Below are 116,322 nucleotides of genomic sequence, written 5' to 3' on the forward strand. Positions count from 1 at the left end.
TGGAGGCAGGTAAAAGAACCACTTATACATGCTTAGACATAGATGTAAATGTTCCACTATTTGTCAATTACTACTTTAACCTCTAAATTACAGAGAATGGTAGTTAAGCATATTTCAAGCTTCAAATACAACTTTCTTAAGTTTGATTACAAATGAAAATTTTAATATATAAAACTGATCAACCCAATAATGAAGAGTAAAAATCAAAGTTAAAAAGACAACAACAAAAAAACACTTCTCAGTCTTTCAGTAATTTATTTGAATTTTGAACTTGGGAAATGTATGTTATATATTTATATACATAGGGAATAACAAAAGGTAAGTATTTTATTGTAGAGACTACTGTGACTGACAAAATCGAATGATTGCCATTTAATCATATTACATTACCTTAAAACTACTTAACTGGAGAAGACAAAAATCATTATGTCAACAAATGCACTTTGTTTTCTGTGTCACTAAATCTCTTTACGAGCAAAACTTCTCCGTAAACAGGTTATCCGAGAGATAGTGAAATAATTTTATGACATAAACAAACTTACAGGCTTACTCAGATTAAAAGAAAAGTTGATTTTCATTTCATGTAGAAAGCCAAAAACAGAGCAGATGTGCATGCAAAGATAAAGGAAAACTCTGGCTGCTTCTCAGTGAAGGTGATAGTCTGTCTTTCATACTAATTTATGTACGATATAACAAGTAACCACTAAATGTAGTAGCAGGGGGAAATTTGGCTGGAATTGTTCCTTTTACAAGTCGCAACCACACTTCCTGCCCATAATTTAATTCTAATAAGGCATCCCCAGTTAAAACCCTATCACAGCGTATTTCACTATTAATATTTTCAGATTCAAATGCCAGCTTGTCTCTTCCATCAACCACTAAAAATCCAGAGATATGGGCACTAAATGACTCAATGGTATACTTAAACACATACACCCCAAGATATGGAATTCTGAATTTTCCAGTTCTTGGAGTATACGAAGCTCCATAATTGACATCCAAATTATTAAATAAGATAGGACCAGGTGTAGTCATTCCATATGTGTGAGATGCAAAAAATGCCACCATCGGTGCATATCTGTAAGATCCTTTGGAAAAATCTGTTAGAGGAAAAAAAGTGGAGTCAGTTTTCATGTTTTTTTTTAAATATTGTCTTTCCCCATTTCTTTATCATTTTATCTCAGTTATAAAAAGGGCTACCAGAAGGAAAAAGGTCATTCATCAGATTTAACAAGGGCATAGGCAGATATGCCTGCCTCTTGGCTGGCTTATCTCAAATCATTTGCCCTCTGTGAGCCTCAGTTTCTCCATTCAGATCCGGATAGAATGATAATAACGCTTAATACATCCCTCATAGAAATGCCTCAAAGATCAATTTGCGTGTTGCTTTGATCTCTGCAGAGATAAAGAAATTCAAAGCACTCTATGGTTATTATGTTATGCCAGCATGTTTTAAAGCCCCTAGTAGGAATTGAAGCTGACATGATGTAGAAACAATTTTTCCAGCACCTTGTCAAACAGTTTCTAGAGGCTAAAACGGAAGCCAGACGAAGTCATACGCACTATAGATAAGTAGACAAAAGCACTTTTCTATGTAATTAATGCCAAATGTACTTACAAAGGCTGAGATTTAAAAATAGACTAAAACATTTACTCTTTGGCATGCAGCATATTATTGAAGAAAGCCTGAGTTAAAATATGTTTTTGCCATCATTAAAGAAAATATATTTTAAATGTTGCACATATTTTCTTGTATAAAAATCAGAAATGGTACACTCTTAATTTGTAACAAGCAATACTTACGAAGGTAAATGGACAAAAAAGGCATTTGGTTCTACTTAGTACGTCTGAGCATATTCTAAGTCTCACCCAGTCACAATGGCACTGTTAGCTTAACCTTCATAGAAGACATGCTGCTAATTACTTATTAAAGCTTCATTTAAATGACCATATCTGATATGAATCAAAGGTATATTTCTTTATCAACTTGTTTGAGAAGAAAGTTTATATCAATCAGGTATGTACATCTATGTTTTCTTTTAAGATGTACAAGAAAAAAAAAAAGACTGCCTCTATTCTATCAAAATTGAAAATTTCAACAAGGGTACATCAATATGGATTTACCTGACAGACATTTCCGCTTGTAAATCATGTATGTCATTCGGTAAATTTCAGAAGTAAAAGGAATTAATCCTCACAAGAGTCCAGATTAATCATTTGCGAATATTTTCAAACAATGTTTTTATGACATTGAGCGAATCCAAGGCTGCGTGCGCTTTCCTACCTGGAGCCAGAGCATTTTCGTCCACCAGCTTGACAGTGCAGTTATCACCCGTGAACGGATGTCGGCAGGCACAGATAGAGCTAGTCCTTCCGTTTATACATGTGCCTCCGTTCTGGCATGGGGACCTACTGCAGTCTGAATACCCCTCTGTTCCTGAAAAAGAAAGAACCGAGATAAGAGAGGCTGAAAGTGACCTATTTTCTTGTTGATCTTAAATTATAGTTTGCAGCTGAATGGGAAAAACATTGAAGCAGAAATAAGAAAAATGGGTTCCCAGGCCCAGGTTGGCCGCCAGTATAGTGCCAGGACTTCATGAAACCTCTTAACTCTCTGAGCTCCTTTTACTGCTTCTTCGAAGTGAGGATCATTCTGTGATATTCAAAGTGGGGACAATCCATTGTGTGAAAATGTTAAGATTTTGCTTAACTGTAGAACAGAATAGGCTATCTGGACACAGATTTATATATATTGGAACTGATAAAGGTAGTACTTCAAATCATTGGAGAAGAAAAAACGTGGGTACATACATGGTGCTAATATAAATTAAATATTTGTATAACGTACTTTCCACATACAAAAACACTAAATGTAAAAAAAATAAAAATAAAAAATAAAAAAACAAAAACATGAACCCAAACAATCCATACAATGATATTACAATCAAGTGAAAAGAATATCTTTGTAGAGCTGTAACATTTTGGAGAACTCAAAGCAAAACAAAACAAAGATCCAGAAGCCATAAGAGAAAATCCTGACCTTTGACCACCCAATAACAAAACACATTTGCAGTGAAAGTCATCATCATCAGGTTCAAAGATGAGTGACAGATTAAGAGAAATTTTTTTTTGACAAACACAAAGAACGAACGAACGATATCCATAAGATATGAAAAGCTCTGATCAATCCAAAGGATTGTGAGAAAAAAAGTGAAAAATGGACAAGTGATATGAACTGGCCAAATACTGAACAAAACCCACAAAAGTTCATTAACATTTTTAAAGCCTATTCAACTTCACTAATTAAGGAATAGTAAATTTTCACCACCATTTTTATATCAGGTTGCAACATTTAAGAAGACAGGAAATATTCAGTTATGGAAAAAATGGGCATTCTCATACAATGTTGGTTAGACCTTAAATTGTTAGAACATTTGAGTGAACAATTTAACCATATTTATCAGAATTAAAAAGGCTCATGTGCTCAAAGCTAGAAATTTCTCCTGGAAGAATATAAAATCCAGAGACATTTGCCTATGTATACAAAGAGAATTGTTAACAAAATGTTCTCTATGACATAATTTGCATTAGTGAAAAACTATAAGACACCTAAATGGCCGTTTCATTGTAAAATAAATTATAGGTATCTTTTCCCTAAGGAATATTAGACAGCAGTTAAAGAATGAGATAGATTTCTGACCCATTTGATTTACCGAAGGCAGAAAGTTCCAGTTCACTCATTAGATATAGAATAATTTCAATTATTTAGAAAACCTCAAATTATAAATATGGTTATAAAGGTAATTCATAATTATGTAAACACAGAGAAAAGGTTAGGGAATACATTACCGGCCACAGTTACCGCTATGGCGCCACCTTGTGACAAAAGTGTAAACAGCTTACAATTTACTCATTTCTAAACCTGATAGTCGATTTTTAAATTTAGGGTTATTTGCTTTGTTTAACCTTTTTCTCAAGAAGTGAGATCTGTAAATATCTTATATACATTATAATTCATATTTAAGTAATTCAAATTCACATATAATGTGACCAAACTACATGCCTGTATTATTAGAATTTTTTTGCAAAGAAAATATATATTACACAATTAGAAATTGGTTTAAATTATTTTGATATATTTTCTTCAATATTCAATAAACTGATTTGCTCATTATGGAAAATACTACATGTATGTATTATCTTTTTAAAAATGTCTCTAACTGGCCTACATTTTTTTTAACATCATTTCTCAACCAAGTGAATAGGTTATTAAACCCTTCCATTTACTGTTACCTATCATTCTAAAACCTAGCTCATTGCTTCCTAGCTTTAAAAACTTCAATGATTCTCCATTACCTATAGAAATGTGAATTCTTTATGTCAAAGCACTGGCTTCATCTGTTTTCATGTTCTCCGAATCTAGCCCAGTGATCGACTCACAGGGTAGTGTTCAATTACAGTGTTTCATTAGGAATGAATCAACTGTGCAGTGGCGCTGAGGGGACACTGAATTATTTATGCAATCTGATCAGCTCTATAAGTCTTATTTTCCCAGATCGGAAAACGCTATTCTCACCTGTAGACTCTGCCCCCATGCGAGAATCAGGGATCAAACCTATTCGAGGCAGGAGAACTTCAGAAATTCTAGAAATGTACTTTTTTGTATTCCTCTTGGCTCTACTGTGATTCTATAAAACCAGGGCCTTTGCTTTCTATTTAATGTGTAGGATATGCTTTTCATTCTTCTCCTCCCTCCCATTCCATTATCTCTAGGAATAGGGTATTTCCTTGTTCTCTGAGTTGTTTCAGAGGATGACATTTTATTCTTTATTCTGATTCCTTTGCAGGCTCATTCATCTGGAGGAGGGGTTCACTTGAGTTTGATTGCTCCTATTGCTGTAGTAGCTGGAACTTGCTGAGAATACACATGGTTTGCCTTCTGAGGCATCTCATGTTCCTACTGAATACCTGTCCAGGGAGCCTCACACACTGGTCTGCACTTGCTTCTGCCACTTGTGTTTTAAGTCCTTTTCTCTGCCTTCTTTGATGTTTTAGACAACTCTGGTCTCCAAATCCCTGTTTAAACAATCCACACCATGATACATAAAATTATGCCCATGTCTTCCAGAACTGGATATATTGGGAATTGACTCTAATTAGAGCAGGCTACAGTAACAGTTGCCCGTTATGACCTCATACTGAAATGAAATGACCTTATAATTTTGTTAATATTACATAAGTATTAAGTGTTCATTTTCAATTTTTGCAACTGCATTACATTGTGTCATAACAGGTCTTCTATGTTCTGATGTCACCGAAATTATCTAAAATCTCATGTTTATTTAATTCATTTTAGTATGGATTTGTAATTATTACCAATAATTACATTTATCTTATTAGACTTGATTTACCATCTGTCCATAGAAACTGTTCTTTAATTCTGTATACAATGTTTTAAATTAACACTCCCAGCTTCATCATTTTCAAACTTATGTTTTATCTAAATTCATCTAAGTCACTGATGAAAATACTTAATGGATCAGTGTCAAGCACAGAGTTTTATAACAGACAACTAAAGACCGATTGACATTGATTTATAAATTGAAACTATTTATGGTTATACAATCAGTTAAAATCTACTTTTGTACATCATCCGACTCACATTTCTACCTTATTACTAAAATACTTAAAAAGTGGTTAGGCATCTTTATAAGTTCTTGCATACGCTGTGCTCAAAAGGCAATTTTTTCTTGAATTAACAGCAAAAATCAGACCCCCTAAAAGCATCATTTTCTTTTTGAAATCTTCTCTCATCCCTGTCAATAGGATTAATTACATTAATTCTCTTATTGTCAGATGCTCAGAAGTTCTCGTGTTGAATTTATCAAACTTCAGTGTAATTGCTCACGTATTCTCCTGACTCTCGATTAGATTGTGAGCTTTTGTGAAGTCAGGGCTTGGATCCTGTATTAAACTTTGTGTCACTACTGACCAGCACGGTGCCTGACATACCAAGTGCTAAAATGTCTTTTTAAAGTGAAATAAAGAAGCACAGGGTGTTGTATGGAATTCTTGAATCATTTATATCATACATCTGAAACTAATAACACTGTATGTTAACCACCTGGAGTGAAATTAAAAACTAAAAATAATAAAATAAAGTTGAATAAACAGATTAATGAAAGATTGAATAGATGACCACATTCTTAACCCAACACTCTATCCTTTCTTCACATTTTCAAAGACCAGGTGGAGTTTGATGCTATGATGTCAATGGCATGTTTTTCTAGAGACACGGAATAATCTCAAGCAAACTTTCCACAGCTTCTCTCCTACCTTGGGCTTCAGTAACCTCTTAAACTCTTTATAGCCCATTTATTTTCTTTGGTGGAGGTCAGTATGATTAGTTGAACAGTTCTGCCAACTCAACATTCTACTATCTTGGGTAAGTAGCATAACTAATCTTTCAATATTCATTTCCCTGCTCTGAACATGACTAAAATTTCTTTGCCATTGACTTGGAATGTTTCATAAGCTTCAATTTGTTCTGGTCTTTGCTTTCAGGCTCCTAATATGTACTCAAGTTACACTTTCTCATTAATCCTACTTCTACATTTCATAAATGTTCACGTAAAACTTGAATTGACTGGAGAACTCCTTACATTTTCAAAGCACTCTGCCTTTGCTAATATTTGTCGTTCTCTATTATAATTACTTGTGAAATCTATGAGGTCCATGAGAAGAGGGAGTGTGTTGAATTTACCACTCTGTCCCCTCAATCTTTCTCAGAGGTCATTCAACACTTACTCGATAGATAATGAAAAAAATGAAGTGGCAGGGGCACCTGGGTGGCTCAGTTGGTTAAGTATCCGACTCTTGGTTTCAGCTCACGTTGTGATATCATGGGTTTGTGGGTTTGAGCCCTGCATCAAGCTCTGCGCTGGCAGCACAGAGCCTGCTTGGGATTCTCTCTCTCTCCCTCTCTATGCCCCTCCCCCACTTGTGCTCTCTCTGTCTCTCTCAAAATAAATAAAATTAAGAATAAATCTAAAATAAATAAATAAAATGAAGTGGCCTGTTATATGGATGTCTTCTTCATTTTTATTTTTATTTATAGTACATATAATGTTATATATAATACATTTTATCTAATATATTTTACTGTCATTTTATTTAGTATTTACCTAATTCATTTTGCATTTTTATTCCTTAGTTCTGCTTTAGCATCAAGATTTCTTTTTCTTTCTTTCTTTCTTTCTTTCTTTCTTTCTTTCTTTCTTTCTTTTTTCTTTCTTTCTTTCTTTCTTTTTCTTTCCCTCCTTAAACAATAACATTGCAGAGGGAAGATAACCCTGATCTCTGCTTGGGGCAGAATGGAGTTTCCAAAGAGGAGTGAGGAAACTTGACATTGCCTCTGGGCCAGTTTTGTCATATACAGAGAAGAGTATGATGTACAAATCTACCGCACAACTTAGGTCAAGGTAACATTCCCATACAACATTAGGACTTTATTTTTCCTTCCAATTCCAATGCTCTCTAAAATGATTCCACCCTCATACTTATGGATACATTAACTTTCAGCATTAGTCTGTGTCCGCATTTATCAAAATTGTTCCTTTCAAATAAGGTTTATCCTTCCATTGCTCTAAAAGTGCTTCATATGCTCCTTGCCAACAACTTAGAGAAGTGTATTTATTTGCTTATATTAAGTTTCCAAACTCATTGTTCTAATTACTCATTCTATCCATTGGTGGATAGATGGATGGAAATACTGTTTCTGACCATCTTTACTACTTTTCCTTCAAGTCATCAGTTTTTATTTTTGTTCTTCTTTTTAACTCACATCTGTTGTTCTTGATACTTTTTCTGGGATCTTTTTTCTCAGCCTTTCAAATATAGCTTTAAAACTCATTTAATCCTATCTGCTATCCTTCGCAAATGTATTCGCTCTGTCCCAGAAGATTTACTCTAACCTTGTCATTAAATTATCATTCACTTATCTTTTTTTTTTTTAATTAACACTTATTTACTTTTTGAGAGACAAGGACAGAGCATGAGCAGGTGAGGGACAGAGAGAGAGGGAGTCACAGATTCTGAAGCAGGCTCCAGGCTCTGAGATGTCAGCACAGAGCCCGACACAGGGCTCGAACTCACAAACCACAGGATCATGACCTGAGCCAAAGTCAGACACTTAACCGACTGAGCCACCCAGGAGCCCCTACCATTCATTTATCTTAAGACATGACCTAGGAAATTAAATGTTTCTATTTGATATCATCAACTGTTTTCACCTTTTTCTTAAAAGTCATAGCATTTAATCAAAAACAGTATTTAAAAAATGACAAATACATTAAAATGTGTTCAACACTATTAGTCATTAGGAAGATGCAAAATAAAATCACAATTAGATACAACTACACACCTACTGAATGGTAAAATAAACAATATTGATGATACCAAGGGTTGGCAAGGTTGTGGAGAAATTCTTGTACATTACTAGTGGAAATGGCAAGTGGTTCGCCATTACTTATAAAACTATGCTTATTTTACAAGCAAGCTATGCTTTTGCTATGTATTTATTCAAAAGAAATGAAAACTTGTGTGCACACAGGAACCTATGCATGAATGTTTATAGTTGCTTTATTCATAATCACCTCACACTGGAAATAACCAAAATATCTTTCAACTGGGAAATGGATGAACAAACTGTGGTTCGTCCATGCAGTGGAATGCTACTGGGAAATAAAAAGGCATGCATTCAACAACACAGATGAATCTCAAACCTAGTGTACTAAGTGGAAGAAGGCAGACTCAAAAGCCTACGTACATGCGTTTCATTTATGAAATATTCTGGAAAAGATAAAACTGTGAGGAAAGACAACAGACCACTTGTTGCCAGTGACTGGGAGTAGAGGAGGGGGTGATGGGTGATGGACAGGTTCTCTGTCTTGATTGTTGTGGTGATCATATGACTGCATTTGTCAAAACTCACAGACTGTGCATCCTTCCACATCCCTATGTTTCTTTTTGTTTGTTTGTTTTCATTTTCTTTTTTCTTAAAGATTGAGTTCTGTGATACATATACTTTCCTGATTATTATCACTCCTTCTCTTTTTTCCTTTCATTGATCTCTCTCTCTCTTTCTCGCTTTCATCAAACATAGGATATCTCCATGTTTTTATCTTTTCTTTTTCTTTAGCTTTCTAACTTACTTCTGTGTCCTTGAACATCGCCTCTGTGCAAGTAATTTCCAACTTTTACCTGCAAACCAGTTTTTGATTTGAGGCTTACATTACTAATTAACTTATGAACTTTTGATAGAAATAGATTTGTTTTAAGTTTATTTATTTATTTTGAGAGAGAGAGAGAGAGGCAGGGAGCAGCAGAGTGAAAGGGAGAGAGAGAATCCTAAGTAGGCTCCACACTGTCAGCACAGAGCCCGATGTCAGGCTCCAACTCACAAACCATGAGACATGAGACCATGACCTGAGCTGAAATCAAGAGTCGGCCACTTAACTGATTGAGCCACCCAGGCGCCGCTGCAGAAATAATTGATTTTTAAACTAATGTATCACAGACTAAACTTCCCTTCCTGTATATATCTGTGCTTCCTCCTTAATGTTCCTATTTCCATTAGTGGAAATCTTTATGGGATTGATGCTTTATTCAAACTTTGCTGTTATTCTTCATTCTAAGTCTTTGTATTTTCAATTAGATAATTTCTACTAAATATATATTTACATTTAACTGATACTCCCAGCTTCCATTTTATTCCTGTCTTCATCTATTCATGCCAGAGCTGTTATAATGATTTTCTAACTGGTCTGTCTAAAGACCTCAAACTTAATAATGCACATACATGATTAGCCATATTCCTGCTTAAAAATCTTCAGGGTGCCTGGGTGGCTCAGTCTGTTAAGCATCCGACTTCAGCTCAGGTCATGAGCTCAGGTCATGATCTCATGGTTCCTGAGTTCAAGCCCTGTGTCAGGCTCTGTGCTGAGGGTTCAAAGCCTGGAGCCTGCTTTGGATTCTGTGTCTCCCTCTCTCTCTGCTCCTCCCCAGCTTGTGCTGTATCTTTTTATGTCTCTCAAAAATAAATAAATGTTAAAAAAAAATCTTTGTTACCAAGAGAATGAATCTGAACATAGTATACTCAACACAGGATGTAAATGATTGATTAATGAATGTTCAGCCCAAATCTCCCTCTTACATGAGATTTGCCCAAACACCCAGTTCTTAATAAGAAATGAAACCCTTATAATAATGAAAACATATAGTATTCATTTAGTGCTTAGTACATACTTTGGTATATTTCTTTCACATTCAAAATAGTTTTATAACTAGTGTTCATCAGCATATGAAAAATTTTAAAAATAAAAATACATAAAACATAACAACAACCAAATGTCACATTGCTCTCTAGGCACATCCTCTATGATCAACTTTTGTTAAAACAAAACTACAAAGTCTCTGAGCCAGAGTCTTGCTTTCTTTATCTTTATATTCCCAGTTTCTTGCCGACTTCACTATTTTCCTATCAGTTGAAGCCTATCCTATCATCTTATTTAATAATGTTGTAATCTGCTCCCAGCATATCCTGGTGTATCCTGCAGTACACTGATTCCCTTACCTTTCTCTGCTTTTCCTTTTCTGCATAGCATTTATTACCTTTTAACATATAATGCAATTTATATTTTTATTAATTGTTTTTTTCCTCTATCACTGCTAGAGTGTAAACTTCAGGAAGATAGCTTTAAAAAAAAAAGTTATGATGTATCCAAAATACCTAGAACAGTACCTGATTCCATTTAGCACTCAGTTATATTTGTCGAATTGAGCAGTTAGGAACTGTTACTATTTTCAAATAACTAATAATTCTAAGATAGTTATTTGACCCTAAGAGAAAAACTGCTTAAATTAGTTTGAGCACAACACTTTGGGGTAATATAACACTGAATTATAAAAATTATATGATACTTTTACTGCACCTTTAATCTAGGAAGCTATTTTTAAAGATCTAGAGGTAGATATGCAATTTGAGATTTTTAAGAAAATTTCTTAGATTACAATAAAGTCACTGATTTTAGGTGATATTTGGAAAGTAGAGTTGATGCCATATCATTAGTACCCAGATAACTATTTGGGTTACTTGAGGACTTTTCATAGCTTCCAATAATACGGCAGTCTTGCAGAATACAATCAGATGCTAACATCCACCTGAGGTATGCTTGTCCTACTACTTCTTGCTCTTTTCTCACTATTCTCTCCTCACTTCTCTTTCTCCACCACCCTTGGAGGATGTTATTCCCCTGACTCTGCTCTATTTCCCATCTCTCTGTAGAATGCATGCCTTCCCCTGGCTTATCTCACCCCACCCAGAGTTTCAAAACACTGTCTTTATGCTGATGCCTCTCAAATCTAAATATCCATACATATTTTAAAATTTAACACTTGCTTATGATTATAAAGTCTAGAAAAGAATTCTTAAAGGAGCATTGATTAACCATAAAAATGGCTTCCTTTTTTGGTAAAAGGTAGATGTATATTTTGGTTCCTCTATCATTCTGGCACAATGCCATGCAATAGCTTTCTTTCACTGATTTCTTTAATTCTCCACACACTGTGTAATGATATTATGGGTAATTTTTTGGAGTTGAAGAGTCTTGAGTTTAAATCGATCAATAATGTCGGGGTGCCTGAGTGGCTCAGTCGGTTGAGCGTCCAACTTCGGCTCAGGTCATGATCTCACGGCCAGTGAGTTCGAGCCCCGCCTTGGGCTCTGTGCTGACAGCTCAGAGCCTGGAGCCTGTTTCAGATTCTGCATCTCCCTCTCTCTCTGACCCTCCCCTGTTCATACTCTGTCTCTCTCTCTCTGTCTCAAAAATAAATAGACGTTAAAAAAATTAAAAAAAAATAAATCGATCAATAATGATATCAGTAAAGGTGACATGTCATATTTTCCCCCCAAAGAATGGTATTCAACATAAACATATTTGAATAGTTCAAAGTAATCTTATAATAAAATACTTATTACTTCTTTTCAGGGTCACTTTTAAGCTATGTATAGTGAAATTGACAATTAAATGTTTCTCAAACTTCATGTGCAGTTAAAATTTGGTACAGCTATTATGTTTATGCTTCAATTTTTTGTCAAGATGTAACTATAATGTCTGCTCAGACAGTAGTTCACAATATGTGATTTAATAATCCCCACACTTTCCTTCTCGTGTTTGATAACTCATGTATGAAATCATACTATCATGTGCAATTTTCAATTTATAGTGTTTTTGATGCCAGTACAAAGACATCTATTCATTGTATTTAGTTATGGACCAGTTAAATTTTTTTTAATGTTTACTTATTTTTTACAGAGAGAGAGAGACAGAGCATGAGCAGGGGAGGGGCAGAGAGAGAGGGAGACCCAGAATCCGAAGCAGGCTCCAGGCTCTGAGCTGTCAGCACAGAGCCCGACTTGGGGCTCGAACTCAGGAACCGCGAGATCATGACCTGAGCCGAAGTCAGACGCTCAACTGACTGAGCCACCCAGGAGCCCCTAGTTATGGACCAGTTAATAATCAAATCTGTTTTCAACTCTTGGGTGCCAAAGAATAGTCTATTGTAGAAATAGCTCCTGTGATTCAGGAGAAAGAACCTAAGCAAGTTCGGTGTCTGTGTAAATGGGGACTTGGTATTCTGTCCCCTTTCCTTTTTTGTGTCAGACCATGTGTTACAAATTTTGGTTCAGATGTGAGTATCAAACACATGGGTTTCTGCCTGCTCACCTCAGATACCATGGACACTTTACTACAAGACAAGGTACAGGAAGGGCCTGTCAGTTTTGTCAGCATCCTCTCCTCAATCGTCATCCTTCCATCTGAAGGAGAATCACATGGAAACCTGGGGAGTCTTTTCTTCTCCCAGGAACCATGAACGAAAATAGTACATTTAATATTCTCTCCAACACTGGTATGTTTTATTGACACAAACTGGGGAGACTATCCCCAGCAGACAGGCTTGCTAATCAATTCTGACATAATGAATATCTTTACGATCATGAACAGAAAAGAATTAATGGAGCAGGCCTGAGACTGCTAGCTTTAGAGAGGCCTGCTTGCAAGGTTTTGTCCTTAGCCCACATCTGGGCACTTGGCTTCTTGCCATTTCCTAATTGGTAAGCGTCATTCACCATGCCCCGACTTTTTGTACAAATAATGTGGGTATCCTGAACATCTGTTTTCTTTCTGAGAGTCTGGAGTTGTGGTAGATGCTAGGCAGAGGGTGCCTACATGGCCAGTCCTGTTATAGATGGAATGTTTGTGTTGGCTAAGAATTCATACATAGAAATCCTGACCCCCACCCCCCAGTCTGATAGTATTGGTAGGTGGGGACTCTGGCGGGGGGGTGAGTAGGTCATGAGGGTGAAGTCCTCATGAATGGGATTAATGCCTTTTTTTTAAACAGACCCCAGAGAGCTCTGTCACTCCTTCCCTTTCTGCCATGGGAGAATATAAGACATGTACAGTCTGCCACCTGCAAGAGGGTTCTCTCCAGAACCCAACCATGATGCACCGATGTGAGACTTCCAGCTTCCAGAACTGTGAGGAATAAATTTCTATTGTTTATAAGCCACCTAATCTATGGTACTTTGTTACAGCAGCCTGAATTGACTAAGACAAGCCCCAATAAAACCCTTGAGTGCTGACCATCTGAAGGACTTCTCTGGTAAGAAATATTGCACATACATTACTGCATTTGTGTGTGTGTGGGGGGGAAGGGGGACTAGAGAAAGAACACACACAAGCGTGCTCCTTTATAGGAGAGAGTGAGCATAAGAAAGCTGGTACAAGATTTCTCCAGACTCTGCCGTATCATTTGCCCACTCTGATTCTATCAGGTATCTTCTCACTATAATAAACCTTAGCTCTGTGCATAACTATATGCCGAGTTCCATGAGTGCTTCGGGCAGATCACCAAACTTGTGTGTGGTTTTGGAGAACTTATATATCATGAATTCTAAATTCAAGCACTTGTCCTTCAAAATTTAATTAGCTTACAGTTAACTATTTTGTACAGAAGTCAACATATTAGTTATTTTTTTTTTTTTTTGAGAGAGAGAGTACAATCCAGGGAGAGGGGCAGAGGGAGAGAGATGGAGAATTTTAGGCAGGCTCCACACTTAGAGTGGAGTCTGACACAGGGCTCAATCCCAGGATCCTGGGATCATGATGTAAGCTGAAATCAAGAGTCAGATACTCAACCAACTGAGTCACCTAGGTGCCCCAACTTATTCGTTATCTTGAGGTATATTTGAAAATGTTAATTTTTTTATAATATGGAAAAACACATGACGAGTAGAAATTACCTTGGGAAAAAACCATTATTAAACTTTTTGCAGGTACTTTTCAGCAATTGTTAACACAGATACATTTTTTTACACTTAAGCCTTTACATTTTGTATCCTATTCTTTTTGAGTTATCATTATATGATAGGCATTAACTCAGTTATAAACATATGTTGAAGTTATTTTAATATTTATTTATTTATTTTGAGAGAGAGAGAGCAAGCAGGGAAGGGATAGAGAGAGAAGGAAAGAAAGAATCCCAAGCAGGCTCCATGCTGTCACTGTAGAGCCCAATGTGGGCTCCAACTTCCTAACTATGAGAGTGAGAACATGATCTGTGTCATAATCAAGAGTCGGAAGCTCAACCGACTGGGCCACCCAGGCACCCCATATGTTGAATTTAAAATACAATGACTTATAAAGATAGGGAATGATGGAATACCACGAGTCTGTAAATTATGTTGATATATGTAAATGATTATATGTCAAGTGTTAATTGAAAATATTAGAGAAAAACCATAAACATCAGGTATGGCTAAAAAAATTATATCATATGGATGTAACTAATTTAATGATATTGTATACAAGTTAGTTCCATGATCCTCACAGCAAACTTTTGAGGTAGATATATTATTCTATATTTTATAATAAGAAAGCAAGTTTTAGAAAATAAATGACATGTCGCAAATAAATATATTGCCAGACTGGACCTGAATCTTGGTTTCCTGATTCCAAAATCAGTGCTCCATAGTCATCATAACTGTCTCAATGCACAGTCACAAAAATTAGATATGGTTTTAAAGTGGTATAAAACAGTTAAATATCCAGGCTCCTATTTTTCTCTTTTAAATCACTTATATCCTCACCAATAATTTTACGAAGTGTATTTAGTACAGCAGCAAGTCTTATGTAGAATGTAATCTTTCTTAAGAGGAGTGGTTAAAGGGGCAATTATGAATAAAAGAAGTTTATGATGAGAGTTAAGTATATTTGGTAAGCACTGGGAAATGGTCACAAAAAAAAGTCAGTGGTTTTACGAGGAGGGCGTGCGCGTCCTCAGTGATGTTGCTGCTGACGTGTTGCAGCAGAATTCAGCTCCTCTTAGAAGGCAAGCAGCCAAACCCTCTCTGCGGGGACAAGTCTGCCAATTGCTGTACAAACAAATCTTCAAAGATGAAATAAAACCCTCTTGGTGTCTATGGGAATATTGTTTAGACACAATCAAATATTTAGTGATTCAACTGGAACAGCTTATCAGCACTGGCCTAGGAGGAATCATGATTAATGTAGCTGAATATGGGGATGGCTCACAAGGAACTGATAGGGATGAGGACTCTGAATTTTTCCCTTCTATTGCATCAGTCAGAAAAAGATCTTGTGAATCATTGATGGTGACTTTCAGTGACAACTGCCCACTGGCCATATCACAGAAAATCCAAACTGGAAAGTAGCAGCTTTAATTCCTGGTAAGTGCAGGAATGAATGGCAATATTTGGATCTTCAAGAAAGGAAACTCTCTGTGAGTATCAATCCTGGCCATCTGGAATATTCAGGTATGGCCAGACACTGAGATAGATTTGATGCATTGAACAGAAGCAGAAGGAAGAGAAAGGCGGGTGAACGTTACTACACAATCTCTGGGCATAGTGGTTGAGGACTGAGCCCTGAGTCCAAGAGACCAGGGGCCAGGCTCCATCACTAACTAGTTGCACGAACCTAAGCAGAATAGGTCGGTTCATCTCTCTGAGAGTTAGTTTACTTATCGTCAACAATAACAACAATGACAGCTATTTCATAAGTATTGTTAAATGGGCTAATATATAGTATAATTTTTATAGCACCTGTGATATACTGAGTGTTAATAAGTAGTATTCAATATTATATTATTATAATATTACTATTATTAGGCTTCAAAGGAAGTTATCAGTATGAAAATTAAGATTACATTTTTAAATGACATTTATACGGTTTTTTCATTCTACTAACTGAACTTACTATTCTGCAAATACTGACTATAATCTGAATAATATTATTGTGACATTCATAAGATGATAAATTATCTTCTGATGTTGGTTAGGTAGGGGAACACTCTGGCTACATGGTATTTATAATAGAATAACAAAGGTCAAAGGACACACAGCCATATTTAGCCAGTGTGCCAGTCTGTCCCACCCCTAGTATGAAACAGGTTATGAAAAGGAGTAGTTAATTGCAATTGGTTTATTCTTATAGGAGAACTTAGCCTGAGTCCACTGGTTTTATCACCATGCGTAGACTTCACCTGCTCAGCCGTTCAGTGAATGCCATTGGTTTTATGGCCCATAGAAGCCAGCTTAATGAGCTTGCATATCTACGCATCCACTAAAAGGATCCTACGTGTTATGCTGCTGGTCCTACATAAAGTGAATATCTATCTACTCAGTTCACGAATTAGGCCAATATATTTTTATTGCCCTGACATTGTTATTGGCTATCTTTACTGAAATAAAATAAATAACTTTTAATTAATTATTAATTTTGGTAGATAAGCCTATAAATTGTTTTATTTCCAGTAAATAAAAGAACAGGAAGCAACTTTATCAAGGCATCATTGGAAAAAAGAGGATCAGAATTAAGTTAATTATTAGCCCATTAAGCCCAATACTGAGTCAGCTGCTATATAAATATCTAAATATAATTTTCCTAAGCTCCTAACATGCATTCTTTATACTATAAAAGTTTGTAAGTTCTTAAGTTCTATTAAACATTTTACCTCAACTAATTTTGAAGCTATTCAAATTTTATACTTACTATATGGATCCAGGTATTTTTTGGTTTAAGAAAAAAAAAATGACATGGTTTGCCTGCTGTGTGATCACATGTACTATCGAGCTTAACTGAAACCCATTTGCAATGTTCACAGGAAGACCGAAGATGGAAATAAAATGCAAAAAAGAACAACTGATTATTTTTTTTTAAATAATTATTATAGGGGCGCCTGGGTGGCCCAGTCGGTTGGGCGTCTGACTTCGGCTCAGTTCATGATGTCATGGTCCGTGGGTTCGAGCCCCGCATCGGGTTTTGTGCTAACAGCTCAGAGCCTGGAGCCTGCTTCAGATTCTGTGTCTCCCTCTCTCTCTGACCCTCCCCTGTTCATTCTCTGTCTCTGTCTCAAAAATAAATAAACATTAAAAATTTTTAAAATAATTATTATAAGAACATCTTGTAATGAAGTACTACTACTTTTGCCTTGGAAACATGTAAGTCTGAATTGTTTATTCTATGATTGCACATGACCAGGTTAGTCTGCTTGGGTCAGACTAATTGGAAGGAAGTCATAAGTAAAATACAATAATTTAGGTAGTCAAGAAACAATTCGACTTTGTATTATTCTGTGATATTTAATATTATCAAAACATCCAGAGATTAAATATGAAGTCATATGATATTAGAATAATGATCACTCATAATTAGAAAGCTATAAAATAAAAAAAATTCATCCAACTGGGCGTATAATTTAACAGCAGACTCATGTGAGAGGCACACTGGCATTTCTTTTAGTGAGAATCAGTAGCTATTCTTTTCACTGTGGAAAGATTATTTAATATTATTTATGTGCCAAACATATTCATAAAACACTTCTCTCAGAGAGACTATTAAGTAGTTTATATGCACTGCATTGAATTCCGCCTTCCTCCCAACTTTATGCTTTTCTTTGGGTGTTTACAACTTTTATTAATGATATTGCTACCCTCTCATTTCCCAAATTCAAAACCTCAGAATATTCTAGGTTTCTCCCTCCCCAAGTGCCACGCATCCAGGCCGTGAATAGCTCACCTTTATCACAATAATGCATTATGCAAATATTTCTACCAGTGAGCTCAACAAAACACCTAATGCAATCCCATCACTTAAAAAGAAGAAACAGAGACCCAGACAGGTGAACTTGGGTAAGGTTACAGAGAAACTTACTGAGACCACTAGGACTCGAGTCATGATTTGTTGCTGCCTTGGATCATCAATTTTTCCACTCTTCTGCTGTCTATTAATTTTATTTTTGCAACATGTCTCACATCTGTGCCCTCTGTTTCAACCACCTCTTTCTTAGATCTGGCTCTTATTGTTCTAATACTGTCCTAACTGGCATCTCTAGTTTCATGCTTTGCAGACATGTTGTATACTACTGCTAACTTCATGCTTCTGAGATACAGTTCTTACCACACCCAACCCATTGCTCCAAATTTTCAAAGACCACTTTTTACAAAATCGTGTCTAAATGCCTTAGTGTTGTGATCTGAATGTGTCTACCCAAAATTTATATGTTGACATTCTCAATCCCAAAGTTGATAATACTAGAAGGTGGAGACTTTGGGAGGTGGAGCTCTCATGAACAGGATTAGCATTCTTTTTTTTTTTTTTTAATTTTTTAATGTTTATCTTGTTTTGAGACAGAGAGAGACAGAGCATGAGCGGGGGAGAGGCAGAGAGAGAGGGAGACACAGAATCAGAAGGAGGCTCCAGGCTCTGAGCTGTCAGCACAGAGCCTGACGCGGGGCTCAAACTCATCAGCTGTGAGATCATGACCTGAGCTGAAATCGGATGCTCAACCAACTGAACCACCCAGACACCCCTAGCATTCTTTTAAAAGAGACTGCAGAGAGATCTCTCATAACTTTCACCATGTAAGAACACAGCAAGAAATCCCCAGTTGTGAGTCAGGAAGAGGGCCCTCATCAGAATATGATCAAGCTGACACCCTGATCTTGGACTTTCCAGCCTCCGAAACTGTGAGAAATACATTTCTTGTTATTTGAAAGCTACCCAGTCTGTGGTATTTTGTTATAGCAGCCTAAATGAACTAAGATGCTTAGCTTAGCATTCATGGCTTTCTGTGATCTACCCAACTGAATTCCTGCTCACTTATGCAGTCATTCAATCAGACAGTCATTGAACAGATATTTACTGAGTTGCTATTGCATACCAGACATTTTGTCAGATGATGCCAAAATGAGTAAGACTTAGTATGGTCACATTCATCCAGGAGCTCATTATCTAATAGGTTTCTTAATTACATATGCAAGTAAAAATGTCCTACAGGGGCAAATTTGATTGTGTTATAGAGGTCTTGTCAGAAAAGAAGTTAAGAGGGGCGCCTGGGTGGCCCAGTCGGTTGAGCGTCCGACTTCAGCTCAGGTCACGATCTCACAGTCCATGAGTTCGAGCCCCGCGTCGAGCCCCGCGTCGGGCTCTGGGCTGTTGGCTCAGAGCCTGGAGCCTGCTTCCATTCCGTGTCTCCCTCTCTCTCTGCCCCTCCCCCGTTCATGCTCTGTCTCTCTCTGTCTCAAAAATAAATAAACGTTAAAAAAAATTGAAAAAGAAAAGAAGTTAAGAGGGGACCTGGGTGGCTCAGTCAGTTAAGCGTCTGACTTCAGCTCAGGTCATGATCTCATGGTTCATGAGTTCAAGCCCCATGTTGGGCTCTGTGCTGACAGCTCAGAACCTGGACCCTGCTTCAAATTCTGTTTCTCCCTCTCTCTCTGCTCCTCCCATGCTAGTGCTCTGTCTCTCTCTCTCTCTCTCTCAAAAATAAATAAACATTAAAAAAAAAAAAAGAAAAGAAAAAAAGAAAAGTTAAGAAACATGTAGACAAATATTTGCATTATAAGCACTTGTTTTGTTTTGATGCTTAATTTACATCGGATGGAATCTCATTCAAATGGTACATCAGTGATCTTTGAATTACTTAACTATTTACCCAAGTTCAAGAAAGAGCCTTTTATATTTTATGGACTTGATAAACCACACAGATCTACTAAGTACCCTTTAAATTGAAAGAGATTAAAACTTATTTTTTCAGCAATAGCTTACCAGGAACTAGAACGTTGTCTGTGTTTCTTTGGGTCCGGCCTATCAGGACAGTGGTAAGATTCCCTGTTGGTTTTTTAAGTGAATTGGGTTTCTTCGGCAATAGTTTTATTTGCTTCTGAGACTTGACAATATTTGCAAGACTACCAGACAATGTTTGATTCACATACCAAGTTAAATTGGATATGGCAATTCGAGTTTTGATTTCAATTACTGATTCCACAAAGTCCGTCAGACCTTTCTGAAGAAGCTGAATATCTGGCAGGGAACCTTCTATCCACTTAGGTATGGTAGCATTCAGTTCTGATATACTTGTAGAAGAATTATGACACATCATTAAAACTTCATGCAGAGTTTTGTTAAGTAAAGAGAAATTAATTGAAAGGTGAATGGATTTTGCTTCCAGTGCCTTAAATCTGGAACTTAGTACCTGCAGTTGAATAGCTTGGTCTCTCTCATTTGTAGCCGTATTGCCTTTTTTTAGTGAAACATAATAAGGTATGAGTGTCTTGGTCACTTTAGACTCAATTCCTTGCAACCTAGTTTCAAAATTTTGGGAAATCTTTGTGGCTGAGAGTATTTTCTCCTCTAAATGACTCATATTTTGCTGGTATTTTATCACTTGCGAAGTGGTTTCATTGAACATTTGATAAATCTTTTGAAAGTTGGACTGACTTAGTTTCTCATCTTTAGTACTATCTGCAAGGACCTTGGCAACTTGCAAAACAAAGCTGTATCTCTGACTGTCATTGACCAACATCTGAATAGAATCATTCAAACGTTGGAATTGAGGAATAAATGTCAAAATAGTTTCCATATTTTGGGTGCATTTGTGATGGACCTCAGGATCATACTTTATGGTACTTAAAGTCTCTTTTAGCATGTAGTTATCTTGAATGAAATCAATGGCATTGTTTATAATAGTCATTGTCTTATTTAGGCCATCTTCCATTTCCAGGGCATATTCATTGATACGTCTGTCTAAGGCATCACTACGGCTCTGCACTTCATTCCTAAGTAAGTTGTGTCTTTTTGAAAGTTCTTTGATAAGAATATTTAGGGTGTTGACAGCAATAATCAGATTTTCCACTTTTTTCCTTGTAGCTACTGTTTCTTTTGGTTGCTCATATGTCATTGTCTCTCTAAATGGTGCTCCCCGCTCAAGCAAGGGTTGAAGGATCTCCATATCGTAAGTCAAATCATTTAGCTGCTCATTCATTTTATCCACCTTATTGTCCATGGGAAAGAGAACCTCAGCCAATGTTTGGTTTAAAACTTGTAAATTCTCTTCTGTGTCCTTAATTTGAAATTTAAAATCATTTCTGCACTTGGATAACATGTCTTCACATTCACTTCTGACAGATTCTTTCTCCATCTCCAAAGCCATGGTGAGATTGTTAATCTTGCTGTCGTGGATGTGCAAATCATCAAACATTTGCAGCATCATCAAACCCTGCTTCTTCATATTCTCATGTAGAGCAGACATGTACTCAGTGACATTATTGCTAAGTGATTCAGCAGCTGGAACACCCTTCTGATCTGATACTTGTTCAGTTGATAAAAGCTGCTCATGTACTTCCCTCATGTTAGAAAGAGTCTTGTTGAGGGATTCATAATACAGAACACTCCTTGAGTGTTCCTGTTCTAAAGCACCTTCTAAGTGAATTTGCTTTGCTTCTAATTCTTTAATAGGCTTTTCACATGTAAAAGTCATTTCTTGTCTTATATTCACAATGTGATTCTTTAGATCTAGTATATCAGTTAAAGTGGGCCTATTTTCTTGCATTAAAACAGACTTTTGCTGGACTGCTATTGAAACCACGGATTCATTAACTTGCCGAATTATTTGTCTGGTGTTTTCAAGGTCCTCTGATAGGCTGGATACAGTCTTGAAGAGCTGTGCCACAGTCTCTTGCATTTCATTTTGAAAAACTTTAAATTGTTCTCTTACTATATTCTTTACCAGATCACTAATGCTTTTGGATTTTAGACCTAGAGAAAGAAATATTAAAAAAAACAATAAATGATACATGATTTTAATTATATAAACTTTAGATATCTCTAAACAGATATAAAGTTTGGGACTAAACCCTAATAACATGTAATAATAAAAGTACTTTGCTACATTTACTTATGAAATTTTAAAAGTTACTATCGTTCATAGGAGATCAATTTCTTAATTGGTAAAACTGAAGGAAGAAATCAACTGTGGTGTAGAACACACCAGAACCATAAACAAAAGATATGAAGAAACTGCCACTGATTTCAATTAATAGGCCCTTGTACCTTACTATTCTAACTCCAGGCTTAGTCTGGTATGAAAATAAATGGCTTTGGGCTTTCTGCCTCAGTAAATAATACCTGGTGTTATCTCATGACTCTGTTATTAGGTTTCTAGTAATTAGGTTTCAGAGCTTGTGTTTTGAGCTCATAAAAACTAATAAATTGACTTCAGAGAAGAAATTTAATGACATTTCCAAATGAGGAACAATATCAAGTAACAGTCACAAGATTCAACGATAGCTTATAACAACAATATAATAATGAGGGGTTTGGGGATCACAAAACAAAATCACATGAAAATAGGAATTCAAGATATACCTCAGTTGTCATAATATGACATTAATTCTTAACAAAAATAAGAGTAAACTCGCTACTACTGAAACACATATTAGTATATCCAGTATTAGAAAGCATGGACTGATCCTATATCAGAATTATGGGCATCTCAAAGTGGTCTTAAAAAAAAAAAAAAAGGAAAAGGAAAAGGGTCCTGAAGTACTCAGAACTCAGAACTATTCAGAATAGGAAATGAGTATTTAAAAATGTAAAAAACCAACCAACCAAACCTGTTACATACAAAAACAGGGAAATGGGAAAAAATAAAACATATGCTTGTGGTTTACTTATGGTACATAGCTACGAAGCACATATAAATGGAAGATATCTCCACTCAAATTCACAATGTAGCAATGACTGTAATGTAAAATATCGGCAACATACTCCAAAGCATTTTGAACAGGAAGTGTACATAACTGTGAAATGTTATGGCTATCATAAAGCCTATTTAAGAAGGATAATTATAGAATAAAAATATATAGTCTCTACATGTCTCTATTTTGTCAGCATGTTTTAAAAAGTATTTGAGATGCATAAGAGACTTATATAAAAAGTATGTGAAAGATCAATTATAGCAAATAGAATGATGTGTTGCTTAAGCATCTTGATATTAATCTGGCAAAAAGATAAAGCTGTAAATGTTGTTTACATTAATGAATATCTCCCTGGAAATCCTATACCCTAAAGGTCAATATTGCTAACTGATCTTTAGGGAATAGTATTTCCAGAGGGGGGGGGGGAGAAAAAAAGTTATTTTACATTTCTAAACACAGCAGAAACTGAAATACATTTAAGAGTCCAAAAAATATAAGTCATTGAAAATCGGTTTGTATGTAATTGAAAAATAAGTATTTTTATTTTCTAAATTTTACTTAGCATTTAACCAGTTGCCTACATATACAAAAAATCTACATTGAGGATATTCTATATGCTACACAGAAAATAAAATTTGGAAAGTTAGATTTCTCACACTAAAAATAGAATATATTAGCTTCATTGAGTGTAAGGTACTACTCAATAGCAAAGTTTTTTTTAATTGTACTTCCCACAATATCACTTAGTCATTTCCTGTTAGTTAAAATTGCCTTAAGTTTTCATGATGGTTTGATGAAATACAATAAAATATTTAAGGTTAGGGATCAGACATTCTTGGAATTTATAACCTTATCATTTGGCTTTAAAATATTTTTCAAGATTGAAAAGGTAAAATAAAACTGAAGTGTAAGTGAATTAATTAATTGTGGGCAGTAAAAACCGCTGTTTAAATTCAGTCAACAAAAACTATGTGATCTGAAAGTCAGGATAAGAAGAGTGAGAGGTAAAAACACTAAACAGGTAAAGTTTAGTTCAGAATGTTGAAGGAGGTAACTAGAAAAAAAAAGTGAATGATGAAAATGTAAATTGGGAGGTGCTTTAGCTATTATGTCTTAAATCTTTAATGGAAAAATACATTGGATTAAGGGCAAAATCAGAGCAGTGTCTGAAAAGAAATCAAACAGACTATTAGCTTAAAAACAGATTATTGTTTCTGGAAAAGGAGCTTTAATACATCAAGAATTTGTTGCTAAAAATCATCTGTGTAAGAATCTGATTTTGTGAAATATGTCAAAGTGATTTATGTCAATATCTGAGTGGGAACATAGTCTTAACTTTATTTGATTCTGTTTCATGTGACTCATATGATTCTACCTCTTAAAAGAGGACATTGCATTTGGTGACTTAACAGATAGATATGTATGATATCAGACACCTTGGTTGCTCTTCTGTGGTTGTGAATATATAGCCCATTCATAACATTCAGGTACCTCTTAAGGAACTGGGGCATTTGATGTTGAACATGTTTCTCACCTTGGATGTGGAGTAAGCAAGAGAAGAGGTTGTGGTTTTGTTAGGCAAGTGCAGTTCCTTGGGGCGGGTTTAGTTTCTGTTGCCTGAATGACCATTCAATAACAACTAGCTCTCTGGTTTTCATAATCAATTGTGCTTAGTACACAACTAATGTCTCCTATTGAGGGGAGAATTTTTTTTCCCTTTTATTATTATTATTTTTTTTAATTTTTATTTATTTTTATTTTTTTCAATATATGAAATTTATTGTCAAATTGGTTTCCATACAACACCCAGTGCTCATCCCAAAAGGTGCCCTCCTCACTACCCATCACCCACACTCCCCTCCCTCCCACCCCCCATCAACCCTCAGTTTGTTCTCATTTTTTTACAGTCTCTTATGCTTTGGCTCTCTCCCACTCTAACCTCTTTTTTTTTTCCTTCCCCTCCCCCATGGGTTTCTGTTAAGTTTCTCAGGATCCACATAAGAGTGAAAACATATGGTATCTGTCTTTCTCTGTATGGCTTATTTCACTTGGCATCACACTCTCCAGTTCCATCCACGTTGCTGCAAAGGGCCATATTTCATTCTTTCTCATTGCCACGTAGTACTCCATTGTGTATATATACCACAATTTCTTTATCCATTCATCAGTTGATGGACATTTAGGTTCTTTCCATAATTTGGCTATTGTTGAGAGTGCTGCTATGAACATTGGGGTACAAGTGCCCCTATGCATCAGTACTCCTGTATCCCTTGGGTAAATTCCTAGCAGTGCTATTGCTGGGTCATAGGGTAGGTCTATTTTTAATTTTTTTGAGGAACCTCCACACTGTTTTCCAGAGTGGCTGCACCAATTTGCATTCCCACCAACAGTGCAAGAGGGTTCCCGTTTGTCCACATCCTGTCCAGCATCTATAGTCTCCTGATTTGTTCATTTTGGCCACTCTGACTGGCGTGAGGTGATATTTGAGTGTGGTTTTGATTTGTATTTCCCTGATGAGGAGTGACACTGAGCATCTTTTCATGTGCCTGTTGGCCATCTGGATGTCTTCTTTAGAGAAGTGTCTATTCACGCTTTCTGCCCATTTCTTCACTGGGTTATTTGTTTTTCGGAAGTGGAGTTTGGTGAGCTCTTTATAGATTTTGGATACTAGTCCTTTGTCCAATATGTCATTTGCAAATATCTTTTCCCATTCCGTTGGTTGCCTTTTAGTTTTGTTGGTTGTTTCCTTTGCTGTGCAGAAGCTTTTTATCTTCATAAGGTCCCAGTAGTTCATTTTTGCTTTTAATTCCCTTGCCTTTGGGGATGTGTCAAGTAGGAAATTGCTACGACTGAGGTCAGAGAGGTCTTTTCCTGCTTTCTCCTCTAGGGTTTTGATGGTTTCCTGTCTCACATTCAGGTCCTTTATCCATTTTGAGTTTATTTTTGTGAATGGTGTGAGAGAGTGGTCTAGTTTCAATCTTCTGCATGTTGCTGTCCAGTTCTCCCAGCACCATTTGTTACAGAGACTGTCTTTTTTCCATTGGATGTTCTTTCCTGCTTTGTCAAAGATTAGTTGGCCATACATTTGTGGGTCTAGTTCTGGGGTTTCTATTCTATTCCATTGGTCTATGTGTCTGTTTTTGTGCCAATATCATGCTGCCTTGATGATTACAGCTTTGTAGTAGAGGCTAAAGTCTGGGATTGTGATGCCTCCTGCTTTGGTCTTCTTCTTCAAAATTACTTTGGCTATTCGGGGCCTTTTGTGGTTCCATATGAATTTTAGGATTGCTTGTTCTAGTTTCGAGAAGAATGCTGGTGCGATTTTGATTGGGATTGCATTGACTGTGTAGATAGCTTTGGGTAGTATTGACATTTTGACAATATTGATTCTTCCAATCCATGAGCATGGAATGTTTTTCCATTTCTTTATATCTTCTTCAATTTCCTTCATAAGCTTTCTATAGTTTTCAGCATACAGATCCTTTACATCTTTGGTTAGATTTATTCCTAGGTATTTTATGCTTCTTGGTGCAATTGTGAATGGGATCAGTTTCTTTATTTGTCTTTCTGTTGCTTCGTTATTAGTGTATAAGAATGCAACTGATTTCTGGACATTGATTTTGTATCCTGCAACTTTGCTGAATTCATGTATCAGTTCTAGCAGACTTTTGGTGGAGTCTATCGGATTTTCCATGTATAGTATCATGTCATCTGCAAAAAGTGAAAGCTTGACATCATCTTTGCCAATTTTGATGCCTTTGATTTCCTTTTGTTGTCTGATTGCTGATGCTAGCACTTCCAACACTATATTAAACAACAGCGGTGAGAGTGGGCATCCCTGTCGTGTTCCTGATCTCAGGGAAAAAGCTCTCAGTTTTTCCTCATTGAGGATGATGTTAGCTGTGGGCTTTTCATAAATGGCTTTTATGATCTTTAAGTATGTTCCTTCTATCCCGACTTTCTCAAGGGTTTTTATTAAGAAAGGTTGCTGAATTTTGTCAAATGCCTTTTCTGCATTGATTGACAGGATCATATGGTTCTTTTATTTTCTTTTATTAATGTGATGTATCACGTTGATTGATTTGCGAATGTTGAACCAGCCCTGCATTCCAGGAATGAATCCCACTTGATCATGGTGAATAATTCTTTTTATATGCTGTTGAATTCGATTTGGTAGTATCTTATTGAGAATTTTTGTATCCATATTCATCAGGGATATTGGCCTGTAGTTCTCTTTTTTTACTGGGTCTCTGTCTGGTTTAGGAATCAAAGTAATACTGGCTTCATAGAAGGAGTCTGGAAGTTTTCCTTCCCTTTCTATTTCTTGGAATAGCTTGAGAAGGATAGGTATTATCTCTGCTTTAAATGTCTGGTAGAACTCCCCTGGGAAGCCATCTGGTCCTGGACTCTTATTTGTTGGGAGATTTTTGACAACTGATTCAATTTCTTCGCTGGTTATGGGTCTGTTCAAGCTTTCTATTTCCTCCTGATTGAGTTTTGGAAGCATGTGGGTGTTTAGGAATTTGTCCATTTCTTCCAGGTTGTCCAGTTTGTTGGCATATAATTTTTCATAGTATTCCCTGATAATCGCTTGTATCTCTGGGGGATTGGTTGTAATAATTCCATTTTCATTCATGATTTTATCTGTTCCAGTCCTCTCCCTTTTCTTTTTGAGACGCCTGGCTAGAGGTTTATCAATTTTGTTTATTTTTTCAAAAAACCAACTCTTGGTTTTGTTGATCTGCTCTACAGTTTTTTTAGATTCTATATTGTTTATTTCTGCTCTGATCCTTATTATTTCTCTTCTTCTGCTGGGGTTGGGTGACTTTGCTGTTCTGCTTCTATTTCCTTTAGCTGTGCTGTTAGATTTTGTATTTGGGATTTTTCTTGTTTCTTGAGATAGGCCTGGATTGCAATGTATTTTCCTCTCAGGACTGCCTTCGCTGCATCCCAAAGCGTTTGGATTGTTGTATTTTCATTTTCGTTTGTTTCCATATTTGAGGGGAGAATTTTGCTGTTTATGTTGTTATGAGTGTATGATTTTTTCTGTGTCATTGCCAGAAATTTTGTTAGTAGTTTCACAAAGAGCTGTTGACAGGCCTAATTCTTTAATTCTCTTTGGTTATGATAACCAAATTTTGTTAAACAAATTTCATTATGGTGGTTATAGTCAATTGTATACTGTTTCTATTTGTTTTCTTTCACATGTTATCACTTCAGGGAAAGTATATTCCTCTCTCATGCTTGCTATTGGTTTAAGTTTAGCCACCGAGGACATGCCAGAAATGTAGGGCGGGGTCTTTCTTTCAGGGGCTTGATAGCACTAATTGTTTATATAATTAAAAAAAGTCATGGTTGCTGCTATACTGGTAAATGTTACAGAAACCTCCACCTTATCTCTTTTGCCTGCAAACCACATGTGAAAAATAAAGAAAAACTAACATGTGATATGGGATTGGACAGTGAGGATGTTTTTATGTATAAAATAAAGTGAAAGGGACCAGTAATCTTGAAGTTTGGAAACATACAATAAACCCAGAGAAGTGATCAAATTACTTAAACCCCTTTGCCTAATTAATTCCTCCTGATCCATAGCTTATTTGTTGAGATAGTTTCTTTTTGTAGAAGCCTTCACTGGTGCCCTTAGACTCGATTTGTTGAAACTATCAAATGGTCCCATAGTGCCCTATGCATAAACTACCATAGCAATTATTCACTATCTATAGATTCCTGTGGTAGGCAGAATAATGCTGTTTCACTCAAAATGTCCACACCTGAACTTATGAATATGTTACCTCACCTGGCAAAAGGGCCTTGGGAGATATGATTAAGGTTTAAGACCTTGAGGTGAGAATATTCTGGATTATCCAGGTGTGTTCAGTGCAATCACTGAGCCCTTCAAAGGGGAAAAGGAAGGTAGAAGAGTGGGTTTGACACATGCCATGAGGACTCAACAGTCTTGCTGGCTTTTGAAGACAGAGGAAGAAGGCCGTGAGCCAAGAAATGTAATGGTGTCTAAAAGCTGGAAACAAGCTTCAGTTTATAGCTATCAAGAAAACAGGACCTCGGTCCTACAACTGCAAGAAAATGAATTTTGGCAACTGGAATTAACAGGATTTGGATTATCCTGTAAAGCCTCCAGAAAGGAACACAGCATGCTGTTTTAAGAGCACAAAACTTGGGCAAAACTAATTCACATTTATAAAGAAATTATTATTTCCATCATCTGAGATGTTTTAGGATATATTTTATTGATTATACTCCATAAGCTAGATAATTTCTAGGATAATTATGTACTTTTGATTTATCTTCAATATCTTCATCAATATTATTGAGACAACCATATATCTAGTTCCTTGATAATCATTTCTTAGCCTCATCTTTGTCTTGAACCGGAAACCATGATGGAAGTAAATTAAGTACAGTTCATTTTACAAGTTGAGATGTAACCAGTACATAATGAAAATAAATTAGATAAAATATTCAGTAAAAGATTTGACTATACAGCAACAAAAAATTTAGATGTTTCAAATTATTTCAGAGATTGATACAAATATCTTATTCCAAAATCATAAGCCTTAGAGACTTTACACACCCAATCTTAAGAAAAAATTCCAAAGCGATATGAGAAAAGATAAATGAGTCATTTACCTTTTGTCTTAACTCAATGAATAATGTATTTGACTTTACTTGTACCTTTTAGAAAAGATTGAAATTCTCTGCCTTTATCTTCATTGATTTTCCCTTCTAGGGAGGAGTATGTGTTTCTTACATCACTAACAGCCAAAGAAATATTGTCAATCTTCTTTTGCAGAAGGGTCAGTTTCATTGCCTGCTGGTTCATCTGCTCAGTCATCTTTTGTGTCACTGCTGCATGGAGAAGAAAGGAATATTGGAAGAATTTAAAAAATGAATATGTATATACATAATATCATTCAAATATTGTGATAGGTTTAAGGTATTTCAAATAAATCATGTTCGTATTATATATTTGAAAACATAGACTACTATATATGCACTTAGCAAATGGCAGCCTGAACTTTACACTAAGGGTAAAAATTTATAATATATAAATATAAAATACATATAAATGTATACGTTTATAATATATTATATTTCTAAAATATTCTAACTTTGCTCAGAGTTTTCAGTCTTTTTTGTTTTGTTTTTAAACCTCCAAGAGTTATTGTTACATTCTTAAGAGGGGACAAAACTGAGGTACAGAAAACCAAAGTAACTTGCTAAAGGTTGCAGAGCTAATACCTTATCTTCTGTTTATTTATTAATTTTTATATTAGAGAGAGAGAGAGAGAGTATGAGCCAGGGAGAGGGGCAGAGGGAGAGAGAGAATCTTAAACTCACGCTCATCATGGAGCCTGACTCTGGGCTCAATCCCACGACCCTGGGATCCCGACCTGAGCCGAAATCAAGAATTGGATGATTAACTGACTGAGCCACCCAGGTGCCCCTCATCTTCTGCTTCCAAATCCAGTGTTATAGAATTAAATATGTGTAGCTATATACACATATGTATGTAGTCATATCTATAGTCTAAGGATTTTATACTTTACTGAGCTTTTCTTTCATGAGTGCTAAAGATTCAGATTTACTTTGAATCATTTAACATAACTATGATAGTTTCCATACTTCTACACATGCACTTCACTAATTCAAGGAGGATTTTATAGTATTCTATGAAGATACTGAATTCCAATCCCCTTTAAAAAAGTAGTTTCTATGATATATTCATCTTTATTCCTAAAAAGATCCCCTTAAGTCTCTTTATTCCTAAAGAGATCCCCTTAAGTCACATTTCTCAAGTTGAGTGCCCTAGTTTGTATGACTAGATCTTTGGAAAACACATAGAGGTTTTCAGCAGTAACCAACCTCCTATTTCTAAGAAATAAAGTTAGTCCTAAAAGAAATGGTAAGGGGAGCCTGGGTGGCTCAGTCAGTTGAGCGTCAGACTTTGGCTCAGGTCATGAACTCTTAGTTCGTGAGTTCAAACCCTGTGTCAGGCTCTGTGCTGACAGCTCAGACCCTGGAGCCTGCTGTGGATTCTGTGTCTCCTTCTCTCTCTGTTCGTCCCCTGCTCGCACTCTGTCTCTGTCTCTGTCTCTGTCTCTGTCTCTCTCTCTCAAAAATAAGTAAAGATTAAAAAAAATTAAGAAATAAAAATAAAAGAAATGGTAAAATACTTATTAGAAAGATGAGAAAATATGGGGCTTCCCAACATTGGATCAACATGAGTTTCTCAATTAGGCACAATGATTTTCCCGAGTCAGTGATCAATATCTTTGGTGATCCCTTCTCAATCAAAAGAAGGGAGGCTTCTTACTTCCTTCAAATGCTCACATCATTCCTTCCACATCAAGATACTTCCATGATTGCACTCTTTGGAGGACAAAAGTTTGACCTTACTTTGGAAACTTGTGATTTCCTTACAACCTCATATAACAGCATTTTTAATCGCCTTCTGTGTTTGCACACAGAGCTTTGAAATTATATGTGGTCCCTTCAGGCTGGGAACATACAGCTCATCCATGGTTTCTCCCAACGTGGGGCACCAATAGAAAAGGATTGAGAGGTATGTTAATGTGTCACCATCAGACATTTGACAGCCAAGGGATTTCCTGTTTCAAAGTTGTTATAAATAGTGTTGACAATAATTGGGTTAGGGATGTTAGTAATTACAATCTGTGACCTGGGTCACCACAGTCTTTCTGCTGCTCCTGCTTGGCTGTCTCTTTGCCAACAGCTGTGTGACTCTCAGCCTGGTTGCTGTGTATCAAGTGCTGCTGTTCCTGGGCTGGACAGACACAAAAAGAAGAGAGGGAGTTCAGCTTTGGGACTGCCTCATTTTTTCCAACCCCGAGCAGCGCCGTTCCAACCCCGAGCAGCGCCCCGTGGCTGCCGTTCATTTTCCCGTGTACTGGAGCATGATGGTCTGCGATGATTGCAGAGTGAGCTGCTCGCCCCCATCCGGGGCGGGGGGGCAACGTGCGTCCACTTTGTGCTGGAAGCGCAGGGCTCTAAATCTGTTTGGCAAAAATAAAATTATTCAGGTCTCCTTTTAGGCACAAATGGATGGTACTTTGTGGCAGCTGTGCGAACCGGGGGACGTAACGTGCCTGCATGATTGAGGGACTTGAAAATCAGCTGTGTGAAAAGCTACAGTGGCTGTATAAATGGACTGCCACAAAGCTGCTTGTTTAACAGTGCAGTTTCCAACTGGTGTCTCTTTGGAAGTAAGGGGGAGCTACAGGTTCCTTAATGAAAGAATATCTGTTTAAATAAATGGGCCATTCCCAGATTTTTAGGAAATACAGAGACTCAGCATATAGGGAATACAAGTAAAAGTAACTATTACATGACATGTCTCGAGGGGATCGACCTGTAAAATCAGTGAAATTTCAGAAAAATAGAAATGCTTATAAAATAAATCTACTCTATTAAAGCATTGATTCCTCTTTCCCACGAATCAATATTTTTGATGGAAATATAGTTTTTCACTGAAGAAAATTTAGAGCGAAAATGTACTAGAAATATTGAACACATCAAGTAATGTAGATCTGTAATTTGCAGATCTTTAACCGCAGATTACTTTTACTTTTAATGAGCGAATGTATTCATTGAAGTCTGCATTATCAGACATGAGAAAACAAGGGTTTGGTATCTGTGCTTCTAACTATGTGAAATTATGTACCACTGAAACCGCGCCTCTGGCACATGTTAATTATGCTCCTAAGGCATATGTGGCTTTGACAATAATACTAAAGGATCTCTACTCCATAGTAAGAATAATACATTTGTCATTAATGTGAGTTAGTCTCTGTTGTTTGACTGAATTTTCCATTGTTTTTCTTCAGGGCATCAAGCTAAACTAACAAATTTCCATTCATGTTCAAGGTTTTTGTTTTGATATTGTTTCTTTTTTTCTCTCCACTGTATTATAGACAGTCCTGTATAATTGATGATTTATTTGGAAGAAAACAATCTGCAGCTTGGGGAGATTATACTTATTTCCAGGCTGTAGTAAGTGGCAACAAGTTCTACTTTTCTGTTAGGTCCTAGCAATAAGGTTCTTAAAGCCTAAATTCAACTGAATTCATACAAATATATCTATTGAATAATTGCATAGATTTTTATCAATTTTCCTCCTTAGATGATGTAAGAAAGCATTTTTCTGGCAGCTAGAATCTAAGTCTACCCATGAGAGTAACTAGAAAGTGAAGTGATGGTTCTCAAACCAGGGTCACTAGATCAGCAGTATCAGCACCCCCTGGAACCTTTTTCTTTTTTTTCCACCTGCAAATTTTTGAACGTAACAACTTCTAGGTCCCATCCCAGACCTACTAATTTTTAGAAAGTCTGGAGTGGGGCAATACTTTGTGTTTTAACAAGTGCGGCTGCTGTGTCCAATGCACAGTGAAGTTTGAGAACCACTGAAGAAAGCATCGAGACATATCTTCCTTAGCAACTGCCCACCTCACAGTCTTCCCAATTTCTCTTAGCAATGGAAGATGGTTCAGGATACAGATGTGCAAGTATTTATAGCAAAAGGAGCATGTGGCTTCAACAGGAGGAACAAATGCTCTTTTAATTTTCTTACTGCTTACCTTTTCGATCAAATCACTCACAAGAAAAGAAAACAAGACAAAACAATCATAGGAAAACAAAAAGAGCTGGTACATTTAAAGATATTTCCATAATATGATAGGCAGAGGATAGTTTGTTATGAAGTAATGAAAAACAGAAGCTCCTGTAAATTCTGAAACACTAAAAGTGTCCGTGTGCTTTCCATTCCCTCACCTGAAGGTTCTGATTCAGTAGATCTGTTCTGGGGAATTGAGCATGTGTGTATATATATGTGTTTATATATGTATAAATATATATGTGTTATATGTGTGTGTGTGTGTGTGTATAATTTTAAACTCTATAAGTGATTTATAAGTACTGATTTATAACAAAATTTCTAATTCTAATATCTCATTGTTAAAAGGCAGAAAATTCCAGATATTTTCATATTAAAATTGTAATCCAGAAATTTATCTTCAGAGATTTTTAATCACACCTGCCTATTGATAACAAAAACGTGTTAAATACCTGATTTATTAAAACTCCAATACATGACAACATTGAGTCTCCTTTTATTCCATAGAGAAGTGGACCTTTATAAGGAGGAAGTAATTTTGATAAAAATAACTGAACAATTTATAGTAAATTATTAAAAACACTAGATAAGAGACAAAAGTTTAAATTTTAGAAGTACTTCTTATGAGTGTGATTTTTTTTAAAAAGAAAATCATAGAAATTTTATCAATAATGAAATTATTCCTGCATTATCTAATGATATAGTGCAAATCTGGAATGCCTTTTTATATGTAAACTATCAAAGTAAAAAATGTCAAATTGATATAAAAAATTAATTAATATAAAACAATATTTCTGGAATGAAAATCAACTTGATTTTGTTTTCAATAAAAATTAGTGGATTTTACTTGCTGTATAAATGTTTGATTCAAATAATGCTCTAAACTCGTGTCATTTAAAATTAATATTAAAATTACTTAATTTATTTTTCATAATGACATTCAATTTCTGTTCAATTTCAGTTATAATCAAGAGAAAAATATTAAAGAACCTTATGAAATTAGTCTCATAAGTTTTTGAAATGAAAAGTTTCAAGTAAAGCAAAATTTTTGAAATAAAAAATTCCAAAATACTTTATCAAATAGTGTTATTAAAAAAATCAGTAAAAGAAAATGTTTAAAAGATAAAATTAGAGTTTTAACATTACATAAGTGAAATGGCGGAACATTTGAGAAAAGAAAATATTATAGAACATACCTAAAATGATTCTGATATAGGCATATCATTAAGAATCAGTTTTATGTTTAGCATTTGGGAAATGAGCCTTTTTAAAAAAATGGAAATGACATTCTAATAGAGATGTCAATTATTTTTTTAACTCTATAGGGGAAAAAATATTCACCTTGCTAAACTGGAGATAATTTGAAAACTTAAAGACGTTTTAGATATGAAAAAAGTACATATACTATTTGAAACAAAAATTAATAAGAGATGAATTACATGAGAAACATCAATTTTTCTAATTATACAAAATTACATTTACACAACAAACTCAAAAATATAATAAACGTTTACATTCCTGGATTTATGGTGCCACGAATTTGGCCAAATAATGTTTGCAACACTCTATGAATTAAATAGGACATCCTTACAGGAATTTTCATGATTTAGTTAGTAACAAATATATCGAATATTTTAAAATGCACTTAGTTTTTAGGGGCTGGAAAGATTTGAATGCAATCATTCTTAATTCAGTAAACACTAATAGATAATTCAGCAGGATGGCACTATCATTTATGTTAATAGAAATTATCAACTTGCTGAGACCTGATATCACCCATTGACTCTAAATCTGATGGAGAATTTTTTTTTTTAACATTTATTTATTATTGAGAGACAGAGACAGACAGAGCGTGACCATGGGAGGGGCAGAGAGACAGGGAGACACAGAATCCGAAGCAGGCTCCAGGCTCTGAGCTGTCAGCACAGAGCCTGACACGGGGCTCCAACTCACAAACCATGAGATCGTGACCTGAGCCTGAGTTGGATGCTTTACTGACTGAGCGACCCAGGTGCCCCTGATGGAGAATTCTTTAAAGGAGGTTGAGGAAGGACTCTGTTTTAAATCATCTACCTGATAGACACATCATTTAGCTGGTGTCATCCATGTCAAAAAAACGAACACACCAGTAAGTTGTAGAAATTAATACATTATTTAGAAATTACTAGAATAATGAGATGAATGGTTTGTGTTATGGTTTCCATTATTTGGTATGCTTCATAATATATGTTATATTTATAAATATAGATTTATAAGTATTCTCTTAAATTATTAAATATAATTATTAAATATTTAATTATGTAAATAATCACAATATTTACACTTATGAAATACATTTATACATGAAAATATGTGCATTAACTTAAAAGTAATACATTTTTAACCATTGATTTGCATATTGATTTATATTCTAATTGACGTTATTAAATGAGTTATCTGTTTGAATATGGCCCTGCACCTTCATCCATCCTCAGAATCAAGCGACAGATTGGTTTGGTGCTCATGATCCTGGAGTGGGGTCACTGCAATAAAAATCACAAAGGCATTTGATAAACAGTTCATTTCTAGGGGTTCAAAATCTTTGCTAAAGGTTAATTATAAATAGTAAAGTGTTATTTTAAATTGTTTTATTACATTCTAATGAAGTCAGCTTTATCTCCATGGGTATTATATGTGACATATTTAATGTGGAGATTATAGCATTACTTCACCCAGTATCCTTCCCCATTTGAGAAGGATTGGTAAATTAGAAAATCACACACACACACACACACACACACACACACTTCTACAGGAGGAAGTAGAGGGCATTTTAAGTCTTCTAGGGTCATATCTGACTGGAGTTTCTTCATTAAATCATAGTTCTCTCTGTGCCGCCTGGTCCAGGCAAGATCCTAAATGTGCAAGAAATAAAAACAATTCTGGATAAAAGATAAAGGGAGAAAGAATAGAAAGGTAAATGAAAAGCACTCATGTCTGATTTTCTATTGTCTTTAGGGTCAAAAGTATTTCAGATAAACATCATTCATGCAATCTGGAAAAATGCTATTAATTCCATTGTAAGTAAGGAAATAGAAAGTGACAACTAGAGAAAGTCAGCAGATTAGAAATAAAAACTAAAGATTCAAGAAAAAAACTCTAGAATCAGTGACAAATAGAAGAGAAAGCAAATAAAACTGTCAGAGAGAGAGAGAGAAAAAAAAAGAAAGCTATTGAAAGAGACAGAGAATAATACACAGAAGTATCAAGTGAAAGTCTTTAGTTCTCTTGCATACTGATCTTTGGTAATTCACCCCCATTATATGAAAACATATGTGAAATAAGAAAAATTAAACGTTCTCCATATATTTGAGAAGTTTTAAGAAGGCTGATTTGAAAGAATATGTAATTGGAAAAATACTTTAAATATTAAATGACAAAAACTAATGTGATTGTGTGTGTGCGTATGCATGTGAAACTTTCCATTTGCTTTCAGCTATAATTATTTTTAAATTAATTGCTTAAGAGGAACTAGGTGAGGAAATTGTACTCATAAAAGAAACAACTATTAACCATTGCACAAAGATCCTTGAGATCTGATTGTCATGTGAACCTCTTTTCTCTGGAGTTCATTGGATAGGGTCCCTGCCAAGACTGTTAAAAACTTGAAATGCCTGTTTAACAAATTCAGTGCTGTATGTTATCTTTTCCTAGCTCTGTTTGTTGACTGGAGTTCAATGCCTGCATTCATCCCAGTTGATTTCATAGGATTTAGCCCAGGGAGAACGCTGATAGGGTCTCTCGCAAGTGGACTCAGTTACTTTCCTGTGATTGATGCTCTTTTATTTTTCCATGTAGCAATCTTTCTGTCTTCCCAAATGTATTCCCTACCACAAGGACTGCTATGAATTCTAGGTTTCCCAGGCAATCTTATCTTATCTTGCACTTCAGCACAGACCTTTGCTTTGTTCTATAGGGTGGATTTCTAAGTCTCTTTTTCTTGGTCCTTTCTGAGAGATAGGTGCTAGGACAGAAGGACATTTATTTAAGTCAAACAACTTTTAAAGAGCTTTATCACTTCAGATTAAAAAAAAAAAAGCAATATGGGGGCATCTGGGTGGCTCAGTAAGTTAAGCTTCTGACTTCGGTTCAGATCATGATCTCACATTTTGTGGGTTCGAGCCCCACATTGGGCTCTGTGCTGACAGCTCAGAGCCTGGAGCCTGCTTTGGATTCTGTGTCTCCCTCTCTCTCTGCCCCTCCCCCTCTTGTGCTCTCTCTTGCTGTCTCTCAAAAATAAATAAACATTTAAAAATAAATAAATTAATGAAAATTCAATATATTTAAGAAATCAGATTCCTTTTTTCCCCTTCCCTTCCCTTTCCTTCCCTTTCCATTCTCCTCTGATTCCCCCACTCCTCTTCCTCCTTCTATTAGACAGGTGTTATCTATATTTTGTTTTTCTTCCAGACCTTTGAGGCTTATGGAGGAAGTCATTAATGGCAATTCAGTAATGAGGAAGCTTGCTCTTAGTACCAGAAAGCTTCCTATGTGACAAGACCAGTTTCTGGCTGATCCTGTGACATTAGGTGAATGCTTATTTGGTGATATTCAATACATATATAAACATTTACTGACATTTGGTAGTTAAATCAAAGAAAGCAATTGGTGCAACAAAGACTTAAGGTACATGGTGACTTTTGACTAGATGTATCATAATTGAGCAAGATACTTATAGGAGATAATGTTCTTTCTTAAAGGGGAAAGCATTAATCCCCACTGGGATGAATTAGATATGCAAGTATATAAGGAAATATAGGGACTTTTTTCTGTTTAGGTATTTATATTAATTGAAGTAATATCTTAAAATAGTTTTACTGGAGAAGTTCCATATTTAAAATGCTGGTTATAATAGCTTATAAAATTTATTGAACTATCTCACAACATTTATAAAATGAAATATTTTTATATATTCATAACAAATGGCAGAGGTCAATTTATTTCAATAACTGCATAATTGTATTTTTCAGCATTTGTAATATCTGTGGTACGTATTATAAAACATAATTTTATAAAATACCTTTTTCCTACATAAAGGATCTGACTAGAGCTGACTGGATTTTTTCTTAAACAGATTTACAAAGAAGCTTTTCTTTCCTCCTCTCTAATCTAACATTATTTGAACTTAAATTCCCGTCTTTTGTGTCATTAGAGCAAGCCACAATTTCCTTGTTCTACTTCAGAACATTTTAGAGACATCTACTGGAAAAGCGCATTATTGCAAATTTTATATAAATGGTTTAAAAAGTATATTGTTGCTGACATTCTGAAAAAATGTCTTGGATCCCATCACAAAATTAGGTCCCTTTCTGAAGACAAACTCTTTGATCCTCAAAGAAGTATAACAAATGTAAAATAAATCAAAACTGTTGCCTTGCTCTTTGACTTAATGCATCTACCTTTTTTCCCTAAAAATTTCTATTCATTTACACTTTTAAAAAATTGTTTTCCTCTTGATAGTATGAGTAATATTATTAATAATCTAATCTAGAACTTTTTTTTACCAGATTTTTGATTATCGAAATTGTAGCAAAATGAGCATGCATAGAGGCTTAGTCATATTATAGGCAGCATATTGTAGAATAAGACAACGGGAAGAATTGCCTCATTGATTTTGAATCACGGCATCCCTTTCTTTTTTTTCAAACATTTTTAATGTGGGGCGCCTGGGTGGCTCAGTCGGTTGAGTGTCCAACTTCAGCTCACGTCATGATCTCGCACTCTGTGGGTTCGGGCCCCGCGTTGGGCTCTGTGCTGGCAGCTGGGAGCCTGGAGCCTGCTTCGAATTCTGGGTCTCCCTCTCTCTCTGCCCCTCCCCTTCTCATGCTCTGTCTCTGTCTCTGTCTCTCTCTGTCAAAAATAAATACACATTAAAAAAATTAAAAAAAAATTTTTGATGTGTATTTATTTTTTGAGAGAGAGGGAGGGATTGAACCCACCTATGGCAAGATCATGACCTGAGCTGAAGTCAGATGCTTAACTGACTGAGCCACCCAGGCACCCCACAATACCCCTTTCTAACAGGTTGGAAGTGAAGCTATAAAGGGGTAGGAGGAGAAAGAAAAAGAGAAAAAGGTATAGAAGTGGAGGAGGAGAAATAAAAGAGAGTACAGTTGCTAGCTGTTCCATTTTATTCCTGACTGATAGATCTTCCCTATATATTTAAAAATATCTCCCTACTGCAATCTAAATGAAAAAGAAATTGTTGTTTTTGTATTATGAAGTTTATTTTATTTGTGGGGATGAAACTTTTGGGGAAGTAGGGATTTGTAAAATTTACGTATTTTCTATGGATAGAATAATCTGATGTGAAGGACTAGCACTGAAGTAATTATCACAGTAGCTACATGGGAAGGTTATTCTAAACCCTTGCGGGCTCTGAAGGCATTTAAAGAATGGATGAGCCACACTGATTATTCTTGCCATATTTGGGGCTGCTTGTTAAATGAGATAGCGTGGAGAGTGTTGTCAAAGGAAACCTGACAATTTTTTCTTCCGTATAAGAATAAGAGACTATTGGCACATACATAAAGTGTGATAAGAAGAGGGAGAGTTGGAATGTAGTGGCGGAGAAATCAGAAGGGAAAAATGTGTTTAAAAAAAAAGGAAGCAAAGAAAAGAAGACAGGAAGGAAGGAAGAAACCCAGGATAGATGAGATAATGAAGATTGATTCAAGGGACAAAGGGACACAGTAGTTCTTGATACTATTAGTGCATCAACTGCACTAATAAAAAATTGAACTGCTTTTATATACTGCAATATAAGTGAAGAGAAGGATGGTCAGAGTATCATAGGGAGCAAGAGTAGGGGTTTTTGGAATCACAGTCATATTGAATTGATTGTATGACATGACACAATGGGCATATCCGCCATCGGAAAATTATTCCTATCATAGATTTCAGTAGAAAGATGACCTTTCCACAACAGCTTAATCAGCAGATGCTTGAACTATGAGTAGTTCTAATTATAGTATTGTAACAGAAGGTCATAGTCAGGTCTGTTCTGGGACATTTTTGTTAATGAGGATTCAAGATAACAATTTGTAAGTCTAGTATTAAAAATATCCACAGGTGGCTTCCAGTTAGAACATGAGATGTCATTAAACAATCAAAGCAACAACAGTTCTTATCAGCTGCAGCCCATGACATTCTTTGACATAAAGACTTGGCTTTCTGTCACATATCGACATTCAGTCCCCTATGTGCAATAGGGTGTGTAATGACATTCTAAATTTCTAGAAAGGTATAATGTGAACTAACCCTTGAATCTCTAAGAAATAATAATGGAATTGATATTCTTAAGATACCCTTCTTCATAGAAGAAGAGAAATGTAAAAACTACTGTTAGACTTTAGAAATATAATTCTAAATATTGTTCAGAACTTTTAACCATCTGCCATTTATAGATTAAAAACAAATATGTTTTACCATATTTGTGCACCTCGCAGAAATCAGGGATCATTTGAAAGCAGCATGATATTTGGACTTCTTTAGAATATGCTAAATTGCCCCGTTTTTAAATACGTTTTGTATAGATGATATTTTATTTAAAAGTTTATTTTACTTGATTATAAATGAAGTACATATTCATATTATACCCTGAAAATGTATTAAATTTTTATATCATCTCTGAAATTCAGGCCAGACCCAGAACAAATAGCCTTATAGTCAAATTTGCCTACAGATTCTCACCGGGTGGGCTGGAAAAACCATACATAATATCCCCAGCAAAACTGCAAGTTTCCTAGAGCTTTTTGTATTACAACTTCCTTTTTTCAAAATGTGAATCATAATGGTTTCTCCACACTTACATTAATTTTTAATCACAGTCTCTCATGCTGCTGATTGAATTCCTCACCACTGCTAATGGTCTTTCTCGTAATATTTATTCATTTAAAATACATATGCTGATGCCGTATCTTATTTGTCAAGGCTTTTGGCTGTTTTAAAGCCAAAAGCAAAATAATAGCCACATGGATGTTAGGCCACGGCAGGTTACCATGTGTTTGATTAGCCTTGCCACCAGAAAGTCCTTAAAATTAAAGTTGATAAAATGGCTCTATGAGGATTTAAGGGGAAAAAACCCACAATTATTCATGCCTATTTGTATATTCTTTAAAACTGAATTTCGTTCATAGACATTATTTCAAATAATTGAACTAGAACAAAACTAGATTTAGTTTTATTATCACATAGGGTCACTTCTAATGATTATTTAAAAGTATAAAATTAGGATTTCCAATATTTAAATAAGGCATGTCTCCCCAGCATACAGTTAAGAAAAAGTGAATAATCAGATCTCCACTTACTCATGCCATAAAACTACCATAACAATATAAGAATATATAAGATACCTCATTAAGAGATTTAGGGTGCTAAACTCAGTACTAAGGAAGCTCTAGAGAGGTAACAGTTTTAATGATTTGGTTACATGTTAATTAACTTTGGTTCAAAAGGGAAAATACAACTCTTCACTGGAATCAGTTGCTTATTCTTCAGAAGTTTTATGCTTCTAATTGTTATTATAAAATTACTATTAGAATATACCTTTTAGCTGACATTTTGCTCCACTGAATCCAGGACAGCACTTCCATTCCAATGAGGTAACGATTTTATGTTGCATCCTGTAGACGGGATTTGGGATCTTCTGAGATCTGTAGAGGAGAGGAAGTATTTGTCTCTCATTAAATTATCAGTTGGGATTGTTAAAGTATTGGAGACATTGCCTCAAATATAATAAGCATTCAATAAATGGTATCTGTTATTGTTAATACTATAATCCTCATCATCAATATTATTGTTAAACTTAGATTTGTTTAAATACATTCTAAAAAGTGTTAAGACTTCTGCTGTTGGGGATTTTAAGTTTATACCTATCGTTACATCTTCTACACATAGTAGAACATTTCCCTTGATAATTCTTTTAACTAAAGCAATGTTAAAACTTATTTAATTTTTTTTAACGTTTATTTATTTTTGAGAGAGAGACAAACAGAGTGGGATTCTCTGTCTCCCTTTCTCTCTATGCCTCCCCCACTCGCACTGTCTCTGTCTCTCTCAAAAATAAAATAAACTTAAAAAAATTATTTTAATTCTAATTTTTAAACAGCTTATGAGGATAATTTATTTTATTTCAATTCTTATTATTCCTTATATCATTATAGTTAAAAGGACTTGTTTTTTCTCAGATCAACATCAAACAACTTAAACCGTGTATCAATGATCTAACTGAAATTATAGTAACCACTATGATTTTTAACCTGCACTTTCTCTTTTCTCAAGTTTTAAAAGCTTAATTTTTATTATTTCTCTCATATGGTATTTATCTCAGAGAGAGAGATGGGGTAAAGAGAAGGAGAGAAAGAGAGGGGGAGAGACAGGGAACATGAGAAAATATTTTGGAAAAGAAACTGCGCAAGGGAAATCAAGAAGTTATAACATTTTAACACGGCAATCAATAGAAATGGTGAATGGTCCTGAACTGTAGGCGCTATATATGTAAACGTCAATCATAAATACAATTTTGTCATATTTATTCTTACCACACGATCTTAATATTTAGCTAATACTTATCAAGCAGGTCTATAAAATGGGTATATATTATCTTGTTTAATTTTATTCTATTTGGAAAATATTATTATTCTGATGTACTGATGAGGAGCCTGAGGAAGAGAGAGATGAAAAAACTTGCTCAAAGTCTTGTATCTAAAAGTGATCCAGGTGGGATTTTACTCCATGCTGCATGGGTTAGCCTCCACTGTTATTATCTAGAGTTTGTCCCATGCAGCTTTCTGGAGACAATGGTCAATTTCATGGGTAAACCCTGATCATGTGGAAGAAAATGTATTGTAAACCGACTGGGCTTTAGGAAACTTGCTGTGATGTGAAGGGTAATTCACTATGTGTGAGGTTGTTCCTCAATTTTAAAATGAGCTGTAAGATTCTTTCCTTCTCAAAAAAATAGGCTAATCATTTGTCTGTGTTTATTCCAGTGAATTGTATTCAGTAAATAAAACTCTGTCCAGTGAACTATCTCCAGTCCAATAGCTAAATCCAAACAGAAAGGACAGCTGTTTGGAAAAGGACTCTTGAGAGTTTATTAGGATGAATCCACACAGTTGGTTGCATTATTATAGGAGTAAATGTCCCTGCTTTAGCAAACTGGATCCCTGGTATATGTGGCTCAGCCATAATAAAAGAAAAGTAACAAACATTGCATATATACTGAAATAGTGAATGAATGGAGAGACTCATTCAAAGGTAAAGAAAGATAAGAGATGAGAATAAAGATATGCATTCCTGGTTTGTTTAAAGAGAGAGAGAGAAAAAAAAACTCACCTTGAACTCAGAAGGGCAGTATAATAGGGGTTACTGTGGTAATATTTTCATTACTGAAGAATTAACAATGCATTCTTTGTTTCTCATGTCGGCAAGGAAATTGCCACAAAGGGAGTAAACTGAAAGCAGAACTGGAGCTCAGCTCTCCTAAATCCCTAAGATGTGCTTTGCTCTCTGGACCATGAACCTTAACTATTCCTCTGGGGAGTAAGAAACACCTTGATTTTACAATCCTTACTGTGCACTGTTCCAGATTGCCAATGTGTCAGATTCATTGCCTGAGTTATTTGTATGACAATTTGCATAACATGAGCCATCATGGCCTGAATAATAATTTTAGTTTTTATTTCAGGGTCTTCTGAAACACTCTCAGATAAGCTACTGTGACTGTATGAATTCAGAGCACTTATCAATTACTCAGCCCCACATTTGAGGACAATTTTTTAATGTCCTAAATAGATTTTTTAAAAAATGAAAATTAAATAACATGAATCATTAAAATACACATGTAAAGAAAGGCCCTCCTTAGCCGTTTTATTGTGCATAATCTCAATTAGTGGCTTGCCAAATTACAGACTTCTCTCTGACCTGGTAGGAAAGGGAAATTATCAATAAAATTTTAGAACTGTATATGAATTTCATAAGAATTAAAAGATAGGATTATTGGTCAGGTTATAGAATAAAAATAATAGTAATAGTAAAAATGGAAATAAGCATGAGAATTAACATTTATTGAAGACTCTGTCAGTAGGCTAAGGTTATTACTGCATTGTCTCACATATTCTAAAAACTCCCAATGAGGCATGTATTATTAGTATCTGCATTTTAACTTACCCAAGATCATGCATCTCATTTAATGTAATGACCCTACTCTGACCTTATTATACGTATGTACCTGGGATGATTAGCTTTCTCTACATATTCCAGGACATACATGAATATAGCACAAGCAGTGGCTATTTTCAAACAATATCACATACCTCTGAGGACAGGATCTCCCGGTTGAGCCACAAGGCCCTCTCCCATTTGGAAGATAAGTGACTTGGTTGTCCAGTATCACTGTGGGTGATAATCTGGTATGTACATAAGCACACCAATTCCTAAGGAAGAGAGAATTTTTGTTAGAAAAAAATCATTGTCAAAAAGAATTCTTTTCCTTAAAATTATTTTCACAGACCTCTGTCTACGGCTGCAAGTATTATGGAGTAGATACTTTGTACATATGAAAAGTAAAGAAACACTACAAGATCAAAGTAAATTGAGAATAAATAAGACTTAAAACCAGAATCTGTATGTTCAGTTGTAAGCTAAGTCAAAATAGAAGATTGCCCTTATGTCAAATATCAATATATTTTTTTAATGTTTATTTATTTTTGAGACAGGAGAGACAGAGCATGAGCAGGGGAGAGGCAGAGAGAGACTGAGAGGGAGACACAGAATCAGAAGAAGTTTCCAGGCTCTGAGCTGTTAGTACAGAGCCTGATGCGGGGCTCGAACTCACAAGCTGTGAGATCATGACCTGGGCTGAAGTCGGATGCTCAACCAACTGAGCCATCCAGGCACCCCTGTCAAATACCAATATTAGTACTTAGATTGGAGACTCAAAACTAGGCCCATTACTTCTGGTGAACAATGTGCAGTAAGACAAAAGCAAAAAAATACATGCTGTAATAATCAAAAAGAGGGAAAAAAACCGGTTACTAGGAGCAGATGATATGATTGTGAATAAAGAGAATATGAGTCTAGATGCAAATGATTATAAGAGTTCAGCTATGTAGTTAAAATTCATATAAATTTTTTATAACTAATAAAAAGTATGGCCACATAGTTAAGATCAGTTACAGACAGTTCAATGTACCAAAAAAAATTTTAAAAAGATACTATTTACAACAGCAAAAATAACATTATTTTTATTAAATCCAACAAAAGAAGTGTAAGACTTAATATATATAACTTTTAAGCTTTATTGAAAGGCCTGAAAGAAAATCCAATAAATACTATTAATGGATGGGAAGAGTCAATTTAAATACATCGATTCTCCTCAAGTTAATCTACAGATTTAGTGCACTTTTAAATCAAACCTTAATTTGATACAAGTTTAATAAGCTTATTCTATTGTTTATGTAATAAACTAAAAATATGAATTTTAGAAATTTCTGGCTCTGGCCATAACAGAGCATCAGATGTACTTTCCCTTGGTAAAAAAAAAAAAATCTATAAAGCTGGACAAGCTATATAAAGCAATAATTTTTAGAAGTTGAACAGACAACTCAGTGATATTATTTTTTGAGAAAAGGGGACAACATGATGTGAATTCCATACGGACTCTAATTTTCTGCCTGCAAACAATTTTCAAACTGCATCACAAAGGGGTGGGCCCCAAAGACAGAGAAAGCACTGGGTGAATGAAACAGAGATCTGAGTTTGGGGCTGCTGAGATGGTTAGAATATGTGGATAAAGTGAATAAAATGAGGATGAATGACAGAGATGCCATTTTTTTGTGTTTTGTTTTGTTTTTCTCTTTATTTTTATTTATTTTTTTTAATATGAAATTTATTGTCACATTGGTTTCCATAAAACATCCAGTGCTCATCCCAACAGGTGCCTCCTCAATGACCATCACCCACCCTCCCATCCTTCCCACCCCCCATCAACCCTCAGTTTATTCTCAGTTTTTAAGAGTCTCTTATGGTTTGGCTCTCTCCCTAACTTTTTTTTTTCCTTCCCTTCCCCTCCCCCACGGTCTTCAGTTGAGTTTCTCAGGATCCACATAAGAGTGAAAACATATGGTATCTGTCTTTCTCTGCCTGACTTATTTCACTTAGCATAGCACTCTCCAGTTCCGTCCACGTTGCTACAAATGGCCAGATTTCATTCTTTCTCATTGCCAAGTAGCATTCCATTGTATGTATAAAACACATCTTTTTTATCCATTCGCAGTTGATGGACATTTAGGCTCTTTCCATAAATCATCTATTGTTGAAAATGCTGCTATAAACATTGGGGTACAAGTGCCCCTATGCATCAGCACTCCTGTATCCCTTGAGCAAATTCCTGGCAGTGCTATTGCTGGGTCATAGGGTAGATCTGTTTTTGATTTTCTGACGAACCTCCACACTGTTTTCCAGAGTGGCTGCACCAATCTGCATTCCCACCAACAGTGCAAAATGGTTCCCGTTTCTCCTATCCTCTCCAGCGTCTATAGTCTCACGATTTGTTCATTTTAGCCACTCTGACTGGCGTGAGGTGATATCTCAGTGTGGTTTTGATTTGTATTTCCCTGATGAGGAGTGATGTTGAGCATCTTTTCATGTGCCTGTTGGCCATCTGGATGTCTTCTTTAGAGAAGTGTCTATCCATGTTTTCTGCCCATTTCTTCACTGGATTATTTGTTTTCCGGGTGTGGAATTGGTGAGTTCTTTATAGATTTTGGATACTAGCCCTTTGTCTGATATGTCATTTGCAAATATCTTTTCCCATTCCGTTGGTTGCCACTTAGTTTTGTTGATTGTTTCCTTTGCAGTGCAGAAACTTTTTATCTTCATGAGGTCCCAATAGTTCATTTTTGCTTTTAATTCCCTTGCCGTTGGAGATGTGTCAAGTAAGAAATTGCTGCAGCTGAGGTCAGAGAGGTCTTTTCCTGCTTTCTCCTCTAGGGTTTTGATGATTTCCTGTCTCACATTCAGGTCCTTTATCTATTTTGAGTTTATTTTTGTGAATGGTGTAAGAAAGTGGTCTAGTTTCATTCTTCTGCATGTTGCTGTCCAGTTCTCCCAGCACCATTTGTTAAAGAGACTGTCTTTTTTCCATTGGATATTCTTTCCTGCTTTGTCAAAAATCGGTTGGCCATACTTTTTTGGGTCCAGTTCTGGAGTCTCTATTCTATTCCATTGTTCTATGTATCTGTTTTTGTGCCAATACCATGCTGTCTTAATGATTTGTAGTAGAGGCTAAAGTCTGGGATTGTGATGCCTCCTGCTTTGGTCTTCTTCTTCAAAATTACTTTGGCTATTCGGGGTCTTTTGTGGTTCCATACAAATTTTAGGATTGCTTGTTCTAGCTTCGAGAAGAAAGCTGGTGCAATTTTGGTTGGAATTGCATTGAATGTGTAGATTGCTTTGGGTAGTATTGACATTTTAACAATATTTATTCTTCCAATCCATGAGCATGGAATGTTTTTCCATTTCTTTGTATCTTCTTCAATTTCCTTCATAAGCTTTCTATAGTTTTCAACATACATATCTTTTACATCTTTGGTTAGGTTTATTCCTAGGTATTTTATGCCTCTTGGTGCAATTGTGAATGGGATCAGCTTCTTTACTTGTCTTTCTGTTGCTTCATTATTAGTGTATAAGAATGTGACTCATTTCTGTACATTAATTTTGTATCCTGCGACTTGGCTGAACTCATGTATCAGCTCTAGCAGACTTTTGGTGGATTCTATCGGGTTTTCCATGTATAGTATCATATCATCTGCAAAAAGTGAAAGGTTGGCTTCATCTTTATCAACTTCGATGCCTTTGATTTCCTTTTGTTGTCTGGTTGTTGATGCTAGCACTTCCAACACTATGTTAAACAACAGCAGTGAGAATGGACATCCCTGGTGTATTCCTGATCTCAGGAGGAAAGCTCTCAGTTTTTCCCCATTGAGGATGATGTTAGCTGTGGGCTCTTCAGAAATGGCTTTTATGATGGTTAAGTATGTTCCTTCTATCCCGACTTTCTCAAGGGTTTTTATTAAGAAAGAATGCTGAATTTTGTCAGATGCTTTTGCTGCATCGATTGACAGGATCATATGGTTCTTTTATTTTCTTTTATTAATGTGATGTATCACATTGATTAATTTGCGAATGTTGAACCAACCCTGCATCCCAGGAATGAATCCCACTTGATCAGGGTGAATAATTCTTTTTATATGCTGTTGAATTTGATTTGCTAGTATCTTATTGAGAATTTTTGCATCCATATTCATCAGGGATATTGGCCTGTAGTTCTCTTTTTCTACTGGGTCTCTGGTTTAGGAATCAAAGTAATACTGGCTTCATAGAATGAGTCTGAAAGTTTTCCTTCCCTTTCTATTTCTTGGAATAATTGAGAAGGATAGGCATTAACTCTGCTTTAAATGTCTGGTAGAATTCCTCTGGGAAGCCATCTGGCCCAGGACTCTTATTTGTTGGGAGTTTTTTGATAACTGATTCAATTTCTTTGCTGGTTATGGGTCTGTTCAAATTTCCTATTTCTTCCTGTTTGGGTTTTGGAAGCCTGTGGATGTTTAGAAATTTGTCCATTCCTTCCATGTTGTCCAGTTTGTTGGCATATAATCTTTCATAGTATTCCCTGATATTTGCCTGTATTTCTGAGGAATTGTTTGTAACAATTCCATTTTCATTCATGATTTTATCTATTCCGGTCCTCTCCCTTTTCTTTTGAGAAGCCTGGCTAGAGGTTTATCAATTTTGTTTATTTTTTCAAAAAACCAACTCTTGGTTTCGTTGATCTGCTCTACAGTTTTTTTAGATTCTATATTGTTTATTTCTGCTCTGATCCTTATTATTTCTCTTCTTCTGCTGGGTTTGGGGTGTCTTTGCTGTTCTGCTTCTATTTCCTTTATGTGTGCTGTTAGATTTTGTATTTGGGATTTTTCTTATTTCTTGAGATAGGCCTGGATTGCAATGTATTTTCCTCTCAGGACTGCCTTCGCTGCCTCCCAAAGCATTTGGATTGTTGTATTTTCATTTTCACTTGTTTCCATATATTTTTTAATTTCTTCTCTAATTGCCTGGTTGACCCATTCATTCTTTAGTAGGGTGTTCTTTAACCTCCTTTGAAGGTTTCCAGACTTTTTCCTGTGGCTGATTTCAAGTTTCATAGCATTGTGGTCTGAATGTGCATGGTATGATCTCAATTCTTGTATACTTATGAAGGGCTGTTTTGTGACCCAGTATGTGATCTATCTTGGAGAATGTTCCATGTGCACCCGAGAAGAAAGTATTTCCTGTTGCTTTGGGATGCAGAGTTCTAAATATATCTGTCAAGTCCATCTGATCCAATGTCTCATTCAGGGCCCTTGTTTATTTATTCATCTGTGTCTAGATGATCTATCCATTGTTGTAAGTGGGGTATTAAAGTCCCCTGCAATTACCACATTCTTATCAATAAGGTTACTTATGTTTGTGATTGTTTTATATATTTGGGGGCTCACGTATTTGACACATAGACATTTATAATTGTTAGCTCTTCCTGATGTATAGACCCTATAATTATTATATAATGCCCTTCTTCATCTCTTGTTACAGCCTTTAATTTAAAGTCTAGTTTGTCTGATATAAATATGGCTACTCCAGCTTTCTTTTGACGTCCAGTAGCATGATAGATAGTTCTCCATTCCCTCACTTTCAATCTGAAGATGTCCTCAGGTCTAAAATGAGTCTCTTGTAGACACCAAATAGACGGGTCTTGTTTTTTTATCCATTCTGATACCCTATGTCTTTTGGTTGGAGCATTTAGTCCATTGACATTCAATGTTATTATAGAAAGATATGGGTTTAGAGTCATTGTGATGTCTGTAGGTTTCATGCTCGTAGTGATGTCTCTGGTACTTTGTGGTCCTTTCAACATTTCACTCACAGAATCCTCCTTAGGATCTCTTGTAGGGCTGGTTTAGTGGTGATGAATTCCTTCAGTTTTTGTTTGTTTGGGAAGACCTTATCTCTCCTTCTATTCTGAATGACAGACTTGCTGGATAAAGGATTCTTGGCTGCTTATTTTTTCTGTTCATCACATTGAAGAAATCTGCCATTCCTTTCTGGCCTGCCAAGTTTCAGTAGATAGGTCTGCCACTAGTCCTGTGGGTCTCCCTTTATAAGTTAGAGTGTGTTTATTACTAGCTGCTTTCAGAATTTTCTCTTTATCCTTGTATTTTGCCAGTTTCACTATGATATGTCGTACAGAAGATCGATTTAAGTTACGTCTGAATGGAGTTCTCTGTGCCTCTTGGATTTTAATACCTGTTTCCTTCCCCAGATCAGGGAAGTTCTCAGCTATGATTTTTTTCAAGTACACCTTCAGCCCCTTTCTATGTCTCTTCTTCTGAAATTCCTATGATACAGATATCATTCTCTTTGATTGCATCACTTAGTTCTGTGGATTTAGTTCTCTTAGTACTCCTGGATTTTTTTATCTGTCTTTTTCTTAGCTTCCTCTTTTTCTATAATTGTATCTTCTAATTCACCTATTCTCTCCTCTGTTTCTTCAATCTGTCTATGGCCACCTCCATTTTATTTTGTACCTCATTTATAGCATTTTTTTAGCTCCTCATGACTATTTCTTAGTCCCTTGATCTCTATAGCAATAGATTCTCTGCTGTCCTCTATGCTTTTTCAAGCCCAGCAATTAATTTTATGACTATTATTGTAAATTCTTGTTCTGTTATATTGTAAATCGTTTTTGATCAATTTGTTAGCTGTTGCTACTTCCTGGAGTTTCTTTTGAGGAGAATTCTTCCGTTTCATCATTTTGGGTAGTCTCTGAGGTGGCTCCAAACTGCAGGACACTTCCTCTGTGCTGTGCAGAGTAACTTGTGTTGGTGAGTGGAGCCACAACCAGACCTGATGTCTGCCTCCAGCCCACCGCAGGGGCCACAGTCAGACTGGTGTGTACTTTATCTTCCCCTCTCTCAGGGGCAGGACTCACTATGGAGTGGTGTGGCCCCTGTGTGGGCTGCTTGTACACTGCAGGCTTGTGGTGCTGTTTGATGGGATCTGGCGTGTTAGCCGGGGTGGATCTGCAAGGTGCACAGGGGCAGGAGGGGCAGACTCAGCTCGCTTTGCTGTCGGTGTCCCCTGCAGGAGGGTTCCTGCAGCATCAGGATGGAGGCAGGCCGGTTGGAGGGATGGATCCACAGAAATACAGCATTGGGCGTTTGCACAGTATAAGCAAGTTCGGTGAGGGGAACTGGTTCCCTTTGGAGTTTCGGCGCCTCTCTGCCCTTCCTACCCTCTTCCATGGGCCTCTTGTCTGTGCTTGGCTCCAGAGAGTCCTCTGCTAGTTTTCTGGCAGGTTTCTGGGTTATTTAGGCAGATGTGGGTGGAATCTAAACAATCAGCAGGAGGAGGTGAGCCCAGTGCCCTGCTATGCCGCCATCTTCCCCTCCTCTCCCAGAGATGCCATTTTAAAAGTCAACATAGGGTTTCTCTTAAATCTTGGGTTGAATACCACGCAGTGCTTGCAAAGCATAGTTTTTTCAAGGCCACCAGTGAACAACTATTAGAAAGCTTATGAGCTGAACAGAGATTCCAGATTTTACCCTGTTGTGGAGAATTCTGACCAGCCAAAGAGAATAGTTCTCATTAAACATCTGAGCATTTGTCTGAACCTAACAAAGACTGCATCCAGGAGAGTAAGCATAATCTAGACACACTCTCACAAAGCCTTAAAAAAAAATCCTTGATATAAATAACTCCATGTCAGAACAGAGGTCAATGCTCTTTAATAGAAGACAACAAAATCTGTTCATAACATATCAGCCCAGCATAAAAAAATGAACAACAACAAAAACTAGGCATCTAGGACCAATACGTGAGTAAAAATCCAATGAACAAAGACAATAAAACAGAGATGACATAGATGTTGAATTAGCAACCAATGACTAAAATAGCTATTTAAACCTATTGGAGATTGTAAAAGACAAAATGACCATAGTGAATAAATCATTGCAAATCTCAAAAAACCCATTAAATAGAACAAAAATACACAAGATATGAATAAAAATGAAGTAGATTGGGTTTAACAGACATTGGGACCCTAGACATTAACATCAATGTACTTGGAGGCAGAACACAAGAAACCATCCAAACTGAAGTACAGAGGGAAAAATATTAAAACATAAATGAACAGAAACTCAAGTGGTCTAAAATATATGTGGTTAGATTTCTTATGCAAGTCCACTGACTATCCTAAATACAGAGAATGACTAAATTCAACAGAAGCAGTTAAATAGTTTGTCAAATAAACACTGGCTGCACGATGGTTGAGGATTGTGTGTATGAGGCAGGAAAAAAGTACCATCATCTATACATACTCCGGGCTTTGGAAAAAAAAAATGGTAGATAGATAATAGATAGGTAGTAGATACATACATAGATAATAGATAGAAGATAGATATAGATATCGCTTATGAGGATTAATCACAGCGTTGCCTGCAGAGATCTTTTAAATTTCTAGATAGTAAAACAATCTCATGACTAAAAGAGTTGAGCAGGCGGGGCGCCTGGGTGGCGCAGTCGGTTAAGCGTCCGACTTCAGCCAGGTCACGATCTCGCGGTCCGTGAGTTCGAGCCCCGCGTCGGGCTCTGGGCTGATGGCTCGGAGCCTGGAGCCTGTTTCCGATTCTGTGTCTCCCTCTCTCTCTGCCCCTCCCCCGTTCATGCTCTGTCTCTCTCTGTCCCAAAAATAAATAAACGTTGAAAAAAAAAAATTAAAAAAAAAAAAAAAAAAAAAAAAAAAAAAGAGTTGAGCAGGCAAAAAGCAGACCAGCAGATTGCTCATGGCCCAGAAATCTCTGATCCAGTATAAACTGAAAGAACTATCCACAGCAAAAGAGCCCCTGGTGTGACTCATAATTAGGTTTATACTACTGATGAAATAAGCTTATTAAGGGATGTTAAAAATGTAAATTGAAACTTTAAAACAAAATTATTGGAAAACATAAGTTTAAAACTAGAAAATTAAGCAAGATAAAATAGTGACAGGCAGTATAAAGGCAAAAGTAATGATCCCAAACATTTTGCTTAAATCTAGAAGTCCTTTTTACCTTTCCAGACTGATTATGGTGGATGGAGAGCAGTTACTTTGAAGTGTTTAGCTTTCCATGGGGTCGTAACCCTACAAATAGAAGACTGCATTTGGGATTCTCTTTAAGGGTAATAACACCGTTTCTTTTGTGCGGCAACATGTACTGAAAAAAGCTTGTATTGATTCTTTGGGTTTTCTTTTTCTTTTCTTTTCTTTTTAATTTTTTTTAAAGTTTATTCATTTTTGAGAGACAGAGAGAGACAGAGCACGAGTGGGGAAGGGGCAGAGAGAGAAGGAGACACAGAATCCAAAACAGGCTCCAGGCTCCGAGCTGTCAGCACAGAGCCCAACGCAGGGCTTGAACTCACAAACCGTGAGATCATAACCTGAGCCGAAGTCGGACACTCAACAGACCGAGGCACCCAGGCGCCCCAATTCTTTGGATTTTCCAAGTTAATAGGTAAAGGTTTCTTCTAGGGAAAAGCAGGCAGCTTTGGTTATTTATGAACACCAGCCTAGCTTGCAGACCACACAGACTAGAAGGTAGAGAAAGGATTCTAGTTTGACTTACACAACTTGAAATCTTGTGGGTAAAGAATTAAGAGAAACATTGTAAATAAACAATTTATTGTACTTTTGATTGGAATGTTTTAGAAACCTAGTCTTTCAAGGAGCTAGTAAACAGACAAAATTAAAAAAAAATTTTTTCATTAACTCGTGATTTGCCATTTGAAGCATATCCTGACCAAACCATGACTCAATCACACCCATTCTTATCCTGAACCAAGAGTGGACTGAAGCAAAAAAGGATTTATTTAAATAATGACCACAATGAATATTTTCTTTAATAAATAAAAGACAACAATCTACCAGTTAACATTGTCCATTTATACTAGTCTTTAAAACTCAGGTTAATAAATTGCTTTCCATCCTATTCATAAAAGGTTGAATGTTTAAACTTGTATACTGATAATCTGTGGCTTGAGTTGACACAATAGCATGAAAATAATAGGTCCTGAGGATATTCACGAGACATCAATAAAGCCCCCACCATGAAGTTGCCAATGGTATGTAATTTTTTTCTAAGAAGTTGGAGAAGATTTATGTTTGGGGAGACTTTCTGAACGGAGGGGCCTTTATGATTTTGTTTTCTATCATTTCCTTATTGAGATGAATTTAGGAATTCAAAGAACAAGAGGAAAATGAAACCAAGCAAGACAGACATGGCTACCTCTGAAAATTAAAACATTCTCAAAGAAAGAGGATTGTTTTGTAATTCTCATGTCAGCTTCCCATACCTCACCTAACATCCACCTATGCCCCCCTGACTTGAGAATCATTCTTTACCTGTGACTAAAGATGACTAAAAATTACATATGATAAAAATATATACATGTATGAATGAACTCATAAATGCTTCAGGGAAAGGGCTAAGTTGCCCATGGGATTTAATTTATAGATAAAAATATTAATTAATCTTCACAAGAGAATAATTCATTCATTCTGCCACTGATTTATCTTATGAAGAACACGTTTGTTTTAATTATAGGATGATGATTGTATGGAAATACATCCCAACAAAAACCTACCTGAACTGAGTGTGACCATTACTAACAGCAAAATTATGAATTTATGTACATCATTGAACAACACTAAACCCCTCAAATACATAACAATTAAATCCCCACCAAATTCAGTGATAAGTGAAATAGACATATTCTAAATATATCAAAAGTAGTCATGTGTTTTTAATGGCAAGTATTTGCTACTTTTGTAAATCCAACCTGCTCATTTCTCCACTCAATAACATATGTGGCCAACTCCTTCTCTTTCTATCTCTTTCTGCCATATAAATTAGTAAAAAGGAATTTATTTTAAAGGCAAGAATATATCCTAACAAGCCTAAAATTTTTGGTGTCAATAATTAGGGAGGAAAATATCAAATAAAGCCTTATTTAGTTCAATAGTCTAATTACTAAGTTCCAGAGGATAAATATGTGTTTCTAAGTTTGTAAGAAGAGGACAGATTTCAGATAACACTACTAGTCAGGGGAAATGTTCTCCCTAGAGCACTATCCTAATTTAAGAACATCGTTAAAATATCATGAATAACAATAGCCAAAAGGTGGAAACAATCAAAGGGCCTACAGACAGATGAATGGAAAAACAAAATGTGGTATATATGTATCTATCATCTGTCTATCTACAGTGGAATATTATTCAGACTTAAAAAGGAAGGGGATTCTGTCACATGCTACAATATGAATGGATGAAAAGGGAAGAGAAGGGAAAGAAAGCATTTCTCTCAGCTTCACAGCCATCATAAACACATGCTTTTCCCACCTCTGTAAGTCAGATTTGGAAGGTCATTTCTGATGATGAAGGGTGGCCGCCTGAACAAGATTTTCATTCTCTTTTACTCCACAAATGCAGGCAAAGGAAGAGAATATTGAATTTCCCTTTCTTTTTAAGTTTATGTACTATTTTTAGAGAGAGGGGGGTAGGCAGAGAGAGAGAGGGAGAGGGAGAGTCCCAAGCAAGCTCTTCGTGCTGTCAGTATGGAGCCAGATGCTGGGCTCGACCCCACAAACAGCAAGATCATGAACTGACCAAATTCCAGAGTCAGACGCTTAATTGACTAAGCCACCCAGGTGTCCTGAAAGAGATTGCATTTCTGTGTCCAGAGTTTTGCTTCTGTGTTTTCCCTGAAGGAAGTGGAAGGGGAAGAGCAGGGGCTGGGATACCTACATAATGAAACAAAATAATAAGGAAAAAATTTTCCTGAATAGAGAGGCATGTTATGTAATTGTTGACTTATGCTGAAGCCAGACCGCCTCCTTACACATTTTGACTCTACAACTGTTAGCCATTACCTTGTTCATGAAATGTGGCTTCTTCATATGTACAATAAGTATAATAATATTACCTATCTTACAGGATGGTTGTGAGACCAAATGAATTAACCCTTGCTGCTGCTGCTGATTAAATGAGTCAGAGAGTTAGTAGGATTTTTTTTTATGAAGGGGATAGATATCTGTATATCTATTTACATATTTATATATCTTCCAATTTTGCCTTATATAGAGAGACATGGCTCCTTTTTCACTTCTTTAGTGACCTGATAAATTTATCTTAGTCACAATTATATATATATGTATATGTATATATATATGTATATATCTGTATATATAATTACGTATGTATATCGGGTCAAAATAATTTCCAGAAAGCCATTACAGAACATTATCATCATTTATATCCATTTCATATGATGAAGCTTAGCTCTTAGATTATATATCTATATATGCTGATATCTATTAGTAGATTATATATCTATATATACTGATATACAGATATATATATAGATATATATCTGTTCAAAATGTTTCTACAGTCTTAAAAATTATAACATAAATACTTCCCAAATGTTATTAAGTCTTTATTTTTTTTAATCGAACTATAACAAGAACACCATTATCAGATTATTAATATGAGAGGCTAGATTTTACATGAGAGCACCAGTCATCAATGAGAAAGTTCTCCAAAGGAAATGTACACAATATGAAAGAAGAAATAATAGAAATTGAAGGTAAGTATTTAGATTTAGTAAAAAGATTCTTTATATGTAAAACACACATGAATAAATCATTAAACTTTTATATTTAGTTTTGGCTATTAGTCTAAAGGTAAGTTCATCTAGATACTAATCTCCTTAAGAAAATAACTTATTTTCTTTTAAATATTTTTTTAATGTTTATTTATTTTTGAGACAGAGAGAGACAGAGCATGAACGGGGGAGGGTCAGAGAGAAAGGGAGACACAGAATCTGAAACAGGCTCCAGGCTCTGAGCAGTCAGCACAGAGCCTGACACGGGGCTTGAACTCACGGACCGTGAGATCGTGGCCTGAGCTGAAGTCGGACGCTTAACCGACTGAGCCACCCAGGCGCCCCGAAAATAACTTATTTTCAAACAAACAAAATGTATGTTTGTGATTCATTTTATTTTAGTGTAAGTACCTTTGTATAGTCCATCTTTTTCAAAATTCTACATAATATTTAAACTTGGATAGAAGTATTAGTTTTATTAGTTTTATTAAAATATCATGTAAAACAAATTTTGAAAGGCAATCGTACAAAGCTCAGATCATGGGGAATTTCTGATATTCTGATACCTCAATTTTCTGGTTAATTTAGGTTTTAAAAAGAAACTTTTCTTTATATGCCAATGTTTGCAATTAGAGCCTTTTGTCAGGCATCATCAGTTTGCCTTCCACAGTGGACACATTATGATAAATATAATTGAGTTTTTGATGATAGATTATGGTACAGGGCCTCGGAGTCACAAATTATTGTATATATACAATATTTTCAGTGTAAAATTGTAGGAGAATGAACTGAATATGTCCCCATTCCAGGGACTGTATATGGAGTTTGCTTTTTGATCCAACCTACTTTTTAACTTTGAAAGCTAATGATAGTAAATTTTTAAGAGATACATTGAATTAGAAATGTACAACATATATACATATATAAGTAACAATTCTTAAAAGTACTTAAATATAACCTTTTTTCATAAATTTGTTTTATTTTATCTCATTTTATTTTATTTTTTGTTTCTTTTCCCCACACTGCGACTTCAGGCCATTCAGGGACATTGTCAACTGTTTCTATTCCAGTAGGTGTCAGGCTCTCCCAGTGTGCACACCAGAAGGCCTCAGAAAAGGCAGGCAAACAGAAGCTATGATGCTTTATTCCATACTTAATCCAGTTGCTTTTGTAAACGGACTCTTGTAGCATTTCCTCTTAAATAATGTTTAAAATAATATTTTCGTACTGAAAAAACTAAAATGTGTGAAAATACAAAATTTCTCATTTAATCATCTAGACTATATAAGCAGTTGTTAAATTCCAGCATGTATAATTCGATATGTATTTATATATTCAGTAGTAATTTAGTGAGGAAAATATCAAAGAAATGATAAAAAGGAGATGATTAATTAGAAAAAATTAAGACAAAGAATATATTGAGTATCAGTTTTCACTGGCAGTAATCTAGGAGATGCATTAATTTCCCAAGGAACTTTAAAAAATATTCTTTAACATATGGTGTGTTTCTCTTGAGAATTTTACAGCTTTTGAGAATAATTTCCTTTGGATGCTGTTAGGTTGGATAATAAGTTTGCAAAATTCACACAACAGAAATTGAATGTTTGTGTCTCCCTCAAATTTATATGTTGAAATCCAAATGCCCAATATGATAATATTGGGACTGGGGCTGTTGGGCGATGACAGTGTCCTCTTGATGGGATTATTGCCCTTATTAAAGAGGCCCAAAATCGAAATCTGGAAACCCAGAAAAGGGCTCTCACTTGCTCATGCTGGCAACCTGATCTCAGACGCCCAGTTTTCAGAACTATGAGAAGTAAATTTCTGTTGTTTATAAACCACCCAGTCTGTGTTATTTTGGTATAGCAGTCTCAATGAACTGAGACAACATACAAATTTAATTGATCAGACTTTTCATATCCAGAACCTACTCGTAATTCAAAGAAATAAGCAGAAAGATGCATATTATGATAGAATTAATTTAATGGTTAGTTTTTGTAATTTTAAACATCACTTTTTAAAGTGTGGTGTTTAAAATTTTTATTTACAAGTGGTCTAGAGAAAGATTTGTAGAACTTACCATTTTAGACATTATTTAGAAATCATAATTCATTTAAAGTAAGCTACCTATTTGTACATCGAGCAAATTACATAGCTTATATAAAAAGAATAAAGTTCTAAAAGACACGTCATTAAACTCAGCAAATAAAATGTTCCTCTTGTTCAGTATTCAACTTTTTTTTCCTGTATGCCACCTTTCATTAACATTTTACCATATTTATGACCATTATGTATCCAAAATAAGATAAAATAACAAACAAAAAATGTAGAAAACTCTCTGACTAGCCCTGGTTTCTGCTTTATTCTCTCCTCCCTTTCAATAAAACAAACAAAAACACCCAAAAGCAAACAAACAAAAACAAAAAAACTCTCCTCAGTCAAGTGTCCATATTTCTATATTTTCCAGATTTATATCTCTAGTCTTAATCTCTGCCCTTAACTCAAAATCCATTCAATAATTAGCTATAGCACAGAGTTTTGTTGAGCTCTCTTTCTAGGTGCCTGGCACTGTTGTGGGCAGTAAATACAATAGTAGATAAGAAAGGCAAAGTTTCTATTTTCATGGGATGTATGTTCTTTTATGAAAAGATAGAGAATACATAACTGCCTACAGAAATTAACCAAGTCATTTCAGGTAAATGCCATGAAAAAAAATAAGGGTGAAAAAATAAGGATGGTAAATTTATACCAGATAATCAGAGTTCTCATTGAGGAGGGACGTTAAAGATGAAGTTGCAGGAGGAAAAAAAAATCTTTCTATACTGAAAGGAGAGCATTCTAGCACAAGCAAACAGGAAGTTTCCTTGAGATGCAAATTGACTTGAGAAGTTCAGTACCCACACAGGAGGCCAATGTGACTGGAAGAAATGATGTTGAATGAACCTGTAGTGTGCTGAAAGATGAGATCATAGAGATAGGGGGAGTATCAAGCAAGACCTTGTGGGCCATGGTGAGGATTTAGGAGTTTATTCTAAATGGAATGGAAAGCTACTGAGTAATCTTCAGCATGTGAGCAAAATGCTAAATATCACAGATTTTAAGACAGTATCTCTGAAATCAAGAACATATTTTAAAGTCATGGGGCACCTGGGTGGCTCAGTCAGTTGAGCATCCAGCTCTTGGTTTCAGCTCAGGTCATGATCCCAGGGTCATGGGATTAAGCCACTCATCAGGCTCTACACTGAGCATATGGGGCCTACTTAAGATTCTCTCTCTCCCTCTCTTTCCTTCTGCCCCCTCTCTAAAATAAAAAACAATAAAATAATAAAATAAAATAAAAGCAATGGTATCATTCAGTCACTATTGTAAGACAGTGGTTTTTGCCATTGCCTTGGAAATACCTTAACCAATTTCACTTACATTTTCATTTTCAGTATGCAAAAAAAAAAAAATATATATATATATATATGACATATATATGTTACATATATATATGACATATATATGACATATATATATATGATAAATAAACCTAAACATTCTAAGAAATAATGTCATACTATTCTTTCTTATTACTATGTAAAATAATGTGTCAAAAAGATGAAGTCTTACATCAAATGAAAGGCATTAACCCAAATTAAAAGTTTAAACACCTTAAATATACACAATGACATGTCAAATTTATTTATTTATTTATTTATTTATTTTAACGTTTTATTTATTTTTGAGACAGAGAGAGACAGAGCATGAACGGGGAAGGGGCAGAGAGAGAGGGAGACACAGAATCGGAAGCAGGCTCCAGGCTCTGAGCCATCAGCCTAGAGCCCGACGCAGGGCTCGAACTCACGGACCGCGAGATCGTGACCTGAGCTGAAGTCGGACGCTTAACCGACTGAGCCACCCAGGCACCCCCCCCTTTTTTTTTTAACATTTTATTTAGTCAAATTTATTTTTTAAAAAGTTATAGGATCCCTCACTTGTGTGGGACATGGATTACAGGAGGTGAGAGAGGTAACATGTGGACAAGGTAGCAGTGTGGGGGTAGATAATGGTTGCTAGCAAAGGATGGTGTAGTAAAGGTCGAGAGGGATTTAGGATATACTGGAGGAAGTACTAGGAAGACTTTGTGATAGGTTAGATAAAAGCTAGGAGGGAAAGAAAGATGTCAAGGAGGTATCAAGGGTTTCTAGTTATGGAACAAAGCATTTACTGAGATGGTGAAGATTCATGCACGTGTGTGCAGGAGTTGGGATTGTGGGAGATGGTAAGTAGGCAATCGATGTCTATCAATACCTCATTTCAATTTCACCTAATATCCTCCTTTCAGGGATGGCTTACTGGCCTTCAGAGTAGTCCATTCACTCTGTTACATATTCTCAAAGGCTTCATTTAGAATGTTTATCACCATTTGGATTCTCCATCAGCATTTGTGATTCACTGTTTTACCTCCCCATGTCCTTCCCACTGAACTGGAGACTCCGTGGGGGCAGAACAGGTGGGAGGTTTCGTTCACTATTTTACCCTCAGCACAAGCACACTGCTGAGTACGGTTTACGTTCTCAGCAAATATTTGCTTAATGCACAAATATGTTAATTCTAATTTCTTCTTTTTATCCTGCCTATTTCAAAGTGCTTGGTCACTGACCAACAACCACTCTGCCAGATAGGAAACCACAGCTTTGGTGTACCCAGGAGTTTCTACAGCACTAGGACAAGAGGAAGTACAAAATGAGACAAAAATGTGCCAGAAAAATCCTGTAGAAAGAGGTGGTATTCCTTTTACTTAGAATCACTATAAAATTGCAAGAGCAGTAAGGAAAAAACAAACAAACAAACAAACAAACAAACAAAAAACCCAAACACAATAACAACAAAAACCTAAAATGAATCAGCCAGATTTCATCATAGAGAAATAAGAATATGTCTTTGGGAAAGATTCTTCTTTATATTCACATATTAGTCTATAAATTTTACATTCAGTTTGTTAAATATTTATTGTGTACCTATTATAAGTCAGAGACTTTGCCAGCACTCAAAATACATCTCTGTAAGAAAGGAGATTGCAAAGTTCACTCTAATTGTAATATACTATTATAAGTGCAGTGATAGAAGAATTCAAGGAGAGCTCTCTCAAAGTTAGAAGGGCCACCTACCAGCCTGAGAGGGCTTCCTGAGAAGCCCTGAGAGGGCTATTACTATTGGGGGTAAAGGAAATAGATGGTGAGAAAAGAAGAAGATGTTATCCAAAGGGACAATCAGGGAACAAAGACAGGTTTAGGAAACAGCATATTGTGGACCCAAGAGCTACAAATTTTACTGGCCAGGAAGTCACAGAAGATGAGGCTGGGGAGGTAGGCAGAAGCCAGATCAAGGATGGCATTGTATGACCAACTGAGTAAGGATCTGGGCTTTATTCTGGAAGCAAAGGATAGCCTCTAAATGCTCAGAGGCATGGATATAAACTGGTCACTCTCATTTACCCACTTAGGAGAACAGACTGCACTGGCTGAAGAAGTATCATGTAGGGGTAGATGGCCATGTCGCTGCAGCCACCCAACCAGGGTTTGAATCTTTGCCCTAAGATTTACTTTTAGGTGACCTTGGTTAAATTTTTTAACTTCTCTGGAAAGAAAAAAATAACAGAATCTTCTTCATGGAGTTATGGTAGTGATTCAATGATAGGATATATATATATATATATATATATATGTGTGTGTGTGTGTGTGTGTATTCACTCAGAGCAGTACAGTAGGAACAAATGTCATAAAGTGTTTGCTATTATTATTTGCTGATCAAATGAAAATATGGAAGACATTATCAAGGCTTCTTTGCATCAGCATTGTGTCCATAAGGGATGGAACTGTTTTCTTTACTCTACTACCATTATCAATTACATAACATAAGGAGTAAGAAGGTTTGAACTTGATGGAAAGGATTAGCAAAAGAAAGCCTCAGGCTTTCTAGGACCCCGAGCTGTAGAATCTCGAAGTACAGTGGATACTTTTCTCTAGGAATAATTTAAGATTATTTTCACTGGAAAATCCATGGGATGAAGTTCTGTTCTGTTCACATCCCAACTGTATTGTTCTTTTTTCTTTCATGTGATGCGTGTAGTTCTGAGCACCACCAACATACCCTTGAGTTGAATTAACAATAACAACTAACAGTCACTGGAGTTACACTGTTAGTGAATAACTCCAGTAAAAGCCCCTTTATAAGTGACTCTGACCACTTCAATTAAAACAAAATTGCTGCATTTTTTTGTTCATCTTTTCTCCATTACATAAAGTAATGCTTGATTTACCTTATCTAATTGGAATGTGATTGAATTTTATCTTGACCATGAAAACATTTTCTGACAGTGAGACAGTGGGCTTTATAGTTAGGGAGAAGAAAAAAAAGAAAATGTTTCTTACTTTCCTCTAGTTGTTTCAAAGCTTGATTTTTGATTGTTGGTTTTCTGGCTTCCACTGCTGTCACCTCTGCTGAGGTACGTTTCCCGTGGGGATCGGTTTCCCACACCGCCTGCAACCGAGTCGGGAGAGATTGCCTGTTGGTTCGACTTTCTGGCAAAGCTCTGAAGAAATTTCAGTGTAGAGTTGGAAAGGACCACTGACTCTGCTCTTGGACTGAACTTGAGGCTAGGTTTGGTTGGGAGGGCAAGCGTCTGTAACTTCAGCACGCCTTCTGTCTTCCCTGTGGGTGTGAGAGTTTGGTTTCTTACACCCTCAGGAGGTGTGCCTGTCTCTGGGGGAGGCACTGTTGATTTTAGAAGACTATCTTCAGAGGTTCTTGTCTCAGGAATTGTGGCTATCTCAGCAGACGTGATCTGAGGGATCGGCAGCACTTTATTTAGAGGAATCGTAGCAGAGGCCATATTCTCCTGGGAGCTTGCATCCTCTGATGTAGTCCAAGTATACGTGGTGTTGGTAAGACCAAAGCCTCCAATCCATAAACTCGAAAGCAGGACAAATAGCCCTGCTCCCTTCATCTCAGTGGTCTGAAGGAAGAAAGCTCAGGTGAAATTAGGAGACACAGTCCTTCTAGTCTTTTCGACAGCCGCTCCACACTGAATCCACTTTCAGAGCTTTGCCAATTTGAGATATGTAGAGGAAATAGGTTTCTGTGTTTTGTAGTGGACTCAGGAAGTTTGATTTCCTGTTTCTGTAGATTTTGTGTGATCCGTGATCTCTGTAGGATGTGTCTATGGAGGTGGTGAAGGGTGTCTGACGAAGCTAAGGGTAAATGGGAAAACACAGGCAATTATTATCAGGAAAACCCATGAGAAAAACATGAAGTAAATTTCCTTTCCTAGGTCCACTCATGTTTCGTCTGTTGCTGATACTGAAGAGGAATTTTACAATGATGATGGGCAGCATGGAATTTTGTTTGGATAGGCTGAATCAAGGAACTTAACATTTTGTTCTACTACACAAGGACATTGAGAAAAAAAAAATTGTGACACTTCTTTTCCACTGTGCCCCATCCAGAGAATCACATTTTGTTCAAGTGCTTATATCCATGCACATACACAAACACAGACTCACTAACAGGGTCTCTGCCCTTTTATACATCAGAGGCTGAATTATGAAAAAAAAAATATAAATACCCCTATTCTTATAAATATGCTTCAGCCAAAGCATTACTTGAAGTTGCTCTTGAGGATAAGTAATAACAAAAAAGAAAAGTATAAATTATTGAATTATACAGATATACAAGGAACTCACTTTAAACTTTGCTCTCAAAAATTCTACCAGAACCAGTTAATGGAATGAATAATCAGAATTTTGGATAATAATGGATGAAGAAAAAGTGAAGTCACACAAAAATAAATTAAAATGGGATCATATATAATTTTTTTTTTTTACTTTGTGGTGCAAAAATATATTTGCTTCAGGTAATAGAGAACTAAATTGGTCTAATTTAGTATGGCTGTTTTCCTAGTAGAAATGCTTCATGGGATTTATGATTTCATTACTACAGTAAATCTCTGATTCTCAGGCTTCAGTTAAGCTCTCTCATCTGTAAAAAGTTCCACAGCAGACCCATTGGACATATAAATAATATAACAGTTCATCCATTCATTCATTCTTTCAGTAATTACCCAAACCTTCAGTCAGCTTCACAGCAAGGTGCTCTCTTAGGTGCTGAGATTATAAAGCAAGAATATTCTTGGCTCTCTATTTGCTTATGGTTTATTCTATTATCTGAAGGCCAGATATATGTGTAATTAATCTTTCTGCCAATTTTTGTGCCAGGCATTATGTTCTTGCTGAATATTCAGCCATAGAATTATTTTTCTTTCAGAATTGGATAACCAGAAACCTTGTGCCTGTTGGGTTATGTAGTATTGTAGATGCACACTACTGTCCCAAATCCTGGATACAGAACACCAGGATTTCAAAGAAGGTCTAATTTGCTCTGAACTACTACCTACTTGGCCTTAATACTTTTTTCCCCTTAATTTTTGTCACTCACTTCTGCAAGTATATTAACATATTAGAGATATATAATATGAGATTATTTAAACTGAGACACATAGTAATCAGTATCAACTCTAATTAACTTTGATATGAAGTACAAAGCATCTGTTTCTTAGATATACCACAGAATAATCCCACAAGCCTTGCATTAGTAAAAGAGAAAATAGGTGCAGCACAGACATTCCAGACAGCAATTCGTCACTAAACAGAGCAATGAAACTGCATAATTTTCACAACACAAACATGGTTTTCAGTACTAAAAAAAAAAGACATTACAGCATCTTTATCTGTAAAATATACAAACGACCTGGGGCTTAGAGCAGACTAGTAATTCTGAAAAGCCCAAGTAAAATTTTTCTTATAGTGTAAAATTTTAAATCCATTTTCTTAGATTTAGTAAAAGTAGATGAACAGACTTTCCTGAAAGTATAAGAAACAACCAGAATAATGGCACACATAGATTAGTTTGTTTCTATGGTTTGTGAAAAACATCTTGATCCTGTTCAGGACAAGTGAACTTTAGTGGTAAAGGGTCACTCACTGGATCTATAACTGGTAACAAATAGCTCTCAAATGGTAATAAAAACTGTACTGAGCTAAGCAATTCATTTTGCTCTTGTAAGGTATTGACCAATAACGACTTTTGGTTACCCCCATCCTAGCTTACAAATGACCTTGTGATCAAAAGGCTAAAGGTTCTGTATCTCATTATCAGTTCACCAAGGCATCTTTTGATGTAACCCCCCAGAGAATCCCAAGCTCATTTGAAGGTTTTAGATGTATGGATCATCCCTTAATTGGAGACATAAAATATCTGTACTCCAGAAACTGTCAGAGGCCTAACCTCAAATTTTGCTTCCTAAGACTTGTTAAAACTTATCAAATAACAATTAAGAAAAATAATATTCCTGTGATTGCTGCCTAAAGGCTACTCCATCCATTCTTCTAGTTACTTGAAATACTATCTGTGGATTAAACTATACCATCAGAGTTTTATATACATATATCCCATCATTGTGCTACACCCTTCATTGCCCACTAGATTGTTTATATTATGGTTTACCCTATTACCATTTATTCACTTTAAGTAGTTTTATAAGAAAGAAACTAAGAAACTCATCATATTATGTGCTATCAGGAGGTTTTTATGTCATTTTTCATTGTATCATAAACATAGGATTGAATTACATATCTCAAAATGAGTTCTCTCTAGGTAATGAGATAATGGATTAATTGTATTTTTCCCTTATAATATGCATGAATCAATTTTCTAATCACTAGAAAAAAAGATTAATAAGTTGAAATAAACATATAAGTGAGTTAAAAGAGAATCTTAGATTAAGGATTTCATTGTTTATAGATGGTGCTATCTATTATTTAAAGCCACATTTATGACTGTGAAAGTATTATCTGTGTAGAATAACTTCCACTAGATTAGTAGGATTTCATAGCAGCTTCTTTATTTCCTTTTAACACGAGAAATTCTTATTTTTAAAAATAGTTTAAAACATTTAAAATAATATTTCATTATCACCCTCCTCCATAAATTGTCACTGTCAAAAAATAATTACAGAAAACAAAGTTCTAAGCATTTTTCAATTTTATGTTGCTTGAAAGTATTGGAAAACTGTTGAATGTATATATAGACAAAGGGAATTATAACCATACAGTAATAGGGCTAGGGGAAGGAGAAAAATAGATTTAAGTGAGATTTTGATAAAGCAAACAGTTAAATTTGGCATATTATTTAATTCTCCCAGGTAAGTATTCTACCCTCATTTTGCTGATAAAAAATTAAGTTGAAAGAAGTTAAATAATTTCAAGGGGTAACACACTGTTAATTGACAGAACAGATAATTTTATATTATTCTGATTCTTTCCACCATCTAATAATACACTCCCAAAAAGAATTGATAACTTCTAAATTCACAGAAATTTAAGGAAAAGAATTGTCATATTGTCTTAAATTCATTTTTTTCCAGTGGTTTTTAACTTCCTTATTTGTTGCTTTATCTCACAGCTAAAACATACGTTGAGGCACACTAATGAGTTAATGATTTCTATTAGTTTGAATTTATGGAATTAGAGGGGAAGATCTGTATTTTTATAAGTTTGCTTTTAGTGTAATCTTTTCTGATTTTTTTTTCCTCTTTGGTTGGGTGCCTTCTTCAATTTCTGTACAGTATTGTAAGGGATGACAGTGTCTTATTTTTGACAGCCCAATAATAATTTTCTTTCATTTGTTAAATGGAACCTCCAGGACAGCACAAGACTGCTATATCCTCAGCATCTAGAACAGTGTTTGGTGAGCATTCAATAAATATTTGTTGAATAAACAAATGAGTGGTTGAAACTGTGAATGTACTGAGTATATTCCAACTCATAGCCACACACACACACACACACACACAATCTAAATAAACATAATATACTTACTGAATACAGCTTCAGAAGCCTCCTAGAATATCCATCCCTTCAGCCAGATTGTCTCTTGTAAATCTTTCCTAAATAAATTTTAGGAAACCCACTGTTTTAAACTCACCTGTTTTCAAAATACATTTTAGATAGTTTATTTTGAAGCCATAATCAAAGCAAAGACTAACAGCTATGTAATAAGGATCATGAAGCAGTAAGAATGCCAGAGAAAAAAACAAGGTATCAAACAAATTAAAATTAAGAACAAAATGTAGGTCTTAGTGGGCTGGTAGGAAAGAGAATATGGAAGTATAGTGAATTATGTAATTCTTAATATTAAGTGAGAGAAGCATATTAGTTTCTCAGGAAACAAAAATACAACATAGCTTGTCTTAATGTTAAATTTTTAGTTTTAAAATTAAGAACATTAAGAACACATTGATAAGACAAGACAAAATATCCCTTATTAGTGAATGTATATTGATAGTTTGTAAAATTATCCTAGTGTGTAATTTATATTTCCCATTTAAATAAAACAGTACACTTCAAATGAAAGAGATAAATTTAAAATTCTTTAAGACCAATTTCTTTTGAAAATTCTGGAAATAATAATATGTCACTTCCCAATTTATGTCTGGCTATTGAGTGACTTCTCCAGGAAATATGGAATACATACAATTTACCCTTATTCCTCCCGCCAAGTACATATTAAAATCCAGGACACTATATGTAAAACAAATATAAGAAGACTCTGAAAGGTGGAGAAAAAAAGGCAGACTGGCTAGGAGGACCCAAGGAAGAACACAGGATTGAGTTCTATGGATTTTCCTTTTTTCTCACCTTCCAGTGCTGGAGAATTTAGCAAACTAGAAACACCAATGGCACAAACAATAAAAGTTGCGAGAAAGGCCAAAAGAACTAAAAAAATGGTCAGCTTAGAAAGACAGGAATCTATTTAGACAAAAACTTCACTATTCCCACCAACCACTACAGAAAAAAAATGTGATACTATCCCCACACTTGCCAGCAAAGGCTGAATGGAGAGCCTTAGATTTCTACCCTCATAAAATTGTAACAAGGTGTCAGCCCCCATTCTCCCCCGGTGTCAGAAAAGGCCAATAGGGAAGCCAGAAATTTCATTATCAAGAGAGCTCCACTCACTGTGATAACCTTCCAAAGGCTGGGGAAAGGGCAAGAGAACTTAAAGACATAATGACTTTGAGTCATGCCAGGTCTTCACCGAGTACACTTCAATGGTCCCCCGAAGGCTGGAGACAAGGAAAAGTTTGAAGAAATTGGTGTAGAAATTCACAGATAGGTCTGGAAAAATAAGAGAACTCACCAGAAATTTTTAAGAAATGGTTTCTTACTGTGATTTTGGAGGTCTTCCCTAGTGTTTTAATCTTCCTCTTCACTCCACTGATGAGGGAGAATTCCCACCCTAGGGTTATGGGGATACTGAACATGTGATACTTGCCACTGGATGAATGAGACTGGCAGCAGTTCATACATATATTCACACTGGGGAGGACATCTCATACCACACTGGTCGCACAGAGGTAGCATGTAGGAACAGAGTGAACAACCCGGGGCTACATGAAGCAGGCTTTGTAATAACGAGAGGGTGGGCTGCCTCCTGGCTCCCATGGGAGGATGCAATTGACTTGTTTAAATAATTCTACGGGCTGCCAGGGAATCGAAACCCATGACTTAGAGACAAGGAGGAACTGAGCCTGGTCCCTTTGATAAGGAGGACTGTTTGACTAAGGGACCTTATCCACCAGAGCAGAGTGTGGAAGGCAACTTGTGGTTAGGCCATCTAAGCCTTCTGGGTTTCACATGTCAAGGCAGCACATAATATTGCACTTTAATGTTAGATCTTATGCTGCACAAAGTTCAGAGAGCCTTTTTCTGTGTGGTAAAGGATAAGAGCTCTCTGGAGTTTTGCCTGTACTCAGAAAACTTTGTTGGAAGGAAAATCCTGATCATGCTGTTGAAGTATTTTAAGACTGTGTTGACTTAAAACTAATAAGAGATGAAACAATGTTAGTGTAGATTAGACCCAGCTCAACTACAAGTTGGTGTGACTCAGCCCCCACACTCAAGGTCTGACAGGAGTAAGGGTATGCTCTCCTCTGAGGCAAAGTTTATCTACTATAGCTCTTTTACACATAATGCTTCTAAAAAATTATGAGACAAATGAAGGAAGAAGAAAATGTGACCATCAAGAAAGAAAACATCAGGGGAGCCTGGGTGCCTCAGACATTTAAGCGATGGCTCTTGATTTCAGCTCAGGTCAGGATCTCACAGTTTGTGCGATTCAGCCCCTCATCGGGCTCTGCGCTGAGACCATGGAGTCGCTTAGGATTCTCTCTCTCTCTCTCTCTCTCTCTGTCTCTCTCTCTCCCCCTCCCCTGCTAATGCTCTCTCAGTCACTCTCTCAAAATAAATAAATAAGCATTTAAAAAAAGGAAAACAGCAACAGAAAAAGATTCAGGAAAGTCTGAGATATTAGGTATATTAGAAAGACAATTTAACATAACTATGACAGAATACAGTAGAGAATGTGGGCAACCCATCTGACCACAAAAAAACTTTCAGCAGAGAAAAAAAACTATTAAAAAATTAAATAGAAATGCTAGATATAAAAAGTATGATATCAGAAATAAAGAACTCATTTGATAAGCTTAATAGCACAGTGGAAATATCAAAGAAAACAAAACAATCAGCTAATTTGAAGTCAGGTAAAAAAAAAAATCAAATGGATGGGGCGCCTGGGTGGCGCAGTCGGTTAAGTGTCCGACTTCAGCCAGGTCACGATCTCGCGGTCCGGGAGTTCGAGCCCCGCGTCGGGCTCTGGGCTGATGGCTCAGAGCCTGGAGCCTGTTTCCGATTCTGTGTCTCCCTCTCTCTCTGCCCCTCTCCCGTTCATGCTCTCTCTCTGTCCCAAAAATAAATAAACGTTGAAAAAAAAATTAAAAAAAAAAATCAAATGGAAACATGAAAAACGTAAGTGTGTAGAGAACAGGAAGGAATAGTGTCTAAGGTCTGTGGGACATCTTCATACAGTAGACATACATATAATCTGAGTAAATAAAGATGAAAATAAAGGAGAAAGATTAGGACCAAAGAGAAAATTTTAAAGATAATAGACAAAAATTTTCCAAAATTGATAAATGACATCAATCCAAACACTCAAGAAGTTCAGAAAACTCCCAGAAGGAAATTATGCCTAGGCATATTGCAGTAAAATCCTGAAACACCAAAGTAAAAAGAAAATATTGAAAGCATTCAACAATTAAAAAAAAAAAAAACAATTGTATTACAAAAAGGTTAGAACAATTAATGTTGACTTTTCATTGCAGTTAATGCAAGATGACAATAAAATGACTTTTTTAAAGTATTCAAAGGAAAAACTGACCCGTTAATTTAGAATTATATATCTAGTAAAAATGTCTTTCATAGTAAAGGGGAAATAAAGACATCTTCCTCAGGCAAAATCTGTAAGAATTTGTCTCCAGAAGACCTGCATACCAATCCACTGACAATTTAAGTGAAATGGATGTATTCTTTTAAAAAAATTACTAAAAGTGATAGAAAGAGACATAGAAATCTAAAAAGCCCCATTCATAATGAAAACTTTTCAACAAAGAAAACTCCAGGCCCAAATGGCTTTCCTTGAAAATTCTATCAAAAATCTAAGGAAGAAATATCACAAGTCTTCATGAACTTTGATTAAAAAAAAAAAAAAGAAGAGAAAATAATATATCACAGCTCAATTTATGAGGCCAGAAAAACATGAATATCAAATATTACAAAACCAAATATTTCAAGAAAAATAAAACCACAGACCACTATCCTTCACAGAAATGAAAACAAATACTCTAACTAAACAGCACTATGTAAAAGCTAATATATCATAACCACAAGGGGATTATTCTAAGAATTCAAGGTTGGTTTACATTTGGAAATCAAGCAATGTAATTCTAAAAACAAAAGAAAATAAATTAATGTTTAAAAAGTATGTGTATGTTTCTAAATAGGTACAGCAAAAGCACTGGAAACAAATACTGGTTTATATTAAAATCCCTGTGAACACTAGAAATACAAAAGCATCCACAAAAAAATGTACTGATAATATGTTTATTAATCATGGAAGATTAAATGCTTGTCCCTAATATAAAGAGCAATCAAAAATGTTTGCTCTTACAACTTCTGCTCACTATTGTGTTTGAAGTCTTAACCATTGCAACCAGGTAAACAAAAGAAACAAGCAGAGTGATTGGAAAGGAAAAAGTAAAATGCCATTATATAGAGATGGTGTAACTATGCACATAGGAACTCTATGTAATCTTCAAAACTAAAAAAACAACAATAATAACAACCTACTAATTAGGCAAGTTCACAGTATAACGAATCTAAAATAGTCAATTTTTAAAAAGAATTAAATCGAATTGTTCACAGTGATTTTAAGATTTAATCTACAGTAGTCAGAAGAGTATAATAATGGTGTTCCAAATGTAAGGGAAAGAGAGTTTTCTCTAAAAATAGAACACTCAAAGAAAAGAGTGAGTCCAGAAATCAACCCACACGGATTCTGAACAAAAGTACTGTCAATTCAATGGTAATAATAAAAATCTTATTAACAAAAGATGCTGGAGCAAATAAATATGTAATTTTTAAAAGTCAACCTTCACCTCTAATGCACTCTAAACTTAAAATTAATTTAAGATGGATCATAGGCTAAATACTAAATAAAAACTAAACCATAACCTTCAAGTAGCAAACAGAATAGCTTTATGATCTTAAAAAAGATTTCTTTGATGGGACACAGAAAGCATGCACCATGATAAAAGGTGCATTGAATCCCTTCAAAATTAAGAACTTCAGCTGATCAAAGGACACAAGAAAATGAATAGCAAGTCCTACATTGGAGAAAAATTAGGAATTTAGATACTTATCCATCCAGAATATAAAATGAATTCCTATAAATCAATAATAAAAAGACAAATGATCCAATTAATAAATAAGCAAAAGCCCTTTGCAAAGACACATAACAAAGGAAGATATACAAATGGCCAACATACACATGAAAAGGTATCCAGCGTATTCATTTATCAGAGCAAAGCAAAGTAATTAAAACCATAATTAGATAACATTTCTAGGCCATTAGAAGAACTAAAAACAAAACAAAACACTTCACAGCACTAAGCGCTGGAAGGGAGTAAGGCAATCAAAGCTCTCATATATTTCCAATAGAAATGTAAAACGGGGGTACCTGGATGGCTCAGTCTATTAAGCATCCAACTTCAGCTTAGGTCATGGTCTTGCAGTCCGTGAGTTCGAGCCCCACATTGGGCTCTGTGCTGACAGCTCAGAGACTGGAACCTGCTTCAGTTTCTGTGCTCCCTCTCTCTCTGCCCCTCCCTAACTCACATTCAGTCTGTCTCTCAAAAATGAATAAACATTAAAAAAAAAAGAAGAAATGTAAAATGGTACCACCGCTTTAGAGAACTGTGTGGCAATTATAAAGTTGAAAGTACATGCATCTCACCCTTGAGAAAAGAATTTTACATGGACATATTTACCCGAGAGAAATAAAACATGTCCACTGGGGTGCCTGGGTGGCTCAGGTTAAGTGTCCAACTACGGCTCGGGTCATGATCTCATGGTACGTGAGTTCAAGCCCCACAACAGGCTCTGTGCTGACAGCTCAGAGCCTGATGCCTGCTTCAGATTCTGTGTCTGCCTCTCTCTGCCCCTCTTCTACTCATGGTCTCTCTCTCACTCTCTCAAAAGTGAATAAACATAAAAAAAAAAAAGTCCACAAAAAGACTTGTACAAGAGGATTTAGAAAAGCCTTATTCATAGTAGTAGCCCTAAACTGGAAAAAACCCAAATGTCCATTTAGAGAAGAAGATATAAATAAAGAGTGAAATGTCCATATAATAAAATACAATTCTGCAATAAAAAGAATAAAATGCGGATATATGTAAGAACATGAATGAATATCAAAACCAATATGTTGAGTAAAAGATTTGAAACAGAAGAGAATTTCTGTGCTACAGTTCTCTATGCATATGAAGTCCAAGAACTGGAAATGCTAATTTATGGTGGTAGAAATCAGAAAGTAGTTTCTTCTGGGAGTAGGAGGATTTTTTTTAATGTTTATTTATTTTGGAGGGGAGAGGAAGAGGCAGAGAAAGAGATAGACACAGAATCTGAAGCAGGCTCCAGGCTCAGAGCTGACAGCACAGAGCCTGACACGGGGTTCAAATTCATGAACAACAAGATCTGAGCCGAACAACGACCTGAGCCGAAGTCCGGTGCTTAACTGACTGAGCCACGCAGGTGCCCCATGGGAGTAGGAGGCTTTATCACAATGGACATGAAAGATAGTTCTGGGATAATGGAAATAATTTACATTTTGCTTTGGGTTGTGGGTATTGAGTATATGCAATTGTCAAAATCATTGAATTGAACACTTAAGAGCTGAGCATTTTATTGTATATAATTTACACATTAATTTTTAACTGTGAGAAAAAGAATTTAATAAGCTTGAAATCAAGAATGTCTGCCCCTTTCTAGCAGTGAGCTGATCTTTCTTTTTTTTTTATTATTTTTTTTAATTTTTTTTTCAACGTTTATTTATTTTTGGGACAGAGAGAGACAGAGCATGAATAGGGTTGGGGCAGAGAGAGAGGGAGACACAGAATCTGAAACAGGCTCCAGGCTCTGAGCCATCAGCCCAGAGCCCCACGCGGGGCTCGAACTCACGGACCGCGAGATCGTGACCTGGCTGAAGTCGGACGCTTAACCGACTGTGCCACCCAGGCGCCCCGAGCTGATCTTTCTTAAATCAAGTATGCAATTTTCCTTTTCCAAATACAACAAATCTAATTCTTCCATTCATCTGTAGAGCAGAGATGATCACCAAGGGCAGAAAGTCAACTTAAATTGGCTTGATATTTACCAAAAATTTAATATGCCTGGAACATGATAGGGAGGAAAAGAATACAGTGGGACACTAAGAAAACTTCACTGTTAGAATCAGGACTAAAATTAGGTTTTCTAAAACCAAGTCAGTAGTCTTCCTGTACTTAACTCTGTCTTTATAATATATTCTCTTTAAACTACCTAAACTCAGTTCAATTTAGAGCTTAGAAGATTCGTTCTAATTTTATTGATGGGGGAAAATGTTAAACTACTGTTTCAACAGCAAATATATTTACATATATATACACACATATGCAATTACATACATCTGTATATCTGTATATCTATATCTATATTTATATCTATCTCTCTATTTACACTTAAGCCAAAATATTGGTAAAAATGGTTCAATATCAAGAATATGATGTCAAGTTTAAAAGCAATTCAACAATTGTTATTTTTTTTTACCATGACAAAAACACACTTAAGGTAGGAAAATGAAAAGCCAATAATATTTCCCTAATTTATAGAACTAAAGAAGTATGGTCCTTCCACTAAATGTCCTTGTAACATTTAGATGTCCTCAAAATATGAAAGTGATCTTTTGATGAGGATTACTTTTCTTAAGCAGCAGGAAAATGGTTAATATAACACCCAAATTTAAATAAACATAGCTTAAATTTAGAGATATATCAGCTGCTGACAAACGCTGATCAGTAATAAATTTAGGAAATGGCCAGATGTCATAAACAAGTGCAATAAGCAGAACAAAAATAGCTCACCAGGCACTTCACTTTCACCTAAAGTATTCTCAGTAACTGTGATGTGTAACTTATTATACCCCATTCCTTCATTAGTTGTATCATTACTGTTCACTTCTCACAAGCCAAATTATAAATCAAAAGGTAGCCTTGTGGAAGTGGATTCAGTATGTAATTTGTAACAATACATCAATAGATTGAAGAAGATGTACAGTATTAAGTATGTAGCCATACGAATCAATGCTAGGTACACCATTACTAGAGTTGTAGTAACAGTACTGATTACAATGACATCTTATGTTCACCCTGGGCAACTCTAAGGAACACAAAACACCTTTCATTACTATTCCTTTCTCAGGCCTTCATTTAAAAAAAAAAAAAAAAGAGGAAAGAAAAGACATATGATCTATTCATGTATTATCATTCACACAAAATGAGAACACTTGCTTTTATAATCAGAAGAACTCATTTTAACAACATAAGTATACTCAACATTAATTCTCAAATTTTGGAGATTTTGTATGTCATGACTAGAAACAGCCACATTCCCTTGGAGTCCTTTAATACCTTAGAATAAGCAGTTCCTGAATTTAAGAAATGTGTTATAAATGTGTTGGCTTCAAATTTACAGGTGATATTTTAATTTGTATTTTAAATATTTAAGTATGTATTTAAGTATGCATTTGCCAGGTTAGAATTTAAAGTCAATTTAAATTTAACAACACACCAATAAAATTAAGAAATTACCTCCGTCGGCAGTTATAGTTTGGTGCTTCTCTTACTGTATGCAAATCTGTGTATCACTGGTGAAATTAGAGAAGCAGAAAGGGAAAATATCTGCTCAAAACATTCTGATGAATATGGGCAAAGAAATTCTCCATATTTTCATTGAAAAAGCCAAGAAATAACCTTCCCTTTAATTTTATCAGTGCTTTTGCCTCCAAATCCCAATAGATAATAATTTCTATTCTGAGTACGTCTACCCTAATAAACATAGTTTTTCTCATATTTCCATTGAGCACTTTCTTCTGAATTCTTTAACTATTCCTTTTAGAACCATAGGCAGTACACTGTAGAAAGAGGGAAGCATGGCAAATGGCTTCAGGCTTGAACCTGAGATCTTTTTTTCTCATCCCTGCTCTGTCATGTACCACTGGTATGGTTTTAGATTCGTCTCTCGATCTTGCCAAGCTTCAGTTATCACCTCTGTGTTCTTCCTCCAATGATTACATGGCTCAGTGCATATGAGACCATTTTATACAAGGTAAAGTAACACATTGGTAAGAGTTGGAATCTTTTTATCTCAAGAAACCAGAGCTATACTTTGCCAATCCATGCTTAATTTCCATTAAGTTTCCTCTCCCCTTGCCTGGGCAAGAGCCTGGGCAAGACCCACCTACCCTTGAATGTCTTTAATCCTTATTGTTACTCTAAGCACTAGAAAGCCTTCTGTGTGCCCACCCTGTTTTATAAACTCTCACTGGACAGATAATAACGGTTTCTGGATTTTCCCTTCTAAGGCCAAAAGAAGGACAGATTAGCACTGATTTGCCTTCTCCTGACAATTATAATACTTGCTAGCTCACTATGCACTGATTCTGTGCTAAGCATTGCATTAAGTGTCACGTTAGCAATATTAATCTTATTTAATTTCTCTAACAACCTGTGACAATATGACTCACAATCCTCATTTTACCAGGAAATCGAGTGATTGTCAAAGGTATAGTTGCTGATGGGGCTCCTGATGGGACGCTGACTTCGGCTCAGGTTGTGATCTCAGTTCCTGAGTTTGAACCTCATGTCAAGTTCTGTGCTGACAGCTCAGAGCCTAGAGCCTACTTTGAAATCTGTGTGTCCCTCTCTCTCTCTCTCTCTCTCTCTCTCAGCCCCTCCCCCACTCATGCTCTGTCTCTCTCAAAACTAAAATAAAACATTAAAAAAAAAAAAACGTATAGCTGCTGAAAAGTGGCAGACTGCCATTTGAATCCAGGTCCTTTGCATCTACCACTTAAACTAAACAAACCCTCTCCCCCAGGTTAACCTGATCTCACGCATTCATTTAGATTCTTAATTTTTGTTAACAATAGAAGTCAACTTCTCTTACGTTAGGAAACTGGTGGAAACAGCAAACATAGATCCTGGTTTCAAAAGAGAGCAGCCGTATTTGCAAACGCACTGATTGTCTTCCCCTGCGGCTTCTACCCCAGAACAATTGGAATATGTGTAAAATTCAAGGAGCAACATGCTGTGTCCAAAGAAGTAACAGTTTCACAAAGCAAATGCTGTTGATTTAGTAGATGATTCAGTCAATCCACTGGAAGAAGAGGTGAACAACTGACTGGGCCACGAGCAAAAAATAATAACCTTGCAACAGTTTTCAGTGTAATGCTTTTCTTAAGGCTATTTTCATAAATATTGTTAAATTCTGCCAGAAGAGTTTCTCTACCCACATTCCCACTGGATTATGATGTGTCATACATTTTAAAGGAAGTAAGTGCTTTAAAATTCTTTTTCATTGTATGTTACACAAAGTGCTAACACTACTAATACTCAAAATAGACCTGTAATCTCATTAGAAGCAACAATAGCAAACTTCCGTGTCTTAATTTTATTTTCTCTCAAGTAGCATGTTGATTAGAAAAAAAAATCATTGGTCGCTCTTACCTTAATATCCTTTTCACGTGGGTATATACTAAATGCTGATACGTGGAAACTTCTGCTGGCCTCTCTTCAGGCTGTCTCCGAATATTCACTTATTTTCAGAAGCAGAGAAACAGGAGCTTAAGAGGGGCAGGGGGAAAAGCACCTTACAATGGCCTTGCCATTATTCTCTCTGTGAATGCCTAGCAATAGAAGCCCAGAGACCAAGAAACTAAGATGCCTGAGGGCACTGACCCCAGCACGCCTTGTGTCTTTTCAGTGTGGCATTTGATCCTAGAGTCTTACTAAAAAGTGTTATCCAAGCTGAAGGTTTAGTCACCATTGTGATTAGCATACTCCAAATAATGCAAGGCTAAGAGACTTTTCTCAAAATTCTTGAGGGCAACATATTTTCATAATTAGCAATATTTAAGCCTGCATGAAAGCAGGCATGATATGGAAATCATAGTTATTAAGATTTAGACTTTTAATTCAATCCCATTTAGAAACAAGAAAAATAAAATGGAAACTAGGGTAAACCGCTCTAGCTTTTTTGATTAACACCCTTATTGCAGCCCTGGGCTGCATTCCTGAGAGTATTTCATAGTCACACCTCACTGATAAATCTAATGCTAGAGCATTCTATAGTTTCTTGTACAGATCCTGTAAGTGGGTGGAAAATGAGTTCTTAAGAGTCTGCATCTTAGAATTTTTCTAAGACAGAGAAATTTCAGTCAGCTGAATCCCTTTACTCAGCTTCTGTCTGTTTCAGCCTTTGTCACCTTTCTTCTGTTGAGTAAGCAGATCTTCCTCTGTGAGCTGGGGCCAGGGCCTGTGCTTTGTCGTCTTTTAAATTCTTCAGGACCAGTCTTGCACAGGATAGGTGATCCTTAAATACATAGTGTCTGCCTTGTAGTTAAAGTAGTGGAAACTTTGACATACGTTTGAGTTCTTCCTCACATATAATGTACTCCCTTAGAGATTTTTCTTTCCAATTAGCTGAAACTCCCCAACTAAGCACAATGTTGATTTTTGAAAAACAGTCTCCAGATTTTATCACATTCAAATATCTCTGTGTGAAACACTTTGGGAAGTTTAGATGCATATGGGTGGAAGTTTAATTCTAACTACATTTCAGTGAGTTTTTAGTGTCTGCTTTTGAGGGACAAAATATATATATATATATATATATATATACACACACACACACATATATATATATATACATATGTGTATATATACACATACATATACATATATATCCATTCAGAAAAGAAGGAACACAGTAGGTTTTTTGTTTGTTTGTTTTGTTTGAGGCCAGATTTCCATTAGCTACCTAGCTTTTAGGAAGTAGGTAGAACCATAAAATAATATCATTAATCTCTCACATGAAGGAATTCATTTTTTTTAATGTTTATTTATTTTTGAGAGAGAGAGAGAGAGAGACAGAGTGTGAGTGGGGGAGGGGCAGAGAGAGAGGGAGACACAGAATCTGAAGAGACTCCAGGGTCTGAGCAGTCAGCACAGGGCCTGATGCAGGGCTTGAACTCAAGAATCGCGAGATCATGACCTGAGCAGAGTCGGACCCTTAACTGACTGAGCCACCCAGGTGCCCCTCACATGAAGTAATTCAAAATTCGATCACAGAACTCTATAAAAACACAAAGTCTTGAAGAGCATGGCATTCAGCCCTCCTCTGTGCTCCACTACACTGCCCTATTTAGAGTCTAGGTAGAAAACTCCCTAATTGCTTTGTAAATACATTATCCCATCACAAATAGGATGAATTAAATAGTCATAGGTGAATAAAAATATGTTTGCTCTGACACTAATGTCTGACTTAAACATTACATTGTAAAATTAAAAATTATGCCTGGATGCCCATAATTCCCCATAAAATTGAAAAAGATGAAATTATGGAACCACAAAAGGCCCCGAATAGCCAAAGGAATTTTGAAGAAGAAGACCAAAGCAGGAGGCATCACAATCCCAGACTTTAGCCTCTACTACAAAGCTGTCATCATCAAGACAGCATGGTATTGGCACAAAAACAGACACACAGACCAATGGAATAGAATAGAAACCCCAGAACTAGACCCACAAACGTATGGCCAACTCATCTTTGACAAAGCAGGAAAGAACATCCAATGGAAAAAAGACAGCCTCTTTAACAAATGGTGCTGGGAGAACTGGACAGCAACATGCAGAAGGTTGAAACTAGACCACTTTCTCACACCATTCACAAAAATAAACTCAAAATGGATAAAGGACCTAAATGTGAGACAGGAAACCATCAAAACCTTAGAGGAGAAAGCAGGAAAAGACCTCTCTGACCTTAGCCGTAGCAATCTCTTACTCGACACATCCCCAAAGGCAAGGGAATTAAAAGCAAAAGTGAATTACTGGGACCTTATGAAGATAAAAAGCTTCTGCACAGCAAAGGAAACAACCAACAAAACTAAAAGGCAACCAACGGAATGGGAAAAGATATTTGCAAATGACATATCGGACAAAGGGCTAGTATCTAAAATCTATAAAGAGCTCACCAAACTCCACACCCGAAAAACAAATAACCCAGTGAAAAAATGGGCAGAAAACATGAATAGACACTTCTCTAAAGAAGACATCCAGATGGCCAACAGGCACATGAAAAGATGTTCAGCGTCGCTCCTTATCAGGGAAATACAAATCAAAACCACACTCAAATATCACCTCACGCCAGTCAGAGTGGCCAAAATGAACAAATCAGGAGACTATAGATGCTGGAGAGGATGTGGAGAAACGGGAACCCTCTTGCACTGTTGGTGGGAATGCAAATTGGTGCAGCCGCTCTGGAAAGCAGTGTGGAGGTTCCTCAGAAAATTAAAAATAGACCTACCCTATGACCCAGCAATAGCACTGCTAGGAATTTACCCAAGGGATACAGGAGTACTGATGCATAGGGGCACTTGTACCCCAATGTTCATAGCAGCACTCTCAACAATAGCCAAATTATGGAAAGAGCCTAAATGTCCATCAACTGATGAATGGATAAAGAAATTGTGGTTTATATACACAATGGAATACTACGTGGCAATGAGAAAAAATGAAATATGGCCTTTTGTAGCAACGTGGATGGAACTGGAGAGTGTGATGCTAAGTGAAACAAGCCATACAGAGAAAGACAGATACCATATGGTTTCACTCTTATGTGGATCCTGAGAAACTTAACAGGAACCCATGGGGGAGGGGAAGGAAGAAAAAAAAAAAAAAGGATGTTAGAGTGGGAGAGAGCCAAAGCATAAGAGACTGTTAAAAACTGAGAACAAACTGAGGGTTGATGGGGGGTGGGAGGGAGGGGAGGGTGGGTGATGGGTATTGAGGAGGGCACCTTTTGGGATGAGCACTGGGTGTTGTATGGAAACCAATTTGTCAATAAATTTCATATATTAAAAAAAAAAAAGAAAAAGATGAAAAGGTTTTTGAAACAATAATTGTTTTTTATGAAAAATGATTTTCATAGAAATGAAATGAAATGAAAATGAAAATGAAAATGAAAATTATTTTCATAGAAACATATAAACAGAACTATGTGAATTCAATAGAAAATATTGTGTGACCATTGGGCATGAGAACATTGAGATTCTACTGTTCAAATTATTCTAGTAAAGTTAGTATCTTACTCAAATTTTTTAAAAATAAGAAAACTCAATATTTTACATAATTTAGTATACAGCACATGTTATACAATGTCTGTGTAGTATTATGTATGTACTATATCTATATACATGTATCCATACATAATCTACATGCATAGCATATAGAATATATAAATAATTTAGTTTGTGTTTGTATACACACACACACCCCCCCACACACACACACACAGAGGGAGAGTATATGTGTGTGTATATATCCCAAATAACTCTAATACAAAGTAAAGAAATAAGCATTTTAAAGAGCCAAAAGAAAATAAATAGGGGAGTCATTCAGAGGTCACTTTTCATCCATTCATTCTCATAAATGTATGTGCATGTATGTATGGAAAGAGAGACAGAGAATCTCTGTGTGGAAAAGTAACTTTGTGAGTCAAATTTTCTTTCTTTGTATCTCATCACTGTATCTCTAGAATGTGACACATTTATGTGTTTATTAAATACTTGTTGAAAGCAGTTTTCAAAACTAACGTCAAGTTTTCTGAAACTTTCTCAATCCCCAAATATCACTTTTTCTACAGCAGCCAGAGGTAATTTATGTAAAATGTTAGTCAGATTATGTACACTCCTGTGTGTATTAAATTCTTGTCTCCCCCATTACGTCTAAAACACACCCCAGATTCTCAGATGCTAATGATCTTACCACTTCAATCTCATCTGACACCACTCTCTTCTCTGCTTATGATGTCCCTGTCACGTTGATGTTCCTTCAGTTCTCAAACTTGTCACTTTGTCATTGAACATTTGAGGCCCCTTGCCTACAAATCTGTCTTCCCAGTCTTCCCAAGGCTGCTTTTTTCTCATAATTAATTCTCAAATTATATAGTTCCCTCGTCCCTACAAGTATCTCCTTCAAATATGTATTTTACAATTAGTTGTTCATTTACTGTTCATTTCCTTCCTACTATATATCACAATTAGCTGTTATTTCACTTACTTATTTGTTCTCTTTTAAAAAAAGTTAAATGTTTATTCATTTCTGAGAGACAGACAGAGCATGAGCAGGGGAAGGGCAGAGAGAGAGGGAAACACAGAATCCGAAACAAGCTGCAGTCTCTGAGTTATCATCACAGAGCCCAACTTGGGGCTCAAATTCACAAATCGTGAGATCATGAGCCAAAGTCAGACACTTAACTGAATAAGCCAACCAGGCGCTCCTTGCTTATTTATTAGTTTTTAAGCATTGTCCCCCAGATGAGTCACTAAATTCCATGATGGCAAAGGAACATGTTAATCACATTCAGTTATTTTATCTCATTGCCTAGCACAATATCTAACATACAGTAGGTTCTTAAGAATTGAAATTGAGAGGCACCTGCGTGGGTCAGTCAGTTGAGCATAGGACTCTTGATTTTGGCTCAGGTAATGATCCCAGGGTCGTGGGATTGAGCCCCATGTCAGGCTCTGTGCTGAGCATGGAGCCTGCTTGGGATTCTCTCCGTTTGCCCCTCCCTCCTGCTTGTGCTTTCTCTCTGTCAAAAAAAGAAAAAGAAATTAAAATTGAGTGAATTAAAAGTAACTTCTGAATACCCATAACTCTTTATTTGTATTTCTCTTTAAACAATTCTTTCTACTTGTGTTAGAGCTATTTGGAATATAATTGGAATATAAAGTGCTCACGTGTCCAGGGCAAGACATGCTTTTTATTTCCTTTTTTTATTATCCATAGCACAGATATGCAGTCTTCTGAGGTAGATACTGTGATATGCTACTCAGTTTCCTCTCCAGGAATAGAGAATTCATTCCCCCAACTGCTGGAAGACAGCCCACAACCATCAGCTTTCTTTGGGAATTATCTCAGCCTTGCTCAGTGCCATACCTCCTTCCGACAGTTGCCTGCAAAAAACAATCAGAGTTGAAATATGAAGACTCAGCTTCCTCAGTCTGACTAGGGATGATTCTAAATGGGATTGACTTAAGTCTTCGCTGGACTGAAAAGAATCTCACCTTGTCTCTCAACCCACAACTATTCCCTCAACCTTATTTAAGTGTTGATCTCAGGAACACTCTCTAATAAACTTCCTTGGAAGTAATCTCCATCTCATAATCTGTTTTCCAGACAACTTGACCTGCATCATCTGCAAATATTTATTTCCCCGTTTTCCACAGTAATAGAGACCCCTTTTTTTTTTGGCTGAATTAAGGTCACATGTCCTAGTATTCCCTGCAGTCAGTTGTGGCCATGTGACTAAGTTTAGTGGGTTATAGCAGAAATTGTGTGTCCACCTGCCAGAATGTGTCCTTAAAAATTGCATTTGCATCTTTCTTTGCCCCTTCCTCCTTCTTACTGGATGGAATATCTGGAGTTACCTTGAATCCTGAGAATAACTTGGAATCAAAATCCATGCAGGGCATAGCATTAGCATGGAGGAGTCTGGGTCCTGAACATTGTGATCTATCACTCCAGTGCTGGACTGACCATGTCCAGACTTCCTGAATAGAAAGAAAAGTAAACTTCTATCTAGTTTAAGCCATGCTTAATGGGGATTTCCAGTGATTGGCGTCCAACCCCAATACTAACTGAGTACATGACACAGAGCTTCAAACATTGTTTTGAAAGTTGAATCAATAGGGGTGCATGGGTAGTTCTCTCAGTTAAGCAGTCAATTCTTGATTTCAGCTTAGGTTGTGATATCGCAGTTCATGAGTTTGAGCCCCGCATTGGGCTCTGTGCTCACGGCGTGGAGACTGCTTGAGATTCTTTCCTCTCTCTTTCTCTCTCTCTCTGCCCCTCCCCCACTTATACTACCGCTCTCTGTCTCTCTTTCTTAAAAATAAATAAACGTTAAATATATACAAAGAAAGTTGAATTAATAAATGAATAATTATAGGAAAGTTAATATTTTAGGCAAATTTTCACTGTGAATGTGAATAAGAAATAATGGGAGAACAGACGAAGGCAAAGATACCTTAACAATGGGACTCATTCCTTGAATGGCACCTTAACAATTTATATTTGAAGGCAGAAGAAAAAGTAATATAAAATGTTATGCTCTAGTTAAATCACCTTGAATAAGACTATAAAAAATCTATTCTCTATAGTGCCCCAATTTCCCTCTTTGTTTGAATCTTTACTATAAACATGAATTTATGTCTTCTAAGATGTATTTGGTAAGGCCTAAAAAAAGAGGGTATTTTAGACAATCCTCTAAGAGCAATACTATTAAAATTATTCAATTTCAAAGGGAATAAATCATGCTAAAAATGTTGACATTCTCTCTGCACTCGGTGAAAAACAATTGGCTCCTAAGAAACTAGTGTGCTAGTAAAATATAACAAATTTAACTTTTCATCTGACGATAGAAGAAAAAGAGAATTTGATACTACAAAATGATCTTATTTATATTAGAAATTTCATTGTGATAAAATACATTATTATACAGGGGAGAAAAATAGTCCCGGGTGTTGACTCTGGAGCTGGAATTCAGTCAAGTCTGAGTTCAATTCTTGACTCCAGCATTTATTTGCCATATGATCTTGGTGAACTTTTTCAGGTACCTATATTTTAATTTCCTTATCTCTTAAGTGGGACATACCTACTAATGCTTTCTTCACATATCGAGGCTATAATAGGTTAACTTGGATCTTCAATTTTTCCTAATTCTTGAGGTGATACTACTTATTAAAAAACATAATGACATTGACATAACCCATCTTTTCAACTTTGTGTCCCCAAACTCTCTCAATGGAAAAACTCATGATACCTTACATTTAAAGCATATCTGTGGAAGTGAAAAAACAATTCCACCTATGGGAAGTTGATGTCATGATATTCAGTGTTAGTCAGAGATCAATCTACATCATGAAAAATTTACATGGTGGCTTGAACGTGTCAGAATTCTCAAATCCCCTCTTCCTCATACTTGAGTGACACAGGAAAGTTTGCCATCAGTTAGCATACAACTTTTGGAAAAGGAGAAGAGGGTTAATTAAAGTTGTCTCCTTCATTCAGTTCAGATTCAATAATGTACACTGGAAGATGACACAAAATCATATTTTTCTGGTATTTGATAAATGGGGTCATCAGCATCAAATCATTTTCTACATTCTCTACACCAAGTAGTTTGCTATTGAAGAGTATTTAATGAAGGAAGGCGAAACTCAACACATACACGAAAAGAGAGAGAGAGAGAGAGAGAGAGAGAGAGAGAGAGAGAGAGAAAGATGTTATCACTGATTTTGAACTAAAAAGGGAGAGAAACTTTTAATTTTTATAAAAATGTATCCACAAGCTTGAGGAAAATATATGAAGGGAAAATTGGAGGCTTTTAAGATTCCTGCTAAGTGTTCATATGACCTAAATCAAATGCTACTTTGTAAATGCATTGCAATAATGTTGGAACTAAGACCTAACACTCCTAACTGCAATATATAAAATAAATGCTTATTTGAAAGGACACTGGGCCTCCACTTATCCCCACTGGGGCTATTTTCATGTTCTATGATGTAATCACCTGTGCTGCTATTTTAATTTTCTTTTCTGTAGTGATTTCATGTAAAGTTAAAATGTATCTAAGCTATATGTATGTAAGCCAAGTCCTTTATGACTAACAACAAATAATAAAACAACAGATCTATGATTTAGGTAATAGTATAATAAATTAGTTGTATTAGTAATAATAATGATATTAATGCATTATTTTTGAGCATCTTCATTTAAAGTCACATATAGTATAGAATTCAAGATGCTTGTAATTATAATCAACATCTTTATTCTCTAATTTAATACTAAAATATTTTAATAATAAGATGATTCAAGGTGAGACTACATGGACAGTAAAATTGCCATTAGTTTTTAGGAAGTGTCATTGTGTTTGGATATTGGTGCAAACCATTTGCAAAAAGACATTTTGAAAAATCGGGGAAATTTGGTTATGGACTGAGTGTTAGATGAACAGGAATAATCTGATATAGTTGCATGTGATAATGGTTTTATTGTTACATAAATATATGGCTCTGTTTTTAGAAATGCAGACTAAAGTATTTGGGTAAAATGGGTAGATCTGGCATTGCCTTAAAATATTTCAGCAAAGGAGAAAAAGAATACAAAACACAATTTTATCAAAGTGTTTCTTTGAGTATAGGATATGTGGGAGTTTATATTATTATTTTCTCTTTTTTGAATACATTTTTTAAAGGAAGACTGAGTGCAAAAGCAATGAAAAATTGATGGCTTGGAAATGCATTAAAGAAAAGAAATATCTTGATAATTTTTTTAAATGCTATCTATTTTGCTTACTTATATTATTGCTCTTGCAGAAAGTGACTTAAACCGTGAATCCCTCCATAGGGTTTTGTGTCATGTGTCACCCTAGACCACTTGATTACCTTTATAGAATGGCATATGTGGCCACACAGCTATGCCCCAATCACATCTGACCATGACTCTACCCTTGCTTAATGTGAGCAGCACACTGGTCTCTTTGGATGGTTTTACCACAAGGCCTTTGCACAAGCTGTTTCTTTGGTCAGGAACATACTTCTCCAGATATCCACATGCTTGCCCCCTCATTCCTTTAGGTCTTTTCTTAATTGTCTCATTGAGGCTTTTCCTGATTATTTTATGTATTCACTTATTTTTAAAATTGAGGTGTCATTGACAAATAAATTTAAGGTATTTAAAGTGCATGACATGATGATTTGATAGATGTATACACTGTGAACAGATTCCCTCCATCCAGTTAATTAACACTTCTATCACCTCACATATTATCTTTTTGTGTTCGTGAGAGATTTAAGTTCCATTCTTTAGCAGTTTCAATTATGCAATACAGTGTTATTTATAGTCACATTACACATTAGATCTGATTATTTTCTTTAAAACAGTAACACCCACCTGCCCTATCCCAATATTCTGTATCTGCTTTATTTTTCTTATATAGCACTTATTATTATATCATATACTCTATAATACACTTATAATTTTGTGTGCTGTCTGCTCCTTCTCCACAGCACTGTAAACGCCATGAAGGCAGAATTTTGTTCCTGGTGTAGTCACTATAGTATTTCAAGTACTTGTTAAATAAGTTAATGGGGCAGATTTTGAAGAGAGAAGAGTACAGATACAGCAATTGTTACATTTTCCTATCTGGTTACTAGGCAAGGATTTTGGCAATGGGAGAGGGTATTGAAGGCAGAAGAGAGGTGTTGCAAATGTGGTTCATCTCAAAAGGGCCAAGAAGCACAGAAACATTCTCCTTGTTCACAAATATCTCAGACAACATTCCACACCATAAGATTCCATTTGAGTCAAAGTTATGTTTTAAAATATAAGCTCTTTGTAGAGTTAAATCTTTTATTTTTTCATACTTTATGATGAATTTCTTAGATGAGATTAAGTACAGTGACAATCAAGAAATGATGAATATTTTCATGTGACAGTGATGAATGAAGAAGTCATTTGAACATATACCAGACAGGATGGAGCACTTTAAACACAGAGGCCTGTGGGAGACAGAGAGAACAAAGTGGAAATGGGATCCCAAGTATGTAAAATACTGGCACTTTAATCAATTTTATTTTATTATTTCTAAATCAATTGTATTTTATCTATAAATATAACCTATAAATATAAAATATATCTATAAATAGTACATATAAGATATTTATACATTGTGTATGTTTTGTACAACATAATATATTAATTATGAAATAAGTATAATACTTATAAATATTAATATATACATTTTTATAACAAAATGCTATGTTAAGAAACCGATAGCTTAAAAAACATATTTGAAATCTGAAACCAAGTCAGCAAAATTAAAAGGCAATGCATGGAATGGGACAAGATATTTGCAAATGACATATCCAATAACAGGCTAATATCCAAAATATACAAAAAACTTATAAAACTCAACACCAAAACAACCAAATAATCCAATTTAAAAATGGGCAGAAGTTAAGAATATATATTTTTCCAAAGAAAACATCCAGATGGCCAACAGACACGTGAAAAGATGCTCAACACCACTCATCATCAGGGAATGGCTAAAATCAACAACATAGGAAACAATAGATGTCGGTGAGGATGTGGAGAAAAAGAAACCCTGGTGCACTGCTGATGGGAATGCAAACTGGTGCAGTCACTCTGGAAAATAGTATGGAGTTTCCTCAAAAAATTAAAAATAGAACTACCCTATGCTCCAACAATCACATTACTGGGTATTTACCCAAAGAATACAAAAACATTAATTCAAAGGGATACATGCACCCCTATATTTATAGCAGCATTATTTACAATTGCCAAGATATGGGAGCAACCCAAGTGTCCATAAATTGAAGATATGGTTTATATATGCACACAATGGAATATTACTCAGCCATGAAAAAGAAGGAAATCTTGACATTTGCAATGGCATGGGTGGAGTTAGAGAGTATAATGCAGAGTGAAGTAAGTCAGAGAAATAACATGATTTCAGTCCTATGTGGAATTTAAGAAACAAAACAAATGAGCAAAGGGGAAGAAAAAGAGAGAGAGAAAGAGAAACAAATCAAGAAACAGACTAAATTATAGAGAGCAAAATGATGGTTACCAGAAGGGAGGAAGTTTGGGTGATGAGTTAAATATGTGATGGGAATTAAGGAGTGCACTTGTGATGAACACCAGGTGATATATGGAATTGTTGAATCACTATGTAGAAAAGAAGGGGGGGATCTGAAACCAGAGTCATCATCCTATCTGTAAAGTGTTATTAAATATATTTAATAAATGTATTATCTCATACTTCACAGAAATATTCTTTGAAATACCTTTATTTCTTTATGGCTTTAATATTTTCTGAAATTTCACCTGAATACATGCTTGAATTGTCTTGCACCTAAATCTGAGACAAAATTTTCATCATGTTTAATATTACATTTCCTGGTCAGGTACCCATTTCAACAAATATCAGAGCCAGAAACAGATCCTAAGTAAGAGAAGTTTAATAGGAAAAGAGTATAGAGGGGAAAGAGAAAGCAACAAAATAAGGAAAAACTGATAGATACTCATTTAAAGGATTTCTGTTTTTTGCACTAGTTAGCAGTAGTCTTGAGAAAGTAGTAGGACCTCAGTTGCCTTAGGTATAAACTAAAGAGGCCCAACTAATGATCTCTCAAGTTAGTGATGGTAAAATGTTTAACCACTGTTTTTGTAGGGGGTGAGGAGAAGCCTTGACATCAAGTTTCAACTTGAAATCAACTGTCATTTGTCAGTTTCTTGTATATAAACACTTCTGCCATAGCTACCAATATGAAGGCAGTGAATGCAAATTTGCTTTCATAAACTGGTGAGCTGGCTCCATCACACCACTGAGGTTCTCTCCAAATCTAAATTATGTGACTCCAGTCCATATGAGCATGGGTGTATCCCAAGACTTGAGCAGCACCTCTACTTTCTGATTAATTGATTCCCTTAATGGTGCCTTTCCCTTTGAACTCTAAATAGATACTGAATATAACCAAAGTATTTTAGACTCATGTGTACAATAATTTTACTGCATGTATGCATCTGCTCTTTAAATCTAGTTTGGTTTACTTATCTCGGGAGTTAATTTTTTTTAATTTATTTTTTTTTAATTTACATCCAAGTTAGCATATAGTGCAACAATGATTTCAGGAGTAGATTCCTTAATGACCCTTACCCATTTAGCCCATCCCCCCCCCACAACCCCTCCAGTAACCCTCTGTTTGTTCTCCATATTTAAGAGTCTCTTATGTTTTGTCCCCCTCCCTGTTTTTATATTATTTTTGCTTTCCTTCCCTTATGTTCATCTGTTTTGTATATTAAAGTCCTGATATGAATGAAGTCATATGATATTTGTCTTTCTCTGACTAATTTCGCTTAGCATAATACCCTCTAGTTCCATCCACGTAGTTGCAAATGGCAAGATTTCATTCTTTTTGATTGTCGGTAGTACTCCATTGTATATATGTATCACATCTTCTTTATCCATTCATCCATCGATGGATATTTGGGCTCTTTCCATACTTTGGCTATTGTTGATAGTGCTGCTATAAACATTGGGGTGCATGTGCCTCTGTGAAACAGCATACCTGTATCCCTTGGACAAATATCTAATAGTACAATTGCTGGGTCATAGGGTAATTCTATTTTTAATTTTTTGAGGAACGTCCATACTGTTTTCCAGAGTGGTTGCATCAGCTTGCATTCCCACCAGCAGTGCAAAAGAGATCCTCTTTATCCGCATCCTCGCCAACATCTGTTGTTGCCCAAGTTGTTAATGTTAGCCATTCTGACAGGTGTGAAGTGGTATCTCATCGTGGTTTTGATTTGTATTTCCCTGATGATGAGTGATATTGAGCATTTTTTCATGTGTCGGGTGGCCATCTGGATGTCTTCTTTGGAGAAGTGTCTATTTGTATCTTTTGCCATTTCTTCACTAGTTTATTTGTTTTTTGGGGTGTTGAGTTTGATAAGTTCTTCATAGATTTTGGATACTAACTCTTTATCTGATATGTTGTTTGCAATTTTCTCCCATTTCATCGGTTACCTTTTAGTTTTGTTGACTGTTTCCTTTGCTGTGCAAAAGTTTTTATTTTGATGAGGTTCCAATAGTTCATTTTTGCTTTTGTTTCCCTTGCCTCCAGAGTTGCTGTGGCCAAGGTCAAAGAGATTTTTGCCTGCTTTGGGAGTTAATTTTTTAAGGTAGAATGTAGAGTATGCTTATGTATCCACAAATTTAGAAATATTCTTAAGAACTTCAGGGCATAGAGTCCAAATTATTTTAATGCCAAGAAAAAAAATGGTAAATTAAATTTATTTTCTTTCATGTTTTAATTGACACATAATCATCATACAATGAATTGCACATACTTGAGATGTATAATTTGGTAAATTTGACATATGCGTGCAGCCATGAAACCAACACTTTAATCAAGATGATAAATATATCTATCATTCCCAAAACTTTCTACATACTCCTTGCAATCCGTCTCTCCCACTCTCCCCATATTCCATCCTTATGCAAACACTGATGGTATTTCTGTCACTGTAGATGAGTTTGCATTTTCTAGAATTTCATGAATAAAATTGTATTACTATTACACTATTACACTGGTTTCTTGAGCTCGGCACAATTATTTTTTTATAGTTATCCATGTTGTTGTACGTATCAGTAGTTCATTTGTTTTTCTTGCTGAGTAGAGTTTTATTCTCTGCATATACTCCAATTCATTTATCTATTTATCTGTTAATAAACACACGGATTTTTTCAGGTTTTTTAACTACTACAAGTAAAGCTGTTATGAATATTCATAAATAAATCTTTGCATGAACATATCCTTTCATTTTTCTTGGGAAGATATCTTGTATCAAATGGCCAACTCATGTGGTAGGTTTATATTTAACTTCAACAATTTCTTTTTAATGTTTTTACTTATTTTTGAGAGCGAGAGAGAGTGAGCAAGCAGGGGAGGGGCAGAGAGAGAAGGAGACACAGAATCCGAAGCAGGCTCCGGGCTACGTGCTGTCAGCACAGAGCCTGATGTGGAGCTCGCATCCACAAACCGTGAGATCATGACCTGGCTGAAGTTGGGCGCCTAACTGACTGAGCCACCCAGGCACCCCTGTATATTTAGCCTTTTAAGAAACTATCAAACAGCTGTCAGCACAGAGCCCGATGTGAGGCTCAAACTCACGAACGCTGACATCATGACCTGAGCCAAAGTCGGACACTTAACTGACCCAGGTGCCCAATTTACCTCTTTAAATAATATGTTTGTCTGCTCTTGATATCAGAGTAGTGGTGGTCTCACACTATGAGTTAGAAAGTATTCACATCTCTTCAGTGTTCTGGATAGATGTTTGTATAGTATAGATGTTTGTGTAGTATAGATATTATTTCTTCCTTAAATTATGGGTAAAATGCTCCAGTGAAGCCATCTGTGTCTGGGATTCCTTGTGGGAATATTTTCATCTATAATTTCATTTCAATTTCTCTAACTAATATAGAGGAATTCAGATTATCTGCTGACCTAATTTCTTCTTGAGTGGTATCTGGTTGTTGGTGTCTTTCTAAGAGTTCACTTATTTAATCTAAGTTTTGAAACTATTGGCAGGAAGTGGCTCAAAATATTTTCTTATTCTCCTTCTTATAGCTATAGATTCTCTAGTATTATCTCTTCCATTACTGAAATTTATTCTTCTATTGTCTACTTCACTGATTGCACTCTAATCTTTATTACTTCCTCTCCTTTTGCTTATTCTTGGTTTTACTTGCACTTATTTTCCTAGTTTTATTTCTTTTTAATATAGGCATTTAATGCTGGAAATGTCCTTACTTTATCTGTAATTCCCAAATTTTTATATGCTATTTGTTCATTTTCATTCATTAAAGGTACTTTGAAGATCCCTTTTTGTTTCCTCTTTGACTCATGTGTTATTGAGAAGTGTATTATTTAATTTCCCAACATTTAGGGTTTTTCTGGGGAAGCTTTTGGTCGTTGATTTGTAATTTAATTTTATAATATTCAGAGAACATGCTATACATGATTTTAATTGTTTTAAAATGTATTGAGACTTGCTTTTATGGCTCAGGATATGGTCTATCTTGTTAGACTTTCAATATGCACTTGAAAATGGTGTGTGTGCGATTGTTGGAGGAAGATGGCTGCGTAGGAGGACGCTGGGCTCACCGCGCGTCCTGCTGATCACTTAGATTCCACCTACACCTGCCTAAATAACCCAGAAAACCGCCAGAGGATTAGCAGAACGGAGTCACTGGACCCAAGTGCAGACGAGAGGCCCACGGAAGAGGGTAGGAAGGGCGGCGAGGCGGTGCGCGCTCCACGGACTGGCGGGAGGGAGCCGGGGCGGAGGGGCGGCTCACCGGCCAAGCAGAGCCCCCGAGACCGGCTTGCAAAAGCGGAGGGGCCTGACGGACTGTGTTCCGACAGCAAGCGCAACTTAGACTCTGGGAGGTCATAAGTTAACAGCTCTGCTCGGAAAGCGGGAAGGCTGGAGGACAAAGGGAGGGTGAGCTGCGGAGCCCCCGGACGACAGAGCTCAGTTTGGCGGGGAACAAAGGCGCTCGCCAGCGCCATCTCCCCCGCCCATCCCCCAGCCAAAATCCCAAAGGGAACCGGTTCCGGCCAGGGAAATTGCTCGCTCTGAGCAAACACCCAACTCTGTGCTTCTGCGGAGCCAAACCTCCAGCAGCGGATCTGACTCCCTCCGGCTGCCACAGGGCCCCTCCTGAAGTGGATCACCTAAGGAGAAGCGAGCTAAGCCTGCCCCCCCTGCCGCCGTGCACCTTGCCTACCCACCCCAGCTAATACGCCAGATCCCCAGCACCACAAGCCTGGCAGTGTGCAAGTAGCCCAGACGGGCCACACCACCCCACAGGGAATCCCGCCCCTAGGAGAGGGGAAGAGAAGGCACACACCAGTCTGACTGTGGCCCCAGCGGTGGGCAGGGGGCAGACATCAGGACTGACTGCGGCCCCGCCCACCAACTCCAGTTATACACCACAGCACAGGGGAAGTGCCCTGCAAGTCCTCACCACACCAGGGACTATCCAAAATGACCAAGCGGAAGAATTCCCCTCAGAAGAATCTCCAGGAAATAACAACAGCTAATGAGCTGATCAAAAAGGATTTAAATAATATAACAGAAAGTGAATTTAGAATAATAGTCATAAAATTAATCGCTGGGCTTGAAAACAGTATACAGGACAGCAGAGAATCTCTTGCTACAGAGATCAAGGGACTAAGGAACAGTCACGAGGAGCTGAAAAACGCTTTAAAGGAAATGCAAAACAAAATGCAAACCACCACGGCTTGGATGGAAGAGGCAGAGGAGAGAATAGGTGAACTAGAAGATAAAGTTATGGAAAAAGAGGAAGCTGAGAAAAAGAGAGATAAAAAAATCCAGGAGTATGAGGGGAAAATTAGAGAACTAAGTGATAAACTAAAAAGAAATAATATACGCATAATTGGTATCCCAGAGGAGGAAGAGAGAGGGAAAGGTGCTGAAGGGGTACTTGAAGAAATAATAGCTGAGAACTTCCCTGAACTGGGGAAGGAAAAAGGCATTGAAATCCAAGAGGCACAGAGAACTCCCTTCAGACGTAACTTGAATCGATCTTCTGCACGACATATCATAGTGAAACTGGCAAAATACAAGGATAAAGAGAAAATTCTGAAAGCAGCAAGGGGTAAACGTGCCCTCACATATAAAGGGAGACCGATAAGACTCGTGACGGATCTCTCTTTTGAAACTTGGCAGGCCAGAAACAATTGGCACGAGATTTTCAGGGTGCTAGACAGAAAAAATATGCAGCCGAGAATCCTTTATCCAGCAAGTCTGTCATTTAGAATAGAAGGAGAGATAAAGGTCTTCCCAAACAAACAAAAACTGAAGGAATTTGTCACCACTAAACCAGCCCTACAAGAGATCCTAAGGGGGACCCTGTGAGACAAAGTACCAGAGACATCACTACAAGCATAAAACATACAGACATCACAATGACTCTAAACCCGTATCTTTCTATAATAACACTGAATGTAAATGGATTAAATGCGCCAACCAAAAGACATAGGGTATCAGAATGGATAAAAAAACAAGACCCATCTATTTGCTGTCTACAAGAGACTCATTTTAGACCTGAGGACACCTTTAGATTCAGAGTGAGGGGATGGAGAACTATTTATCATGCTACTGGAAGCCAAAAGAAAGCTGGAGTAGCCATACTTATATCAGACAAACTAGACTTTAAATTAAAGGCTGTAACAAGAGATGAAGAAGGACATTATATAATAGTTACAGGGTCTATCCATCAGGAAGAGCTAACAATTATAAATGTCTATGCGCCGAATACCGGAGCCCCCAAATATATAAAACAATTACTCATAAACAGAAGCAACCTTATTGATAAGAATGTGGTAATTGCAGGGGACTTTAACACCCCACTTACAGAAATGGATAGATCATCTAGACACACGGTCAATAAAGAAACAAGGGCCCTGAATGAGACATTGGATCAGATGGACTTGACAGATATATTTAGAACTCTGCATCCCAAAGCAACAGAATATACTTTCTTCTCGAGTGCACATGGAACATTCTCCAAGATAGATCATATACTGGGTCACAAAACAGCCCTTCATAAGTTTACAAGAATTGAAATTATACCATGCATACTTTCAGACCACAATGCTATGAAGCTTGACATCAACCACAGGAAAAAGTCTGGAAAGCCTCCAAAAGCATGGAGGTTAAAGAACACCCTACTAACGAATGAGTGGGTCAACCAGGCAATTAGAGAAGAAATCAAAAAATATATGGAAACAAACGAAAATGAAAATACAACAATCCAAACACTTTGGGACGCAGCGAAGGCAGTCCTGAGAGGAAAATACATTGCAATCCAGGCCTATCTCAAGAAACAAGAAAAATCCCAAATACAAAATCTAACAGCACACCTAAAGGAAATAGAAGCAGAACAGCAAAGGCAGCCTAAACCCAGCAGAAGAAGAGAAATAATAAAGATCAGAGCAGAAATAAACAATATAGAATCTAAAAAAACTGTAGAGCAGATCAACGAAACCAAGAGTTGGTTTTTTGAAAAAATAAACAAAATTGACAAACCGCTAGCCAGTCTTCTCCAAAAGAAAAGGGAGATGACCCAAATAGATAAAATCATGAATGAAAATGGAATTATTACAACCAATCCCTCAGAGATACAAACAATTATCAGGGAATACTATGAAAAATTATATGCCAACAAATTGGACAACCTGGAAGAAATGGACACATTCCTGAACACCCACACTCTTCCAAAACTCAATCAGGAGGAAATAGAAAGCTTGAACAGACCCATAACCAGCGAAGAAATTGAATCGGTTATCAAAAATCTCCCAACAAATAAGAGTCCAGGACCAGATGGCTTCCCAGGGGAGTTCTACCAGACGTTTAAAGCAGAGATAATACCTATCCTTCTCAAGCTATTCCAAGAAATAGAAAGGGAAGGAAAACTTCCAGACTCATTCTATGAAGCCAGTATTACTTTGATTCCTAAACCAGACAGAGACCCAGTAAAAAAAGAGAACTACAGGCCAATATCCCTGATGAATATGGATGCAAAAATTCTCAATAAGATACTAGCAAATCAAATTCAACGGCATATAAAAAGAATTATTCACCATGATCAAGTGGGATTCATTCCTGGGATGCAGGGCTGGTTCAACATTCGCATTTCAATCAACGTGATACATCACATTAACAAAAAAAAAAGAGAAGAACCATATGATCCTGTCAATCGATGCAGAAAAGGCCTTTGACAAAATCCAGCACCCTTTCTTAATAAAAACCCTTGAGAAAGTCGGGATAGAAGGAACATACTTAAAGATCATAAAAGCCATTTATGAAAAGCCCACAGCTAACATCATCCTCAACGGGGAAAAACTGAGAGCTTTTTCCCTGAGATCAGGAACACAACAGGGATGCCCACTCTCACCGCTGTTGTTTAACATAGTGCTGGAAGTTCTAGCATCAGCAATCAGACAACAAAAGGAAATCAAAGGCATCAACATTGGCAAAGATGAAGTCAAGCTTTCGCTTTTTGCAGATGACATGATATTATACATGGAAAATCCGATAGACTCCACCAAAAGTCTGCTAGAACTGATACATGAATTCAGCAAAGTTGCAGGATACAAAATCAATGTCCAGAAATCAGTTGCATTCTTATACACTAATAACGAAGCAACAGAAAGACAAATAAAGAAACTGATCCCATTCACAATTGCACCAAGAAGCATAAAATACCTAGGAATAAATCTAACCAAAGATGTAAAGGATCTGTATGCTGAAAACTATAGAAAGCTTATGAAGGTAATTGAAGAAGATTTAAAGAAATGGAAAGACATTCCCTGCTCATGGATTGGAAAAATAAATATTGTCAAAATGTCAATACTACCCAAAGCTATCTACACATTCAATGCAATCCCAATCAAAATTGCACCAGCATTCTTCTCGAAATTAGAACAAGCAATCCTAAAATTCATATGGAACCACAAAAGGCCCCGAATAGCCAAAGGAATTTTGAAGAAGAAGACCAAAGCAGGAGGCATCACAATCCCAGACTTTAGCCTCTACTACAAAGCTGTCATCATCAAGACAGCATGGTATTGGCACAAAAACAGACACACAGACCAATGGAATAGAATAGAAACCCCAGAACTAGACCCACAAACGTATGGCCAACTCATCTTTGACAAAGCAGGAAAGAACATCCAATGGAAAAAAGACAGCCTCTTTAACAAATGGTGCTGGGAGAACTGGACAGCAACATGCAGAAGGTTGAAACTAGACCACTTTCTCACACCATTCACAAAAATAAACTCAAAATGGATAAAGGACCTAAATGTGAGACAGGAAACCATCAAAACCTTAGAGGAGAAAGCAGGAAAAGACCTCTCTGACCTCAGCCGTAGCAATCTCTTACTCGACACATCCCCAAAGGCAAGGGAATTAAAAGCAAAAGTGAATTACTGGGACTTTATGAAGATAAAAAGCTTCTGCACAGCAAAGGAAACAACCAACAAAACTAAAAGGCAACCAACGGAATGGGAAAAGATATTTGCAAATGACATATCGGACAAAGGGCTAGTATCTAAAATCTATAAAGAGCTCACCAAACTCCACACCCGAAAAACAAATAACCCAGTGAAGAAATGGGCAGAAAACATGAATAGACACTTCTCTAAAGAAGACATCCGGATGGCCAACAGGCACATGAAAAGATGTTCAGCGTCGCTCCTTATCAGGGAAATACAAATCAAAACCACACTCAGGTATCACCTCACGCCAGTCAGAGTGGCCAAAATGAACAAATCAGGAGACTATAGATGCTGGAGAGGATGTGGAGAAACGGGAACCCTCTTGCACTGTTGGTGGGAATGCAAATTGGTGCAGCCGCTCTGGAAAGCAGTGTGGAGATTCCTCAGAAAATTAAAAATAGACCTACCCTATGACCCAGCAATAGCACTGCTAGGAATTTATCCAAGGGATACAGGAGTACTGATGCATAGGGGCACTTGTACCCCAATGTTCATAGCGGCACTCTCAACAATAACCAAATTATGGAAAGAGCCTAAATGTCCATCACCTGATGAATGGATAAAGAAATTGTGGTATATATACACAATGGAATACTACGTGGCAATGAGAAAAAATGAAATATGGCCTTTTGTAGCAACGTGGATGGAACTGGAGAGTGTAATGCTAAGTGAAATAAGCCATACAGAGAAAGACAGATACCATATGGTTTCACTCTTATGTGGATCCTGAGAATACTTAACAGGAACCCATGGAGGAGGGGAAGGAAAAAAAAAAAAAAGAGGTTAGAGTGGGAGAGAGCCAAAGCATAAGAGACTGTAAAAAAATGAGAACAAACTGAGGGTTGATGGGGGGTGGGAGGGAGGGGAGGGTGGGTGATGGGTATTGAGGAGGGCACCTTTTGGGATGAGCACTGGGTGTTGTATGGAAACCAATTTGTCAATAAATTTCATATATATATATATTAAAAAAAAATTAAAAAAAAAAAAAAGAAAATGGTGTGTGTGCAGTTGATTTTGGGTGGAGTGTTCTAAAAAGATCAATTTGGTCAAATTTATTGGTAATGTTATTTAAGTCCTTTATATCCCTAACTGAATTTGTGTCTACTTATTTTATAATTATTGAGGAAAGAGTGGTGAAGCCTATAATTATGGATTTGTCTATTACTCCTTGAAATTCTAAGATTCTAAGGCCCCAGATCTTGCCTTGTGATGTACATGCCATATTATCCTGGAGTTTTTCCTCGATGGATCTCATTTAATCAGGTGAACCTGTAAAAGGAAAAAGCGTCCAAGTAAGAGGGATTTGAAGTAGGATAGGAATTCTGTGTGAGGGAGGCTCCCTGTTCCTTGCTTTGAAGATGGTGGGGTCCAGGTACCAACATCCAGCCGAGAACTGGGGACCTTAGTCTTGTGGCCACAAGAAAGTGAATTCTGCCACAATCATGTCAGCTTGGAATAGAACACTGACCTCTAGATTAGAATATAGGTCATCTGACATCGATTTCAGCCAACTGAAGCTGAGTAGAGAACACTGTGCCCAGACTTTGACCTATGGAACTGTGCAAACTAATAGGTGTTTTAAAGTCATTAAATTTGTGGTAATTTGTGATGCATCAGAAGAAAGCTAAAACAGTGCATAAACATTTAAGATTTCTATGTCCTCATAATCAGTTGAGCCCTTCATTATTATTAAATAAACTTATTTACCACTGATAATATTCTTTGATCTGAAACCTACTTTGTCTGATGTTAATAGAACCACTCTACATTTCTTTTGATAAATGTTAGTATAGAATATCTTTTACCATCCTTTACTTGTAAACTGTGTTTTCTATTTAATTTGGATCTACCAGAGGCAGCATGCACTTACTGTTTAATCTGATGTTGACTGTCTTTTAATTGGGATGTTTAGACCTTTACATTACTGTGACTCATCGTTATACGTGATTATTATATAGTTGGATTTAAAGTTGCCATCTTGCTATTTGTCTTCTATTCAACCCATCTGTTCCTTTGCCACCACTCCAAATCCCCTTTTTTTGCCTCTCTGACTTCTTTTGAGTTAATCAAGTGTGTTTTATGATATACTTATGATTTTTATTTGTTGGCTTATTAGCAATAACTCTTCATATTATAATTTTAGTTTCTGTAGTGTTAATAGTACCTATCTTTAACTTATCACTGCTTCCCTTTAAGGGATGTTATTCTACTTATACTTAATTGTAAGAACCTTACAAAAGTGTTCTTCCTATTCTGCTCTTCCAGAATTTGTGCTGTTTTGCTATATATTTTTCTTCTACATATGTTATGAACCACACAATATGCCATCATTAATTTTTGAATTAATAATTATCTTTTAAAGAGATTTAAATAATAAGACAAAGAGCCTTTATATTTATTCATGTGGTAACCATTTATGGTACTCTTCATTGCTTTATAGAGGAATTCATTTTCATCTGGTAGCATTTTCCTTCTGCTTGAAGAACTTCCTTAAAATTTTCTATAGTGCAGGTTTTCTGCTGCTGACTTCTTTCAGTTTTCATATGCGTGACAAAGCCTTATTTCACTATTATTATTATTACTATTTTACAATTTAGTGATACATTCATTATTATTTTTGAAAGATACTTTGGCTGAGTGAGGAATTCTAATAGTCTTTTTCATTCAGTACTATAAAGATGTTACTCTAAAGTCTTCTCACTTACGTTGTTTATGACAAAAAAAAAAGAAGAAAAGAAAAAGAAAAGTACTGACATCCTTATCTTTGTTCCCCTATATACAATGTATCTTTTTCTCTAGCTTCTTTTAAGAATTTTTCTTTATCACTAGTCTTAAGTGATTTGATAATGATTTGCACTGGTGTGTTTTTTATGTTTCAAGGGCTTGTGGCTCTTGAATCTATGGGTTTAAAGTTTTCACCAAATTAGGGGGGCAATGACCATATTTTCTTCCTCCACCTTTGAGGGTTCCAATTACACATATATCTGGCCACAGTCCATTGATTTTTTTTTTTCAGTTGTTTTTCACTCTAGGTTTCATCATGGGTAATTTCTATTACTAGGTCTTCAAGGTGATTGATCTTCTTTTACAATGTCTTATCTGCCATTAATAATCCCATCCAGTGTATTTTCCATCTTGGATATTATTTGAGTTGTTTTTTTTTTTTTTATCTCTTCTATGTTTACACTTACCATGTTTAATCTTATTTCTACCTTACTGACCATATTGAAAAGAGTTAAAAGCATTCAATGTCCTTGCCTACTAAATCTATCTTCTGTGTCATTTCAGTGTCACTTTTAATTGATTTGTTTTTCTCCTCATTATATGTTATATTTTCCTTTACTTTGCGTGCCTGGAATTTCAATAGTATATCAGACATTGTGAATTTTTCCTGTTGAGCAATAGATATATTTGTATTGCTTTAAATATTAAGAACTGCTGTAGGGTATGGTTAAAATACTTGGGAATAGTGTGCTTATTTCAATTCTTGCCTTTAATTTTTCTTAGGCAGAACCAGAGGAGCATTTAGTTAAGGGCTATGTTTTCTTGACTACTGTGGCAAGATTATTGTTGGTATTCTGGCGTCTTGTGCAGTATGTTGTTTTCCACTCTGGGTACCAAAAACAGGCACTATTCTTGGCCCTGTGTGATCTCCGACATTTTTCCCCTCTACATCATTTACGTGTTCCTTTTCCTGGCTTCAGATTGTTTCTTCATACGTTTATACTCAACAGTACCCAACTAAATACTTGGGGACGGCACTCTGCAGAACTCTGAAGGTTTCTCTCTGGATAGCTCTCTTCCCAACAGTACTCTGTCATGTAAGCTCTAGCCATTTTTGCTTTCCCAGTTTCCCAATTCCATCCACTAACTTCAAAGAGAACCCACAGCTCTGTTTAGGATCCTTCCATGGTCTGGGGAATTTCTGCAGGCAGTAATCTGGGACAACCACGAGGCTCACCTCAGCTGTTGCTCCTGTGTCAACAATCACTGTTGCCTGAAATCCAACGTCCAGAAAGCAATTGTTTCATATGTTTTTCTGTTTTTGTAGTTGTATCAAGCAAGAGGATAGAGCCAATCCCCGTTACTCTATCTTGGATGGAAGCAGAAGTTTGCTAGTTCAGTTTCCTTTGGGGTTTATATCTGCTTGAGAGATATAAGAAGGAAGACTTTTTTAAAAAATTTGTTTTATTTTAGGGAGACAGACAGAAAGAGGGTGCGCAAGTGGGGGAGAGGGGCAGAGGGAGAGAGGAAATCTTAAGCAGGCTCCATACTGAGTATGGTGCTTGATCCCATGATCCTGGGATCATGACCTGAGCTGAAATCAAGTCAGATGCTTGGGGCACCTGGGTGGTTCAGTCCATTGAGCATCTGACTTGGCTTGGGTCACGAACGATCTCACCGTTCATGAGTTTGAGCCCCATGCTGAGCTCTGTGTTGACAGCTTGGAGCCTGGAGCCTTCTTCAAATTCTGTGTCTCCTTCTCTTTCTGCTCCACCTCTACTCACACTCTCTCTTTCTCTCTGTCTCTCAAAAATAAATAAACATAAAAAAAGAGTCAGATGCTCAACCTACCCAGCCACCCATGTGCCTCATGGCATCATTTTTTATAGTTGCTAACTTCTAAGTAGATAGTTATATAATATTTATATTTATAAAAATCTCAAAGCTATAATGCCTGTTATACAATATAAAAGAAATGACATAAGCTCTTAAGGCCAAATTTAGAAATATAACATGAATAAAGCACCATATATTTCTCTCTTTTTAATGTGTTGATAGCACAGGATAAAATGATCTTATACAATTTTTTCTTGAAACCTAGCAAAGAAATTGTAGCTTTAAAGGACATGCAATTTTATTTCAAAACAGCAGATGGCAGTATCAAATTCTAGATTCACCTTACAATTTTTTTTTTCTTAAACTTTTTTTTTTTTTTTTTTAACTCATAATGCTTGGCTTACCCTCAGAAACACAATTAGCTTTAATTCAGGAAATACAGGTTTACAGGCATTAATTCCTGGAAAAAAAGAAAGGTTTGCAGTATCTAGAACAAAACACTTTTTTTTTTTCAGAATTAATATCTAACTGTAGTTAAAAAGCGAGTTGATCAAATTTTAGAGGCATTAACATCAAAACAAATGAAATCAAACTCCTAATCCAATTGATTACACTAACAGCCCTGGAACACTCCACTTTAAAACTAGGATAATCTTTTCTGAGCATCAGCAGAGATCCTTGAGGGAAAAGGCTGAACTAAAGTCCATGAAAACAAGGTGGCCACCAGGAAGCCCAAGGCCTGATGGTCCTCTAGATTCTAAAGGTAAAGTTAAAATTAAGATATAGAATAAATTAAAACACTGCAATATGCCAAACTGTTCTTTTCTTTCCCTTAAGAACTATAGTCCAGGGTAGCACATATGGGGAAAGAGCTGAGGAGAAGGAGGAAAGATGGAAGAATAAATAGTTTCATTCTCACAGAAGAGAGATATTCCAGTATGGCATAGGAAGAACAGATTTATTTCCTGTGGAATTATGCCATAAACACGACTTCTTGATAGAAGGGTTTAGTCAGCGACTTTATCCCGATGACTCCCTTATTCTTATTCTGGTCCATCCTGGAGCCGCCAAGGAGGGCCAGGGGTAGAGTCACCAACGTCAAGTGCTCATCTGTTTCTGTGTCTATGGTGTTCCACTTTCAGCAATGCCAGTGATATATCATTCTGTTTTGCCAAGTAGTTTGCTTAGTACAACATTCTGGAAATTTAGCCTCAAATATTCTCTTGATCTGTCATTATCCCATTTCTCCTGCTTATATCTTTTTTTTTTTTAAGTGTACTTTCCTATCTTTTCTTTATCCCTCAAAGTGAATTATTTACCTTTTTCTCATCACTTAGCAAAGTATTAATAATTTGGCTTTTTCCACATTTCCTACCTCATTCTTTTCAACTTCTTATTAGGCTTGTTAAAATAGATTTCGGATGTAACTTTTTATTCCATTTAATATAAACTTTTTTGCTGTTTCAGTGTATCTCTACATGTGTAACTTAGAGGAGACCCCTGCTGTGGTGTGTACAATCACTGTCGTCACTTCTCTACTGAATTGGTATAAATGTCTTGTTCAATTATTTCAACCACACTACAAACAGTGTGCATTTGCTACACGGATTTAGTGACTTCAAGAATAAGATTTAATTGCCTTTACCTATATTCCCGGGGTTTAAAAACAAATAGCTTTAAGTAAATCACTCACTCTCCGTTCCTGGTTGTGCAGAACTCCACGGTGTTATTATCGTGAGATGCCACGACGTTTTCAAAACAAAAACAAAAACAAAAACAAAAACATGCAAATAAACCGAGACAAAGTTCGGTGATGTCTGGAGCTCAGTAAGGGCAGGACTGATACCCCTGGCGCAGCGGTGGGGGTCCTGTTAACAGTTGTATTCCACCAAGAGGGTAAAAGGAGGCACAGGAGTAGCAGATTCAAGTGTTCACAGTGACAAATAAGTATAGACACAAGTGAAGGAAGATTAATTTTTCTTGAAAAATACACATATATGGTGCTGTCTTTCCTATTTGCACTTTTCACGGAAATGCGGCACATTAGGGTGAGTTTCCATTGCAAAACAAAAAACAAAAAACAAACAAACAAAAAAAAAACCCAGAGAAATGAAAAATAACAATTGCCTAAATCAAGAAATAATTTCTCTCTTGTGGAGAAGTTCAGAGATAGCCAGGTGCTGGGATGGCAACTCTGTTCCAGAAAGTTTTCAAAGTCCAAAGCCGCATCTAATCTACTACTCTGCCATCCTCAGTATATGTCCCAGGTCCCCAGGGTCCAAGACTGCAGTAAAAGCCTTCCCCATTATATCTGTGTTTTAGAAAGTGGAATGAAGTACTACATGGAGAATAAAAGGAGGCAAAAAGCTGTGCAACAGTTGCCTTTAAAGGAAGGTTCCAGAAACTGTCGTATGACACTTGTGCTAACGTTTAATTGACCAAAACTCAATCTCATATCTCACCAAGCTGCAAGAGATTATAGAAAAATGTGCCTTTCCTCATTCTATCTGAATGGAGATCCATTATCCCTGAATATTTCTCGACACAGAGATCTATGCAGCCAATATCAAAAAGTCAGTATGGACACAAACCTAGTCCTTTAACTTTGAATAGAAGTACAAATGCTGTGTTGATTGTCTCTGTTTCATTTTTGGTTGTGACAATCAAATCCAAATGAATTTGATTGAAATTAAAATAAAATAAAATGCATTATATTCTGTTGTTATGGTAACTAGAATGGTTGAAATGCATGCATTATTTTCACAGCATAAATGATACATTTCTAACCATGTATTTTAAAACAAATTACTGTGGGATTTGCCTAACGGCCAGAGTATAAAGGAGTATTTGTTTCTTAGTTGGCAAAAATCACAGTTTTGACTAATTTGACACATTTTTAGCAGTTCTGTAATCCATTTGATTTAATTAAATTGTCAACTTGTTTTCACAATGAGTAATGGAAATAAAATTTAAAGGTCTAAATAGAAGAAAATTAAACTTGAATTTCCTGATTAAACGACTTAAATTTTTTATTTGCAATTTACTAGCTGAACGAATAACTAATTTCACTGGATATGAACCATCTCAAAGAGAATATGGCCACTTGCATGTCACAAAGGATTTAAAGTAAACTACAGACTATGTTCTTAGAGTTGACAAAATGTTAAAGCCCATATATTTGGAAAATCAATATTTTGCTTATGACACGTACGTGTATGAGATGTGCATATGGATAAGTGGATATAAAGTTGTAAAGATAAGGCAAATTTTAAACTTTTGACAACAGTGGTAACTTTAATATTTCAAAAACTTTCAAATGCATTCTTTTGACAAATGTTCCATGGTTAAATAAAATGTTAACAGAAGAGTGAAAGATATATAGGAACTCTCTGTGCTTTATAGCTCCTCTGTAAATCTCCTATTTTTTCAAAATAAAAAAATGTTTTTAAAATGTTCAGTCTTGGAATGCATTAGAAATGTTAATTCAAACTTTTATCGGTGTTACAACTAATATATTAATATTACATACAGAAAAACAGAGAGTGAAAAGGTTAATTTGAATATGACTGTTGTTTTAAGCCATTCACATTCAGCCTTAACAACTTTACCTCGAGTTGGTCCATATCACTTCCCAACTCAGACACATGGTAAAGTTACGGTAAACATTTAAAAGTAAACAGGGGCACTGAGATATCAAGAATTCACCATATGTCAGGAAATGATAAATTTCCACAACCTCTTAGCACCAATGCCAGGCTGTCTTAAAGAAATCCTATCTCACATTCATCAACAGTGGACTCACAGCTTTGTAAGGCAAGTGTGAAAGGAAGTATTTATTTCAGTGATTCTTAAAAATGTTGAAAAAATAACCCCAATTCAGTTTTCCTCTTCACTCAAGTTTTTTTCTTACCCTTTTTTTTTTCACAATTAAAACTATCACCATTTTTATAGATGTCCAAGAGAAAAAATTAACTCAGAGGTGTATGATTTTTGTTGCTGAAATACAGGTTTGTATTTATATTCAACCCCTCCTTTCCATCAAACCTTCCAGTTCAGCATGCTTGTAATCTGGACTGCCCGGGCACCTGCTCCCACATACCCTCTACCTTTTATTATTACACAATTCATTCCTGGAAGCACCATTAGTTTTTTCAAGTGCATGTCAATATCTCTGTGCCTGCCCTGATGCACTCCCTCCCAGACTCCCCTCCACACACACACATTTTCAAAGATTTTAAGGCTTAATACTGAGCTCCAGCATTCATTCTATTCAGTTCAATAAATCAAAAGCACGTTTTACTACAGGCTGTGGACTAAACACTTTTATTCGCAAAGAATTAAGACCAAATGCCTGCACTTGTGAAAACAGTGGGGAGTTGGCCATCCAACATTGTATTCATTCCTATTGCCCAAATTTTTAGTCTATTTTAGGAAAAATGGACACTAAGCTCTCTAGATCTGCTCTCCACACTTCTCTCTGCACTTAAAATACCTACCCTTTCTCCATTTATTTTTTTTCCAGTTATCTATAAAGATCTATTTGAAGAATCTCTATTGCAATTTTTTTTTCTAAACCATACAGCAACAAATGATCTTCCCATTTGCTTTTAAAGAAAACTTATTGGGGCACCTGGGTGGCTCAGTCGGTTGAGCGTCCGACTTTGGCTCAGGTCATGATCTCACGGTCTGTGGGTTTGAGCCCCGCCTCGGGTTCTGTCCTGACAACTCGGAGCCTGGAGGCTGCTTCCGATCCTGTGTCTCCCTCTCTCTGCCCCCCTGCCACTCTCACTTTCTCTCACTCTGTCTCTTAAAAATTAAATAAATTAAAAAAAATCTTTTTAAATAAAGAAAGAAAACTTATTTACACAATGAATACGTGCCTATTAAGCTCCAGGACACAAGACATTTAGAAAATGAAGAGATGTGATTATGTAACAATTTCAACTTCTACAAATCAAAGACTGCAGAAGCAAAGTTCAATAATAGGAAATTTTGGAATTGTTTAGACACAAAGAAAGCCTTCTGGCACATGCTTAGCACATTCTATTTAATAGTAATATAATCCTTGTCTGTGTTTTTCATCCTTTACTAGTTTGTAAGCTTCTTGAGGAAGCAAGGATATTTTTAATTTTCTTTTTTTATAATACTTTCCATTTTATCCCACACAGCCATATAATGAATTGTTTGTTAAATGTATCATAATCTATTTACCAAACCTAACAACAGATTAAATGTAGGCAACATGCTGAGAGACAATTCTCCATAGGTCTCTTATCTCTCTCTATGTCTTATAAGCAGGTGCACTCACTGCCTTAGTTTCAGAATGTATTTCCAGAGATATTGGCATGTGGAATGCCTTAGACTATGATGAGAGTGTCTTTCTTCAGAATAAGAGCAGATTTTATAACAGTTTTTGGAAAATAGTCATAATGTTTTATTCTAGGGAAAAGTGCAGACATGTATATTCTTCATTATAAAAGATTTGGGTGTCTCAATGTAAAGGTTTTCTTCCTGTATGCAAACACCCGCATGCACAGGCAACACTGTGCTGTCCTGTGGGGATTTGGGTGTGTAGTCTGGCCCCTGCTATTACTAAGGGTAAGGAACTGTCTTTCAGCTCTGACCCAGGAATCTTGGATCTTCCGTAGCATTTGTGAAACTGTGGCTGGCTAGAACGTGCTGGTTGCAAGTAGCTTAAAATCTTGGACTCTTCGTAGTTCTTAACTCAGTATTTTGAAAAATATAGAAAATTGGAATTGGGGAGAACTGAGGCACACGTCATGGTCCTCTTCTTCAGGATAGCAAAAGCCAAGAAGGACAAAAATATCAAGTACTGACAACTCTCATCCACATCTGTTAAGAGTACAATTTGATATCAACACTTTGAAAAACCAACAATCTCTACTAAATCTGAGTATATGAATACCTTATGATCAACAATTCCATCCCAGAATGCGGATCCCCAAAGACGCTCACTTTTCTCTGGGATGTATGAGTGTTACCTTAGCAAAAGGGACTTTAAAGATGTGATTAAGGTTAAAGACCTTGAGACTGGGTGCTTATCTTGGGTTATTCAGATGTGTGTTTGGTCTATGTCTGGAGGCTCTTTGTGTTTTCCTCCCGTGCTTTACCATTCCTTGATGTTTACACCTGGCGAACGTGAAACAGAGACCATGTGCAGTTTGCTGCTGCTGCTGTTTTGCTGGCAGAGGCAGCCCTGCACGTTGGCTCAGTCTAAGTGCCTGAGAACTTTTCCTTCGGTGCGTGGCTACAGACCTTATTTGGAAATAGTGTTTCTGTAGATGCAATCAAGTTAAGATGAAGTCATGTTGTATTAGAGCGGGCCCTAAATGCAGTAACTTGTGTCTTTGTCAAAGAAAGGACAGGAGGACTTGCATACAAAGGTGTAGACACACACAGATGTGAATACAGAAGCACAAACTGGAGTGATGTGTCCATAAGCCAGGGAATGACATGGGCGCAGGAGAGAATTCCTCCCCGCAGTCTTCAAGGGGAGCGTAGTCTTGTGGACACCTTGATTTCAGACCTCTAGCCTCTGGAACCAGGAGAGGATAAATGTCTGTTGCTTTAAGCCAACCAGTTTGTGGTGCTTTGTTAAGGTGGCCCTAATAAATTGATATAAGTACCCACCTCACAGGTTTTTTGAGATAGGTTGATGACATGATTTATATGGCAGTGTTTGAAAAGAACTGTCCACTGTTTCACCTCAACATTCTTATGGGACTGAGTCTTGAGGTAAGATGTATTCCTCTAAGCTACACATCTAAATAACAGATTAATCCTCCTGAGACAGAAAAAAGGAATGAGGTGGATGGGCAGAGAAATATATTACAAAATCAGTTGACTGGAAGGTTTTTATACTCCTTTAGCTTTTAGCTTTTTACTTATTTATTTATTTTTAATGTTTATTTAATTTTGAGAGAGAAAGACAGGGTGTGAGCAGGGGAGGGGCAGAGAGAGAGTGAGACACAGAATCCAAAGCAGGCCCCAATGAGTTGTTAGCACAGAGCCCAATGCAGGGCTCAAAGTCACAAACCATGAGATCACGACCTGAGCCACAGTCAGACAGTTAACTGACTGAGTCACCCAGGTGCCCCATCAGCTTTTTATTTTTTATTCTTCACATATGAAAAGAAGGGACATCGATGTGGGGTTTGGTGTCTAAGTGGGCCCAAAGTATAGCAGTGGTTTTCTTTATCTAGATTCGGAAATTACTAGGAATAAGGCAAAAGAGAAGAAAGCAGAGAATAAAGAAAAATATTACCTGTATTAGTACTGAAGCTAAGTTGGAAATTGCAGTTTAATTTAAGAAAGCAACAGGCCTACTAACTGAATCACAGAATTGGTAAATTTACTCCCTCACTCCTCAGTACCACAAAACTACAACAAGCCTCCTCCAGGGCCCGCACAGGTAAGATTTAGGGCAGAGCCCTAGGGTGTTCTGGGCTTCTATCTATAGAAAATTCATTTAGAAATGTATTACACAACCCATCGGTGCACGAGGGGTATAGTGATTTATTGATAAAGTTAGAATGGAAAAGAGGTATATAACTTTTCTTATTGTACATTTAACGCAGGTGAAGTTTCTTCACAGTATCAAACATCACTCTTCTTGTTCAGATCCAGGAACTATGTCTCCATGCTTATTGTCAAAGGCATGGTTCTGGGTAAATTTCATATCTCCCACTTTGAGAAAAAGGTAGTAACATGTTATTCACAAGGCATCGGTTCTTCAGAATCCATTTGTATTGAACTGATATGGGTTGCCTTGCCTCTGCAGTTGCCTAATAGCATTTATTTAATGCCGCTTACAGAATTACTCATGATGTAGCATCATGGTGGATGCACCACGCTGCCTGTGAAAACCAGCTTCTGAAGACTCAAGAGTTATTACTATGCTTTGTGGATGAGGATCATACAAGTCTTAGAGTATGTAGGAAAATGTGAACAATTTTTTCTCCCCCTCACGTTAAATTTACTCTTGGGAATTTTATATCATAAACCTAGAACAACTCATCTTCCACGTCTTCTCTGAAACTTTTTATGATATAATCACTGACTCTCCAGAGTGTGATCTCACCTTGCCTCTCACACATCATCACCAATGAGGAGGACAGGGGAGGGGTCGGGGGAGGGCTAGAGACAGAGAAAGCATAGAAGCCACATTTGCACAAAAATGTCCATTTCCATCTCTAGCACCATTTAAGACCAACTTCCTGGGGCACCTGGCTGGCTCATACGGTTGAACGTTGGACTCCTGGTTTCAGCTCAGGTCATGATCTCACAGTTTCATGAGATTGAGCCCCACTTCAGGCTCTGCACTGACAATGCGGATCCTGCTTGAGATTCTCCCCCCTCTCTCTGCTCCTCCTCCACTTGCACCCTTTCTGTCTCTCTCAAAATAAATAAATAAACAAAAAAACATGCACACACAACAGACCAACTTCCTAAGAACATGACTTTGGGCTTTACCATGTTGAGAAGCAAGAGAGGACATTGATCAGAAAGACTCAAAGGCAATGTAGAGCAATTAACTTGAAAGCCCTCAGAGCAGATACATGCAGCTACCTCTGGCAGTTTGCCTGATGGCTGGTCTGGAGCTTGCAGAGTGAGTGGCACGATGGCTGTGGACAAAGGGTACCTTCCAGCATTTCCGTTAGTGAGAGTTAGTGAGAGTCAGTAGGTAGCCCAGAGCCCTGAACTGGTCTCATGTCTAACATGAGTGAGTGGTCACCCTACATAGGCACATCAGCACAATTCTGACTGAATCTTTCTTACTAAAGAAATACTTTTCTAGCCAGTGGGAAGTGATTCATGACATGCTCTGACCATAAGGCCCCAGAACAAACCTATAGATTGAGACTTGTGATTCTTCAGAGCATCTGTTGACTGTACAAGGCTAGAGGGTTAGAGAGTAAAACCTCAAAAGGGAGAAGGAACTAGCCTGTGAGAATCCTATTCTAGGCTGGGAGTGCCCCTTCTGGAAAACTCTGGTTACCTGGCTGATTCCAGCACTGAAGGAAGAGAGAGTTGGAGAATTTTGAGGAAGCACTCCAAAGTATGGGCAGTGTCAGGAGTAGACTTCTGTCATGAAGAAATAGGAGGAAAGCTGCTTTTCCCCATGTGGTAACAGAAGAGGTTGAGCCAAGCCCAATAGTGTATCCTTCCTATTTTTACCCATTGTTTAAATGACCCCATCTTCCTAGGGCAGAGTAAGAGAGAAAGAATTCAGGAGAATTTGGGAAAAATCTCTCCTTATGGAAGCCCAAGAAATGAAGGGAAACTGTTTGACCTTAACAGTAGAACTAGCTGCCTTTTCTTCAGCCATCAAAATAAAATTCGGAAAGTTCATGCATAACTACACTCTCCTGGTAACACCTTGCTCATCATCTGAAGTGAATCTCAAAACAATATGTTTTTAAGTTTATTTATTTTGTGACAGACAGCACGGGTGGGAGAGAGACAGAGAGAGAGGGAGAGAGAGAATCCCAAGCAAGCCTTGTGCTGTCAGCATAGAGCCTGATATGGGGCTGGAACTCTTGAACAGTGAGATCATGACCTGAGCCGAAACTAAGAGTTGAATGCTTAACCAACTGAGCCAGCCAGGCACCCCTATCCTCCACCCTTTTCAATCCTTACTCTTTTCTGATTATCTTATAAATAATGCTTAAGAAACTGGCTTACTTAAATTATAATTTCAAACTCTCTTGCTGTGGGTTTGAAGGTACAAGTGCCTCAGTTGTTCATGTTCACCCCCTATGTCAACAGAGAGTGTGGTTCACGTGAAAAGCTAGCTAATTACAACCCACTTGGACAAGGTGAAATTTTACTTCTCTGCTTTAAGTAACTTCAGTCTGATGACCGATCTCAGCCACAAACCTCCGCTGACTTGTAAGAGGAGGAAGCCTTCAAACTAAAGTTTGGAGCATTGTCATATATTCTTGGTATATAACCTCCTCCTTCCCCCTCCCTATTTGAGATCTTTGCCACAGAGCCCATAAACAGGGATTTACAGAAAGTTCTGCCATTTTCCAGGGAACAAATTGAGGACCATGAAACTGAAATACCCAGTGGCATTTAAATATATAAATATGCACAGCAGCTCAGTGTGCTTTTCACTGGATTAACAACATGCTGTTAAACCATGGTGCTGCCAAAGGACCTGATATTTCAAAGCAGGAAACATTAGTGCTAGAAAAAGAGGAGCAGTAGATCTAGGTTATGTCCATGATCCCTTTGTGAATACGTTGTCTGCTTCATTGCCTAAAGCAGAACAAAAGAACGTGGCAAAAAAGAAGAAAATTCTTCATCAGCCCAACCTAGGTCCTTCGCCCCAATGTATGCCCTTTGCTATTCTGTTTCCTCATCTGCAAAGTGCGTATCATTATTAATACCCAACACAAGTCGGATGACTGAATGAGGTTAATTAATTTAAAGCACTTAGGTCACAGCTTGAGCCATAATAGGAATCAATAAACACTTAGCATTGATGTTCGCAATCTTCACTTTCATTTGGATGATGGAACGATAGTATACTTATAACTTATATATTCATAGGATTAATGTAAAGAAAAACCAATTGTTATAAAAATAGTCCAAAGAGCTAAAATAAACTGAAAGTAAAGTAGTAAAATTTTCATTTACTTTAACTTGTGTTTATTTGACATCAGCCAAGTGACCATTTCAGTCAGTGTAATTCAGGGGTTCTCCAAGTATGGTTCAGGGGCCAGTAGCATCAGCATCATCTGGGCAGTGAGTTAGAAAGGCACATTCTGGGGACCCATTCCAGGCCTGCTGAGAACCACTGATGTGATGTAGTGGGGGAAAACCAACCAAAGCACTTTATTTAGCATCATGCAGGGAAAAAAGAAATCTGGTATTGATAAGTACTTCCTCAACCTTTAAGTACTTATTCTTATGGAAACCAGATCTGACTATATTGTTACAAAGTTTTAAGTTTTTTTCACAATGTGTTTTTCTTTTGTGATCTATGTTTAGGAAAATGCTCATCCCTGAACCCAGATATAAACTCAGGATCAGCCTGTTTTCTACCTATATGTCTCTCTTTTCACCCCCTCCCCCCTTCTCCCTGGACCCCACTCTCCTCCCCTGCCTCCCAGAACTCATTTTCCTGGAGCCCTCAGCTTATTCTGCTCTACCCTTCTATCCAAATATGCTGTCCAAAGCATTCCTCTTCTCTTTCCCTATCTAAACAGCCAGAGCCTTCATTGCTACAAGAGAGCCCAGAGCAGCTCCTGAAGACAAAGTCTCCACAGGGAATGAAAGATTCTCTGTCTTAGCAATGGTGGCTCTGTGTCCATGCTGTGCCTTCTGCCCAGACCAATATTTCTTCATATTTTTCACATCTTCACTCCGTCTCTTCAGTAGAGTCTCTGAACTTCCTCAAGAGTCCTTCTCTAACCACTCCATTATAAAAAGCTGCTCCCCTCCCTCCAAGAATTTTCCAAGACTTCCCTCTGCTTTGTTTTTAAATTAATTATCTCTCTATTATGTAATATTTTTTATTGAATTTCCTGTCATTAGATTGTGAGCAGGTCTTTTCTTCAAAGCAATACACGCCACAACACAGGCACACAGTGAACACCACCAGCGTTCAAATGTAAAACTCTGAAATGCCCGCCATTTTTTGCAAAAATAGCATATACCCAGTGCTTACTTGAGTTCACAAATATTTATGGAGTGCCTAATGCCTACCAGACATTTGGCAAAGGACTAGGTAGAAACAATAATAGGGTATGCTCCTTGCATTGGAAGAGTGTGAACTCAAGTGGTCATTGGCATAATAACAAGAGCATACACGGTAGCATGGGAATGCTAAGGCCAACTTTACAGATAAAGAAGTGTTTTCTAAGAAGGGGTGATGAAAAGCTGAATCTATTTTAAAATTGGTAAATATACTTTCAAAGGCAATAAGCATTTATAAGTTCTATCAATATTATAAGTACCATGCTTTATTCAAATTAGCTCAGATCACATTTTCAAGAACAAAATAGATTTGTCTTATGTATGTATGTATGTATGTATTTTAGAGAGAGAGAATGGGAGAAAGCACATGAACGAGGGAGAGAGGAACAAAAGGAGAAAGAGAGAATCCCAAGCAGGCTCCATGTTCAGCTTGGAGCCCGACCTGGGGCTCAATCCCAGGATCCTGAGACCATGACCTGAGCCACAATCAAGAATCAGATGCCCAACTGACTGAGCTGCCCAGACACCCCTATTCTTTCTTTTAAATAAAAAAATTTATTGAGTTAAAAGCATTATCAAATATGTCTTGTAGCCATCTTCTACTCATAATCCCTTAACATCCTCACAAATTTCCAACACAGAAACTGGAAAGCCTTTTGACTTCCTTCTCTTTCAGTTCTAACTTGCAAACTATCTTTTAATTATATCCAATACACCTCCTATGTTTGCCAAATATATTTCCTCCCTTTAGTTCCTTCTCACCACCAGTGCCTTCTCTTTAGCTGGAGTTTCAGCTTCTAGACTAGGAACCATGAATACTGACATGAACAGGACCAAGCTTTGCTTCAAGGACTCATGGTCCACAAGAACAAGTCAAACATGTAAGCCAAGGTAGCCACTTTACTGACCAAATTCACCTTGTCTGAATACAAATGTGAAGGTTTTTTTTTCTTTATTGCCTTTAACCATACTATGTTCACTTCTTTCCA

At 36.4% G+C, this 116,322-nt stretch overlaps 1 protein-coding gene across 4 annotated transcripts; it reads right to left on the reverse strand.

The window, feature by feature from the left end:
* Window positions 1-235: 235 nt before the first annotated feature.
* Window positions 236-70,065, reverse strand: MMRN1 (multimerin 1). Of its 4 annotated transcripts, none has more exons than XM_030313433.1 (9): window positions 69,822-70,065; window positions 63,970-64,788; window positions 45,134-45,253; window positions 42,363-42,469; window positions 31,827-31,931; window positions 29,819-29,992; window positions 20,193-22,181; window positions 2,285-2,437; window positions 236-1,100 (listed from the first exon to the last, which is right to left on the reverse strand). In XM_030313433.1, the coding sequence occupies exons 2-9, from the start codon at window positions 64,542-64,544 to the stop codon at window positions 679-681; spliced, it is 3,645 nt and encodes a 1,214-aa protein (XP_030169293.1). In that variant the 5' UTR covers window positions 64,545-64,788; window positions 69,822-70,065; the 3' UTR covers window positions 236-678. The 4 variants fall into 4 exon arrangements, with proteins under 4 accessions (XP_030169293.1, XP_030169291.1, XP_030169292.1 ...); XM_030313431.1 differs by having other exon boundaries at window positions 69,794-70,065; XM_030313432.1 differs by lacking the exon at window positions 69,822-70,065 and adding an exon at window positions 68,473-68,591.
* Between the last annotated feature and the right edge of the window lie 46,257 nt (window positions 70,066-116,322).

The sequence above is a fragment of the Lynx canadensis genome, chromosome B1 (assembly GCF_007474595.2).
Source record: "Lynx canadensis isolate LIC74 chromosome B1, mLynCan4.pri.v2, whole genome shotgun sequence".
Lineage (NCBI taxonomy): Eukaryota > Metazoa > Chordata > Mammalia > Carnivora > Felidae > Lynx > Lynx canadensis.

What these genes read in the sequence shown, in the direction of transcription:
- MMRN1 (XM_030313433.1), bottom strand. Translation starts at nt 64,544, where the DNA reads ATGAAGGGAGCAGGGCTATTTGTCCTGCTTTCGAGTTTATGGATTGGA. An exon ending in AGCAAAATGTCAGCTAAAAG is followed by an intron (nt 31,932 to 42,362) that starts GTATATTCTAAT and finishes GTGTCTGTCCAG; the next exon opens with CCCAGGAACAGCAGCACTTG. An exon ending in GAAAGACTGTGGTGACCCAG is followed by an intron (nt 29,993 to 31,826) that starts GTCACAGATTGT and finishes TTCTCCATGCAG; the next exon opens with CAGTGACACAAAAGATGACT.